The sequence below is a fragment of the Quercus lobata genome, chromosome 11 (assembly GCF_001633185.2).
Source record: "Quercus lobata isolate SW786 chromosome 11, ValleyOak3.0 Primary Assembly, whole genome shotgun sequence".
Classification (NCBI taxonomy): domain Eukaryota; kingdom Viridiplantae; phylum Streptophyta; class Magnoliopsida; order Fagales; family Fagaceae; genus Quercus; species Quercus lobata.
In genome coordinates, this window is record NC_044914.1 from 56,863,979 (window position 1) to 57,008,157 (window position 144,179).

General features: G+C 36.8%; 12 protein-coding genes and 1 pseudogene across 14 annotated transcripts; 10 read left to right on the plus strand and 3 right to left on the minus strand.

The window, feature by feature from the left end:
• The first annotated feature begins 16,844 nt into the window (after window positions 1–16,844).
• On the plus strand, window positions 16,845–18,167 carry LOC115969424 (AT-hook motif nuclear-localized protein 25-like). The gene has a single exon (XM_031089076.1). The coding sequence runs from the start codon at window positions 17,024–17,026 to the stop codon at window positions 17,861–17,863; it is 840 nt and encodes a 279-aa protein (XP_030944936.1). The 5' UTR covers window positions 16,845–17,023; the 3' UTR covers window positions 17,864–18,167.
• Window positions 18,168–28,390: 10,223 nt separating this feature from the next.
• Window positions 28,391–32,776, plus strand: LOC115968855 (cellulose synthase-like protein D4). Its single transcript, XM_031088370.1, has 6 exons — window positions 28,391–28,749; window positions 28,905–29,300; window positions 29,431–30,235; window positions 30,592–30,996; window positions 31,206–31,549; window positions 31,677–32,776. Exons 1-6 carry the CDS (start codon window positions 28,391–28,393, stop codon window positions 32,596–32,598), a joined length of 3,231 nt encoding a protein of 1,076 aa, XP_030944230.1. The 3' UTR covers window positions 32,599–32,776.
• A 718-nt stretch (window positions 32,777–33,494) lies between these two features.
• LOC115968821 (AT-rich interactive domain-containing protein 6-like) lies at window positions 33,495–40,548 on the minus strand. 2 transcript variants are annotated; one of them, XM_031088332.1, is made up of 13 exons: window positions 40,306–40,548; window positions 39,071–39,837; window positions 38,928–38,967; window positions 37,921–37,973; window positions 37,579–37,624; window positions 37,403–37,474; window positions 36,115–36,237; window positions 35,918–35,969; window positions 35,757–35,832; window positions 35,574–35,640; window positions 35,416–35,466; window positions 34,515–34,607; window positions 33,495–34,043 (listed from the first exon to the last, which is right to left on the minus strand). In XM_031088332.1, exons 2-13 carry the CDS (start codon window positions 39,781–39,783, stop codon window positions 33,939–33,941), a joined length of 1,491 nt encoding a protein of 496 aa, XP_030944192.1. In that variant the 5' UTR covers window positions 39,784–39,837; window positions 40,306–40,548; the 3' UTR covers window positions 33,495–33,938. The 2 variants fall into 2 exon arrangements, with proteins under 2 accessions (XP_030944192.1, XP_030944191.1); XM_031088331.1 differs by having other exon boundaries at window positions 39,071–39,901.
• Window positions 40,549–50,799: 10,251 nt separating this feature from the next.
• LOC115968921 (40S ribosomal protein S2-3-like) lies at window positions 50,800–52,694 on the plus strand. Its single transcript, XM_031088464.1, has 2 exons — window positions 50,800–51,617; window positions 52,224–52,694. The coding sequence occupies exons 1-2, from the start codon at window positions 50,958–50,960 to the stop codon at window positions 52,380–52,382; spliced, it is 819 nt and encodes a 272-aa protein (XP_030944324.1). The 5' UTR covers window positions 50,800–50,957; the 3' UTR covers window positions 52,383–52,694.
• Window positions 52,695–55,929: 3,235 nt separating this feature from the next.
• Window positions 55,930–61,179, plus strand: LOC115968408 (protein FAR1-RELATED SEQUENCE 5). Its single transcript, XM_031087805.1, has 2 exons — window positions 55,930–58,664; window positions 60,770–61,179. The coding sequence occupies exons 1-2, from the start codon at window positions 56,484–56,486 to the stop codon at window positions 60,941–60,943; spliced, it is 2,355 nt and encodes a 784-aa protein (XP_030943665.1). The 5' UTR covers window positions 55,930–56,483; the 3' UTR covers window positions 60,944–61,179.
• Window positions 61,180–61,811: 632 nt separating this feature from the next.
• On the minus strand, window positions 61,812–67,817 carry LOC115968601 (protein FAR1-RELATED SEQUENCE 9). Its single transcript, XM_031088030.1, has 3 exons — window positions 67,435–67,817; window positions 63,133–64,631; window positions 61,812–62,418 (listed from the first exon to the last, which is right to left on the minus strand). Exons 2-3 carry the CDS (start codon window positions 64,612–64,614, stop codon window positions 62,251–62,253), a joined length of 1,650 nt encoding a protein of 549 aa, XP_030943890.1. The 5' UTR covers window positions 64,615–64,631; window positions 67,435–67,817; the 3' UTR covers window positions 61,812–62,250.
• Window positions 67,818–71,080: 3,263 nt separating this feature from the next.
• Window positions 71,081–71,877, plus strand: LOC115967524. Its single transcript, XM_031086642.1, has one exon. It carries the CDS (start codon window positions 71,116–71,118, stop codon window positions 71,854–71,856), a length of 741 nt encoding a protein of 246 aa, XP_030942502.1. The 5' UTR covers window positions 71,081–71,115; the 3' UTR covers window positions 71,857–71,877.
• A 13,595-nt stretch (window positions 71,878–85,472) lies between these two features.
• LOC115967227 (transcription repressor MYB5-like) lies at window positions 85,473–87,252 on the plus strand. Its single transcript, XM_031086284.1, has 3 exons — window positions 85,473–85,602; window positions 85,707–85,836; window positions 86,655–87,252. Exons 1-3 carry the CDS (start codon window positions 85,473–85,475, stop codon window positions 87,250–87,252), a joined length of 858 nt encoding a protein of 285 aa, XP_030942144.1.
• A 26,651-nt stretch (window positions 87,253–113,903) lies between these two features.
• On the plus strand, window positions 113,904–117,101 carry LOC115967349 (probable L-type lectin-domain containing receptor kinase S.5). The gene is made up of 2 exons (XM_031086425.1): window positions 113,904–115,356; window positions 116,270–117,101. The coding sequence occupies exons 1-2, from the start codon at window positions 114,123–114,125 to the stop codon at window positions 117,028–117,030; spliced, it is 1,995 nt and encodes a 664-aa protein (XP_030942285.1). The 5' UTR covers window positions 113,904–114,122; the 3' UTR covers window positions 117,031–117,101.
• Window positions 117,102–125,960: 8,859 nt separating this feature from the next.
• On the plus strand, window positions 125,961–129,031 carry LOC115969375 (probable L-type lectin-domain containing receptor kinase S.5). Its single transcript, XM_031089006.1, has 2 exons — window positions 125,961–127,314; window positions 128,187–129,031. The coding sequence occupies exons 1-2, from the start codon at window positions 126,066–126,068 to the stop codon at window positions 128,948–128,950; spliced, it is 2,013 nt and encodes a 670-aa protein (XP_030944866.1). The 5' UTR covers window positions 125,961–126,065; the 3' UTR covers window positions 128,951–129,031.
• Window positions 129,032–132,849: 3,818 nt separating this feature from the next.
• LOC115969460 lies at window positions 132,850–136,159 on the plus strand (annotated as a pseudogene).
• Window positions 136,160–137,263: 1,104 nt separating this feature from the next.
• Window positions 137,264–139,311, minus strand: LOC115968506 (transcription termination factor MTERF6, chloroplastic/mitochondrial). Of its 2 annotated transcripts, none has more exons than XM_031087914.1 (2): window positions 139,193–139,311; window positions 137,264–138,412 (listed from the first exon to the last, which is right to left on the minus strand). In XM_031087914.1, the coding sequence occupies exon 2, from the start codon at window positions 138,404–138,406 to the stop codon at window positions 137,408–137,410; it is 999 nt and encodes a 332-aa protein (XP_030943774.1). In that variant the 5' UTR covers window positions 138,407–138,412; window positions 139,193–139,311; the 3' UTR covers window positions 137,264–137,407. The 2 variants fall into 2 exon arrangements, with proteins under 2 accessions (XP_030943774.1, XP_030943775.1); XM_031087915.1 differs by having other exon boundaries at window positions 139,188–139,311.
• A 119-nt stretch (window positions 139,312–139,430) lies between these two features.
• LOC115968505 (pentatricopeptide repeat-containing protein At4g38150) lies at window positions 139,431–140,725 on the plus strand. Its single transcript, XM_031087913.1, has one exon. It carries the CDS (start codon window positions 139,564–139,566, stop codon window positions 140,584–140,586), a length of 1,023 nt encoding a protein of 340 aa, XP_030943773.1. The 5' UTR covers window positions 139,431–139,563; the 3' UTR covers window positions 140,587–140,725.
• The last annotated feature ends 3,454 nt before the right edge of the window (window positions 140,726–144,179 follow it).

Genomic DNA, 144,179 nt, shown 5'->3' on the forward strand with positions numbered 1-144,179 from the left:
AAAACTTTAACGCAAATTTTAGTGTCTATTTGAGACCCGTTTATTTTGTTGAAATTGAAAATTTTTTTCTAAAAATACTGTAGATAAAGGTAAAAATTAACTAAAATAGTACAGTGAAACTCATAAATAATATCAAAATATACAATAGGCTCATGAATAGTAACAAAAAAAAGTTGAATAATAAAATAAATTGGTTTTTTAAGTTGGAGCCTAATGGTTTGATTAGGGGTGTCCACGGGTCGGGTCGGGCCAGGTCGGGTTTGTGCCCAACCCGGACTCGACCCGACATTATCGAGTGGGGAAGATTTCGACCCGCAACCGACCCACCGGAAGTTTCAGATCACCGGGTCGAGTCGCATCGATTTTCGAGTCTAAATCGGTCGGTTTCGGGTTTTCCGATTCGCTGGTTTTTGGCCGAAATCTGGCCGGATCTAACGAGGGTTGGGCGAGATTCCTTTGGATCTATGAAAATTTGGCTGAGATTTGGCTGAGTTGGAGTAGGGCTTACCGGAGTTTTGGCCGAGTTTGAGTAGATTTGGGTTGGATTCGTCGGAATTAAGCATGTTTGAGTTAGGAAAAGACTAGATCTTGGCCGGATTTGAGCTGATCTAAGTGAAGGAAGCCCAAACGTGGCCGGATCGGAGCTACTAAGCGCTAGATCGTCGCCGGATCTTGGTGATTTTCTGGGTTCTTTGAGTTTTTGTCGGGCGGGTCGGGTGGCTCGGTTCCTTGAGGACGAAACCCACCACTCGACCCGCCGGAGTCGGTTCTGACAGTTTCAGACCCGTCATCGACCCGTCGGAGGTGTCAACCCGGCCGTGACGGGTCGGTTCCGGTCGGATTGGTCGGTTCCGGCGGGTCTTCGGTTTGCATGGACACCCCTAGGTCTGATAGTTCACATGTGCAGGAAACCGGTTAAATGGGGCCTGAAAAAAGAGAGATTATATTGATTTGTAAAGTTTAGAGAAACATTCCAAATAGCAGCGATATAGTAATTTTACTGCTAATTTATGTAGACTTCGAAATTTGAAATTATACCCCTCAAATTTTTTTTTTTTTTTGAAATTATATAGGAATTTCGTTTTCGTATGGAGGGATCCTGAAAGCGTTGGTCTACCAGATTCAGGCATTACTTAAAAGAGTTGGTAAAATTACAAATCGAGAAAATGCAAGCGAGCGATGGCCAAATCAAAACAAAGAAGAACAAGTATCAATATTCAATAAACAATAAACAAATACATAAATTGTTTATCGTGTGGGGCAAAATGTCAGTCAAGGCTGCAGACTGAATCAAAAGAAAGTGGCATCCACCAATTGTGACCGTCCTTATAAATTTTACAACCACCTGTTTGACTATACTTCGTCTACTCAACTTTTTTATTTTATGACTTTCGGATAATGCCCCAGTTTCATAAACCTGATTTAATGACAGGGAAAAAAAATAAAAATAAAAAATCATAACTTTTGTTATATCTCGTCACGTGATGAGTTAAGTTATAACTTGTAAATAATTGAGTTAAAATGATTGTCCATCCCTCCAGCATTTACAACTCATCACAGAGTAAGTTATGTAAAAAATTGTGGGATTTTTGATGTTTTTAGCACTGCTCGTCCTGTACATACGTTAGTGACAGCGTAACGACTAAAACGTTTTACACTGTCAACAAAGCTCTCACATCTACTAAAGTCAAAAGTGATATGATATAGTACTAATAAAGTAGTTGTACAGTATGAACATACATGCAATAGGAAACATCTCTGCATCCACATTCTAACGAGTAATGGAATCGCAAAAGGCACAGAGAACACTGATCAGTTGCTATCTGTGTAAAGGTTCTTGTTAGTTAAAAATCCATTCTATATGATGAAATAGTCCAAACCCTCATTTTATGGCCTAGAATTTGCTTTCTGGTCAATCCCTACATGTGCGAAGCCAGTCAAATATTTACACCTATGCGTCCTTTTGACTTTGCTTTTCTTACACCTATGTTCCCATTGTCAATATAGATCCGGCAGAGTTTCCTGCCAAACTCGTAAGCTCTCATGTATCGCTTATATGAAGGTATGTGGATCCCACATGAACCTTACCTCCTTAAGAGGTCATGGACTTCGTCAATGTGTAAACATTTGTATTTCACAATGCATGACATGAATTTGCAGCTTACCGACTTGTGAGTCAATATATTATGCTTCTGCTTCTGATTGGACTTACAAAAATATCATTTACCTTGATTAGGGCTCTCTGGTCTAGCTTGTTCTCATTTACGCATCTGAACTGAACTCAATGAAATATAGGATTAGGGGTTAATATCTTGGTCTTAGACTATGTCATTTTTTAATTTTCCTTTTTGGCTTACCTCTCACTATTCTAATGCCTTGAGTACAAAATGTGTGTTTGGATACCGTTTATTTGCTAAAAACTAAAAACTTATTATTAAAAACACTGTAGCAAAATAAATTTTAATCGTATAAATAGTGTCGTGGGACTCAAAAATGCATTGATATGCGCGTTTTTGTGTTTTTGACTGAGTCGTAAACAGTGCCGTAGGATCCAACCAAAATCGCAAACACTGAAAACACTGGTATCCAAACTCACGCAAACTATCAAATTCTAAGAATGTCAGTAAAAATTATATATGTAGAATTCTTAAGCAAGTGTGAAGCTTTTAAACATCAGTTTTGTTTTCAGTGTGCTTGGAAAATAATTGCATAAAGTAGGTTGATTTATCTGTAATCCGTAATACCTAATAATGGCTAAAGGCATAATGTATGTTTATTTATCTGTAAGCTCTTGTACCTAATCTGCTATATGTATAGTACATAAATGGCCGAGATATAGACCAAGTAAAATTCTTACCGACAGTTTGTGAGATATTTTGATTCTTTTATTAGTTAGAAGTTAGTATATATATTAATAGGGAAATGCTAACGAGCGCCCTAAGGGCACTCGTTAATAATTCAGTTAAAAAAAGTTTTTATGGAAAAAGAAAAAAAAATTAATTAATGTTTTGACAGCTTTTTTCATTTTTCATAAAAGTGATGTCAAAACTTTCCTAAAATGGATTGCCTACAGTGTACTACAAGGGTGTATTTATTTATTGGACTTTGTTAACAGGCCAACACCTTTTAATGAACCAACTATGGTTCATTTATGATCTATCACAAATCCTACTGCATAGAAAATTGGCAAAATTTTACTTTTCAGCTGTGATTTATCATAAAATGATTTGACTTTTTCCATTTAAATTGACACACATTTAATACATATTCAATTTTTTCCATATTCCTAAAAAAACATGAATAATTTATTTTAAATTTTATCACATTAACAGGTGCTGTACAGCACCCTTATTTATTTATTTATTTATTTATTTTTGATAGGTACAAGGGTATATTTATTGTTAGGGTTAAACATGTGTATGACGGCCAATCCGAGTTAATACACATTTTTGTTGTAATTGAGTGTCCAAGAATGCATTAAAGAACTCCATTGAGTGCACACAAAAAAAAACCTGCTAAAAAAGAGTGGCAAATCTACTGCCACGATACCATTATCAACTCCATATGTTCAATCAATAGTTAATGAACCTCGACTCCAGGAGAAATTATAAGGTCCATATGGTGAATAAGTGATGTAGTCCATCATTCCATTAAAAGACTTATATTTGTTTAAAATTATTGAGTTAGAAATTTTTTTTTAAAACAGAAACTGATTATTAACTCAGCAATTTTAAACAAGTGAGAGTCTTTTGATGAAATAGTAGACAAATGACATGGTCCACCAGAAGACTGTATAATTTCTCCGACTCTTGGGAATTCTATTGTGTCTCATGATGATTTCGTTGACTTGGGAATCATACACTAGGCTACCCAAAGGTATAATAGCCTATTTTTGTGGTCATCATTAAAGAGAAGAACACCATTCACTTAGAAAAGTAGTTGAGATATTATGCCCCTAGGGATGAAGTGTTCCTTATTGCAAAGACACTTGTACCGACACCTTCAACAACCAGAATTATTTATTGCGTGAAGTTAGTTATGGATTGGAGATTTGTGCACACTGAATAGATTCACTTAGAAGAGTGGTCCAACTAAATTAGAGCTGCGCTTGGATAACTCAATTGGGCTATATTTCTTGTACTTGTATCTTCAATATATTTTTCAAGTTGGTGGTGCCCTTCAAACCACCCATTGGGTTTTTTTACTGTCAGGATTTTCTCCATCGCAACCATATGATCTGTGTTTAAATTTACTTTCTACTACATTTAGAATTGGCAATATGGTTGTACCTGTCACTAAATTTATTGGACATTTGCATAATTAATGTAATTAATCAACTTGTGTAATTGGTTAATTTAACCAAATCCATTTAATCCAACACTAATAATTTCTGCACTTCATATATTTTAGTTTTAAATAGTTATACTAAGGATTTTAGCTGGCCATTTGTCTATTTGCCCTTTCTCATTCTTATCTGGTTTAGTCTATTCAGCTTCAACCTTACCTGGAATTAATATTAAAAAAAAGAAGAAAAAATTCTAGAGATTTATTCTTTTCTTGGCAAGAAGAAAGGAATTTGTTAAAACATTTCATTTCAATAGATTTACAAGAAGGATCGATATTATGAGGTTATATCTATATATGGCATTGGAAACACATAACTAATTACACATAGGTAGGTACATTGTATTCTTGGGCAGTTCTAGTGCACACCATATATATGGTAACGCAGGGAAAAATAGGCAAGAGTACAATGCAAAATCTAGCCTAACTTCAAGGCAAATGGTAAAAAATTAAAAAATAAAAATAAAAAAGAGTTCAGCTTCAGTCAATGATACTAGTCATGCCTTTTTTTTTTTTTGAGAATGATACTAGTCATGCCTTGTTGTCTTGTTTTGGGGGATTTAATAAGAGCCACATACATGTGCTTTGCACGCCTTACCATAATTGTGTGTATTAGACAAGGTTTGCATTTATTATCATTGACCCTGCAGTGCAGGATTAGGATAATAAAATGATCAGCTAGCTCACGTACGTTGAAAAAGAAGAAGAAGAAATTACTCTTTAATTGTCTTCTCAAATAAAGGTCATCGAGGGCGAGGCACCCATCTCTTTTTCTTATTCACATATAAATGAAAAGCAAGTTAATTAAGGGATCATTAAATTAATATTGAACACGATTGAGTTCAAGAACAGCCAACCAACAGGTATAACATGGCCTTGCCTGTTCCTGTTCATATGGTTGGTAGATTTTGGTAAATTATGGCGTTTTATATTGTTAAATGTACCATATTATATTGGGAATTTCAATCTATCAAGTTAATCCATAATTTATATATAAATATATATATATATATATATATATTATATTGAGTTCACATTTTCTTGGACAGTATAAAATTTGCAGTCACTAGTTTTCATATAATAAAATTTGCCGTGCTGTCACTAGCTAGCTAGTTTCTGGATATAGACAGAATATTGTTGAATCACATTAATTTTGTGTCAATTTTTCTCTCTTATTTATTTTATTTACTAACATTGCTTGGATCAGAAGTCTGCATAAGTCTTGCAAATTATACAGTCTTCTAGTAAACCACATCATTTGTGTACCATTCAAACCACATCATTTGTCTACCATTCTACTAAAAGACTTTCACTTGTTTAAAATTACTGAATTAGTAATTAGTTTTTGTTTTAAAAATTTTTTTAACTCAATAATTTTAAACAAATAAAAATCTTTTAATAAAATAATAAACTACATTATTTATCTACAATGTTAACCTTATAATTTCTCCATTTTGCCGACTCTTATTAATTTGCTAATCAATAAGCCGATTGATTGAGAAGCTTGTCATCATCAGCTCTATCTGTGGCCCAATTTATATTAAAGTTTCCAACAGTGAAAAGATTCTTTTAAGTTTCAGCTCTATCTGTGGCCCAATATATATTAAAGTTTCCAACAGTAAAAAGATTCTTTTAAGGCTGTATTTGGTTGCTGTAAAACGTTTTTCGAAAAATACATATTTTTCGAAAATGCTAATTTCCGAAAAAGGAAAATGTTTTTGTAAGGACGCGTTTCGTGGCGGACCGTAACAGTGTCGGGTTCGCGCGTGAAAAGGCCCCTAACAATATCATTTGTAGAGCGTGGGTTTGGAAGGCTAGGCCTTGGTTGATAGGCGGTGGGTTTTTCGCGGTGTTCGTACCAGTTTAAGTTTTCCTACACCCCTGGAGTCTTTCTCCTGGAGGTGGGCTGGGAGGCTCAGGTTTCTGGCCATTTTTCCCAACCCCCTCTATAGATTACTTACTCTTCCTTTTATACTAGCTCGCGTCCACTGTCCTTCGTCCACGTATAGGGTCAATCTTTCCAAAATTGATACTTGTCTCATCAGCCCATATTCAAAGTCGTTGGGGGTGGTTGTAAAAGCTAAAGACTGCGGCTCTGTCAGTTTCAGAGCATTAAATGGCAGTAGCAGTAGCTTTCCCTTGATATTTTAGATTTTTCTTCCAAGTTTCAGTTTTATACTATTTTTACCCTTCTTTACGAGGGGGAACTTTGGGTCTGCCGAGGACTGAACTACCCTCGGCGGTACCCAAAGTCTATTTTGTTGAACTTGGGCCATAATCCTCATCGGCTTGGCCCATAAATCATTTACGCCCTACAGTTTCTATGTGTTTGGTTGCACTTCAAAAAATTTTCTGGAAAATATTTTCTGGTGTTTGGAAAAGAAGAAGGAAAACACAAATTCAGAAAAACACAAGCCACAACCCAGAAAAAAATCATCCACGACGACAAATTCAGTCCGACGACCGCGCCGTGGATCGCGATCTCGCCTTCTTCGCGAGATCACGATCCACGACGCGATCGCGATTCGAGATCGCGATCTCCGCGATCGTGATCCAAGATCGCGATCGACGCGGCGAGATCGCAATCTCGCGAAGCACTGCGCCGATCGCGATCGACGTGGCGAGATCACAATCTCGCGAAGCACGGCACGATCGCGATCGACTCGGCGAGATCGCGATCGACGCTTAGCAATCGGCGGCCTGGACTGGAGCTCGACTGGGTTCGCCGGCAATCATCAGACTGGACTGGAGCTCGCCTTCCTCACGCGCGCTCGCTCTCTCCCTTTTTCCGGAATTCATTTGAAGTGAATATAGGAACGGAAATTCATTTCCGTGGTCAAAGCCTTTTTTTTTCAGTCAACGGATTTCAATTTCCGGAAAATAGAATTTTTCGGACCAACCAAACACACCTATCTTCCGAAAAATCATTTCCGGAATCACTTTGAAGTCGATTCGAACGCAGCCTAAGTTGAAGTTATCATCATATATAGGAAGAAGAAAAAGAAAGAATGAATCGATTGCACCATTCCCATCCTTAATTAATATAACTTTCTATAATTAATGTGAGAATATTCCATCCAACACACAACCAAATTATTTAATATCAAAATATATAGTCTGTGGCAACTCCTAGCCAGCTCAATCCAGATCCAAAAGAAAACACAATGCATTAGTCTTTTATAAATATTGATTAGATGGCAGTCACACATTTGTACAGCCAAGCAACTCTGGAAGAGCCTACTAATCTCCATCCACCACCTGTAGAGTGTATATATTTTTCAAATTCATTGTAGTCTGTCTAAGATGGGAGAATAAACCTCTGTTTTTCCAATCCAAATAAATAAATAAAGATAATAAAGGGGATCAAAATTGACTAAAAGATCAGCTCAATACGAGGGCTAGATTAAACCTATTTGTTAAATTGTTTTCCATAAAGTATGAAAGAGATATATATATATATATATATATGCCTCCACTTTACTACTAAATGAATTATTAATTTACCAAAAAAAAGGAATTAAAAAAAAATTTACTAATCGAAGTTTTTATATGAATAGAAAATCCAAAGTGGTGCTGTACTTTTTTGGTGGCTCAAGAAAGGTGGTGGTGCAAATTATAGGAATGTCTTTTTTTCTTTTTCTTTTTTCCTTTTTTTGGGTTGAATTATAGAATTGTTAATTCTCTTCTAAGAAAGCTATCCATATTGCACCGCATGTGACTCCCATCCCATCTTTAGAACTGGACCAACAAGAAGAGGGATTTCATCGGTGGACACATAAATCACCACTTCTTTTTCTTTTTTTTTTTTGGGTAAAAACGGGAGGTCTTATTTTGTTTATATAGAGTTCATACAACAACATTAGAATCTGACCTTCAGGCACACAGTCTATTACTCTCGAGGCTGGCCAAATCCCTTACAAAATAGTGATATATAAAACTGGGACAGGTACTTTAAATAGACAAAAGATGTTGTTGGTGGGTTCCCTGTTTCGCTAGTGCATCTGCGCATTCGTTTGCTTCACGATATATATGACGTGCCTACACCTCCCATTCCTGCTCCATAAGACTCCTGCAATCACATATTAAAGACATCACATCAGGAGGGTAAGTAGAATATCTTTAGTTAACCATGATAACACTGTAATAGAGTCAATCTCAATCTGGATAAACTTAAAGCCCAATTCCCATGTTAGTTAAAGTCCGTACCTGACTATTGCCAGTTTGGCCATATTATTGGTTGCTATCCCCAAATTTAACGAAAATCCTAATAGCCACAATCTAGAGCTATCATGCAATAGTCCCCCTGCGCCAACCAACCTTGGGTTGCCGATGGCACTGCCATCCATATTTAGTTTTATATAGGGGTTAGGTGGTACAACCCATCAAATAAGTTGTGGGATTCTAACTTGGATCGGTCTATCGAAGCTGGCTAGGAAAAAAATTATGTGGCTGCTTGCACCATTATGTACACTAGGCTATGCTAGGATCGAGATTGGTTTTTGAAAATCCGTTCATTTCTAGCTAGCCATAAGTTCCAACAAAGAAAAGGAAAATATATGTTCCAAGGGAGTTGTTGGTGCATAATAGCCCCCACGGCAGTCACGTTACTCCGCAGCCAGGCTTGTAAGGTCATGTGAAAGAAGGAAAGAGGCAAGAGCCTCAAGGGTTGACCCTAAACCTCCTTAGCCCATGGGCAACCGTGTAGGATGTGAATGGTTGTTTCCTGGGTGTTGCATATGGGACAATGGTCATTTAGGTGTTGATGAGAGAAGGTTAAATATTGCCTTATGGGAAGCCGGTTGCGCATAGCTTTCCAAAGGAATATTTGGATCTTTTTGGGGCATTGTAATCTTCAAATCCAGTTCCAAAACTGCTTGTTCGTAGGCACTTGTTGTTGGTGATATAGAAATTTTGACGCTAAGCTAACTGAGCAAGTACTGTTATTATGTGGCCATATAAAGGTATTTGAAAGCCTGGCAATATGTGCCACAGGGATACCTTTGATAAGCTTCTCTAGTTGTGGTGGGAGAGGAACGTGGAGAGAATCAAAAGTCCAAGTATGATTAGTTCTCGATGAACTAACGCGATTATTTTTGTGATGTAGCATGAGCGGTCCTTCGATGTGACTAAGAGGGTGTCTCCAAGGATCCAGTGATCATCCCATATCCTAATAGTTTGCCCATCTCCTACTATCCATTTCATACCCTCTTGTAATCATTGAATTTCGTCAAAAAGTTCTTTCCAAATATGGGACCCTCTCGAGTTTCTTGTACTTGTAAACAGGGTTGTATGTGGGAAATATTTGGCATTTAAGACTTGTGCCCAGAGCAAATTAGGATTATGATATAGACGCCAGGCTTGGTTCATAAGGATTGCCCTATTCTTATGGCGGATTGATTGTATTTCCAACCCTCCTGCAACTAATATCTCTTAATATTTTTTTATAAAAATAAAAATCATTTAGGGTTTAAATTTCTAAATCATTGTAATTATTGAATTTGTTCAAATTTCCCTTTCCACTTAAGCCAAGTTATTAAATTGGAATATGAAATAGTGTGGACGTCACCGGTTGAAGTGGAGGTAAAAAAAAAAAAAAGAAATTTCTTTTGAAGTATATTATGAACAATTTGTGATGGTGAAAAAAAAAATATATATATATATATATATATATATATATATATATATATATATTGTGGGGGTGGGGGGAGGAGCCTGAAGATAAGGAGCCCTTGACAAGATCAACCCGAGGAGTAATTAGGTCCAACTGTTTATCAAACCAGGCTTAGCCCAATCAAGACAATCTAGGTACTTGATGGATTAGAAAAACTGAGTGTTGTAGCCCGCCCAAGGAGGCCAAGGAGCAGTTGCCCATCGGGAGACAAGAAGTAGGCTGCAAGAGCTATGATATTGAAAGCCGAGGAGGACCATGGTGACACACGGATAAAAGAGAGAGGAAACTTCCAGATTAAGCATCCATCACCTCCGCATTAAATACCCTTCAACAACTCAGTCTGTCGCATTAATGGCAAAATGACTCCTAAACAATGCCCTCACAGCCTGTAACCTACTCTACCACCACCAGTAAGGCAATGATGGGACAAGTATCCAAAGAAAGATTAGCAGCCCTCTAAGTGGAAGGTTGGAACGCAATTCAAATGGCTATAAAAGGAATGAAGATCCCACTTAAGAAGGGGATCAAAAAAGTTAAGAGAGAGATAGAGAGAGAGAGAGAGAGAGAGAGACAAGAGTCATACAAAAGTTGTATTTTTCTTTAAGTGCAAGTGTTCCTCAACCAACCTGAGGAGAGAATTAAATAACAATCTTCTTCTTTTTGTTGTTCAATTTCTGCTAAGTGTTATCTCTGTACCACCTCCCACTTCTTTAATCATTAAGCCGCGATTTTTGGGAATCAAAGAGTTGGCCTGCATTCCAATCTCTATAAATTAATTGTATTGGATTCCTCTCTTAGCCCATTCTTAGTGGGTTGGGCCCAGGATTTAACCCACTACATATATATATATATATATATATATCATAAACTATATAATAAAAGTTGGGCTTATAGAAGTTGTGGTTGCACATAGAAGTTGTGGTTGCGCTAAGTAGCTTCACTAAATTGCAGATTTTTTTTTTTTTTTTAAGATTTTAAGAAAAAATAGAAATAATTTTTCTTCTCCTATAATTTCTAAGTTGATAAAAATCTTACTTTGATTACAATCCAAATTCTATTTTAATTTGATTACAATTCAAATTCTTCATCTAATCCTTTATTAAAAAATCTTAATAAAAAAAAAAAAAAAAAGCAACGTACTACATGTGCAAAAATTTATAGATATAATTTTGTTATTATCAACTTTTCTTCTATGATTTTTTCACTTTTTTGGATAAAGTTATGTTGAGTTTAACTTCTTCTTCTTTGGATAAAGTTATGTTGAGTTTAACTTCTTCTTCTTTGGATAACTTTAAACTTCTAAATTGATTATAACTTAAAAAAAAAAAAAAAAAAAAAAAAAAAAAAAAAAAAATTCTATCCTATTGCCTTATTGTCATTCACGTTTACTTTCTTTCTTTTTCTTTTTCTCTTTTTAGATTTTTTTTTTTTAAAAAAAAAATTAATACATTACGTTCAATGAAGATATAACCTTTTTTTGGGATAAACATACCTCCTAAGTTAGTTTTTCTTTTCTTATAATTTCTATAACGATTAGAAATCTACCTTCCTCACAATTGGAATCTCTCTCTCTCTCTCTCTCTCTCTCTCTTTATATATATATTCTGTTTTTCAGTGTATTTTTATATATTTGTAGGCACAACTTCTTCTTCTTCTTTTCTCTTCCCCATTATCAATAATTCTCATTCTATTACAATTTCTATGTTGTTTAGAAATCTAACTCTCCTTTGTTTGTTTGTTTGTTTTTTTTTTTTTTTTTTTTTTTTTTTTTTTTTTATTACTTAGGCAATTTGATGTTTGTGAAATCCATAGTAGAAGTCTTTATCAAACCTACCATCCAAACTATTAAAAGTATGTATTTCTCTTCTTTGTTTTTGTTTTTTTATAAAGGTTTTGCTTATGAGTCATAAATGCAATTTTAAATCCATGAAATCTATTATAAAAACCTCTATAAATATTATTTAAGAATTATCAAATTTTGTATTCTCTCCTACAATAAGAGTTCTATTTGTATTTTTGTTATGTTTATGTGTGTGTTAATAGATTAAATTAGTTTTTCTTGTGTAGTAAAATTTTTATGTTACTATTTCTCATTTTTATTTTTGTTGTTAATGATATTATATGTGTGTAAAAGAAATTGTCTAATATTATGAGCATGTAACTTTTTTTTTATTATATTAAATTTCACTATAATTAATTTTTATTTTGGTTTTTACAAATATCAATATTCATACCTATATTTATCACCCACAACACATTTGAATAGTATTCGTGAAAAAATATATTTTATTATAAATATCAAAAACATATTCCTTCACAAGATTGCTACACATTTGAATAGTATTTGTGAAAAAATATATTTTATTATAAATATCAAAAACATATTCCTTCACAAGATTGCTATTAGCAAGTAATATTAAACCTATATGATCATGCAACTATTTTCTTTAACTAATAATTTTTTCTAACAATTTTCTATATCCTTTTTATCCCTTAAGACTCCTTAAATATTGAATTTTCATGACTCTCCACTCATTTTTAAGGAGATCCCGTTTAGATAAAAGAGGCCATTAGTGTATCAAAACGTAACTCTTTAAAGGTTTGAAAAACAAAATACCATGTAGTCTATACTCTTCAAGTGCATAACACATTTTAGATGTACTATAAATATTCTGGCAAATGAAAAACCTATGGTTAAGTTTCCTTAGATTTTTAATTATTAAATTCAGGACTTTTTTCATATAAATATGTTGTGTGATTGTTTGAATCCAAAGAACAATATTCTATATACAATTTATATGATCTAGACTCAAGTGATTATTAATTTATTATTTTTCAATAAAATTATTCTAAAAGTTTATAGCCAAAACCATGCAACGCACGGGAGTAATGCTAATATGTGTATATATATATTCACACACAATGAGAAACTTTGCTAATTAGGTTACAGGACTGGCTAGCAAAATAGTAAAAAAAAAAAGTGAATAATTAAAAAACTAAAGGTCTTAAGAGCATGGTATTCAATCGTGGTAGGGAAAAATTCTTGTTAGCAACCAATAACTTAAAAATAAAAAAATCGTACTCTTGCTTCCATGGATCGTTAAGAGATGCTGTAAAAAATGCTGCAGGATGAATATAATTGGACAAAGATGAGGCTTCATCTTTCACAAAGTTGTTAGTGGAAACAAAGTTTAATACAACGTACCTAGAGCATGCTTCAATCAATCGTTTTGAATTTTGCACTTAGGATCCGCCCTTGCTGTGGATTGCTTATGGTTATGGTGAAAATGTATGGTTATATAAATGTAGTGTTGTAAATGAACTAAGCTAACCATTCGGGTTTGACTTGATAAAAAAATTACTTATGTATATTTGTTTATAAACAAGCTAAGTTTCAGTTTTAATTTTAGACTTGTTTTATGAATTAGTCAAGCTCAGGCTGAAAAAATTGTTTATAAACAAAATCATAAACAATAGCACTCATACAAATAAGCTTGATATGAGCTTTACAAATAAACTCATATCTTACTTAATGATATGTTTTTTTAGCATATGATAGCATGTAATTTGAAGAATTGCTAATCACAAGCAGGATTAGAAGCATGACATAATTACTATGTTTTTTTTTTTTTTTTTACCTAATTTTGGGAAATTTAAGCATTTGATAATGTATTTGTGTTAGATCTCAAGCTCAAGAGCTTAATATTGAGCTCGACCTTGACTTAAATAATGAATTATGTTGAGCCAAGCCAAGCTTAAGCTCTTAGACTTTTTGATGAGTTTAAGTTTGCATACTGCTTATAGGCTTGGTTTGAGTTTGAGCCGAGCTTAACGTTTTATTTTTATAACATCTTCCATCATAATGAGGCATGTCCAGGTACAAAAGTTTAAGAAAATTACTACTCTCTATAATTACACTATTTGATATACATTGGTTTACACAATGTTCTCTACCATAAAAAAGAGTTTACATAATGTCCACAATTTATAAAGTCAAATATCCAATATTTTAAGGATTTAAAAAAAAAAAAAAAAAAAGGGGGAGATTTATGGTTATATTACATCCTCGGGCAGGGCACTAGACAAACCGAATTTATGGTTACTGCTTGTGTGGGGTTTTAACCCCACTAAGAATACCCACCAACGGACTCCTGCGAGCAGCGGAACTCAAATCTAGGTGTGTTGCACGAAGTGCCCGAGCCTTACCCACTTAACCAAACCCCATTGGCAGGATGTTCACACTTTACACCGAGTATATATGATAATGTGCAATAATTATTACTACTATAATATGTATAGATGTGATGTGATGCGATGTGTGTATGCGAGTTGTTTAATTATCTAATCAAATACACACATCCCATCACATCTGTAATATCTTAATTAAGAAAAGCTTTCTTCATTCTCACATGAGCCCTAACATTTTTAGAAATCAAAGAATGTCCAAGAATAAATGTAAAGCAATGAAGGAAACTTTTCCTAATTAATTTGGAGTTAAAGAGACAAAAAAGAGGCTAATTAATTGTTTGAAATACTTAACCTAACATACCATTCACACTTAAATATAAGAACATAAAGTTAGGTTTCATTATATAACAGCAGACAGTAGGCCTCAAGAAAGTCCAGTTTGTAAATGGTGCAATGCAAGCCGTGTTAGGCAGCATATATAGGAATACATAGAAGGGTGAGCCATGGAGTTCCTGAGTGTTGCCTTATACCCTTAACGAAGCAAAATTGAGGAGCATCCAAACTTTTCTGAGAAGAAGTTTCTACTGTATATATAACTTTATGGAAAATGTTAACAAGTACAGATAGGTATTTGTTAAGATGGTACTAAAGTGGGTTTAATTTAATAAAATAAATAAATAAATAAAAGAAAATGACATAAAATTAGTCATTTTAGTTTTTTTTTTTTTTTTTTTTTTTTTTTTTTTTTTTTTTTTTTCTCTCTCTACAAAGTTCACCTCACGTTGAAAAAATGACATAAAACTAAAATCAAAAAATCAAAAGTTGCTGTTAACTGAACCTCCCGTTAACACAACCCATAAGAGCATTTGCAGCAGTGGAGCTAAAAAGCTATAATGCTATTTTAGCTCCACTAATATAGCAAAAAAGCCTTGCAGCAGTGGAGCTAAACTCATAAAATTTAGCTTATTTGCTACAGTGCACATCTATAGATAGATGTGCACTGTAGCACTCATCTAAAAAAAAAAAGTAATTTTTTAATCCAACTTTCGATTAAAATAATAAAAACCCAGTTCTCTCAGTTCTCTCACCGTGGACTCTCCAGCTCTCTCCAGCTCTCATCTCTCTCAAGCTCTCATCTCCCAGCTCTCATCTCTCTCCAGCTCTCCGTCTCAGCCGTTCCAGCCCACGCCGTCGCCGTCCCAGTCGTCCCAGCCCACACCGTCGCCGTCGCCGTCGCTCCTCACCACCATTCTTCCTTTGTTCACGTCCTCGCCTCTGGCGAATGACACCGAAGGGCACCGCAAGAACACGAACCGGCTAAATAGCATCGGACTGGTGAAGAGAATCCACTCCCCGACATCGGAATCGCCTCGATGTCTCAGCCGATCCTTGGAGTGGCGGTGGAGAGTGAAACCGCCGGCGAAACCGAGCGCCGGAGCGATGAATTCGCGTCGTTTGCTTGAGCCTTGATTTGGGTTTTTTTTTTTTTTTTTTTTTTTTTTTTTCTCTGCTGTGGACTGGTGGTGGTGGTGGTGGTGGATGTTTGTGCTGTGAGGTGGTGGTGGTGGTGGATGTTTGTGCTATGGGGTGGTGGTGATATGTTATTTTATTAAAGTAAAAATATTATTATTTTATTGTAGTAGAAATATTATTTTATTGTGATGAATATATTATTTTATTGTGTTAAAAGCTAAAATAGATCCACTGCTATAGCATGTGTGTAGATAAAATAGATAAAGTAACTTTTAGTAGAGTTAAATTGCTAAAAATTTAACTCCACTACTGTGGATGCTCTAACCATATTACATACTGCTATATGTTAGGGCAGCATAATTCATGCATAGCCTTTTACCTCCACGAGTTAGCATTCTGTCATTGATTCGGTTCTCCCTAGACTCCTGCCTTCCTAGACACGAAAGCATATGCATGCATGTTCCTTTATTTTATTTCTTTCTTTTTCTTAATTTAATGTAAAGAAAATGAGTTTGTCTAACTAAAAAAGAAAAAGAACAGCTTCTCTCTCAGCTTTCCACAAATTCATTTCCTCAAACTCCTCGCTTTGAATTCATTCGATCTGAAGTTAAGGTTCAGGCATTCAAAAACGTAGGGTGCTACAAAGAAGTAAAGAACATCATTTTAAACTTCATTCTAATACATATAATATAATCATACAAGCTTTTCATGAATATTATAATATTACATCTCTCCTTTGTTAACCAAATGGGTTTCGCCATCTTGGTTTTATAGCTAGGTTTCTACCTGTCCTAGTTGATTCGTTCCTGAATAGATCTAAAGCTGGTTAGGGGCAAGCAACTTCATGAATGCAGAATGTACCTGCTAGTACTAGGAATTTCTAAGAATTAAACAGCTAGCATTTCTTGGTGCATATCAATTAGCTTCCGAGATCTGAATCTTAACCTTTTATTTTCCCTTCTTTGTTTCACTTGGGTCCGACTCAAACAGTTCAGAAACCTATATAGGAAATCTCTTCTAAGTAAGTGGACAACTCCTCTAATTCTAGTTATAAGCTTTAAGGTCAAAATCTTCAATCTTTGAAAAGGTAGAGAGATAGGTTGACATTAATTGGTTTCTAGTCTAGAGTTCTCACACAGCTAAATCACTTAATTCTCTAGCTAGGTTGATTTTTCTCTTTATTTTCATGAACATTGCGAATCTGAACAGGTAGAGTAGAAGAAATGCTAGCTCCATAACAATTTAGAAACAGTTTCCATATATAGTCATATCTTCTTCCTATAGCTAATATAGATAAGTAGGTAGCGAGTGTGAGAGAGAGATCAGAGAGAGAAATAGATTGAGCAGATGAGTGGCTTAGAACCAGCAGGTTCTCGCTATGTCCACCAGCTCCTGGGACCAGAGCTCCAACTACAAAGACCATCACAGCCCCAACTCACAGATTCCAAACACTCTCCAGAGAAAGAGCAAATACCTAGTACGGACCCTGATGCCCCCACTACAAGTTCAGGAGCAACCTCTAGTCGCAGGCCTCGTGGCCGTCCTGCTGGTTCCAAAAACAAGCCCAAGCCACCGATAATCATCACCCAGGACAGCCCAAATGCACTGAAATCCCAAGTACTTGAAGTCTCTGCAGGTTCAGACATAGTTGAATCAGTCTCAAATTACGCCTTGCGCCGTGGCCGTGGAGTTTGTGTCCTTAGTGGCAGTGGTTCTGTCACCAATGTAACTTTGCGACAGCCAGCATCACCAGCTAGGAGTGTTGTAACATTACATGGGAGGTTTGACATATTGTCTCTGACTGGGACAGCTCTGCCACCACCAGCTCCTCCGGGAGCTGGTGGTTTGACTATTTTTTTGGCAGGTGGGCAAGGACAAGTCATGGGAGGGAGCGTGGTGTCACCTTTGACAGCTTCAAGTTCTGTGCTTTTGATGGTTGCATCATTTGCAAATGCAGTGTATGATAGGTTACCATTGGAGGAGGAAGACTCAAGAGTGCAGGTACAGCCTACAGCTTCACAAACTTCGGGAGTGACCGGTGGCCAATTGGGTGATGGAGGAAGCGGTGGCAGCAGTGGTGGTGTTCCTTTTTATAATTTGGGGGTGAGCATGGGAAATTATACAGCCTTCCCTGGTGATGCTTTTGGTAATTGGGGTGGTGGCAATGCAGCTAGGCCACCATTTTAGTATTGTTTTTCTTATAAGATGAGGGGGTTGCTATTATCAACCACCTCTCTCAGACTTTGCAGAAATGGGAGCTCTGTGTCAGATGAGTTGGAAGTGGAAGGGGGTGTTTTTAGATGTTTGTTGTTAGAATGTTGGTATATGTATCTTGGTTTTGACTGTTGAGATGAGCATATATATGGGGAAGATGAAGATTTCAATGGTCTGCAGACATATAAATATTAATCAGGAAGAGAGTAGAATGAAATCCTGTGATATTTTATCAGGACAAACATGTTTCTGAGGGAAAAACTCGTGATATATATAGAATGTATTTTTTTTTTTTTTATTATGGCGATATATAGAACATGACCCTCAGTTGAGAGGATGTGATGTGAGCCTCATTAATTTGGAGCACAGGACATAGAAAATCCTCCATATCTGTAAGTCCAATTTATGTACAAAATATCATGACATTGTTTTATTTTCTTCTTTTTCAATTGTTAACAGATTTTCCCTTCTTTTTTTTGCATTTGTGGTAAATTTTTCAAATGCTCATTTTCTGGAGTTTTATTCGAAATGGCTAATTTCACACACTCAGCATTCTTCCAGAAAGGTTAAAGGAGACTGAAGAAAACCCAAAGTATGCAAAAATAAAGCTAGTACTGAAAAAGAGCAAACTGATTAAATTATTTATTATCTAGTAGGCTAGTTATATCAACCTGTAAACCATTTCAGTACTAGCTTTCTTCAATAGGAAGCCTAGTATCATTTGTTCTATTCTCTTCAGCTATTTGATCAGGGTAGAGCAAGCACTGAAAGAGTTTGGTTGATTTTTAACCAGCTGCCAGCACATCCATTTCACTTGTTGCCACGCAAAATAAGAAAATAAAACAAAAATAGAGGAAAAAAAAATTCTGAACCACCATCCTGGGAAGAAAAGAAAACCCAACTTCCCAAGATTGGGAAAACATGCATTGGAACTTTGAAGTGTTGAAACTTGAAAAATATGAAAGTGAGCTGGAAGGCTGTCTTCTTTAGAATTTCGTATTCTATGCTAATTAATTTACTCTAGTTGCAGAGCCACGCCATACATGGAAAATATAATTATTTTGTAATATTGTATAATGTATAATTTATTTTCTAAAATTTATTAAAGATAATTTATTCTCCTGAAAAATTTAATTATTTCTTCTTCTTTTTTCCATCTTTCTAGCTTTATAAATATGTCATTATTATTTTTTTGAAAGTTTTTTAAGTGTGTTTGATCGATATATATATTTTATTTTTTGGAAGTGATCTATATTCTTCAAAAGTGTGTTATGTTTTTTTTGGGTACAAATAAAATTTTTTAAGTTTCAAATTAATGGTTCAAATTTCTCATTCTCTTACTTAAAAAAAAAAAAAAAAAAAAAAAATCTCATTATCTTAAGGAGACTATCATGATAATCAAATCTCATCACAAATTTAGGATTGATATTGTGGGGCCCGAAATCTGAGGTCCCAACCCACTTTGTGTTAAGGGCCCAAAGCCCAGGCCGAGGAGCCCTACTGTCGAGGATGCGCGACGAAAACTCCTTGAAGGCCCAGGGATGTGGCCGAGGACAATCTCACGCTCAACACCTCACAAAACGCCTGAAGAAAAGGACAAACTCAGTACAAGAGCAGTACAGGCGAGAAAGTTGCCAACACCTTAATGTGGAGCCCAGCGCCTGACAAACCCATACTCATACCATGCTATCCAGTTTTTCCCAACCACTCTGACGTATGGATTGATAAGACGAGTAACCACCCCGAATAAGGAGAAACGGACACGTAGGTGAAGAACGGGAATGAAATACTAGTATAAAAGGGGGAACCCATATGGAGGAAAGGGGGGAGATGATATAAAGGAAAAAGGAGGAGAACGGTGAGAATAAACGCTCCTCGGACTAATTCCGAGGAGTCAAACCTTTCAAACCACCTCCGTGTAAGGCTTAGCTATACAAGCCAAACCCGCTTTCGTATGGGCTTCCATGAAAGTCATGACTAAACCGCCGTCCAACGACCAAGGTCTAGCCTTTCAAACTCACTCTCTACAAATCATATTGTTCGGGCCCATTTCATACGAACCCAACGTCCTCTATTGGGTCGTTAAAAATCGTATCCCTACAATTGGCGTCGTCTGTGGGAAGGCTTGCGCGTTGGCGCAGGTGGCAGTGGAGTCAACTCTCTAGCAAGCAGAGGTTTGCGGGGTTTCCTCCATCTCCGGCTACATGCAGTTGTTGCTCCGATATAAACTTCTGCTAGGGGCTACGCCTTGCAGTGCCAATGGCGCAGACAGCTCTAGGGGCTTCTGGCCTCAAGCCGGCTCTCCCCGCCCTGGTTTAGGGGCTTACGTTCAAAAAATAAATAAATATAAAAAAAAATTATTACAAGTTTTGGACAGAACCAAGGTCTTGTATGGTCCTCGGACTCAAGCCTATGGGGAAACCAAGTACAGAAGAAAAATTATAAGTTTTGGACAGAACCAAGGCCTTGTATGGTCCTCAGACTCAAGCCTATGGGGAAACCAAGTACACAAAAAAAAAATTACAAGTTTTGGACAGAACCAAGGCCTTGTATGGTCCTCGGACTCAAGCCTATGGGGAAACCAAGTACACAAAGAAAAAATTACAAGTTTTGGACAGAACCAAGGCCTTGTATGGTCCTCGGACTCAGGCCTATGGGGAAACCAAGTACACAGAAAAAAAATTACAAGTTTTGGACAGAACCAAGGCTTTGTATAGTCCTCGGACTCAAGCCTATGGGGAAACCAAGTACACAAAGAAAAAATTACAAGTTTTGGATAGAACCAAGGCTTTGTATGGTCCTCGAACTCAGGCCTATGGGGAAACCAAGTACACAGAAAAAAAAATTACAAGTTTTGGACAGAACCAAGGCCTTGTATGGTCCTCGGACTCAGGCCTATGGGGAAACCAAGTACACAGAAAAAAAAATTACAAGTTTTGGACAGAACCAAGGCCTTGTATGGTCCTCGGACTCAAGCTTATGGGGAAACCAAGTACACAAAGAAAAAATTACAAGTTTTGGACAGAACCAAGGCCTTGTATGGTCCTCGGACTCAAGCCTATGGGGAAACCAAGTACACAAAGAAAAAATTACAAGTTTTGGACAGAACCAAAGCTTGTATGGTCCTCGGACTCTATTATTACAAGTTTTGGACAGAACCAAGGCCTTGTATGGTCCTCGGACTCAAGCCTATGGGGAAACCAAGTACACAAAGAAAAAATTACAAGTTTTGGACAGAACCAAAGGCTTTGTATAGTCCTCGGACTCAAGCCTATGGGGAAACCAAGTACACAAAGAAAAAATTACAAGTTTTGGATAGAACCAAGGCTTTGTATGGTCCTCGAACTCAGGCCTATGGGGAAACCAAGTACACAGAAAAAAAAATTACAAGTTTTGGACAGAACCAAGGCCTTGTATGGTCCTCGGACTCAGGCCTATGGGGAAACCAAGTACACAGAAAAAAAAATTACAAGTTTTGGACAGAACCAAGGCCTTGTATGGTCCTCGGACTCAAGCTTATGGGGAAACCAAGTACACAAAGAAAAAATTACAAGTTTTGGACAGAACCAAGGCCTTTGTATGGTCCTCGAACTCAAGCCTATGGGGAAACCAAGTACACAAAGAAAAAATTACAAGTTTTGGACAGAACCAAGGCCTTGTATGGTCCTCGGACTCAAACCTATGGGGAAACCAAGTACACAAAGAAAAAATTACAAGTTTTGGACAGAACCAAAGTCTTGTATGGTCCTCGGACTCAGGCCTATGGGGAAACCAAGTACACAGAAAAAAAATTACAAGTTTTGGACAGAACCAAGACCTTGTATGGTCCTCGGACTCAAGCCTATGGGGAAACCAAGTACACAAAGAAAAAATTACAAGTTTTGGACAGAACCAAGGCCTTGTATGGTCCTCGGACTCAGGCCTATGGGGAAACCAAGTACACAGAAAAAAAAAAATTACAAGTTTTGGATAGAACCAAGGCCTTGTATGGTCCTCGGACTTAGGCCTATGGGGAAACCAAGTACACAGAAAAAAAATTACAAGTTTTGGACAGAACCAAGGCCTTGTATGGTCCTCGGACTCAAGCCTATGGGGAAACCAAGTACAGAAGAAAAATTATAAGTTTTGGACAGAACCAAGGCCTTGTATGGTCCTCAGACTCAAGCCTATGGGGAAACCGAGTACACAAAAAAAAAATTACAAGTTTTGGACAGAACCAAGGCCTTGTATGATCCTCGGACTCAAGCCTATGGGGAAACCAAGTACACAAAGAAAAAATTACAAGTTTTGGACAGAATCAAGGCCTTGTATGGTCCTCGAACTCAGGCCTATGGGGAAACCAAGTACACAGAAAAAAAATTACAAGTTTTGGACAGAACCAAGGCTTTGTATAGTCCTCGGACTCAAGCCTATGGGGAAACCAAGTACACAAAGAAAAAATTACAAGTTTTGGATAGAACCAAGGCTTTGTATGGTCCTCGAACTCAGGCCTATGGGGAAACCAAGTACACAGAAAAAAAAATTACAAGTTTTGGACAGAACCAAGGCCTTGTATGGTCCTCGGACTCAGGCCTATGGGGAAACCAAGTACACAGAAAAAAAAATTACAAGTTTTGGACAGAACCAAGGCCTTGTATGGTCCTCGGACTCAAGCTTATGGGGAAACCAAGTACACAAAGAAAAAATTACAAGTTTTGGACAGAACCAAGGCCTTGTATGGTCCTCGGACTCAAGCCTATGGGGAAACCAAGTACACAAAGAAAAAATTATAAGTTTTGGACAGTACCAAGGCCTTGTATGGTCCTCGGACTCAAACCTATGGGGAAACCAAGTACACAAAGAAAAAATTACAAGTTTTGGACAGAACCAAGGTCTTGTATGGTCCTCGGACTCAGGCCTATGGGGAAATCAAGTACACAGAAAAAAAATTACAAGTTTTGGACAGAACCAAGGCCTTGTATGGTCCTCGGACTCAAGCCTATGGGGAAACCAAGTACACAAAGAAAAAATTACAAGTTTTGGACAGAACCAAGGCCTTGTATGGTCCTCGGACTTAGGCCTATGGGGAAACCAAGTACACAGAAAAAAAATTACAAGTTTTGGACAGAACCAAGGCCTTGTATGGTCCTCGGACTCAAGCCTATGGGGAAACCAAGTACAGAAAAAAAATTACAAGTTTTGGACAGAACCAAGGCCTTGTATGGTCCTCGGACTCAAGCCTATGGGGAAACCAAGCACACAAAGAAAAAACTACAAGTTTTGGACAGAACCAAGGCCTTGTATGGTCCTCGGACTCAAGTTTATGGGGAAACCGAGCACACAAAGAAAAAACTACAAGTTTTGGACAGAACCAAGGCCTTGTATGGTCCTCGGACTCAGGCCTATGGGGAAACCAAGTACACAGAAAAAAATTACAAGTTTTGGACAGAACCAAGGCCTTGTATGGTCCTCAGACTCAAGCTTATGGGGAAACCAAGTACAGAAAAAAAAAATTACAAGTTTTGGACAGAACCAAGGCCTTGTATGGTCCTCGGACTCAAGCCTATGGGGAAACCAAGCACACAAAGAAAAAACTACAAGTTTTGGACAGAACCAAGGCCTTGCATGGTCCTCGGACTCAAGCCTATGGGGAAACCAAGTACACAAAGAAAAAACTATAAGTTTTGGACAGAACCAAGGCCTTGTATGGTCCTCGGACTCAAGCTTATGGGGAAACCAACTACTTAAAGGAAAAACTACGTTACATGGACCTTAGAATATATCCGAGGAGAATTCCCCATTGATAGTTGGGCTAATCCCTAAACTACATAGATTCCCAAGTCTATCCTCGGATCCTCAATACCAAGAGGATTGATGCAATATAAGGCAATGTGTTGCCAAAGACACAGGGCTGAAGTTCCTCACTACTCGGCTACCCTCTCGGACGAATTATTTAGAGTTTATCGTTCTCGGACGATCGCCTTACATGCATTACGAAGCACTCAGCCATTATCTCGGTTAGTTTTATGAGTTTTATTTCACTGGGAATTATCATTATTATGCTTGTTAATGTCGGTAAACTAGAGTTAGTAGGTTTCTGTTTCAAGGTCTCCTGCTTTAAGTATCATCAAAGGAAAGCACATATGTAGCACACCCATGCACAAAATAATTGTTACAGAAAGGAAAAATATTTAAAAAGAAATAAACTCATCTTTTATTAAGACAAAGAAATAGTACAGTGTACAATGAAAAGCTGGAATAAGCTTATACTGAAGCTAACTACGTAAATGAAAAGAAAAGATACAAGAGAATGAAGATAAAGCCGAAGAAGAAGTGCAGAGGAGAGGTTGGCCGCTGTTCCAAGATGTTGTTTAAGGAAACCATTCCTCAACACTTTTACATGCCCATAACTCAGGCAGCCAAAGAACCCAACGTGGGGCCTGCACCGTTGAAGAAAAGGCGCAGAGAGCCTGGCTCCAGGCTAGCGCAGCTGAATAAAAGGTGCAGGGAACCCAACTTGAGGCCCACACCATTGAAGAAAAGGTGTCGGGAACCGGAAGTTGAGGAGCCCCCAGGGAAATTCACCTGCGACAAGGCAGACGGCGATGATGGCGGAAATTCTTTCTTCTGACATACCAAAAATCTGGCATGACCAGAACCTGCTTCGAATTTTGACTGAAAGAGGGAAAAATATCATCTTCCCCTTGTCAAAACGGGGGACTGGCTTGAATCTGTGTCATCCTTGTCCGTACCACATCACCTTGAGTATCATGAGGGTTCGGTGCCTCTGAAGCGTGCGAAGACCTTTCTTCCCCATCCACGCCTCAAACATCTTGCTTTGAGGCAGAATGACACTAGAAATGGAGATCGTGGATATGGCAGAAGGAGTATGATTCTGAAGGGAACGGGAGAGTTCATATGTAAGGGGAGTGACCCCCTACCCTATTTATACACAGAGCAAACCAGTGACATTTAATTCATGCAAGTTTCCAAGGAATGCTACAGACAATGCAGACTTGGCTCAATTTCCAATCTCATCCGCAGCCATAGGATCTGAAGATCCTCGTGAAGGCATGCCTCGAGTACCGAAATGTCAAAGGACTCCACGTGAGCGAAAAATAAAGGAGTGCCTCTTATTTTGGCACGTCTCCCATGTAAATGGAAAAACACAAATACTAGTAGAGTACAGGATTTGAGCGAGCCATAATGTGGGCCTAACGTCACCAAAATCCTCCTCCCCAACTAAAAAGTTGGGCAGCAGGATTCTGAGGGGCTATTGTGGGGCCCGAAATCTGAGGTCCCAGCCCACTTTGTGTTAAGGGCCCAAAGCCCAGGTCGAGGAGCCCTACTGCCGAGGATGCGCGACGAAAGCTCCTTGAAGGCCCAGGGATGTGGCCGAGGACAATCTCATGCTCAACACCTCACAAAACGCCTAAAGAAAAGGACAAACTCAGTACAAGAGCAGTACAGGCGAGAAAGCTGCCAACACCTTAATGTGGAGCCCAGCGCCTGACAAACCCATACTCATACCATGCTATCCAACTTTTCCCAACCACTCTGACGTATGGATTGATAAGACAAGTAACCACCCCGAACAAGGAGAAACGGACACGTAGGTGAAGAACGAGAATGAAATACTAGTATAAAAGGGGGAACCCATAGGGAGGAAAGGGGGGAGATGATATAAAGGAAAAAGGAGGAGAACGGTGAGAATGAAACGCTCCTCGGACTAATTCCGAGGAGTCAAACCTTCCAAACCACCTCCGTGTAAGGCTTAGCTATACAAGCCAAACCCGCTTTCGTATGGGCTTCCATGAAAGTCATGACTAAACCGCCGTCCAACGACCAAGGTCCAGCCTTTCAAACCCACTCTCTACAAATCATATTGTTCGGTCCCATTTCATACGAACCCAACGTCCTCTATTGGGTCGTTAAAAATCGTGTCCCTACAGATATTATTCAAATAATTAAAAGGCACATTCAAATACATAGACATGAGATTGTATTCTGATATAAACTCAAATTCTCACTTTCAAAATATTTAAAAATTAACTCAAAAATGTATAGTTGCAAACACCAAATGATCTAAATCATGCTATGTAATAAAATAAAATAAAATCATATCATTAATTATATACTATATAAGGTCATAGTAGGATAACATCTATCAACTAAATAAAAGAAAATAAAAAGATAACAAATTAAAACACAACCAAATCTCACCAACCTAAAGTAGAATTCAACACAAAAAAGTCATCAACCTAAAGCAAAGATGCAATAAAGAATTAAAAATCTACGAAAAGAAATAAACAGAGAGAGAGAGAGAGAGAGAGAGAGAGAGTCTTTACCTTTTTTATGTGGGTAATATATGGATTGAATGAAAAAATATAGCAACTTTATAGTAAACAAATTGAAGAGAAGAAGAATAAAAGGAAGATTAAAGGAATTGTAACCTTACGATATAGAGTAGTGGGAAGATAAAAAAGTAAAAGTAAGGGAAAAATGTTTGAGGAAGTGTAAATGTCAGATGAGAGAAAGTGTCGAAAATAAGTGGATGACTTGGCTGCTGATGTGGCGCAACAGTAGTGCAACAACAATAAATATTACACTTCAGCTTTTAGATATATATACATGTTCATTTGATAATTTTTTTATGCTAGGCTATGTGGAGCTGGGTTATGTTTGATCTGATTTATGACCCGATCTGACTTGAAAGTATTACGGTTTTAAATAAGAGATTTTCTAAATCTTAGTTCATGGAGCGAAGGCATGGCCGGATTTTAGATCCGTTGTTTGAGATATATATTCACTTTTGCTTCATATTAGAGTTTGATGAATTGATGTATTGTAATTGTCGCCTCTATATTTTTTCCCCCTGAAATTGTGAAGAAAAAAAAACGTAGTTACTTCATGGACGTAAGCAAATTGCCAGACCATGTAAATCTTATGTCATGGGATTGTTTTTTTCCATCTTTCGTTGATCACAGATCTAAAAAGTTGGTTTAATTCCTAACCATTTATACTTAAATTTAGGTTTTTCTCTATTTCATCTATTTGGGAATCCGCCTGTCATAAAAAGGAAAAGGAAAAATTGGGAATCATACTACCTACCAATCAAGTCGATCAAGGGTTTATGCAGTTAGTAAAGGCAGATTAGTTTCTGTTGCACTCATCATTCAGTTTAATAATACTGATGCTGATTACATTATGTATGTTAAGCTATGTGCATGTATTTTATTTGCTTAAGAGGCTTCCACGTTAAAGGGGATTCAAAAAGCTACCAAGGGTTTTGTATGTGTTTCCCTTGTCCACCTAAAAAATGTTATGTGGGCCATTCAACCAATACAAATAAAATGTTTCTTTTTTTCATTTCATTACAAAAAACCACTAAACCATCTTGTTACAAAAAAAACATTACGTTACAAAATGTAATGTAATGTTTCATTTCATTACCAAAAAATAAAAAAATAAAAAAATTAACAATCACTTATTTATCTTTGAAGTTTTAAGATTTCAGACATTTTCCCTTTTCCAATTATTTAACCAAATATGACTACCATGTTGAGTTAGAAAAAGGTATAGGGCAGCCATTAGACCATCTTGGCACTCAGCTAGATGATTAGAGTGCCATATAAATCAGCAATAGTACTTAATACTAATTACACATACTTGAACCAAACTCTGTTGATATTGAAATGATTTTATAAGAATAATAGTCATATTCATATCGCATAGTTCAAAGAAATAATATTCAACTATATAATTCGATCAAATGAATGAGATCTATAGTATGGTAGGTCCTGATCTGTTGTCCTTCACTTTGACTTGGCATGATGGAGATGAGGATGATTATTGGAGGGAAAGGAATCCAAGTGATATGCAACTAAGGAACTGAATGTTTATTAGTAATGAATGCCAAATAAACTATAAGAACGTGAAAGAGAGTATTCAAACAACTTTGCTCCCTCCAGAAACACAATCCTTACAACATGTAATTAAGAAACCCCAAAAATAGTCATTTACAAAGGAAGTATCTCACCATACATGAATCAATCATTTTCCAACCTTCTTTGTAAGATACGGGATCTCTCTCTCTCTCCAATAAAAGTTCCTACGTGCCTCCCATTTGTATCTCTTAGTTGTTGTGAAAGAAACTTCATGAATAATTACAGCCATCCTCAAAAGTGTCATTCTATTGCAACAATTTTAGAAACATTGCCTCCATTACCATTCTTCAGACGTATGAATGCAGTACTACTTTCATTTCTTAAAAATCCAACTTGTCTCTGCCTTGTACTTAGTATGGTCCATCTAATCTTTTTTCATAAACTGATGATATAGCGTATGGTGCTTTCACCTTTTGAAGCTTTGAGCATCTCTTTCAGAATTTGGATTCCATCAGTAGTGATACGTCTTATTGCAAATGTTGTAGAACTAAAAAATCAGGCGGGTTAAGCAGCACACTTCTACAGGATTTGGGAGAGGTGATTGGTAGGCAGATTTAAATATTACTATTAGCTAATGGCATCACTATCCAGCCAACAGCCATCAAAGACGGCTATGCGTGCTGGTGGGGGTTCCAATACTTCTCGTGGAAACCGAAACTCAGGCGGGCAAACTGTTAAATTTGCAAGACGAACTTCGAGTGGGAGGTATGTCAGTTTGTCAAGAGAAGACATTGATATATCTGGAGAAATATTAGGAGACTACATGAACTACTCAGTGCACCTTCCTCCCACACCTGACAACCAGCCAATGGACTCAGAGGTCAGTCACCCTCAAATGGCAGGAGACAAAGGCACTGCATGTTCTATGCCTACTTGTGATGGCACGGTTATGAAGGATGAGAGAGGAGCTGATGCAATCCCCTGTGATTGTAGGTATGTGATACATCTGATCATTTTTCTGTTTTTTTGAATTCTTTGTTAATATTTTGTGACTAATCAATCAAACTATGTACTCATTTCAAATATATCAAAAGGAATTTAGGTGAAAACTGAAAATAACTATAAAAAAATTAAAATGTGCTGTCTAGGTTCACCATTTGCAGAGATTGCTACATGGATGCCCAAAGAGAAAATGGTCTATGTCCAGGTTGCAAGGAGCCTTACAAGGTGGGGGATTATGAGGATGATGCACCAGATTTTTCAAGTAGAGAATTGCAATTGTCAGCCCCAGACAGCTTAAAAAGGGATGCTAATAACATGTCTATGATGAAGAGGAATCAAATGGGAGAATTTGATAACAACCCGTGGTTGTTTGAGACAAAGGGTACTTACGGGGTTGGTAATGCTTTTTGGCCCCAAGATGACACATACGGGCATGAAAAGGATGAAAGATTCAAGGGAGATATGATGGAATCAATGGATAGGCCTTGGAAGCCCTTAAGTAGGAAATTGCCAATCTCAGCAGGCATCATTAGCCCTTACAGGTTATATATCTTACATACAGTTCCTTATGTGTTGTATCTTACATACTTAATTTTTTTTCTTTACATTATTTATCGTCATCACTCAATTGTACGATACTTAACTTAAAGATGAATAATTTATATGACCCAGGCTATTGATTTTGGTTCGTCTGGTGGTGCTATGTTTCTTCTTGCAATGGAGGATAAAACATCCAAACCAGGATGCAGTGTGGTTGTGGTTCATGTCAGTGGTGTGTGAGATATGGTTTGCCTTCTCTTGGATCCTCGACCAAGTTCCCAAGCTCTGCCCCATCAACCGTTCAACCGACCTTCAGGTCCTTCATGACAAGTTTGACACACCATCACCATCAAATCCCACTGGCTGCTCAGACCTTCCTGGTGTAGACCTATTTGTCTCCACTGCTGATCCTGAAAAAGAACCACCTCTAGTCACTGCCAACACTATCCTTTCAATTCTAGCTGTTGATTACCCTGTAGAGAAGCTTGCATGTTACATTTCTGATGATGGAGGTGCCCTTCTCACCTTTGAGGCTATGGCTGAGGCTGCAGGTTTTGCTGATTTATGGGTTCCATTCTGTAGAAAACATGATATCGAGCCAAGAAATCCTGAAAGCTACTTCAGCTTGAAAGTTGATCCAACCAGGAACAAGTGTAGACCTGATTTTGTAAAGGATAGGAGGAAGATCAAGAGGGAATATGATGAGTTCAAAGTAAGAATTAATGGGCTCCCAGACTCAATTAGGAGGAGATCAGATGCATTCAATGCTAGGGAGGAAATGAAGATGTTGAAGCTCATGAGAGAGAGCGGGCCTGACCTTTCAGAGCCATTGAAGGTCCAGAAAGCCACTTGGATGGCAGATGCTACCTATTGGCCTGGCACATGGGTTGTCCCTGCCAGTGAACACTCCAAAGGTGACCATGCAGGAATTCTTCAGGTATATACATGAGGAATACTACAATTTTTTTTTTATAATTCGATACTTGGGGTGGTGGAATTTGAACTCTAAACGTTTTTGTTGTAAACATGAAAATGTCAACCAATTGAGTTACAAGGCTCTTGCTAGGATATTACAAATTTTAATAAATAAACTTAATCACAAAAAAGTATATTCAAACATTTATCTGTTATATAGTTTAAATGGTACTAATCATATTTATTGTCATGTCAATTTGTAAGTCTTTTATAATGGTAAAATTGGTAATAGCTAGGTTAACATTCTTCCTAACTAAATCTTAATTGTGCACCAAGAAGCCTATGCAATGTGACCAAAGAATATTATATAATCCCTAGGTGATGCTGAAGCCCCCAAGAAATGAGCCATTAATGGGAGGGGTAGACGATAATATGATAGACTTTACAGATGTGGACATACGGCTCCCCATGTTTGTATATGTATCACGTGAGAAGCGGCCAGGCTATGATCATAACAAGAAAGCCGGTGCCATGAACGCCTTGGTAAGAACATCAGCCATTTTGTCCAATGGCCCATTTATTCTCAACCTTGACTGTGACCACTACATCTACAACTGCAAAGCTATTCGTGAAGGAATGTGCTTCATGATGGACCGAGGTGGTGAGGACATTTGCTACATTCAATTCCCACAAAGATTTGAAGGCATTGATCCTTCTGACCGGTATGCCAATCATAATACAGTCTTCTTTGATGGCAACATGCGAGCCCTCGATGGTGTCCAGGTATAAAAACATCATATCCATTTGAAATGGATCTATTTTGTTCATATTATCTAAAAGTATATCTAATATCATGTCATTTAAAATTTTAAATGATGCAAAATTCAGTACACTGTCAGGCCTAAGAAATAAAATCTTAAAACTCTAGGCATCAATTACATTCCCAGGCAACTTAAGATGGATGTTTTTATGACTTATGTACTACACTACAGGGCCCAGTTTATGTGGGAACAGGCTGCATGTTTAGACGGTTTGCACTGTATGGTTTTGACCCTCCACAAGTAGACAAGATTGGCAATAAGACCGAGTCAGAGACAGAGACTCAAGCTTTGAAGTCGACAGAGTTGGATCCTGAGCTGGAGTTGAATCTACTTCCCAAGCGTTTTGGAAATTCTACAAGACTTGCGGAATCCATTCCAATAGCTGAGTACCAAGGTCGCCCCCTTGCCGATCATTCAGGTATCAAGTATGGCCGACCTCCTGGTGCTCTTAGAGTCCCACGTGAGCCACTTGATGCTGCTATGGTTGCCGAGGCTGTCTCGGTCATATCTTGTTGGTATGTCAAATGTCAATGCATGTATATTGTAGTTGGAGTATAAAATGGAATGTTCATACTGGGACAGAGGATTTTTGTACATAGCTATAGTAACGCATATGGTTAACTTGATTGTTCAATCATGCAGGTATGAGGACAAGACGGAATGGGGTGACCGGGTGGGTTGGATTTACGGTTCAGTGACTGAAGACGTGGTGACAGGCTATCGAATGCACAACCGTGGGTGGCGGTCCATCTACTGCATCACCAAGCGTGATGCATTCCGTGGTTCAGCACCAATTAACCTCACTGATAGACTACACCAAGTGCTTCGCTGGGCCACTGGCTCTGTTGAGATTTTCTTCTCTAGAAACAATGCCTTGCTTGGCTCTAAGCGCCTCAAGTTTCTCCAGCGTATGGCTTACCTAAACGTTGGCATTTACCCTTTCACCTCTGTGTTCCTTATTGTCTATTGCTTCCTTCCTGCACTCTCACTTTTCTCTGGACAATTCATTGTCCAAACTCTAAATGTCACCTTCTTAGTCTACCTGCTCATTATAACAATATGCCTCGTCACGCTGGCAATTCTCGAGGTAAAATGGTCTGGTGTGGGATTGGAAGAGTGGTGGAGGAATGAACAGTTTTGGCTTATTTCTGGAACCAGTTCTCACTTGGCTGCTGTGGTTCAAGGCCTTCTCAAAGTCATTGCAGGCATAGAAATCTCTTTCACATTGACTTCAAAGTCAGGGGGAGAGGACATTGATGATATTTATGCAGATTTGTACCATGTCAAGTGGACCTCATTGATGATTCCTCCTATTGTTATTGCCATGTTGAATATAGTCGGTATTGCTGTTGCATTTTCAAGGACGATTTATAGCAGTACCCCCGAGTGGAGTAAGTTTGTTGGAGGAGCATTTTTTAGCTTCTGGGTGTTGGCTCATTTGTATCCTTTTGCCAAGGGTTTGATGGGAAGGAGAGGGAAGACACCAACTATTGTGTTTGTTTGGTCGGGTCTCATCGCAATAACGCTTTCCTTGCTATGGATTGCCATTAGCCCACCCAAGTGAGGCACAACACAAAACACTGGAGGAGGTTTTCAATTCCCATGAGTGCAAAAATGATGTGTTGGGTTGGGTTTCATGTGTCATGAAAAGAAGATTATGGAGATCAAAAATACATATATGAAGAAAGGCTTGAGATGAGAGGAGTTATCAGTTGATTTATTGATGTAGGGAAGTGAAGCATAGCTGCATAGATTTGTAAAACGAATACACATTAAAACAATCCTCCAAAGAAAATTTTCCTAGTCTAAGCAATCGTTATTTAATTTCTCTTGTAGTTGGTATCACTTTTAACCCTGTTTTTCAGTACCATAGGGAAATTGTATTAGACAACTAATGAACTCACTAGAATGATAAACCACAGATAAGAAAGCAAGGGAACACAGACTACTGCATAACAAGCATTAAAAATTAAGCCAAACAAAGAGTTGACCGCTATATTTTTAATGAATGCGAAACAAAGCATTAATCACCATTTTCTAAGTAATTAAAACCCAACTCCCCCTAAAACCATAGAGGAACTATTTTGTTTTCACTTCGATTAGAATTAAATAGGTGAAAATAAAGGGTGTGCACAAGTTTTTGTTCAGTTTCTACAATGGACACATTCAAAAGGCCTCAATGGACTGATTCTGCTATCAAAATAACCAATGACCAGAGAGAGAATATCAACTGGCTCTAGTGTCTCTTAGAAACCCAATAGAAACACAATCAACAGGTTTGAGCTGATTTTGAGAAGTCACACATAATTGTGGCCAAAAGGAAAACTGCTTTACATCAGTTTTCTCTTGCACCAGATCACTGGAATCAAGCATTTAGAACATGATGGACCCTCTTATGAGATCTCAAATCCCCAACCTAAGAGTTCTCCAAGGAATATAACAAGAGATACATTTCAAATGTAACACAGTATAAAATGACCTCAGCATGCTTTCCAGAAAACAATAGAATGATTACAATACCATGGCACGTCCTCAATCAAATTGAGTTAATTTGCAGTTGTTTGCAATTAAAGATGTAAAGAAAATTTAAAGCCAAATGGTAAAAATCATAGCTTCCTAAATGGGGTCAGTAATCCACAATTTGATATATATCCCAGCCCACCCCTACATATGGTCCCATCAGATTTAATCATAACAGCTAATAATTACAGGATAATATAGATTGTAATTGTACATACATCCAATCAGTAGGCTGCTTGAGCTTCAACTGTAAGCATAAAACAAATACATAAAACTTACAGAGAAATTCGGACTTTCCATCATCCACATAAATTTAATTCATCTTCTAGAAAAAAATCTGGAGCAATTTTTGCATTCAGGGAATGGGAACATCATCTCCACATTCTACGAATCTGACTGCTCAAATGGCACACGCACAAACAACTGGCCATGCAGCGTCACAACGGCAGATGTTTGATGTGGATCAATTCTAGAAGGCAAGCTGACAACCTAAAACCAAAACCACTTCTACTGTCAGGTATAGTTTTATAGAGTCTCAAGCCTACATAAAAAGGGATTGAAGACCAATGAATATATGAAGACGACACTAAATTGTCACAGATAAGAGTACAGGAAAATGATATTGCCAGGCCTGGTACTCTAATTAACTCCTGATTTTATTTTTCTTTTCAAATAATTAAATCTATCAAGACAATCAGGGTCCTCAAAATCAGCATATGTACATCATTAGCCTAAAAGAAATCAACACTATTCTGAATTGGACTTTAAAAAAAGGTGACATAATGTTGCGGGGTAGAATTAGATGATTTAGGTAGCTTCCAATGTCATCAATTTTGCAAATCCTTTTAAGGCCAAAAGTCTCTTCCAATTCAATTGCCAAGTGACCTGGACCTGCTGCAAAACAGCACTGGACGACACCTTCAAATAAAGTAATCTAGGTATTAGTGACACTTCACAAACCTTTTTAAAGGGTGTGACACCCCAAGGATTATCCAGTTGCGCAGGTTGACCAGATATAACCAAGCATCCAGCTGGATCAGACTGAACATGCACCTGTATTACATAGAATAAGGATGTAATCAATAGTAAAGCAAAAACAGAATATAAAAGGCATCAAAAGTGTGAGCTTCACAGTCGGTAATATGTCCTAGCACTGATTTTGTACTTTTCTGTTTTTTGGTTTTAGTTTGTTAATAACAAATTTGCCAATAAAATTAACTACCATAGAACGGTATAGTAGTAGGAAGTTTTCTGATGAGTAAAAATGTTTGAGTTGGGTTGATCTCAAACTGTGTTTTGCAGATTTAAATTGTTTCACAACTGTTGAAAATTGTAATTTGTAAGGAACTTTATTATTTACTAATTGGGTTGGATTGATCTCAGGCCCAAACTTCATTCCCAACTTTTAGTCCAATTCTCAAAAAAAAAAAAAAAAAAGCTTGGGTCCAGTGCCAGCCAAAGAAAATTTACTTAGTTGTTCATAGACTACCTAGCCCCAGGTATGGGCCACAGTTTCTTTCATTTGGTCTTAAGATTATACACTATCATCTTAGTCACTTATCACAAAAAGACATCTGCGTAGTTTCTCTACATTCTAGACCTTGGTGCATCAACCTATCTCTCATTATCTCCACTTGGTTCATAATTGGAAGTCAGAACCAAATAGAACTCTTAAATGGGAATAATTCTCCACCTGAACCAAGCACAAGATGTCTATTTTGTTTCCATTTAACCACCACGTTATTGACAGTCTACCTCTTAAAAAACAGGAAGAATTTCAAATGTACATGCAAGCATTGCGTCATAGTAATAGAAGATCAGAAAATGAGATAAATGAAGTTGTTTCCAAGCATATACTGACCTCCTCACGCAGAAGCCCAGGAACTAAGGCATACACCTCAAAGCAGTCATTCTGTGAACAGTCAAAATTTCAAACCTAGTAAGATATTCACTGCAAAAAAAACTAGAGGACTAGTAGGAGTATATTAGTCTTAGGAGTGACACAAGAGAGAAACTTACAAATCTTTGAACATTGATCTTCACCCAATCAGCTGGGGGTCCAACATCAACAACCATTGTTTCCAATCTGTTAAAAACAGAACAACTTGAGCAATTCCAAGAGCAAATGTACCATATTTTATATCAAATGAGTTACAAAAATCTAGACCTCACGGAAGGGAAAAAAAAAACAATAAACTTAACTGTGGCTTTGTCACTTTCAAGTGAGTAACTTGGATGTTACGCTCAACAGTAGATGGCTTTTTCCGCTTTAGTAAACCTGAGTCAGTAAACCAAGTTCAAAAGAGGAGGACCATAATGGCAGTTAAAATTACTGAACACAATACCCAGTAGAGTGGTCATACCAACACTTTTAACCTGTTTGTCACCCTTTGGCATGGAACTCAAATTCTTCTCCTTTTAAAAAAAAAAAAAAAAATCTTATTATATGAAAATAATACAGAATGATCACATGGAAGGAGAAAAAGGCAAAACCAATGAAAACCAAAAATTGGAAAAACATACGAGTTCAATTTATAGAGCTTAAAAGTTCTCCACATACCTTAATAATTGGATCACCAATCTCACCATTCCCAAAAAGTCGCCGAGAGTGCCAACCCTGCATTGCACGAGCTGCAGCATCCCTTAGTGCCCTACCTGATCCCAAAGCTTGACTATCACCAACCTGCACAGAAATTTGTTACAATCATTTATGCTCGCTCTTGCAACACCAAATGAGTTCATAATAATCATCAATTATTACTCACACCCCACATGAATCATTGTAATCACTTTGTGCAGGACCAGATTGTATTTCCACTAATGCCCAATAACTGCAAAACTGCATCAGGCAGTCCAGCTTTTAGCATTCCAGTAATATCATCATGTGTCTTATATATCACCAATACATAATTAGCCATTTATTTTTCAGTTTAAGATTCTCTCTAAATTAAAAGACACACCACAATGTACTTAGTATGCACTTATGTAAAGAAAAACAACACATTATGACTGGCTCTTTATAATTTATTCTTTGTGTGGATGCATACCATTCGTACATGGATTATACCAAAATTCAAAATTTTCAAAAGGATGGAGAAAAATAGAAGCAAACAAACAAAAACGCAAAACTAAAGCAAAGAGAGAATGAGGCATCAATTCCCTGTGAAACTTGAGAAACGGAAGGTCCCAAAACAAACCCATTGTAGGTTACCACCAAAAAAAAAAAAGTAATCCTGAAACCTCCATTAGCTTGTAGTTTATAACGCTCCCCAATCTCCAAAACAACCAAACCTTGTTGTCTTGATGAAACAATAAAATCCAGTAATCATATCAGATCACCACACTAAAAGAATTATCTCAAATATACTCAGTCTAGTGATTCTTTGCCCAAAACTCAAATTTGTTCCACGATAAGCAGATGCTTTTAAAGAACAAATTTTGGGTTTTTCTGGAACAAACCTTCCCCCCTCCACTCCCTCTATCCCAAATGTAGCATTTATCTCCTTCCTAATGCCCTTTTAAGAAATCATTCAGTAACTTTGATCATCTACTAAGGGCACCAGCTCCAAAAAAACACATCATCCAGACCATTTTCTGATATATGTATTGTTCAATCACAGCAGTCAAAAACCAAACCATATATGACCTGACCATAGGCATACAACTTTGTCATAACTAAAGTTCCTCCACCAAACAAAGCAACCCCTCCCACTTTCTTCCCCCCAGTTTTCTACAACCTAAAAGTCAAAAGCGCCTGAAGCAAAGCATCCATATTGACAATGAAATGGACATCATATTTTTCTACAAACACCAAAGACATGTCCGCATGATTAGCTAACTTAAATTACCTGACTATTAACTCTATTAGGCTCTGTGAGTTCACCAGCACCCATCTTATGCTTTTCATATTCAAGAAGTGCCTGCAGAAATTGATAATCAGGAACTACAAAATACTTGCAAGTAAGCAACTAAAAAGTTCAGGAACTAATGTACAGGAGGAGAAACATAGCAAGTAGAGCATAACCTTCTCATAAAAAATTCGGAAAGTCCAAGAGACAGTAGTGCAGGTCCTGGTCAAGCCAAATCATTATAAAAGATTAGCCATTGTATTGCAATAGATAATGAAACTTGTATAATGTCCCTATTAAAACAGAAATGAGCCTTTTTTAGGGTGGTTGGGGAAGTGGTCTACACTAAACAAGAATTACAAACTCTCACTTGCAAATTCTCTTTTCTTTACTATCCTTTTCCCCCATTTTTACACCCTAAGGAGAATTGCAGAATTTATTTTTTTTAGCCTACCTGGCCCTACCATAGCTAGAATACAGGCAGAAACGGGGAAAAAAAAAAAGATTTAATTACTTACTTTGGGGGATGGAATGCTTGTCCCACTTGGCGCCACAATTTGCACGAAGTCACCTATGAATGTCCACAAACAGAAATCAAGCCTGTAATACTTTCATGGCAGCGATATATATATATATATATATATAGAGAGAGAGAGAGAGAGAGAGAAGTACATGAATTGTTTATTCAAATGAAAAATGCACGAGCATTTGTGTTGGGGATTGGGGGAGGGGGGAGAAGGTTTTTTATGTTAGCCAACTAGGTGAATTCATTCTTAAATTTCGAATAATGTCTAAATTTAATTTAAATCTATTAGAAAAGACGGGACATGACTCTAATACCATATTAGAAAAGATAAAAAACATAACTCCAGTACCATGTTAGAAAATATGAGATATGGCTCTCATACCATATTAGAAAAGATAACTTATATTAAGTGTATGAGAAAATAAACAAGGCAAGGAAAGAAATAAAGAGAGGGAACATAGGCAATTAACGTGGTTCAGCATTAAAGGTATACATTCATAGCAAAAAATACTTAACGGTTACATCTTTAATTTTAAGCTGTATCTATATTACAATGAACCCATCATCTAGGATGTAGCTTACTATAAATATCCATCAATGGGTTCATTTTAATATCCATAGAGCTTAATAGAGAAGGTGTAGCCATCAAGGGCTCTTCACTGTGAATGTAGACCTATAATGCCGAACAACCACATTAATTCTCTATGTTCTCTCTCTTTCTTTCTTTATCTGCCTTCTTTATTTTCTTCTTCATGTTTTCTCATACACTTTTATCAAGTTATCAAAACTAAGTCTTGCTTTTTCTAACATAGCATCAGAACTATGTTTTATCTTTTCTAATTATATCAAGTCAATGAATTTTAATTTATTGGGATTTTGGGAAAAAAATTCTAACAATAATCTATAATGCTGAGGCATGACAGAAGATGGACCCCCAAAAAGAAGAGCAAAAACAAAAAGACAAAATTGGATTATAAGGAAAAATAAACCCAGGCAAACCTGTTCATAGCCACCAAGTTTGATTACAGCTCTCCATAACCTAAATCAAATAAAGAACCAAGATTTTGACCATAAAATTAGATAAGGTTCTCTAACGAAATTTATATGCAAATTTTAAAAGAAAAAACTTGCCAAACACTTACTTGAGCAAATTCAATTCCTTTTGGTAGAACTTTGGGGGCTTAAACTCCAGGCTCCTCTCCCTGTGGAAATTTTCTACATCCATCATGAATGCCATTTGCTCCTCCTCTGTTCCGGACTCATCACCCTCAACCCCATCTGGTGCCAAAAGAAATGACTGCTCTGGGATTTTCATACAAACTTCATTACCTACATCCAACTTGGGTTTCAACACTTGCTCCTTAATCTCTCTATCCGGAGACAGCTCCATTTTGCTCATTCCAATATTCAATTCATGCCCTTTATCATCATGCTTGGCCTCTATCTCCATATAACCCTCAGGGGGCACATTGGTTCCTTGCTGATTGGAAGGATTGAAATCACTAGCAGCATCTGTTTCGGTGTCCTTCACTTCCCTATCAACTTTGACCTCTATCTCCATAGACCTCTCATGGGGTGAATCGGGTTTTGGCTGATTTAAAGGATTTGCATTGCTAACATCAGTTTGGGTGTTAGAAAGCACTGGTTCATTGACAGCAACATTGGCATCATCAGAGGTCTTAAGGGAGGCAGTAGCAACATCAACTGGAACTTGGTTTTCAATAGGGATTTCAAGACCCTTATCATCATCAATGTTTTTCTCCACTTGGTCAACTGGTGCATGGGGACGGGTCAGATTGTTGCCCTTATCAAGTGGGTCCACCATATTTTCAAGCTCTTGTTTGTTATCATCCATAATTCTAGTCCTTCAAAAGGGCTGTGGTCGTTTCTGGGTATCTTATTGTTTATGCTAGATGGGGAAGATAGAAGACAAAGCACAAAAAGTCCATTACGATAGAAAATTCAGAAAGCCTCTGCAAGACCACCCAAACAGCACACATCAACAAAGCTTCAAAATTGAAAGTCTTTATCTAAAAATGTAAAAGAGAAGCTAACAAAAATCACAAAAAGCCCAGTTCTTTTTAGTTTATCATGGTATTAAGAAAGATATGACAAGGGTGTTTGAGTGTGACTAGAGCTAAGAGATAAGAAAGACAGAGACTTTAGAAAACAAAAGCACAAGAACATTGCGAAGAAAAGCCTAGCTCTCAGAAAAGACAGAATAAAACGAAAAAACAAACAGAAACAGAAACAGAAACACACTAGCATATATATAGAAAAGGAAACGTTTGAGTAGTAGAAGAAGAAAACAGTGTAGTTGATGTTATGAAGAGGCCTGCCCTAATGCAAATCAGCTAATGCAGTAAAGGAGAGTTACCTGGAATTCAAAAGCTTGGAGGTTGATGGGTGACACTGATTCTTCACCTGACTTACTCTGTACTCTAAAAGGATGTGGAGTCTGTGTCTGTCTGGGCTGTGTGTGGCCTTGTGGCAGTGTGTGTAGTGTAATAAAAAGGAGAAGAGAAGGTAGCCAAATAAGGGAGCAATCAGCAAAGCCAAAGTCACGCGTGTATCATATTCACCACTACTATACTGTCTTGCATATGCAAAAATGCAAAACGCAATTGCAATTGCAATGTCGCTACCAAGTTCCAACTAGTACTACTACTATTTTTTCCCCCTTTTCACCCTTTTTTTTTTTTTTCTTCTCTCCATATCAAACACAAACTTCCTCGTGACTGCACCCCCACCCACCTCTTTTTTTACTGCATATTTAGGCCTCACTTGATATGCGAGTTCAAACACATATTTTCACTTTTTAAATAACATTACCTGTATTTTCATATACTTTTTCACCCACACATATTTTCAAAAAGAGAGATGTTATGTCTACAATATTTTTACAACAAATCACCTGTGATTAGTTGTTATAGGTTCAAATTTGAAACTAACACTAAGATTACTTTTTTGCCCCAACAGTAATAACCAGTAACAACCTGCCACTTAGGATTTGTTGTAAAAATATTGTAAAAATATTGTAGACATATCATTTCTCTTCAAAAAAACTGAAAAATGTTGTTTAAACACACGTACCAAATAGGCCTTTAATCCCAAAAAAAATTCTCATAGATTCCTTAACTTCTTGCTAAATATGACATAAAAGATTTTTTTTTTTTTTTGGTTATTTTTATATTAAATATGTGACAGAAAAATAATAAGAGTTACTTTATTTTTTTATTTAAAAAAAAAAACTAGATCTATTAAAATTTTTATTAATAAAAATTTTAAAAATACAAAAAGTAAAGAAACAAATACTTTTTTTACCAAATGGACACTAGACATTGGTTCTCTTTTATATTTCACTTTTTTATTAAAATAGAAAATATTTCAGTTATAACAATTTTTTTTTTACAATTCAATAGTTACAACAATGAGGATAAAGAATAAAATCCTAATTCTCCTAATAGATGAGATTAGATTATGTACAAATATTTGGATAATGTGCTTTCCATTAGCTTATTTTTGTGAACTTATTTACTTAGCTTATGTTCATAAAGGAAATAAATGGAATAGAATATATAAAATATAAAATAATAAAAATGAATTAAATATTGATATTTTTCTTGTTTAGAGGTTTGAAAATAAATAAATGGAAAAAGTAACATTATTTGGGAATTGAATGAAAATAAAAGAAAATTAATCATTTTTATAATAATGTTATTATTATGTCTCTTCTTTAATAAAAATAGATGCCCCTTTAGGGACACCTATGTGATGGACTCAATGAACTTAAATGATGTATCGTAAATCTAGAGGTTCTAGGTCTCATCAATTGCACTATTAATCCATTGGATTTTTGAAATGTCTCATAAGCAAAAAGAGGAATAATCCAGCCAAAGGTTGATATATCAATTTCTTATATAAAAATAAATAAAATAGGAGTATGGAAATTTAAGGGGAGAAAAAAGGAGAATTACGGGGATTTTCGTAAAAATTCATTAAAATACACTCAATTCTCTCTTATTCTTCATTCCTCCCAACTTTGGAGGAATTAAAAAATAAAAAAAGTACTTGTCTTACAAGGAATAATTCCCTCTTATCCCTCATAACTCCCAAATTTGGAGGAATGTAAAAAAAAAAAAAAAAAAAAAAAAAGCCTTGTCTTACAAGGAATGAAACAAAGTGATTTTAAACAAATAAACTAGCTCATTTATTAAAAAAAATAAAAGAACAAACTTATTTTCTTAAAAGCACTTTTTTTTCACATAAACTTAGATGGATGCATTCTCAAATCATTTTATACTCTATTCAAATCATTTACCTTGATAAATATCAAATCCATAAGGCTCGTTTATATAAAGAAATTAAAATAAAATGATTTGGATGTCAATCAAAAATTTAAAATGACTTGAAGATAATATAAAATAATATTTTTTTTATTAACAAAACTTATGGATGAATTTAAGTTTCATTAATATGTGGATTGGTAATATATAAAAAAAAAATATTTGAGCAAAATTTTCAAAAGTCACATCATCATATAAAGTTAAATCTGCCTAGAGTTCTTCTCAAATTTTTTTTTTTTTTTTTTTTAAATTGTCTAGAGTCATATAACTCAATAGTATTGTTGGCTTTCTTTTATAAGCAGTACCAGGTTCAAATCTTTCCTCTCCAGTCTTTGAAATCATAAAAAAAATGAAGTTATTATATCGAATAATTTATTATTCAAATTCTTTTATTTTAAATCCTCAAAAAAGGGCAACCATGTCGTAGTTGGCCTTAAATTCTTTACATTTTGTATTTCAACTCACTTTGTATTAATCTAGATGATTTAGACATACCGAATTCATGTCATATAAAAAAATCTAAAGAAGACAACAAAAACCTCATTTCGTAAGTTTCATAGTCTCTTACATGGCTTTTTTTTTCTTTTTGATAATCAAGTCTCTTACATGGCTTTTTATGGTCTTCTTAACTCTAGTCTTATTAGTCATTTATAGTAATCTTTTTCATTATTTTGATTCGCTTCATCTAGAATGAATGATAAAATGTTGAATCAGTGTAATTGAGATTTTTAGACAAATTAGTAGCTACTTGTTAACATTTTACCAACAATGAGTATATGTCACAACTCAAAAATTGATTAAACTAGAGAAGAGAGCTAGAATTTTTTTATTTTATTTTATTTTATTTTATTATAGAACTAGATGGTTTTAAAGTTAAATAACCATGGTGTAAATTACTAATAAGTTTCACTAACCGTGAGAAATTCAGGTAATTTTTTGCTATTTCTTTTTACTTCTACGCGAACAAACAACAATAATGAAAATGACATTGGGGAAAGATGCATAGAGAGGGAAGAGATATTGCTTATATACCTAATGCTAAACCACAAATTGAATTTTATCATTTTTCCCCCATGCATCAATTGTGAAGTTGGTGGCTTGACTTATCCTGATCCAAATTGTTTTGGAGTGGCGTATAAGACTTGATGTCCTATTTCAAGTGCAACTATAATTCCTAATTGTTTTAGGACTCTTAAATTGATACCTAACCAGCTTAGATATCCAAGTTCAATTTGGAATTGATGTGTTGGACCTTGCGTGCTTAAAGTATTCTACTTAAAGTTGCTTGGATTAGTATTTACAAGTGTATGTAAGGAACTTGCATGAAATACAATTCTATTGCCACAAGGACTCATCTTTGCCGACTTGATATTTTATATAGGGATGGCAATGGGGCGGGGTGGGTCCGAAGGATGGGGTCTTCACCCCCACCCCGCAAGATTTTGTCTTGCCCCATCCCCGCCCCTTGAGGCCCCACGAACCTCCGCGCGCACCCCGTAAAACTCTATTTTTTGTTAATTTGCCTTACAACTAATACAATTTTTTTAATGAAACCTATTTCATTGATAAAAATATACTTGAAATTACAACTAAATTTATCCCATCAAATCAAATAAATTTTTAGAAAAAAATGAATAATATATCCAAGTGTTTAACAAGATAATCATAAAAATAAATAAATAAATCTCATAGTATAACACATAGTATCCCTGCCCCGCCCCGTGATGCGGGACTAAAATCTTGCCCCATCCCCTCCCCACCACCTTTGTAGGGCGAGGAAAACCCGTGTGGGGAGGGGCGGGTTAAGCGGGGTGGGGAAAAATTATCATCCCTAATTCTATATAAGGAGAGGTGTTGCAGCAATTGTATAGATGGTAAGATAGAGAGAAATAGAAAGTGGAATAGAGAGTTTTGGCTGTTGCATATTATTATGAGAGTTCTCTAGTTTAGCATAGAATGCAGGGTCTTCTCTATTCCTTGTATTAGTGAGAGAGCTATTGGGTGTATTGGGGATTGGGTGTGTGTGATAATATTGATACACCAACTTGTATATCTCCATATTTGATTAATGGAATTTCTTTGTTGTTACCTGTGGATGTAGGCCAAAAGCCGAACCATACAAATCTTTAGTGTTCTTTTATTTGTGTGTGTTTATTTATTTTCTGAGTTTGGGTTTGCTTCATTCCTATTGTTTATTTCTTGGAGATCTTTTTATAGTCATAATATTTTTACAATTAATATTGAGGTGGGAGTGCTATCTAGAGGTGCTTTCCTACAACAAACTGGTATTAGAGCCCAGGTTCGTTACCTAGGCATTTGGATTTGTTCTCTTTAGAGATTTTGGTGATTGATTTGTGAACTTAATTATTGAGGAGAAAGATGTCAGGTAATTACTCTACAAAATCTTCGGAAAATTCCTCTGGAAAAACTTCATCAGAGTCTTCTGCAAAACCTTCCGCAGTTAGGACAGCGGTTTCTAATGCCAAATTTGAGGTAGAGAAGTTTGATGGAACAAACAACTTCGGCATGTGGCAATGTGAAGTTATGGATGTCTTGATCCAACAGGAGTTGGATATTGCTTTGGAAGACAAACCTGAAGAGATGTCAGACAAAGATTGGGACAGCATAAATAGACAAGCTTGCAGCACCATCCGTTTGTGTTTGGCCAAGGATCAAAAGTATTTTTTTTATGAGGGAAATAAAGGCTAGAGAGCTTTGGAAGATGTTAGAAGACAAGTACATGACGAAGAGTGTGGAGAATCGTCTATATTTGAAGAAAAAGCTATTCCGTTTCTAGTATTGTGCAAGTATTTCTATGTTTGAGCACCTGAATAATTATAATAAAATACTTGCTGATTTGCAAAATTTAGAGGTTGAGATTAAAGACAAAGATAAAGCTCCCTTATCGTTAAATTCACTACCTGATACTTATGATCATTTAATCACAACACTGTTGTATGGGAAGAATGAAATTAAGTTTAATGATGTGTCTAATACTTTGACTAACAATGAATATCGTAAGAAAGATAAGTAGGCCTACGTGGACACAGGTAGTGAAGCACTTATGGTTAGAGGCAGGTCTAAACATAAGAAGTCTGGTAGAAAAGATAGATCGCACTCTAAGTCAAAAGGATCTACAAAGAGGAAAATTGGGAAATATGAGTGTGTCTTCTGTTGCAATAAGGGGCATTAGAAGAAAGATTGCCCACTTTTGAAGAATAAGGACAAGAAAGATTCTAATGCTAATGTAGCACATAGTACTGATGAAGATTCTGATTTTGCATTGACTAGTTCATCATTTGTTTGCCATTCAAATGAAGGGATCATGGATTTTACTTGTACCTTTCATATGTGTCCGAAGAAGGAATGGTTTTACAATCTGGATGAATCGGTATGTGATTCAGTCTTCATGGGTAATGATGAAGCCTGTGAGATCTTTGGAATGGGTAAAATCAAGCTGAAGTTGCATGATGGAACAGTTTGCAATTTGACAGAAGTTCAATATATACCGGACTTGAAAAAGAATCTAATGTCTGTTGATTTCTTAGAATTCAAAGGATTTAAGATTATCATGGAGAAAGGAATTTTGAAAGTTTCATATGGTGCATTGTAGCATTAAGGGCCACTCGTAAAAGGAATATGTATATCCTTAATGGGAGTACTATTGTAGGTGGAGCAACCACAGCTTCTGATATTACTAGCGAGGTTGCTTCAGATGCTACTAGACTTTGGCACATGCGATTAGAGCATGCCGGTGAGAATGTTTTGCAAATTCTCGTAAAGCAAGGTTTGCTAAAGGGTGCCAAGACCTGCAAGTTGGAATTTTGTGAGCATTGTGTTTTGGGGAAGCAAACTAGAGTCAAGTTTGACACCGCAGTTCATCAAACAAATGGTACACTTGACTATCTACACACAGATGTGTGGGGACCTGATAAGGTTGCTTCTCTTGGAGGTAAGCATTATTATGTTACCTTTGTTGATGATTACTCCTGCCGGGTTTGGGTTTACACTATGAGGCACAAGGATGAGGTTCTTGATGTATTTTTGAAGTGGAAGAAATTGATTGAAACTCAAACAAGTCGTAAAATAAAACGATTCAGATCTGATAATGGTGGTGAGTACAAGTCTGATCCATTTTTGAAAGTTTGTCAAGATGAAGGTATTGTTCGTCACTTCACTGTTAAAGGTACCCCACAACAAAAAAGAGTGGCTGAAAGAATGAACCGTACTTTGCTGGAGAAGGTACGGTATGTTGTCTCAAGCAAAATTAGGTAGAGAATTTTGGGCTGAGGCAATGACGTATGCAAGTCATATCATCAACCGTTTGCCTGCAGCCTACAGTTATGGTCTAGATCTCCTACTACTAATTATGATTCCTTGTGCATATTTGGTTGTACTGCATATTATCATGTGAAAGATTCAAAATTGGATCTTAAAGCTAAGAAAGCTATTTTCTTAGGTTTTAGTTCAGGTGTGAAAGGATATAGGCTTTGGTGTACTGAGACAAAGAAGATAATTCATAGCCAAGATGTTACATTTAATGAATCTAAATTTGTCAAGCTTATTAAGCAGGTGGAGGAAAGCACAGTTGAGAGTGATTCGCAGTAGGTGGAGTTTGAGACTCATATTGTTTCTTCAAAGTCTGTTAACACAGACAATGATATTGCGGTTGATGAAGGAAATAATCTAGATGAGAGTGAAGCTCTAGTTTTGACACCTTCATAGTTGACAAAGTCCATTGTAGTGAGAAGATCTAAATGGGAAATTTGAAAACCAGCTAGATATGTTGATGTTGTAGCTTATGCACTTCCCATTGTTGAAGAAGACATTCCATCCACCTATAAAGAAGCTGTGTGCACATCTGAGAGTGGTGAATGGAAGAAGGCTATGGAAGAAGAAATGCAATCTTTTCATAAGAATCAGACTTGAGATTTGGTACAGCTTCCTAAAGGCAAAAAAGAGATTAGGTGCAAGTAGGTTTACACAAAGAAAGAGGGACCAACAGGCAAAGATAATGTGTGGTTCAAAGCTAGATTGGTTGCAAAAAGACATGCTTAAAAAGAAGGGATTGACTACAACGAGGTATTCTCTCCTGTTGTTAAACATTCATCTATCCGTATTTTGCTAGCTTTAGTGGCATAATTTGATCTCGAGTTATCACAACTTGATGTGAAGACAGCTTTCTTGCATGGAGATTTAGAGGTGTCTCAACCTCATGGTTTGACCGCTTCATGATTGGGCAAATGTACACTAGGAGCTAGTTTGATCATTGTGTATATCTTCGTAGGCTTTCTGATGGATCCTATATCTACTTGCTTCTATATGTTGATAACATGTTGGTGACATGTAAAAATAAGGCTGAAATTGAACGATTGAAGACTTAATTGAGTTCAGAATTTGAAATGAAGGATCTCGATGAAGCAAAGAAGATACTTGGAATGGAGATTGCACGAGATAGAGTGAAGGGCACTGTTCATTTGACATAGAAACAATATTTGACTAAAGTACAACAACATTTTGGTATGAATTCCAATACCAAGCCTATGAGTACTCCTTTGACCCCTCATTTTAAGCTTAGTGTTTTGTTGTCACTGTGCACCGATGAGGAGTGTAAGTACATGGCTCATGTCCCATATGCAAGTTTGGTTGGTAATCTCATGTGTGCAATGGTGTGTACTCGACCAGACATTTCTCAAGCTGTTAGTATGGTTAGTTGTTATATGCATGATCCGGGAAAAGGTCATTGGCAAGCAACTAAATGGATTTTGAGATACATTTTGGGAACTGTTGATTTGGGTTTGAAGTTCGAGAGAGATGATAATGTTGGAAGCCACTTAGTTTGTTATGTTGAGTCATATTTTGTTGGTGATCTAGATAAGCGCCGTTCTACTACGGGTTACATGTTTACACTTGCTAAAGCACTGGTGAGTTGGAGGTCGACATTGCAATCCACTGTTGCATTTTCAACCACTGACGCTGAATACATGGCTGTGATCGAAGCCATTAAGGAGGCTGTTTGGCTACATGGTTTGGTTGAAAACTTTGGGAATTTATCAAGAGCATGTCTCTATATTTTGTGATAGTCAAAGTGCTATTTATTTAGCAAAGAACCAAGTCCATCACTCTCAAACTAAACATATTGATGTTCACTTCCACTTCGTTCATGAAATTATTGATGAAGGAGATACTCTTCTTAAGAAGATTAGAACTGTAGATAATTTAGCTGACATGATGACTAAGCCAGTTCCTTTGCACAAGTTCAAGCATTGCTTAGACTTGATTGACATTTGCAGTTTATGATAGCCCTTAGGGGCTTTGGTGGTGACGACGAAAAGTTTCGTTTGTGTGGTTTGATTGGATTCAAGTCAAGGTGGAGATTTGTGAAGTTGGTGGCTTGACTTATCCTAATCCAAATTGTTTTGGAGTGGTGTATAAGACTTGATGTCCTATTTCAAGTGCAACTATAATTCCTAATTGTTTTAGGACTCTTAAATTGATACCTAACCAGCTTAGATATCCAAGTTCAATTTGGAATTGATGTGTTGGACCTCACGTGCTCAAAGTATTCTACTTAAAGTTGCTTGGATTAGTATTTGCATGTGTATGTAAGGAACTTGCATGGAATACGATTCTATTGCTATAAGGACTTATCTTTGCCGACTTGATATTCTATATAAGGAGAGGTGTTGCGGCAATTGTATAAATGGTAAGATAGAGAGAAATAGAAAGTGCAATAGAGAGTTTTGGCATTGCATATTATTGTGAGAGTTCTCTAGTTTAGCATAGGATGCAAGGTCTTCTTTATTCCCTTATATTAGTGAGAGAGCTATTGGGTGTATTGGGGATTGGGTGTGTGTGAGAATATTGATACACCAACTTGTATATCTCCATATTTGATTAATGGAATTTCTTCATTGTTGCTTGTGGATGTAGGCCAAAATCCAAATCATGTAAATCTTTGGTGTTCTTTTGTTTGTATGTGTTTATTTATTTTATGAGTTTGGGTTTGCTTCATTCCTATTGTTTATTTCTTGGAGATCTTTCTATAGTCATAATATTTTCACAATCAATATTGAGGTGGGAGTGCTATCCGGAGGCGCTTTCCTACAACATCAATAACATTATGTCTTTTAGGAGGGTGACAAAGCATTAAGCAACAGCTTGTCCAAGTTTCATCTTCGGCCTAATTTTCCAATCCTATGATATTTAAAGCAACTATTCTTCTCACCACAACCTTGCTTTTTGTTTATTTGGGGGGAAAAGATAGAAAAAAGTATTGGGGCCAACCATCTACCTCTTTGTGTGCATTCTCAAGAAGAAAAGGAAATAGAGAAGGAGAAACTAGGAGAGTAACCCCAAAGTAGTCTAGGCATGATATTTTTTCAAGATTCTAGGTTAAATATATCAAACAAATTTAAAACTAAAAAAATACCATATTATGGTTGGAATTAATTTAAAATTTCTTCAAGTTATTAAAGATGTGACAAGTGGCACAATAGAAACATTCTATTTGTAAAAGTACTAGAAAAATTGAGGGTTAGATGTGAAAATTCTCATGGCAATTACTAATAACGAAACAAAGGCAAATGGCATTAAATGTTTTATACCTAGTCTCTAACATTTTAACAAGTATCATCCAAGCCCAAGGAAAGAAAGACATGTAGAAGAAGCAATTGCTAATAACCATCGAGCCTTAAGTATAAATATATGGCTCGTTATCAAAAAAGAACAAGAAGAAAAAAGAACACCATGCTCGACTTGACAAACTTGTTTCACTCAAGAGATCTTATAATTTATTTCCTTAGGAAATTTTCTCATAGTGCATGGGGTTTGCTTTGAAGGTATTCATGCCAATAAATGCTTCCTTATAATCTTGTTATTCAGTTTAACCAAGTTTATTTTGGCTTGAATCACATTCATAGTTGTTAGTCACATTTAATTCACAATTGTCTTCAAATTAGTTTGGTGGGTAGTATGATTTGCTTGACTTTGATTTCCACAACATTGATATGATCAGTACTATTTAGGTTAAGTATCTGTTTGGATACACGTTTGGCACGTCTATGTTTGCGTTTCACCCTTTTTTTTTTTAAGCGTGTGTTTCTGTGGCTTTATGTCACACCAATGGGTCCCGTGCACTGTTCACGGGACCCATAAACCTCTTTTTTTCAGTAACTTTTTCATTAATAACATAGCTTACTGTTTAGATTAATTAAGCTTTGATCTATTTTGCTTCCAATCAAATTGAGTGTAATCATGAATAACATAGCTTATTGGGACTTAGAAATATTGTGTCAATATCCCTAGTTATCCAAATTCTTTTTTATTTTTTAAAAGGCTTCAATTAAAGAGATTATCTATTTCTAGAGACAGATATTTTATGTTGAATAGGTTTGATTTAAATAGTACATAGTTAAACAATGCTCTTAATTGTTTGGACTGGGCTTGGCCTTAGCTTTTGTAGGGTTTACAATTTAGAATTGGGCCTACAACACCACAAAAGGCTCTTAATCCCATCGTAAGCTGAAGTGAGCCTCGTAACCAAACACCACCCTAACTCAATCCCTCAAAAACCCTAGCTCACCCTCTAAATCGCTTCATTCTCCCTTCGCCTCTCTTCACTCTCTCTCACACAGAAGAAAAGAGAAATCCCACAAAATCTCTCATTTCCAGTAACCTAATCATGGCTGAGCGCGGTGGAGCAGGAGGAGAGCGTGGTGGCTTCGGCAGAGGCTTCGGTGGAGGACGCTCCAGAGGCGACCGCGGGCGCGGTGGACGCCGCCGTGGGAGACGCGAGGAGGAGGAGAAGTGGGTGCCAGTCACAAAGCTTGGACGCCTCGTCCATTCCGATAAGATAAGATCCCTGGAGCAGATCTACCTCCACTCGCTCCCAATCAAGGAGCACCAGATCGTCGACAAGCTCTGCCCTGGTCTCAAGGACGAGGTCATGAAGATCATGCCCGTTCAGAAACAGACCCGTGCCGGTCAGAGAACTCGCTTCAAGGCCTTCGTCGTCGTCGGCGACAACAACGGCCACGTCGGGCTCGGTGTCAAGTGCAGCAAGGAGGTCGCTACTGCTATTCGTGGCGCTATCATTTTGGCTAAGCTCTCTGTCATTCCTGTCAGGAGAGGATACTGGGGTAACAAGATCGGTAAGCCTCATACGGTGCCCTGTAAGGTCACCGGAAAGTGTGGTTCCGTTACTGTTCGTATGGTTCCTGCTCCTCGTGGTGCCGGAATTGTGGCCGCTAGGGTTCCAAAGAAGGTGCTTCAGTTTGCTGGTATTGATGATGTCTTCACTTCCTCCAGGGGTTCCACTAAGACTCTCGGAAACTTTGTCAAGGTTAGCTTTTCCTCTCTCTCTCTTTTTGTTTCTTTCATGATATGTTGTATGCTTATATTGGGATTTGAATTGATAAGATTTATTGTTGTAGTGATATGTTATTGTCTGCACCATTGATTCAATATTTGGGTTTATGAAAATTTGAGAAATGTTATTGTATTGTCTAGTCTGAATGATGAAATGGGTCCATTTGAATAGAGAGGATATATATAATATTGGCTTGGTGAAGGTTGATTACTCGTTCAAGAGGCTTGTTGGTTTTCAAAGATATTATATCAGTTGCAATAATGAGAATGTCTTAAAAGGAAGATTAAAATGTATGAGATATATATAAATTCTATCTTGAATAAGAGACATAAAATGCAATTGCAATGATCTAGTGTATTGAATATCAATCTATGGAGCATAATGTTTCCTCTCTCTTTGGCTCTACTCTTGAAGGGTAGTAACTTTCAATTTTGTGTGTTTGGAGGTAAGATGGCTGTTATGTATATGATGTTATGATTATTAAAAAAAAATGTTGAATGAGAGACGTGAAAGGTATTTTTAAAGATGTAATGTGCTAGTTATAAATCGATGGATCATAATGGTGTTCTCTCTTTGCAGGCAACATTTGAATGTCTGCTGAAAACTTATGGCTTCCTTACACCTGACTTTTGGAGAGAGACCCGCTTCACAAAGTCTCCATTCCAAGAGCATACCGATCTGTTGGCAAAACCAACTGGTAAGCTAGTCCTGGAGGAGCCTGAGAGGAATGATGCTTGAGCTAGTTTGGGTATAACAATGATGAGATGAATGTGCCGTTAGACAACTTTTTTTGAGTATATGTTTCCGGTTAAGATGTTTTCTATTTCTTTCTAGCGTATCTTTTTGGTATTTGACTGTTGAATCGGATGGTTTTATGCTTATTTTGATTGTTTTTTTTTAAATGAATAACATTTTATTCAATTAAGCAGTAATCACTGCAAACAACCAATCAATCATACACAGGTACGAAGAACACTCTAACGTGCAAGAACAGGATATGAAATCCATTACACAGAGCACGATTTGGCTGGTGTTCTTTATATTGAGTTTCATGCTATCCGCCTTTATCTGCCTATTCTTGGCTTTGTGCTTGCCTTTATATATACTTCTATATTGCAATATTTATGCCTATGTGAAATCTGATAGACCTTGGATGATTTTGATTCCGTGTGAAATGTTTCACAACATATTGAAAATGATGCTTAAAATTTGTCCGAGCCTTTAGAGGGATTTGCCTATGATTTGTAGTTGATTCATTTACCAACTGGTTTTCTCTATAGGCATGTCTTGGGTTCTACAATGTGTTTTCTTTGCCTTTTATTTGGCTGACAATAGTTAGCTAAGAAGTAATCAAGGTAAGCTGGAAATCAAGCTTAGCCAAACACAAGTTAATAAGATTAAGACCTACTCTTTGGTTATTTCTAAATCGAATATTTAAGTTGTAGCAAGTCTCCAGTAATAGCTGGCCCTAATAAACTCTCTTTACATAATGCATTATTCTAACTCGTTTGTGTATTAATTGAAACCGGTGGAGCAGTGTATCTCCCTCGTCTATAGACAACACCCAACAAGGGGGGGCAGAAGTAGGCTCGAATATTATCACTATGCGCCTACAAGAGTTAACAACGCTATTAGCCAATTCCTAAGAGTAAAATTAAGGGTAATGCAAAAAGATGATAACATCCATTGATGGGATGGGAGTAATATTTTATGTTGTAGTCGTAACTATAAAATCGCTATTTGGATTGTAAGATCTTGCGATTTTACAATCTAACTTCACTAAAACGTTTGGAATCGAACTAAGATCGTAAAAATGGTAGGATCATATGAGCTTTTACCGATCTTACAAAAACATCAGTTTTTGTTTTGTTTTGTTTTGAAGTGATAAATTTTTGGTTTTGAAGAAGCTTAAAGGGTTTTTATTTGTTTATGTTGTGATGGTATGAATTTTTATTTTTTTATTTTATAAAATTATGTTAATCTAACCAAATGTTTTTTGTAGTTTTTAGTTCACTTGTAATCAAAATGAAGGAATACTCCATCATTTTTAAATGAAGAATTTATATTGGTTTTGCTACATTTTAAGCTATAATGTTGTTAAAATTGTTTAATCAATATACTAATTTGTGTTATAATATTACTAAAATGTTTTTCTTATATATAATTTTATTAGTATGCTTGTATTTGTATATCGATTATATATAATTTTATTAATATGCTTGTATTTGTATATTGATTGATTAATTTTTTTGAGCATGTTTTGTAATTTTTGCTGAGTGGTATAATTTGAAGAATTGAGTGTAAAGTTGTATCTTGATCTCTTTGCAGTTCTAGTATACAAATATACAATGTCTACATAGATCATAGATGAAGAAATGAATGATGATAATTAGGACAATGGTCATAAGAACCTTAAAATGAGAATAATTAAATGTTTACTTCACCTTAATATTAATCTTGCTTTTGGATTTCATATTTTAGTTAGCTAGTTTCCATTTGATAACTTATTTTGGATTTCAAACTTGGAATTTGGAATATATTTTCATATGTGTTGATAAATATTTTGGTATTTGGTTGTTAATTAAACATTTATTGAACTTTTTAGATATATTGGGTCAAAACTTAAATATATTTATTTCATTAGTAAGACGTAGTGATGTATAACATGCAAATTACATCATATAATGCATTTTTTTTTTTTTGTGTGTGTGGATAAATTCACAATTTACGTGATTATTTAACGTACAAAGTCATTATCAATATGTTTTTTGCTTTAAATATGAAAATATGTAGGATCTTACGATCCACAATCCGATCCTTCGATCCACGATCCCACTTACCTCTCACGATTCTACGTAGAATCCCGATTTTGACAATCTTGGTCCTAACTCTTAAGCCAACTTCATTAGAGTAGGAGCATTTTTTTACACATTGATCTTGGTCCAAACTCATTGGACCGTCATCAAGCTGATTGCACCATTGGATTGAGGTGGCGATGATGGCACATGGTCCAGTGGTTTGCACAACCCCCATTTCAATCATTAATTAGTGTGGAGGTGTTTGGTACTGTTGTTTAAACAACAGTTTTCAGTGTTTAAATAACATTATGCATATTTTCACACTATTTTTCACCCACACATATTTTCACAAAATAGTAATAACGTTACTAAAAATCTCTTACTAAACGGATCTTGTGTTTGTTTGCAGAAATTCTTGCACAACCTCCAATTTTTATTCCCTCTCATGACCTCGCATCTTTCATCTTTCTTCCTCAAGTTGTGATTGTTGATACCATTACACTTACAAGCATCCTCATTTCATGGTTGACCATTGACATTACGAATGTGATGGCTCGTTTAGTTAGAGATTTCTAGTATTGTTGTTTAAATATTGTGAAAATACGTGTGAGTTAAAAAGTATTATGGAAATACGTATTTCAGTGTTTAAATACTAAAAACTGTTGTTCAAACAACTGTACCAAACACCCCTTGAGTGTCTAAAGTTAATTGGTAGTGTCTTTTTATCATATCATATAAATGGTTTGAAATTGGATTCCATTTGAAGACAGAGAGATTTAAGGAACGAAATAGAATTAATTAATTATCATTGTGCATTTAATAAGCCCTCATTCGATCAAAAGATGAAAAAAAGAAAATTGATCTTGTAAATGAAGTTGCAAAGTACAAGTAAAATTTGTAAATGAAGTTGTAAAGTATGAGTAAAATTTGAAATATATATGACTTTTCTAGTATAGTAAAATAAAATGGAGTGCAAAAAAGATTGTTGTAAAAATATTAATATTATATTTTGTAGTACGAAGTACGGAATTTTTTGAAATGATTCATTTATTCTTATAATCTAAAATAAAGGTGAGAAAGAAAACCAAAGCAATTAGTCAAATTTTCAATTAACAAAGAAACTTGTAATTGGTAATTTGGATTGCTTAGGATAAGATTAACATAATAGGTGAATGTGAGATTGAATGAAAATAGAAAATTCTCATAAACCCTATCACGCTTGATTAAATTTGAAAAGGACCCAAAAAAAAATAAAGAAAAGAAATCAAAAAGATTAAAAAAAAAAAAAAAGAGTTTGGGCTTTGCCTATAAACACGGATCCGTGTAGACTGGACCGTAGATCATCCCAAGTAGTAATTGGACGGTAGATGAGGGGTTTGTGAATAGAAAAGGGTAAAGTAGGAGATCAGGGTTAAAGAGCCCGGGCCATGATAGTATACGAAGAACTCACCAACCATTCTCTCTCTCTCTCTCTCTCTCTCATTTCTTCACCATCTTGTTTTATTTATTTATTTTTATTATAGCAAAAAAAGAAAGAACAAACCCTCCAAATTCTAAACCAGATCAAAACCCATTTGATTCTAGCTCTAGGGTTTCTCTTCTTCTTTCTCAATACTCAGCAGAAACCCTAGAACAAACAAAGAAAAATAAAGTAACTTTAACTTTTTTTTCCACACTCTGTACCTCACATTTCTGTCTCTGTTAATCCCACAACTTGTGCTGAAAACAAATAAAGAACACTTTTTTTTTTGGTGGGTTTTTCTTCATATTTGCTATCATATTGGTTTTTGCTTTGTGGGCTGAGATTCTTTTGGCTGAAGATGGAGCAGGAGATATTATTATATATGAAAAACAGAGTTGGGTTACGCTTATGAGGGTCAGTGCTTTGTTTTTCAATTTGTTTCCTTTTTTTTTGGGTATTGGAAATTAGAATACTTTCTATTTGTGATTATTAGTGTTTACTAGTAAAGCATATGAGTGAGAAATTCACACGGTTAGGTTGCCCATTGAAATTGTAAATCATAATAATTCAAATTCCCACATGGATAATGAGATGATTGAATTTGATATTGGGTTGGGGAGTGGTGGTGGTGATGATGATGGTGTGGATATGGATGATGAAGAAATGGTTGATAGCCCAACTCACATCACTACCAGTGGTGGAGGTGGTGCTGGCACAAGCTCTGAACTTTACCTTCCTGAGGGGGACCTATTGGACCTTGAACCTTATGAAGGAATGGAATTTGAGTCTGAAGAGGCTGCCAAGGCTTTCTATAATTCTTATGCTCGTCGTGTTGGCTTCAGTACCCGTGTCAGCTCCTCCCGTCGTTCCAGGCGTGATGGGGCTATCATTCAGAGGCAATTTGTCTGTGCCAAGGAGGGGTTTCGCAACTTGAATGAGAAGCGCACCAAGGACAGAGAGATTAAGCGCCCGAGAACCATTACTCGAGTGGGCTGCAAAGCATCCTTGTCTGTCAAGATGCAGGACTCAGGGAAATGGGTTGTGTCTGGGTTTGTTAGGGAACATAATCATGAGCTGGTTCCACCCGATCAGGTGCACTGCCTTCGCTCTCACAGGCAAATCTCTGGCCCTGCCAAGACCTTGATCGATACCTTGCAGGCTGCTGGGATGGGTCCTCGGAGGATTATGTCTGCTCTCATTAAAGAGTATGGTGGAATAAGCAAAGTGGGATTTACAGAGGTTGATTGTAGGAATTACATGAGGAATAACCGACAGAGGAGCTTAGAAGGGGACATTCAACTTGTTCTGGATTATTTGAGACAAATGCATGCCGAGAACCCGAATTTCTTCTATGCAGTGCAGGGCGATGAGGATCAGTCTATGAGCAATGTTTTCTGGGCTGATCCAAAGGCGAGGCTGAACTATACTTACTTTGGTGATACTGTTACATTTGACACTACCTACAGGTCCAATAGGTACCGTCTTCCCTTTGCACCTTTCACTGGGATAAACCATCATGGACATCCTGTTTTGTTTGGTTGTGCTTTCCTAATAAATGAATCTGAAGCATCATTTGTGTGGTTGTTTAATACGTGGCTTGTGGCAATGTCTGGTCGACCTCCAGTGTCAATCACAACTGATCATGATGCGGTGATACGTTCAGCCATCACACAGGTTTTCCCAGAGACCCGCCACCGCTTCTGCAAATGGCACATTTTCAAAAAATGCCAGGAGAAGTTGTCCCATGTGTTTCTCAAGCACCCAAATTTTGAAGCAGACTTTCATAAATGTGTTAACTTGACCGAGTTGATTGAGGAATTTGAGTCTTGCTGGTTGTCACTTCTTGATAGATATGATCTCAGGGATCATGAGTGGCTTCAAACAATCTACTCCGCTCGCAGACAATGGGTACCTGTATATTTACGGGATACCTTCTTTGCAGAAATGTCCATAACCCAGCGAAGTGATAGTATGAATTCATACTTTGATGGCTATGTGAATGCCTCAACCAATCTGAGTCAGTTCTTTAAGCTATATGAGAAAGCTTTAGAGAGTCGCAATGAGAAAGAGGTGAAAGCAGATTATGATACTATGAACGCTGCCCCGATTTTGAAGACCCCTTCTCCAATGGAGAAACAAGCATCTGAACTTTACACGAGAAAACTATTTGTGCGGTTTCAAGAGGAGCTAGTTGGAACGCTAACTTTCATGGCATCCAAGGCTGAGGATGATGGGGAGGTAATCACATATCAAGTGTCCAAGTTTGGGGAGGATCATAAAGCTTATTATGTTAAATTCAATGTTTTGGAGATGAGAGCAACTTGTAGTTGCCAGATGTTTGAGTTTTCAGGTCTTCTTTGCAGACACATATTGGCAGTATTTAGAGTGACTAATGTGCTTACTCTTCCATCTCACTATATATTAAAACGATGGACGAGAAATGCCAAGAGCAGTGTTATATTAGAAGAACGTACAAGTGATGTATATACCAATTATCTAGAATCTCATACCGTACGATATAATACCCTACGCCATGAGGTTTTTAAATTTGTCGATGAAGGGGCAAAGGCTTTGGAAACTTATGATGTGGCAATGGGTGCTTTGCAAGTGGCTGCAAAAAAACTTTCTCATGCAACAAAGAACGAGGGAAAAACAGGCATGGCCAATGGGCGTGTTAAGGGTAACTTGGCGACTGATGGAAGTCGTGCAAATTGCACCACTGATGATCTTGAAAGGTGCTCGGGACAGCATCTATCTGAGGTAAGAGTAATTTTCATTTCTAGTTATCCTTTGCTTTATGTGTCTCCATACAGTTGCATGTAATTGGTTTATATTTTTTTTTTTCTACTTTCATTTGTTCTCTTAAATTACTATCAAGTAAATTTTCTTTTACGAGTTTACCTTCCCTCCTCTTTTGGTTACTTTTAATTGTCTGGTGAACTGCTCTTGGTTTTGTTATGTTTATTTAAGCCCTAACATCATGAAATAATTGTATTGTGTTGGATCCTGCAAAACATGGCTATGAATCTGGTACGAAAGTTCCATGACAATGCCTATATGTGCATGTTTTTATTTTTTATTTTTGATAACATGCCTCTATATACATGTTGTAGGTGGAAGATATCTGAATATATATGTTCACTTAAGAACACCCAACCCCTAGTCATTATTAGCATTAGGAAATTAATTTTGAGAAGTATATATGCATTGCATCAAGTTAGACATACATGTTGGGTTAAAGAGTGTGTGGGGTACAGCTCCTTCATGTCTTATGTGCTGCATTTAAAAAGAGAGGAATTGTTGTCCTTTTGAGGGCAATGAGATATCTTTGCCACATCTTGAGTTCCTCTTTCTCTATTTTTTTTAAAAATAAAAAATAAAAAAAAAAGTCCTCATTCTGAAGACTCTACGAGTGGAGCTCCAAATCCTATACTTTCTCCACCTTTTCTTTCATGGAATTTTTTGATGACTTATTTCTCAGCAGCTCAACTAGCACTTGCGGATGTTTACAATAGAGGCATTTAAGGTTCAAATCTCCCCCCCCATTGTAACCAGGGAATTATCAATAAAATAAAAGAGTGTGAGGAACTAGTAGTCCTCAGAATTTTAACTTGCGCATGGGTGAATCTTGGGATTTCCCATTATTTTTCTTAAATTCTTGGGATGAACCATCAATGTTAATCTGGTAACTTGTTCTCCACTGGGGCTTGATTTTCTTGGAAATCCTTGCTAAGGTGTAACAGATTGTGTCCAGGGGACATATAGAGAACTGGATTTTCATTTCTCTTCCTTTGATGGAGTATGGAGAAATAGATTTAGGGGTTCTTGATTCAATTCATTTCTTGTTCCGTACCCATTTAATCTCATTTTTTACTTAGAATGTTAGAGTTTGAATTATTTTTTTGGATGAATAATATTACCAACTAAGAGTTTGAAATGTTTTTGTAACCTAAAAGAGCTTATGCCATTTGAGCCTCTGATCCTCTATCATCCATGTATTATTTGGTCTCAGGAGACTATCTAGTGGTTTTTTTTTTTTGGGGGGGTGGGGGGTTAAGGGTTAAGTTACAAATATAGCTGTCATCTTGGCAGAATCCTATGGATTGGTTTTCAAAGTAATTCTTCATAATCTTATCAAGCATTCTCCTAGTTGATTTCCATTTGGATTTTAGCCTTAAAGAATTGCATAATCTTGTTTCTTCTTTTGGTCAATGTGTATCTGTTAAAATTAATCAGCCCCAACACTGGTGTGGTGTGGATGTTAATTATGTGTTAATGTTATGTCAAATGCTCCATAGTCATGTTTGGCACTGATTCTTGTGCCTGTTTCTTTAGTAGGCAAACAATTTGCTGGGGATTTTACCTGAGTTTTTTTTATTACTTTATTTCTACTGAATTGTGTATTTGAGTTTTGAGATTTTTGAAAAATGTGATGCTGTTACCCAGAGTGGATGATTACAGCTTTGCTGTGGATTAGCTTAAGAATGATGTACCACTTCTGTAATTTCTTTGGCTTCTTAAACTTGACTGTACTATTGTAATGTATTATTTAATGGTGATTTGGACCTATACTCTCTTTGAAAGCCCATAGAATTGCATGCTTAGTTATTGGGTAGGGGAAGGGTGATTTTTTTTTTTCTTTGGTATTTCAGAGTTTTATTTTATTTTTACAGTAGTTTAGTTTTATACTTGGCACCTGGAATGGAGAATATACATAATTGACTCCATTTTAAATTATGGGTTGCTTGTACTGTCCTCGTAGTTTTAAGTGATGCATTCCAATTTGACACTGCTACATGTAGGTTTCTGTATATATTGGCAGATCTGATGTGCCTGGTTTGTGACATTCTATTGTATGTGTGCAGGATGATATGGACAGGAGAATTCGAGAACTTACCAATGAACTGGAGAGTGCAAATCGAAAATGTGAGGTTTATCGGGCAAACCTGCTATCAGTTTTAAAAGATATTGAGGATCATAAGCAGCAGTTGTCGATTAAAGTGCAAAACATAAAGATTAGTATGAAAGACGGCCTCTAAAATGCAATACAGTTAGATACATGTAGTTTCTTTTAAGTCTATGTAGTTACAATGTTCTTTGGTTTGGACTGGGCTGTTCGCCTGTTCCTTCACTTTCAGTAAGTAGATGGTGTAGAGATTGGGTAGTCTTCTCTTGGATAGATGATGGATGTTAGGTTGCCCTGCACAGTGTATTTAATTTGGTGCCTCTAGATGTGGATTGTAATAAATTCAAAGTGGTAGTTACTTCATTCAAACCCAAACCCAAACCCAATGTTTTTGCCTAAGATCTAATCAGGGGCAGTTCGACCATTAGGCCATTAGGCAATGGCCTAAAGACCCAAAATAGAAGATAGCCTCTTAAAATTATATCTATTTTTCCTATACTATTGCAAAAAATAATACTGTAATTAAAAAAAAAAAAAAAAACTTCTTTTATTGGCCGATAGAATACCTTGTCTATCTTATGATGTAAAAAAATTTAATAAATAAAAATTATTTAAAAAATATTACTATATTATTTTTGAATGTTCTTCACCATTTTATTAATATGTTTTATTACGTTGCCCTGCATCTACTCGCATTGATTCATAACTCCAGGTGTTTGGAGGGCTGTTATGAATTATGAGTAGGTTTACTATAAGAATAGAAATGCCATCCAGCAAAAAAAAAAAAAAAAAAAAAAAAAACTTGCTAGTAGTTGACAATTTACACGAATTTATGCTTCCAACTAGAATTGCTCTTATACTAATTGGCAGCTAGCTCGCGATGAGCAGGTACAAGTTTGAACAACAAATCTGGCACCATTTCATGGTTGACCAAAAAAGGATGCTGGAAAATGTTTTATTGTCATAATTTTCACAACATAAAGATAGCATGTAATCCATGATGAAACAAGACAACATATTAATCATTTTCTTTTTACTTTTTTTAAGGCTAATCACAGTATGTTCATTCGCCCACCTAAAGTGCATCATCAGGAGTGCATCATTAAAACGTTAATAATTGGGCCTTTTAGTTTACCCCTCCTCCTCTGCACTTCAAAGTGCATTAGGAGTCAACATTTGGGTATTCTTATGTCATTTCTTTTCCTCATCACAAAGATCGCTCCTACTCTCTTTAGTCTAACACATGGTTCATCCAGCCAGATACTTCAACATTTGGATCTAACATCTTTATCATACATTCTAAATCTCTTAGGGAAAATAAATGTTTCACATCAAACAACGGCTGCCTGCCGCTACAATCACCCTCCCCCTCACTTGCAAGATGCTCACCAGTATGTGAAAGATGTACACGAAACATGAAATATGTAATGCATGTACTGTTCATTCTTTCAAGCTAAGCCTCGCATTTTGAACCTTCACTGATAGCTTCAACTTCTGTTCTTCCATATCTTTCAGAACAGCTAGCAGGTTTGACCGATACACTTCACATCGTTGATTTGTATTCTCCAACTCGGCAGTCAATTCACTAATTTTCTTTTTCTTCTCATCCTGAGCAATTATTTAATGATTCATATCAAAGTCAAGATAGAAATGCAAGCACCATCATAACAAGCATATAAAGGTGAGACTCTTTTAAGTTATGCCACAGAATTATATCTGGTTTTCTGAAGCGCATTACAGAGAATCTTTAATGCTGTGTGCTTTTCTGTTTAATTGCATACTACACATCCTTGTTTAATTAAATGGCTAATCAGATGAGAAAACATATGATTTCATTATTTATTTATTTATTTTTTCTAGTAAGGGTCTATTTGGTTAGGTGTTTTGGGAGCTTAAAAGAGCGTTTTAAAATCCCAAAACCCAAAACTCTATTTTGTAACCACGACTCCTCATAACTTTTTTACAATCACTCATTTCAAACTCAAAACACCATTTTCCGATAGCTTATACAAACGCACCCTAAATAACAAATGTGCTGAGTGGCTCTTAAACTCTTGACCTCACCCTCCACCATGTTCTTATTGTGGGAGAAAGTACAATTTGAGCTAAGCTGATTGACAAAACAATTAAACATGGATGTTTTACAAGACAAGGAAGGAAATTATATAAATATATATATACACATTATATCTTCTTTCAATTTTAGGAAACGCTCTTATTTCAAATAACTAATCAATCAATTTAAAAAAATTGCTCCAAAAAAAAAAAAAAACTTTCAAGATTCCCTGAAATAGATTAGCTTTCAGTCTGGGAGAGACTTACCACAGATTGATATGTTGCCGTTTGATTTTCTTGAGTTGCATGCAATTCTTGCCCACCTCCATTTACTAGAGTAGCACCTTGTGTAGGTCCTGGACCTCTATTCTTCACAGCAGAAACCTTCTTAGCAGCCTCTTTTAAAGCATCCATTGCCACATTATAAATATGGATAGATTTTGCTCCTTCTTCTACATATTTGATTGCTTCCTGACGCAGATTGTTATACCGCACAGTTAAAGATTCCCGAGAACTGTTTGGCAACTCCGCAGCATGTTCATCCAACACTGCACCACTCTTGGCATTCCTTGTCCATCGTTTCAATATATACTGAGCTGGAAGAGTGAGAACATTTTTTGCTCTAAAAACTGCTAATACATGCCTACAAATAATTCCAGAATACTCGAACATTTGGCAGCTGCAACTAGCTTTCATCTCAAAAGAATTGAAAGTCACAGTGTGTGCCTTGTGGTCTTCCCCAAATTTGGCCACTCGATACGTGGTGACTGTCCCTGAGTCATCAATTTTGGTTGCAGGATTAGCAAGGGTCTCAACCAGTTCCTCTTGAAATTTCATGAATATTGTCCTTGTATAAAGATTTGCAGCTTGTTTTTCCATGGGAGATGGTGTCTTCAGAACAGGGGTAGCGTTAGTAGTGTCGTAATCTGCCTTTAATTCCTTATCATGCCAACTTGCTATAGCTTTCTCGTACTGCTTAATCATCATCTGTATGGTAGTCGATGCATTCACATATCCATCAAAGAACAAATTTAAACCCACGCTTCCTTCACTTCTAGATATCTCTCCAAAGAAAGTGTTTCGCATGTATACTGGGACCCACTGTTGCCGAGCATTGTACATTGACTGAAGCCATTCATCACCCATGAGATAGTATCTCTCCAGAAGTGAAGCCCAGCATGACTCAAATTCATCAATTGCCTCAGTCTCATTTATGCACTTTTTGAATTCTGTATCGAAAGTAGGATGTGACTGGTATAAATGAGCCAGTTTCTCTTGCATTTCTCTGAATATGGTCCACTTACAGAAACGATGGCGGGTTTCAGGAAGAACTTGTGTGACAGCAACTTGTACAAACTGGTCTGGATCGCTGGTTATAGAGACCGGTGGTCGTCCAGACATTGCATGAAGCCAAGTTTGGAATAGCCATATGAGGGAGGACTCTGACTCATTGAGAATTAATGCACAACCAAATAACACAGGCTGCCCATGATGATTAAACCCTGTGAATGAGGCAAAGGGTACCCTATACCGGTTTGTCCTGTATGTTGTGTCAAATAGAACAGCATCCCCAAAGTAAGAATAGTTCATTCTGGATGTTGCATCTACCCAGAATATATTTCCACTAGCGTGATCATTATCACCCTGAACTGCATAATAGAAAGCAGGATTCTCTGCATGCATTCGTTTCAGGTAGTCCAGTACATGCTGACCCCCACCCCCAAGGGTCCTCTGCCTGTTGCCACTCATGTATCTCTAGATATCAACTGTGGCATAGGAAAATTTAAAGAGAGAAAAAAAGAGACAGAAGAAAAGGGATATTGTCAAATTGATAAGCCTTTCTCTAAAGCCAAATTTTTTTTTTTATGGATACAAACTAGAGCTGAAGCATTCCTATATTATAAATTATGATTGACAACAAACTTTATTGACAAGTAAAAAGCAGATATGTATTTTTTGATAAGTAAGGAAACAAGATAATTTAACACCCTATTACAATATGTAGAAGCTCATGAATAATGGCTGTGACTCAGCTCAAGCTAGGCAACGATTCCCATTAGAATCATTTTGGTTCATTAAAACTATTTCCATAAACCAAGCAAACTGCATGACAGTGCAAATATTATGAAGCCAGGCACAGCAATCTGCTATCATTCCCTAGACCAAATGTGCAATGAAATCATAGCATTGATTAGATGGAAAAGATGCAGCAGCCCTTCAATTATTAAACATACCTCGACACAGCACCATGGCGATGACAATTACAATATTACAGCTTCTTTTTATGACCAACTGATTTATGCCTATATTCTTTAGGAATAAAATTTTGAGAAGAAACTGGTAGCAATATCAAGCTAGAAGAATCCCATTAGTGAGTTGGGGTTTTTATTTTCTAGCAGACAAGAACAGATGTTATTGGTTTGTTTGAAATGAATCTTCAAAGAAAAAGTGAAAAAATTTACAATGATATTTGAAAGGGTTGGTTATAGTTAGGGGTGGAGGCTAATCCTAAATCCTAATCCATCTAACTTTGCAAATGCTTTTCCTTTTCCCATCTCTTTATTAAAAAAGAATATTCATAGTCATAGATGGACCAAAAAAAAAAATGGAAAATTTAGCTCTATTGCTTTGCTTGCAGTTGTTATAGATAATGCAGAGTACAGTTGTTACAAGTCAAGTATGAGGAATTTGGTTTTGGATTTAGTTTTAAATTATTTTGAAAGGTCCAATTCCAATTCCAACAAACAAAAACGCAACAGGTGATTATTGTTGAACAGGACACAGATATACTGAAACTTAAATAGAAAAAGAAGGCAACTTTAAAATCATAATCACAATCACAATCACAAAGTTGGGTTGTTGATGGGTTTTGACATAACATAAGAAAAGGTTGAATTGTAGTGGAATGAAAAAGCATTCCCAAATGAAATCTCGTAGTGTAGATGATAAAATTTGGAGACAATAATAATAATAATGTGAATGATGGATTAGGGACTAAAGTAAAAAAAAACTTACCTTGTAGGTTGGAGGTTGGGGAGAGGTATTCTTTAATCGGTGTTAAGGTTTTGTTTGGATGGACATTTGGATTTGGATTTGAAATCCATTGATTTTAAAATTCCTTGTTTGGTTCTTTTTAAACAATGAAGGAATGAAATTTATCATTTGAAATTCCACTGTTTGGCTACCTAAGTTTGGATTTGGATTTGGATTTAAGATCAATAAAATATATTTTTTAATTATTATTTTTCTTAATCCTTCTACATGAAATCACACCAAAAAGTATATTTTACATGAAAGTTCTTAGGAGAAAGAGAAGTAAAAATTTCCAATTATATGTGAAAGTCTTTAGAAGAAAGAGATGTATTAGTATCCAATTATATAGGATATATAGAAAATTATACATCTAACCAGCATTACTAATCACCTAGCCCCGTTAGAAACATATCAGAAGTATAGCATGCTTGTGCTAGTAGAGACCAAGTTTTTAGCAAAGAACTGGTAACCAAAAATCAAATATTCACTATGACAAGTTTCTTAATTCTGAAAATTAAAAGTAGAGATACAATTCCTTTAATCAAACATGTAAGATATAAGCAAACTATACAAACAACAAAACACCAGCAGCAAAAAGCTGCAACACGTAAACAGAGCAATCAACAAACTAAATAAAAACTGGAACCATACTTAAAAATAATCAAACTTATTTTTACGATAACAGTAACAAGACTTTTATTATCCACTTCTTAAATCGGTCATGGTTGCATATATAGAAGAAGATTAAAGAGAATCATGAGGTGGTCAAATTATAATTTGAGATCATAAAATTTTATTGAAAGCATAGCAATTAAAACAATTGATTTAAAATGCCTTGAATCCAAATCCCATTCGTCTGTACTAGGTTAGCTTAATCTGATGGTTTTTATTTAAGCAAGTTCCATGGACATACATGATTGGCAACACACGTAATAGAAAATCACTATAAAGATAAGTACCAATCCAATTAAAATCAGTTTCTTTAGATTTAAAGCAGGTAGGGCGTGGGGGTCAGGTGACCATCACACACATAGTATAATACTTAGGTTCAAACTTAAAGCCCACTACTTGGATTACCATTGAAGACAACCAACAAACTCTATTAACCTATACTAACTTGTCACTGTGGCACCAGAACTCAAAATCTGTGTACAATTGCTCAAAATCTCAGTAAAAAAAATCCATGCATCAAAATACACAGCTCACAGAGGCATTTCATCGAACAGTTAATTGCTTGCATTTCAGTTAGACAAACCTTTGAAAAACATAAAATCTCCAACCATTCCTTAACAAAACTAAACCAACCCAGGCACCAAACCTCGATATTGACACTCCCAGCCTTACCAATAGATATAGACCCCCATGGCCAAATCCAAACAAAACAAAGTACCCATGAAAAATTCAACTCTCTTCAGAATCACATTCAATAAACCCAAACACAAACAAATTATAGAATAGAAAATACAAAACCCATAGACAAAAAATTGCAATGTTGTTTTGTGAAGGCAGAAGGAAGAGAGGATGAGAGAGACAAACCTGAAACCCAGAGCGGTTGATGGTGGTTATCGGCTTCAACAACAGCACCTGAGTCCAATTTCAATTTCAAACATGAGCGTCTTCCTCCTCCGTGGATTTCCCAAATTCCATGTTTTCAGAAACCTCGAGCGAGCGAGCGAGTGAGTACGATTCAAGAAAAGACTCTTAACTTATTAACTCTTCTCTTTCTCTGTTTCTACAAATAAAAGTTGACACTCTATCTAATCACTAATCACTCCAAATTCTGAACACTGTTTTCCTCAACTCAGTCTCAAGTACCAAGAATCTACTCCTCCACATTACCCAATTTTTTATGTTGGTCAATTTTACTTATATACCCATTGCCAATCTTAACTTAACTAATAAATGGATACATGCTGAATTTGATTTCTATTCAAAACTTCATCAAATATTAGTTGAGCTATATGATTTTATGACAAATTTTTGATTTCTTCTTTTGAAGAAAACCTTTTTTTTAAATATAATTAATTTTTTTTTCAGTATTTGGTGGCATTAGATAATGTTGTTCAAAGGAAAATTAAAAGTCAGTTAATGAAAAACCTTAATAAAAAATTAGTTTAATTTCAAGAGGATATTTTTCACCTTTATTTTTCAAAAAACAATCTCATTCTCATAGTTGCCCTTTCATGTTTTGAATTATATAAGAAATATTATTAATTTTTTGTGCATACCAAATATTAGAAATAATTTTTCAACTTATTTTCTAGGTCACTACCAAATATAGGAAAATGCAACAGTTTTCTTTTTGGAAGATAACTCATTTTCTAGAAATCATTTTATTGTTTTGTCAAAGCATATGGACCATATATTTTAGACCCTATAGTGGAAGGGAATGTAACAAATTAAATCATATGGTTTAACAAAAGTAACGAAATTAACCTTGACATTTTAAAAAATATATAACAAATTAAATCCTAAGATTAAAAAAATATTGTGTTTGAAGTTTCAAAAAATAACCGATTAAACTCTATAGTTGTTATTGTACTCATGATATATTCTATTTTTGTTAGGTAATAAAAAGATATTATAAGAACAAAGAAAGAGGAGGAAGCATTTCCATCTCTTTCAGAAAGGTGCAAGACAAAGTGTCAACTTCTCCTTTAGAGTGGGCAAGAGAGTTTGCAGGTCTCAACCATGCACGCGGTTATTTAGTTAGTAAATTCAAAGCACCCCCCTTTGTAAAAAAAAAGAAGAAGAAAACTCCTGTTCTTTAGCCTCACAAGCAATTAGGAGAGCAATGGGATTTTATTATTATTTATAATTCAATAGTTAAAATAAGAAGGAAAAGTTTAAATTCTAGAAAATATTTGCGATTTATTTGTTTTTGTATTTTATCAAGTTGCCCATTGTTCTATATCTCAAAAAAAGAAAGAAAGTTGTGCATTGTCCATGCTTGATGCAACCGATCATCAGAATTATTGCTCTCATGTGCTAGCTCTTGTTTTTTTCTCCGTGATGAATTTGTATTCGAATTTCTAAAGTATGATGGTTTCCGTTATTTCAACAAAACTAGTCGCGTACAATTACATATATGCCATATGGAATCAGATTCTGTATAATACATTGAACTGTGACTTTAACAAAGTAGTGATTTCTTTTCCATTCTCTCATGAACGCCTTAGGGTAGTCAATATTATATAATCTTGAGGTGCATGCATACGGTCGCGAATACCGATATAAGGTATAAGGCTTCCAATTAAGTTCCAACTAAAATTGTAGCGTTATTGACACAGAAGAGTGGCATGGCATATTAATTATGCTTGAATCAAGAACAATTCGCATACCTCATTCAAGCCACAATCAAAAAGCTGAATGTGTAGAATATGAAAAACGTGTCACTAACTTTTATGATCAGGTCCATTTTGCACTCTCTGACGGAGAGATACGAAACCTTCCAGATAATTCAGCCTGCAACTTTTTCAAGCGTTGAATTCCTTGTTTTAACAAAAAATATGCCTGAAAAATTCCTATTGTTGTACCCTGAAAAAACAGAAAGCCAAAATCAATACAAGTAATGGCCACTTTAATTAAGTGAAACACAAAAATTTATCAATCAAAAAGTTAAAAAGATAGAGAAACAGATAAAGAAACACTATTCTAAGTTTCGTATTTCTTTTTATTAATCCACACCCAACAAGTACTAGTAGTTTAGATTCAATTTTAAAGACCTATAGTTTAGCAAGTAAATTAGAATATATACGTGTAGATTGGTCGAGGGGCATGCATTGCAAATTTGAGTCATTAAGGCTGTGTTTGGTTCGTGTAAAAGTATTTCCGGAAAATATTCTATTTTCCGGAAATGCTATTTTCCGGAAAGGAAAATGTTTTCATGTGTTTGGTTGCATTTCAAAAAATGTTTCGGAAAATATTTTCTGATGTTTGGTTGTGTTCTTGAAAATAGCATAGAAAACACATTTTCACATTTTCTCACATTTTCTTGGTTACCAAACGATTATATAATATCATTTATTCATCAAAACATAAACAAAACCCAGAAAAAAATCATCAAATCCGGACAAACGAAGGCGAGATCGCGATCGGCGCGATCGTGATCGGAGCGGTCGGTGCATCGCGATCGGCGGCGCGATGCGTCGATCGCGATTGCGATCGCGCCGACGGCATCATGCGTCGATCGCGATCGCGATCGCGTCGACGGCGTGATGCGTCGATCGCGATCGCGATCAACGCGTTCGCGCGATCGCGATCTCTCCGATCGACGCATTGCGATCGGCGGCGCGATGCGTCGATCGTGATCGCGATCGACGCGTTCGCGCGATCGCGATCTCTCCGATCGACGCATCGCGCTGCCGATCGCGATCGACGCATTGCGATTGGCAGCGCGATGCGTCGATAACGATCGACGCATCGCGATCGCGCGAAGATCGAAGCGGAGATCGCGATCGGAGCTCTGGGTGGCTGGATCGATCGGAGCTCTCGCACTTGATCTCGCTCGTTGGCTTCGATCTCGTTCGTTGGCTTGATCTATTCCGCACTTGATTTCGCTCGTGGGCTGTTGTGTTCTTCGATTGTTTTTTTCTGTTCTTTCTCTCTCGCTCTCGTGTTGTGTTTTCTGTTTTTTCTCTCCCTCTCTCTGCGTTTTGCAAGCCACGGAAATCAATTGAAGTGAAAATGAAGGCAGATTTTCATTTCCGTGGTCAAGGCTTCAAATTTCGGTCAACAGGAAATTCATTTCCGGAAAATAATATTTTCCGTCACAGCCAAACGCTCCATTTTCCGGAAATTGATTTCCGGAATTCATTTGAAGTCGAAACAAACGCACCCTAAAACAGTAACTTTGGTATTAGAGATGGTAATCGGATCAGCTAGAAGGCATGCAATAACAACATCCCCCAAGCAAGGATTTATTAGATTCCTGCAAATGCTTTCTCGATTTATCACTCAACCCACCTTTTGCCTTAAATTGTAGTAACAACCGTATAAACAAGTTATTCTCTAACTCTACATGTAAAACTTACGCAAAGTATCTTCCAAGAGGACTGTTGAAAAAATCCTTATTGAGCTATTCAAAGGCAAACCAAATTATACTTCTAATCTTCATCCATACCATCCATATAAACAAATCCCATCTCCCCAAATTTTCATACGGGCTATATATAAGCTAGCTTATTAGAAGTTGAGTAAAAATAAGAAAAACCCCTCATGATGAAAATCGACAAAGAGATTTCTCACCCAATCCATCCACTGCACAAGCTAAAGCTTGAATACACAGAGATCCCATTCAATTGTGATGGGTGCAAAGAAGCTGGTATTGGCCTCAAATACAAATGCCAGCAATGCGAGTTTGACTTGCATAAGGCCTGTGCTGTGGCACCCCCAATTAGTATTATTCATCATCCTTTTTACGAGAAATGTGAGTTCCAATTTCACTATAATCCCCCTGGTGCAGCTAGGAGAATATGTGATGCATGTAGGAAAGATGTTCTGGGGTTTGTGTACCACTGCAAAAGATGTGGTTTTGATCTTCATCCTTGCTGTGCAAACCTCCCACAGGTCCTAAACGATGGGGAATACAACCTTTACTTGTGCCTCAAGCTCTCTAGTTCATGCCATCGTTGTGGGGGCAAAGGACATGGTTGGTCTTATAGGTCCCACTGCAAAACCTATCACCTACATGTGTCATGTGTTAAGGAGTTGCTTGTGGAGAACTGGCAGGCTATGTATCTTAATGTAGACAAGAACAAGGTCAGGGAAATGCAAACTAGGATCCCAAGCCTTAAAGGGACACTTAAAAACTATCATGGTCATGGAGCAGGGAGAGGAGGAAAGGTGAGCAAGTGCTGTCAGATTGCTGGTGGAGCTATTCGTGTTATTGTCTCTGCCATCTTGGGGGATCCTACAGCTATAATAGCTGCAGTGGTTGGGGGTTTCATATCCAAGTAGGTAGAACTGTGCAAAACACCAACGGAGAAATTAATGCATATGATATATATGTAATTATTAAAGTCTCTTCTGTTCTGCATGCATAATATTCATGTGTGTATTACAAAGTTTATAACATAAGTTTTACAAATCAATGCGTCACAAATCACAAAAAAAAAATTCATTTATTATCTTATTGAAGTATAGTCAATCACATTCATTGGAACAGAATGAAATTAATAATATTGTGATTTACAACTATATTTTTATGTTGGCTTTAATTCAGTGTCAAATTTAATTGTAATTTTTGTTCAATCATTTCCTTGTATTTATTGTGGGATTTTATGTAAGGGTTGTGTGTGAGAGTTTGGTGAAGATCTATGAAGAAGGAGAATTCGTGACTGGCTCACAAGTGACAACCCGCGAAAGGCCACTTGAAAAGCACATTCTAGAATCTGAACAGTTTCATGCTAGACTGGATTTCACGAGTCACTTTGCAACTTAGGCCAAGTCGCGAGTGACCCACAAAACTCACTGCCTGGAGCTTTTTTAAAGTGGGTTTTTCTCATTCCTTTACTAACACTATATAAGCCCTTATTACCCATGAAATTGAAAGGAGTTTTTCCAAGGAACTTTTAAGAAAGAAAATCCTAGCTATACACTTGAGAGTTAGAGATTGTAAACCCACAATTATCTACACCTTTTCTCTAAAGTTTTTCTCTACTCCTACCTTTCCATTTACACATCCTTAATAGGTTCTTAGCCCAAACACTTACCTCACCCATTCTAAGTGTTGAGAGAAGTTTTGGTGCATATGAGAAGCATTGGAAGAAGCCATAGATTGGTGGATGCAATTTGGAGCTAATTGTGGGATCCGGATAACTAGTGAAAACATGGCTTCGTGAAACCCGTTGGTAGCTGGAACTTGGAGGGTTCAAGTACATTGGGTAGATTAGACTTAGAGGGTCTTTTTGATATTCGTATACTCTAACTTTATTCACTAGTGGATCGATTTTGGCTTGGAGGGCCGCGGAAAGGGTTTTCACCGAGTACTTCAGTTTTCTCTTTGATAACATGTTTTGATGTTATTTTTTATTTGCATCTCTCTTCTCTTACTCTTTAAGTTTTATATTTATCATTGCTCGCTTGTGGTTATGGCTTAGAGAGTAGTTCTAGTTATTGCGTATTATTTACTTTTGTTCCACACTTAGATAAGTTAGAGTGAAAACAATTAAGACGTGTTTTTAAAATTGTTTTATCAAAAATATTTACTTATATATTTCTAGGATGTCTCCTAAATATTATTTGGTTCAATGAGCTATTAGGATATATGAGTAATTAGAGGAAAAATAAAGTATATTAATAATTTATAAACTTTTTATTTTTATGAAATATATTAAATACATTTTTAAATATTGAGTTATGTGTGGTATATAAGAGTAATTTTTGTAAATAAAAATAATATATTAGTCAAATATATGGGGGCTATTAATTTAAATTATACATAAGTTTTTAGATTTTTACCAAAAATAGAAGAAGGAAGAGCAATTTTTGGAAAGTCAAGAGGGCCACGACCCCCCTTCCCCCGCTCTTGATTCTTAAGCTTAGGGGTATTGCTAGACCATGTATAAATTGAGTGTCAAAAACTTAAGAAAAATTTTTGTGGGACTCACAAGTCTCGTAGACTTAAAACAGGAGCTTGTGATTCCCATCACCCATACCCGTTTTCTGTACGGGTTAACAGTTGGAATCACTACTTCTTAAAACCCGATTTTAAAAAAATAGAATAAGAACCATCGAATAAAATCGAAGAGGAGGAGGAGAAACGACGTAGTTTTGAACTGCTGTTGCGTTTGGAAACTTCAAAGTTGGATCTTGATCGATCTTAGGAAGCCAATACAAATAAAGGCGTATTTCTGAGAGTTGAGAGGAGGCCCAATCTTGTTCTTCCCCATTACTGTAATGTATCAAACCTTGGCCCGTCTAAGTGAAGAGGTTCGGATGGACCAAACCCGGGCTGGGAGAACTCGGAATCGGACTCGATTGGTGACTCATCTGAGTCACGCACGGACTCGGTGGCGGCAGAGTGGCAATGGAGGAGTTGAACAGATGTGTATGGCAGAGAGTTAGCGATTGACCACTCCAATACCAGCTTCCTGATCCTCACCAAACACCACCCTGTCGAAGTTAGCTTTGACTGAAAATCCAAGCGGAGGCTGCCACCACACCTGGCTGGGTCTATTTCCTCTCACCATTCCCTATTTTCCTTGTTGAAATTTAGCCAACAGAGCCGAGGCAGAGTGGGCGACTCTAGAGCATGGCTGAGGATTATTGTTCGCTTTCAACTTGTTTCTCCGCATCCAGATCAGCCACGCCGTCATCGCAAACAATTCCAGACTAAAACTTTTTGCCTTAGTAAAACTCACAAGGTCGCTCATGACTTGAAGGCTCTGACCCTTTCTCCTCACCTCCCCAAAAGCTGGTGCCCATGCCTCACGGACCTTCTCGTAGTCCCATAGAGCGTGAAACTCATCTTCAGCCATGCATCCACATTGGTCACACGTCGAGTTGTCCACCACCCTTCTTTTTTGGAGATTAGACTTCGTTGGGAGAGCTCTTGAGCAAGCACGCCATAGAAATATCTTCACCTTATTTGGCACTTTCAGTTGCCAAATATCCTTCCAGAAATGTTTAATCACCTCCGAATTTGAGCTGGAAGGCAGGGAGTTCATCTGAGACTCATGCAACAACTGATAGCCGGTTTTGACAGAGTAGGAACCCGACCTGCATCTCGGCCAAGAGAGATAGTCCTCTTGATCCGTGACACACAGGGGAATACTCTTGATTCTTTGGGCTTCAAAAGGCAGGAAGATGTCATCCACTAGTTGCTCATTCCTGCCCCCTCCACTCGGCTCCAACAAATTAACTACTGACCAATTTGAAACCTCTTCAATTCTTGGAGAAACTACACAAGCTGAGGCCCCCCCAAGTAGCCACCTGTCATTGTATATGTTTATCTTAGTGCCATTCCCTACTCGCCAAAGTAAACCCGACTGAACCAACTTTGAGGCCTTTACTATGCTTTGCCATGCATACGACCCTGACGCTACCTTAGCATCAAAAACTGACCTACTTGGGAAATACTTCGCACTAAAGACCCAGTAAAAGAGAGATGATTGGTCCACTAGTAGTCTCCACTCTTGTTTAGCAAGCATAGCCCCATTAAATTTCTCCAAGTCTTTAAAACCCATACCCTCTAACGCCTTAGGCTTACACATAGTTTCCCAATTCTTCCAATGAATCTTACTTTGGTCACCCCGTTGGCCCCACCAAAATTTCCTTATCATCATTTCTATGTCATTTAGTAGTCCGGATGGGAGCTTGAAGCAACCCATCGCAAAGGTGGGTATAGCTTGAATTACCGCCTTTAGGAGCACCTCCCTTCTCGTTTGTGATAAAAGCTTTTCTTCCAACCTTGAAGCTTGTTCCAAACTCTCTCCTTAATGAAATAGAGGCTCGCCTTTTTATTCCTTCCCACCACCACTGGTAGACCAAGGTACTTCTCATATTCCCGCATTTCACTTACCCCCAACTCATTAATTATCTCAATCTTCCTCTCTTCCGAAGTAGCCTTACTAAAGAACACGGTAGTTTTTTCTCTATTTAGATTTTGGCCGGAGGCTTGCTCATGCAACACCAAAATACTTTGGATAACATCCAAATCACTCTTAGTAGCTCAACAAAAAAGGAGGGTGTCATCCGCAAAGAACAAATGGGAAATTTTTGGGCCATTTTTGCAAAGAGAGAAACCCCTAATAGCTTCGGACCTGGCTGCCTGTTGCAGTTGGCAATTTAGGGCTTCAGAACAAATTAAGAATAGATATGGAAAGAGAGGGTCCCCTTGCCTAATACCCCTCGATGGCCGGATATCACCCTTTGGAACTCCATTTACAAGAATTGAATAAGAAGCCGAATTTATACAACTCAATATCAAGGCCACCCACCTCGCATCAAAACCCATCTTCATCATAGTGACCTCTAAGAAACTCCACTCCACCCTATCGTAAGCCTTGCTCATATCAAGCTTCAAGGCCATAAAACCCCCTTTTTTTGATTTTTGGTTCTTCATATGACGCAAAGTCTTGAATGCTACAAGGATGTTATCGAAAATTGCTTTGTTTGATTGGAAAGCACTTTGAGATTCTGAAATAATCAAGGGTAGCACCCCTTTAAGCCTGTTTGCGATCACCTTTGATACAAGCTTATAGATTATATTACATAAAGAAATAGGGCGGTATTTAGAGACTTTTGTGGGACTTTTTACCTTTGGGATAAGAGTGATGAAAGTCTGATTTATGGATGGAGGGATGACACCCGAAGCAAGACAACTCAACACCGCTTTAGTCACATCTGCACCCACTGACGGCCAATAGTGCTGAAAAAAAAGGGGAAGGAGTCCATTCGGACCCGGGGCCTTCAAAGGTTTCATTTGATTCAGAGCCGTGACCACCTCTTCCTTAGTATACTCCTCATTTGGCACTTCATTCATCTCCTCCGTTACAGAGCAAGGCACATCTGCCACAACTTCCTCCATCCTACACAGATTTGATGAGTTAAAGAGGAGTTGGTAGTAATTGACCAAAATCTGTGAAGTCCCATCCTCATCTGTGCACACCTCCCCACTCGGATCTTCAAGAGCATCAATTCGATTCCTTTTAAACCGATGAGATGCTCTACTATGGAAAAACTTTGTATTGTTATCACCCTTTTGCAACCATAGAGCTTGAGATCATTGTTTCCACATTTGTTCTTCCTTAACCAGAAGCTTCAAAATATCTAACTTCAACCTTTGAACCCGAGAGAAACTTCCACCCCTTATAGCCTCTTCCTCAACCACTCTCAAGAAATCTTTTTTCTCCCTAAGTCTTCGGGTCACATTACCAAAGGCTACTTTGCTCCACCACTTCAAATTCTTGCAACACCTCTCCACTTTTCCTTCCACTCTACTCATCGGACTACCACGATAAACATGGGACCATGCATCCTCAATGACTTCTCTACACCCCTCATCCCTCATCCACATTTGCTTAAACCGCCAAGGTTTGTTCACTTGCTTAGGTATACCTAATGAGTGAATCATAATCGGCTTGTGATCCGATGTACCACACTCCAAATGAACTACTTTTGTAGCCGAAAACATAGAGAGCCAATCCGCCGTTCCAACCGCTCTATCAAGTCTCTCCCTCATTGTATGTCCCTCCTCTTGCCCATTGCACCAAGTGAATTTGTTACCACTCTTGAAAACCACATTCATCCATCACGTCCTTAAACTCCTGAATTTGCCTACTTGGTCTATGTCTCCCCCCCAATTTCTCATGGCCTCGGATAATTTCGTTAAAGTCCCCTGCACATATCCAAGGTAATGTAAATTTTCCTTTTAGTCTTCTCAAAGTGGCCCATGAAATATAGTGATTACTTGTTTCGGATTCCCCATAGAAGCCGGTGAATCTCCACTCCCCTTCCTTTCCTTTATTAATGATCGCATCAATATGATTTGGCGAGTAAGTATCAACCGAGAAATCCACTTATTTCTTCCAAAAAATCACCACCCCTCCGTCCCTCCCTTCTCTTGAAAACTCAATCATACCATCAAACTTCAACTTGTCATGTAAATAAATTAGCCTAGCTTTTTTCAACCATGTTTTGGCTACAAACACGATTGAGGGAGAATGAGCCCGAATTAAGTCACCAAGCTCCTGCTCTGTCTGAGGGCTCCCAAGTCCTCGACAGTTCTAGCATAAAATATTCATTGCTATTGGTGGGGCTGCTCCGCAGCCTCCACCATTAAAATAGTTTGATCCTAACCAAAGCAAGAAACCAATCTCTTCTTATTAGGTAACTCACTGTAATCCCCCTCAGATGCTAATCTTTTTGTGTTTTTTATGACTACCCTAGGAGTAGCATTCTCTGCTAGCCGTGCATGGGCTTTTTTCCTCACCCTTTTTGCCTTTTCCACCCTAACACTACTTTTCCTAGAGCTCATAATATAAGAAATATCACATAAAGCAGATTGGGTAATAGGAACACTTACCAAGACCCCCTCCTTCTCACATGTTTGAGTAGTCACCATCTCAAACCCTAATTTTGTTTTTGCTTTTGTGCTTTCCACTGCCGTGTATAAGACTTCAGCCCCCCTAGCTGGACTTTCAACCTTATTCCCATCATAATTTCCTTCTTTGGAAGCCCCTAAAGTTACGCCACCCTCCTTGTCAAAATGTGTCAGGTCCTTATCAACCTCAGCTAGCCTTTCCTCAAAACTTTCCCTTGAATCATGGCTTTCCAATACCGCCCCATCATGGATCATGGCTTCCCCTTCTGACCCTACTAAAACCTTGTTAAAAGCACCCTGAAAATGTGCTGCAACCTTAGTTTGTTCCTACACCACCGTGGGAAGAAGATCATCCACCTGAAGCACCGGCGGCACCACCACATTCTCGGCCTCAACCACCTTTTTCTTTCGAGCTTTCTTTGCAGCGTAGAAACCTGGAACTTTGAGGATTGAGCTTCTGCCCTTCACAAATGGTGTAGCCGTAATCCATGCACCATAGGCTTGGTTCTCCTTAGTAAGCTTACCTTCACTATCAATCCATAAATCACAGTCACTGTCTACATGATTCAAACAACCACACCAGTAGCAAATGTTGGGAAGTCTTTCATACTTGAAAGACACCCAACTTTGCTCACCTTTGGACAGAGATATTAGTCTTCCCCTGCACAGAGTCTTGCTAATGTCAATAACTACCTTCATGCGTAGAAAACTCCCCCCATCCATCTCACCCTCATCACTACTTTGACAAACAGCCCCTACCACTTCACAGAGTTTCATCGCCACTGTTTTGTTCATAAACTTAAATGGAACATCGTGTATTTGGACCCAAATCGGAATCCTCTTAAACTCTAGGTCCCGGAGGGAAACTCCCCTGTCATACCACTGTAGCACCACCAGGTGCTTATCAAAACTCCAAGGGGAATTGCTCATTATCCTCTCCACCTCCTCCTTTTTTTCAAAAGTAAACAGTAAGACATGGTCACTGATCTTCCTAACCTCAAAACCCTTCACCGACCTCCACAGAGGGCTGATAGTTTTTGTCACAGCCTCCACATTGAGTGCTCGTTTTGTCAAAAATTTTGATGCCATAGTAAATTTCTTGGTTAGGAGCTCATCATCCAACCCCAGCTCGTCACCTTCCTTGGCATTCAGAAACAAGCTTTGCCAATGTTTTGTAAGGTTCTCCATATTCTAACACCCCCTCCCACCTCTTGTGTCTCCCACAGCCCCAGGAAAAATGGGAAAAGAAAAAAAAAATGAAAATAGAAGAATAGAAAAAGGAAAGCTAGCCTTCGAACCACCTCCAAGCAAAAATTTCTTGAGATACAAAGAATCTTACCACCAGGAACGTCAGGTTCTACAGCCCAAAAAGAAGCTTTTCTGGTGCTCCAGAGAAGCTTCTTTAGAGACAGAGAAAAAAAAGAGCAAAGAGTCGGTGAACACATAGTTAAGCTCCCTTTTTCTTCCATAATTTTTTTTCCTTCTTTTATATAGGTGGTTGTCAAGTCATGGTAGGAATCAATGTTATGAATTTCGTTCCGTTTTAGCTAGTATTTCTCTTATGGCATGCAAACCAGAATGATAATACCATATGTTTCACATTAGATTAAATTTTGGCCAATTTTGGGATTTTCGACCATTCTGGTTAATTCTGAGTAATTTCAACTGAAATTCAAATTTTTCCTTGTATGAAATGTAGAGTTCTTTGAGTGAGAGTGAAATTTTGGAAAAGAGAGAGGAGGTGAAAGAGAAAAAATGAAAATTTTTTTGTTGACAAAATGAAACTATGAACTTGATTTGGCATTCTTTTGTTGTTGACAATTCCGCCATTGCTAAAATCTTAATGTTTATTTTTGGTTGGAGTAGATCTGATTTGTTTTGGGAGAAGACAGAAGAGGTAGTAGAGGCTAGAGGAGAACAAAGAGATTGGGAAACGGAGAGGGAGAGTTATAGTGAAGGAAACTAGGGGCTGGTTTTTTCTTTTTTTATTTTCTTTTAAAATCAAATAAACCTCTTAAGTCTATCTCATGGGTGGGTTCCGGTTAACTCAACTGGTAGACTTTTTGATAGTTGAATAAGAAATTTAGGATTCAATTTCCCCCTACACAAAAAACTGATTGATGTCTTAGTCTGATGATAAAAAACTATCATTAAAAGTGGACACTATAAGTTGAAACTCTTAAAAAAAAAAAAAAAAAATCAAACTCTAAAAAAAATCATCAACAGCCCTTGCTCGATACCACACTAACATCTTTTCAGTTTCCTTTTTTCTCTCCCCAAAAAAAAAAAAAAAGGTCTGTCTCATGGTTGGATTGAAGTATGGTTTTGAAATCCGAACCTTTCATCAAACCGTCAAAATAAGAGGTTTAAGGTTTTCGAGGTCGGACTTTGAGATCGAACTGTAATGACGTCATAGTTAATTTAATAATTATTTAAAATATAAATAAATATATTAAATTAGTACAAATAGAAAATTTGACTAAAATAAATCAAATAAATATTAAAACCATCTTTCAAATTTATTTTTCATATCACAATTTTCATTATAGTGTTTCAAAAATCAATGTAATATTATCAATTGCAAAGGCAGCCTTACTTGTTCTTTAGGGGATTCAAATGAACCCCCTGACTTGATAAATAAATAAATATATATATTTATAATTTATTATTATTTTAATTTACCTTTAAAAATAATTTTGCACACCCTAACTTAGATATTGTACACTCTGACATAGATCATTCTAGCCCAAAACCCAACAACAATACAAATTAGCCTATCCCAAAACCAACCAATAATATAGATCACAAATCTCTCTCTAATGAATCTTTTTTTTTCTATCTGACTATTCACCATTTCAAACTCTAAGAGTAAAGAGTGAGTGTTTGTAAGTTCTCTTTTTATTATAAATTTATATATTATTTGTGTGAGTGTGTGTCTGATACTGATTGTGTATATTATTTATTTATTTTTTTCTATAATGTTAATTGTGTGAATTTGTGTGTGTGTGATATTAATTTATATAATTTAATAATTAGTAAATATAGAGGGTTTGTTACATGCGTGTATTGTTATCATATTATAATAACATTTTGTTATAAAGTTAGTGATTTAAAAAAGAAAGAAAGTAAAGTTAGCGATTGTTCTAGTATTTGATTGGTTAACTAGATACATAGTGTATTATTTATATCTGTATGAATGGATGTAGCTCTTTGAGTTAATAATTAATTTAATGCTTGTAGGTTGGGTTTTGTCATTTAGTTTAAAATATTTTTATAAAAACAATGATAAATAGATAATCACAATTGCATAAAAATAAAAAATGTTATATAAACTTAACAAAATAAAATGGTTACACTTACTTACATTGACAATAGATAATGGCAACTCATAATGAATTATCAAGTAAGGATTTTAAAATATGAAAACTTGTAGAAGGGAATTGTAAAATTTCACGTATTTGCGTGTTTTTTTTCCGGTCGATAACTAGATATATTTAAATTCTCTTTTCATTAAATTTTGTTTAACTTAAGATAAGATTTATATTATAAACTAAATAAATGCCTATAACATTATAGATTTTTATGTAAATGTATATAATATTGTACACTTTTTATACAATATTTTACATATTTTTTTTAAACCTACTACTAGATTGACAATACTACAGAAGCAATAAATCAATTTAGGAAATGTTAAAGAATGAAAAATGATAGAACAATTAATTTTGTTTACAACTTTTAATATTTTTCATAAAGATAATGTCAAAATTTTTTTAATATGATTTATTAACAATTATCTGAAGGCACATATTAATTATACAAATCGGTGTGTTTGTAGTATGTTGCCTAAGAAAGAACTGAATCACATGTTAATAGTAGACTATACCAATAAATGAATTAATCAAATATAAAAATCTTTAAAATATTAGAAACCAAATGAAAGGTGAAGATGTAGCCACATGTCCAACTTTTTCACATAGGGAAAGGGTAGTGCCTATCAATGCCATAGTGGTAAACAACTCATTGAAAATGAAAAAAAGAATCTTGGCTTTTGCATACTAATGACAGGTGACAAAAGAAGAAGGAAAACCCAAAAGAGGAGGAAGAATGAAAACACCGACAGGAAGAAGTAGAAAAGGTTTGTGATTTTCATTTTATTTTATGTGGATTTACTAATTTAGTGTGTTTTGGGATTGCAATTTCAAATTTGGGATTGAGAAGGAGAAATAAAAAGAAAAAAAAATGGCACAAAGTGGCAAAACAACTCAGTTTTAACGAAGATGAACTGATTAAGTCGTCTATTTTTATTTTTAAAACTTTGGCTTGAACCATGAGATCCGGTCATAGTTTTCAAACCCGGGTAGTTCGATTGGAACTTTTGTGTAGAGTGGGCTGGTGTGGAGTTCAAAGAATCATCCTAATGGGCGGTTCTTAGTTAATCGGGTTGGACAATATATATGTTTTGGTTCGGATTTCAAAACCATGAATTAAAGTGGGTCTTTAGTTTTTCTTTATTATTTATTTATTTTCCGTTTAAAGCTTTAAATAGCACATTAGCACTGCTAAAGTATCTGTACTTCTGTGCATAAGTTTTTAAAAGTATTGTTTTAAACATTATATATTAATATATAAATATTTGTAATATTGTAATATTTTTTATATATTACTAAAAAGGAGTATAAAACTTACCTAAAAAATTATAAGAAAATTACAATTATATATATAGTTTATATGCAACAGTAATTTCAAAATGGTTTGGAACGTACACTCATACTGATTTTTTTTGATGGGATCATACCGAAATATTCTGTTCTATAATCAAACTGAATACCGATATATTCTGTTCTATAATCAAACCGAATGATTCCGAAACAATATTCCTAACTTTCCTAGGAATTAACATGATCACATGGGTTTTAATTTTTAAATCAAATTGCACTGGCATCTGTAATAAATATCACATGATTCAGATGTTCTCTTGATAAAGATAGTAGCTTGTATTCCGTAAAATTAAAAAAAAAAAAAAAATAGTATCACATGGGTTTTAAATCAAATTGCACTAGCATCCGTAATAAATATCACATGATTCAGAAGTTCTCTTGACAAAGATGGTAGTACTTGTATTCCATTAAAAAAAAAAAAAAAAAAAAAAGTAGTAGTTCTTGTAGCCTTGCTTGCATGGTTGTCAAATAAAGAGGTTTACTGGCAAAATAATGTTTTTCAACAATTTTCCGTACGTTCAGATTCTAGTCAGTAAAAACTCAAGATTAAAATTTTTTTTAAAAAATATCTCAAATTGCACTTGCAGTGTGCAGGAAAGACAAAAGTAATTTGTCAGAAAAAGTTAAAAAAAATCTGAAATAGTATTTACAAAAGTGAAAAAATGACATAAATTAGAAAAGAAGGCAAAAATTGTGTAAAAGAAAGTGTGCTTAACGGGCACCGTGCGGTGCCCGTTAACGCAACCCAATAAATAAATATATATATATTTAAAAAGTTCAGGGCTTACTGGAACACAGCATTAAAAACAGAATTAAAAAGCCATAAACTTGATTAATGTACCGCACCACCAAATCTTTCACATATACAACAAAACATTTTGTCTCACCTAGGTGAATCTTTTTCTCTTTCCGTACTTTTTTGTGACTTTGCCTCACCTTTCTTTTTTACACAGGTCACTGCCGTGGGCCCCTCAATGTGCAGAGTGCAGTAGCTGTTCCTTATAGCTGACTGACTCCAAATGATTTTAACTCTAGTGATTTCAGATTAGTCTATACCTGATACCCATTGGCCAATGGCCATTGCTTTTAAGTCCTTTACTCTTTCCAGGTACTGTTTTGATTTTGTTGCCTTACTTTTCATTGTTTTTATTTATTTATTTATTTATTTAATGATCTGGTTAATATGTGCTCTAAAGACACACTTTAAATTATTTATTTTTAAAAATATTTTCTCGAAAATTAAAAAAGTTGTTAATATTTTTTTCAATTTTCAAGAAATTTTTTTCTAAAAATGGTTAATTATTATATGCCTTTAAGACATACATTAACAAAATCCTTAAATTATTTTGTCAATCTTGTTTCATGATTCTTTAATTTTAATTAAATACATTTTTATTTATAGCATATATTGAGCTATGAAGTATTGCACATTACTATTTTATATTTCATACAAAAATATATATATTGTGGAGCCCAATAGTTAACGGGCCAGGCCCATTTACTCGTGGGGAGTCCAAAAGTCCAAGCCGAGGAGGGCTATGGTCCAAACTCAATAATATAAAGCACAAGATAGCCTTGGGATACAGACGAGAATAGTTCAGTCTTCGGCAGACCCAAAGTCCCACTGGAAAGAGGGGCAAAAACGGTATAGGATTAAACTTGAAAGAAAATCTAAAATATCCAGGGAAAGCTGCCCTTACTGCCATTCAATACTCTGCACCTGACAGAGCCATATTTTTCGGCTTTTACAACCACCCCCAACGACTTTGGGTATGGGTTGATGGGACAAGTATCAGTCTTGGAAAGTTTGACCCTACACGTGGACGAAGGACAGTGAACACAGGTTAGCATAAAAGGAAAAGTAAGTAATCTAGAGAAAGGGCTAGGAAAAATGGCCAAAAACCAGAGCCTCCCAGCCCGCCTCCAGGAGAAAGACTCCTAGGGCAAAAATGACTTAACCATGTGTAGACACCATGAAAAACCCACTGCCTGGTGACTAAGGCCTAACCTTTCAAACCCACGCTCTACAAATGATATTGTTAGGGTCTTTTTACGTGCGAACCCAACACTGTTGTGGTTCGATACGAATCGTGTCCTTACATATATATATATATATATATATATATATATCATCTCAAAAATAAATTCCTAACTCTACCACTAATTGTTACATAAAATTATGCTAAATTATGTGTCTTTTGTTTTACTATTAAAAGGACAGTGCTTGAGTTATAGGGAAATTGGACAATAATTAATGATCAACACAGGGTACAATCATTATAGAGTACAACTCAATATTAAAAAGAGGAGTACTTGGATTAAATGTTCTTCAGAAATATTAGACAGTGATAAATGATCCAAAAATTCCAATAACACCTAATAAATCACAATTCTTGTAATAATTGTCCATTAGATAGATTGTAATTGGCAGAGAAAAAGTGGTGAGTTTATATAAAAGTAATATGCAACCAGTCACAATCTATCACATAAAATAATTATAAAAAATTTATTGATCAATATAGTCTATTCATAAAAAATAAAATAAAATAAAAAAGACCAATATAGTCTCAAATATAGGTGGTCCCTATAGGTGGTCTTTTTTTAAGAGAATATCAGGCAAAATTTGAATTTGTTGCTAAAGGTGGAAAACGTGCTTCAGCCATGAATGTAATAATATTAATAATAATTTCAGATGTGCCATGCTTTATGTCGCACATTTGTATAAGAAGGTTTGGAACTACTTGTAGAGTAGTGGAATCAAAAGCCTAAAAGAGAGAGAGAAAAAAAAGTGTTGTGAGAGAGAAGAAATGGAAAGGAGGCCATGCAGTGCGAAAGGTGTAATCAGAGGAGCATGGTCTGCATGGGAAGATAAGATCCTTAAAAACTACATTAAAATCCATGGAGAAGGGAAATGGACAGACCTGCCTCAAAGAGCTGGTTCCAACTTCTAACAATATATGTTGCACTATATATTCTCTCTTCTATCAAAGTGGTTCTCTTTTGTCGATTATTCATACTGACACTTACTTCTTATTTTGTAGGGCTGAGGAGATGTGGGAAGAGTTGCCGGCTTCGTTGGTTGAATTATTTAAGGCCAGATATTAAGAGAGGCAACTTTTCTGAGGACGAAGAAGATCTCATTATCAAACTACACAAGCTTCTTGGTAACAGGTATGGGAAATCTACTTCTTCTCCTCCGGAGTCGGTTCAATATAATTTGAGATTTGAGGTGATAAATTTAAATAATGGTTTTTATATTTAAATATAGATTAAGTAAATTATTCATAAATATATATATAAATTAAATAATTTTATTTAATATTAGAGATATAATTTTTTCCACAACTTTTTATGTGATGATAAGTTAAATAATATTGTATAAAGATTTTTTTTTTATTAACTTCTTCTGAGTAAACCAAAATATATTTAAGATTAAAAAGAAAACTAAATACATTGTTATTATGATTAATGTTATTATTATTATTATTATTATTCTTTGATTTAAATATGATAAACAACACCTTTTTTTTATTATAATAATTTTATGATGAAATATTAAAAACACCTTACACATTGCTATTAATTGCAAATTTGATAATATATGGTGATAAGTATAACAAGTATTAAATAAAAGATCAACATAAGTAACAGTGAATTTAATTTTGAGAAAAAATTTATAAAATCCACAATTGTGCAAATCATAAACAAGTGAAAGAAACTCATTTTGCATGCGAGGGTTTTATTTATTTATTTATTTTTTTTTTAAATTCGATAGTTACAAAGGAAGATGAAATATTAGAACTCTGAATATTTTCATTAAAAATATCATGAAGTGTCAATCAGTTGAACTAGAGGAAATTTGCATAGATTATATGGTCTTTTTTTCCTTTGGGTCTGGGGAAAATTCCCCTCCCTCCTCCTAAATGTCACACTATAAAGTGATAAATTAATGTGCTTACAAACTAGACGTTGTGTTATGAGTGTTGCAGTTGGTCACTCATTGCTCGGAGATTACCGGGACGAACTGACAATGAGATAAAAAATTACTGGAACACCATTTTAAGCAAGAGAGTGCAAGATGACAAGATTCATGGACAAAGTAGTAGAATATTAAAATCCATTGGAAGGATAAGAAAGTTGACATCAGACTCCAATCCAGGAATAAAACCGGTTTCTCACCCTGTGATTCGTCCAAAAGCAATGCGGTGCACAAAGGTTATCCTCCCATGGCAACCAAATAATAATCAAATGTTCAATGAAAATATAGTTCCTTATGGGAATAGTGAAAACCTATTTCCTTCAGTTCAACCGGAGAATAATATCTCTGACTTCCTGAAAGATTTGGATATAAATTACCTTTTGAGATCAGATGTGCAAAATTCAGATGGCCACCAAACCAATGAAATCAATGTACGTAACATTGTGTTGGATTTGCCAGTTTCTGGATGCGATGCCAAGCTTAAAGATTTAATGGATGAAGGGAAGCCTGAGAATTGGAGGCCTACAAATCCTTTTCAGCCAAATGAAGCTATGGATCTTAACACATTGGCTTCTTTTTTGGATTCAGAAGATGCATGGATTAGCTGAAAGTAAACAAGATGCATAACTAAGCCCATTATCTTCATGAATAGTTGGTGCCCGTTGCTGTTAGCATTTTCTTATATTGTGAGTTAGTATTGTCATCTATGTGTATCTAATTAAATCATGAACAGTTGGAGTGTATTTTGCTTGGCATCTGTTGAACCCAATAATGGATAATGCTCACCACATGTTAATATTAGACATTTTTCAGTTGCAAATGCATTGGTTTGACCCATTAAAGGCCAATACATTAATACTCTCATATACCAAATATATATATATATATATATATATATACACACTCACATATATGCACTACATATTGTGTTAGTGGTACCCAAATATGTGTTTGTGATTGCAAATGAAGAGGTGTAGTTCACCTTCCTCACACAAAAACAACCATTCTTGACATTGTAGGAATTTGTGGCTTCTTCCTCTCATTCTCATGGCGAGTTTCTCATCAGTTGTGTTTTGTCTACCTACTATTTTTTAAAATAAGTATATACTAGTGATATTTGAGAGTTTGGTAAATTGTTTTTAGTTTTCACCCCCTTTTGTTTCTTTGGATGTTTTAATTCCTTTGCTTTTTTGCTATGTGGATCTTGGTTGAAAATTTTCAACAATTCCTTCATGTGTTGTCACGTATGAGTAGTGGATTGTATGTATATATTGTATTGATTGAATAAACATATAGACACTGGTGGCTCCACATGGAGTTCAGGGTGGTCATAGGACCACCCTCACCTGGCAAAAAAATTAATTATTATATATAAAGTTTAAAAATTTTATGATTTTATTATCCTTAAGAAATATTTGTGACCACCCTAAAATTTTTTAGGTTTAACGTAATTAATTTTTGGACAAAATTTGGCAACAAACTTGATTGTAGACTAAGACTACAACTCCACTCAATATATATATATATATATAGATATATATATATATATATTTGGATGTGAATTGTGACAAATCACCATTGAATTACATTTTCTTCTTATATCCTTCATATTTGCAAAATTTCAAAAAGAATAAAAAATCAATAGTTATTTCATCAATCAAATCTTTAAATTTTGAGTTTTTGTAATCTAAAATTACATAAAAATCTAAGTTTATGAATCAAATAGTAAATAATATCTGATTAACATGAAATTTGACATGTATTTTAAGAACATAAAGAACAAGCAATTCAATGGTTAGATTTTTAAAATATGTAGCTATGTTAATTTCTTTAGTGAGAGTTGTAGTCTTAGGCTACAACTAAGTTTGTAGCCAGACTTTGACTTTAAATTTTGGCTCCCTTAACAATATATTAAGTCATTACAAAAAAAAAAAAAAAAAAAAAATCCCAATAAATTTTTTATCTAACTAAAATTTTGAAAGGGATGTAACTTATAACATTGATAATGAAATTATCATGCAAAGATTTCAAAATAAAAAAATTTGTAAGACTTTATGTACACTACAAAAAACTAGGCCTATAGTGGCTTTTTTTTTATAGTAGCGTTTATAAAAAAACGCCACTATAGGTACCCTATAATGGCGTTTTCTATAAACGTTGCTGTAGGCATATCTATATCTGCGTTCAGGGAGTCCTATAGGGGCGTTTGTCTTGGTCTTACGAACGCTACTATAAGTCTTAAAAAAAAAATTAAATTAAAAAAGGACCTATAGTGGCGGTTGTCAAACGCCACTATAGGCCCTTTTACGAGAATGACCTATAGTGGCATTTGACAACCGCCATTGTAGGCACTTTGCATTGCAATTTTTTTAATAAGGGCCAGAGGAAAAAAGACTTATAGTGGCATTTGTCAAACACCACTATAGGAAACGCCACTATAAGCCCTTGTAAGAGTAGGACCTATAGTGGTGTTTGACAAACGCCACTATAGGCACTTTTTATTTCATTTTTTTTAATAAGGGCTAGAGGAAAAAAGACCTATAGTGGTGTTTGACAAATGCCACTATAGGTTCTTAAAGATATTAAAAAATGAATAAATAAAAAATATACCCAATCCATAAAACAAAACTATGGCATATTCCAAACTATTCCTTAAAAAAAAAAAAAAAAAAAAAAAAAACTCAATCCGTAAAATAAAAACTATGACGGATTAGCTTGCCTCCTAAGAAACACACTTAACCTGACAGGCGTTGATTTAGTGGTCCATCTCTTTGAACAAAGCGTCCCTTCGTCTTCCATGCTGTTTTCCCTATATAAACCTGCCTTTTTGACCCTCATTTTTACTTTTCACAGAAATTTTACAACCAGAGCTCTATCGTTAGCACTGTCAAACAAGCATACCGTTCACATAGCGAATCCGTCATCTACACATTTTTACTGCTCCTTTCAACTGGTAAGTGTTCCTCCCCTTCCGTTAAATTTCTTTAAACTTTGTGCTCCCGTCTTCCATTAGATTCGTCAGTGTCTTAGGGTTTTTCGTCACATGTAGGTGACAAAGATGTCGAGTGCGTCAAGTAACTAGTTGTGTGTCTGCGAAAAAGCGGGCTACGATAAAGTATTTCTATTTGGTCAAAAAGACCCTGACACTTCAAGTGAAGAGAGGAATCCGTCAGCCACCTCTCCTTTAAGGGATGAGGATTTGGAGACAGTTGGGTCAAATGGTGACTCTAGTGATGGTCTAGATCTTGCTGAATCCCCAGTCCAATCCGTCATAGGTCCTGATGGACTTAGGGAGTTCATAATGCTACCCATATGGACGGTTAATGATTTTATTTCCACAATCAAAGAATCTCACTTCAAGACACTTAAGGCGAAGTACCAGATACTCGTCAACATACCCATGGGTCTACCATACAAGTCGGAGAAATGTTACTATGAGGGTGTTGAGGGTGTTGAGGCTGTCGGGGTCTATGAGCAAATGCTGAAGGCAGGGCTCAGATTCCCCTTGAGTTTCACTTCACCGTCGCCTCCTTCAATTCTTAGGCGTGTCCATCACCCAGATCTCCCTAAACGCCTGGAGGGTCTTCCTAGGCATGGAGGTTTTATATGGGGCCATGTTTGATGGAGCATGGAGATTAATGGTTGAAGAATTCTCTAATTGTTACCATCCCGCTGAGATTGCTCAATAAAAGGGCATGTACAACTTTGTGCCCAGGAGCCCATTGTTGAGGCTTACATACGAAACCCTCGACTCTAACAGAAACTAGAAGAGTTGGTATTTTTTCTTGGAGGGTGACAAATGGATGTGTCGTCCTGGTGATAATGAGTATATGCCTGTCGACACAACTTGGGGCATAATGCCCCCGTCTGCTATGCATCCATCTATATTCAAACTATTAATTGTTTGCTAGCTATTAATTTAACCATCTTCTTTCTCTTGGTGTTATAGTTCAAGACCGTCCATAAGTCTCACTAGAGCAGTGGAGTTTTTTGGAGAAGATTCTCAATAAAACTAAGCTAGAGGAGAGGACGTAGGCTAAATTAGTCACACTTGACACCCTCTTTCAGTACTGTGATGAACCAGAGCCCACAACAGCAGCCTGTCGTTACGATCTTCAAATTCGCCAGTGTAAGCCGTCACCTAACATATATATATATATATATATATATATTTTAAACTCTTGACCTCCGTCCCCTTTGTGCAGAAATGGACTCTGCCAGGTGAAGGGCCCATATTAAGCAGCAAGCTACTTTAAAGAAACAGCAGGATGGTCAGACATTTAAGGGGATAGACTCAGCCAACCCATCTACCAAGAGGAAACTGCTAGGGAAGACTGGCCATCTTCCCAAGAAACCCAAGACTATTCCTGAACCTGTTGTGGGTTTGCAAGCCGAGGCCAAGAAGACGGCTACTCAGCTCGGCCCAAGAAAGGGCAAAGGACTTATGATGGGTTCTATCCCCGTTGTTGAAAAACCACCCATCCTCCTTCGTGAGGACTCTGACTATGCGTTGGAACAACTTTTGTCCATTATCACGACTGATGATTATGAGGATTTAAGCAACCATGCAACTAAGGCCATAGGGGAGACGGGGCTTTTTTGCATTGCTCAGGTGACAACGTCCGTCCACTTTCTCTTTTTCTTTTTTCTTCAACTTTCCTGGCTACTAACCCTTCCATCTTTAGGCCCTGTTGATGATGAAGGGGTTGGGGCGTTGCCTGAACCATGAGATAGCGTTGGACCATATAAAGGCGAAGGCTAGGCTGACGAAAGATGAGCCGAATGAGCTAAAGGCTTGGAAGATGGTCTAGGCGAAAAAGCTTGCCTTATCAGAGGAAGCTAGGGGTGAATTGGAGAAGCAGACAGAGCTGTTGAAACAAGTCTTGGAGGACAAGGAAAAGGAAATTAGTGATGCCAAAAAACAGCTCTGTCAGTCGACGGAGGAAGCGATACGTGAGTACCGTGACTCCGACCCCCTTCTTTCGAAGCTCGGAGGCTCCTTCGCTGAAGGCTTTGACAATGCCCTCCATCAAGTCAAGGCTTCTTATCCTGACTTCGATGTTTCTTATGTTACCATTGATGCCTAGGCCCAAATCTCAGTTCAGCCGGTCCATTCTGAGAGTACGGATGAACTATTTGCTGATGACGCCTTTGTAGACGACACTCATGGTGACGGGGGGACCACTGTTGTAAACCAAGCCAAAACCGTCGAGGACAGCACCCATCAACTTGAAGATCAAGTTTTGGCAGAAAGAGATGATGATGCTCCCATTCAGCAGTAGCTTTTTATTTATTTATTTTTTTTTGAATGTAAAGATTTTGAAGAACAGCTAATGTTTACTTTAACCGTTGCCTTTTGTATCTAAATTGCTCCCTTTAAATTTCATTACTTGTCTTGTTTTATTCGTCTACTTTTATGCCTTTCTTATGAATCCGTTTAGTTTATGGTTATGTATGAATACAACTTGTCTTTAAGATGAACCCATCCTCTTTTAGACTTTGTTTGTGATCCAACGTGTTGTTGAGTCCATCCACTTTGTGGACTTTTAATGATCATCCTCTCGGATGATCCCGTCCTCTTAGGACTTTTATTTGATCCAATGTTTTGTTGAATCCGTCCACTTTGTGGACTTTCAATGATCATCCTCCCAGATGACCCCATCCTCTTGGGACTTTTATTTGATCCAATGATTTGTTGAATCCATCCACTTTGTGGACTTTTAATGATCATCCTCGATGAACCTGTCCTTTTGGGACTTTTATTTGATCCAATTTTTTGTTGAATCCATCCACTTAGGGACATGGTTTTCATCCCACCTAATGTTGAATCCGTCCACTTCATGGACAGTTAATTATCATCCTCTCAGATAAACCCATCCTCTTTTGGACTTGTACTTTTTAATTTAATATAATGTTGAATCCGTCCACTTTGTGGACCTAACTCCGTCCACTTTGTGGAATGAACTTGTCCACTTATGGTCTTAATCATGAATCTGTTCACTTGTGGATTCTAAACCCGTCCACTTCTGGACTACACAACGAATCCATCCACTTGTGGAAAATAATATTAACTCATCCTTATGGGATGAACTCATTCACTTACATGGACTTAATATTGAATCCGTCCACTTGATTGTGGATCTGTGTACATGTAGACTTTATAAGCATGTAGAGTAAATGTGTAGAAACAGATAAATATGTTAGTCATATCTGAATAAACTCTTATTATGATAAATGCATGTAGAAAAATTGTTCCTTAAAGAAAAAGACCTACCCTTTGGGCTTAAAAAGTATTGTGGTAAAAATAAACTAGAAAGACATAAACTTGAAATGAGGAGTGTCGTTGTTCGTCTACTGCTAATATAGTCTATTGATAGTACTTCTTTAGGTGCTCTATGTTTCACAGGTGATGCAACTTCTGCCCGTCTAATGTTTCCAGGTGGTAGGTTCCTTTCCTATGCCATGATGCAACTCTGTATGGTCCTTCCCAGTTTGGTCATAGCTTTCCCTGGGAGGTTTCTTTCATAGAGCCCATCACCTTCCTTAAGATGAGACCTCCAACTTGGAATTCCCTATGTCTGACCTTGGAGTTGTAGTGCTTGGCCATGAGATTCTGATACCGTACTAATTTCTGTTCAACTTTTGCTCTTACTTCATCCACCAAATAAAGTTGTAGGCACATAGCTTCATCGTTCTTGTCTTCATTATGGTTGTCTACCCCGTAGCTTGTAAGTCCCACTTCAGCCGGGATGACTACTTTGCTTCGGTATGCTAGTCGAAATGGGGTTTCTCTAGTAGGTGTCCTTGTCGTTGTCCTGTACGCCTACAAAACACTTGGTAGTTCGTCCGACCATATACCCTTTGCTCTCTCGAGCCGAGTCTTGATGATTTTGAGCAAGAATCGGTTTGTGACCTCAACTTGTCCATTGGCCTGCGGGTCGGCAGGCGAGGAGTAGTGGTTTTTGATCCCTAGTTGTGAGCAAAAGTCTCTGAATGCGTCGTTGTCGAAATGCTTTCCATTTTCTAAGACCAATACCCTTGGTATATCGTATCTGCAAATGATGTTTTTCCATACAAAGTTTCGCACATTTTTCTCCGTGATTGTGGCCAGGGTTTCTGCTTCTACCCATTTGGTGAAGTAGTTTATACCGACTACTAGGAACTTTAACTGCTTGACCGCCGTTCAGAACGGGCCCATGATATCTAACTCCCACTGAGCAAACGGCCATGGGGCCGTCATTGGAGTGAGCTCCTCGGTTGGTTGCCTTATAAGGTTGTCGAATCTCTGATACTTGTTGCACACTCTGACATAGGCATGGGCATCCCTTTGCATGGTTGGCCAATAATATTCGGCCCGAATTAGTTTATGTACCAATGACTGTGATCCAGAGTGGTTTCTACAGACTCCTTCGTGGACTTCTCTCATGACATAATCTGCCTCTTCGAGGATGAGACACCTTAGGTATGGTCGGGAGAAGCCCCTTTTATAGAGAATGTCTTTAATCAAAATGAAGCGTGACGCTTAAACCTTCAACTTCCTTGCAGCCTTCTTGTCGCCTGGTAGCATGCCGTCCTTTAGGAATAGGAATGGCAACGGGCCGGGTTTTTGTATACCCGGACCCGACCCACGGGCTAAGACCCGCGACCTGGACCCGACCCGATTATTAATCAGGTTTTTTTTTTTTTTTTTTTTTGGGCCCAGACCCACCCCGCTGGACCCCGCGGGCCTCGTTTAGCAGCTTGGGCCCATATCTGGCCCAGCCAAAATTTTTTTTTTTTAAGCCAATTAAGATTTTTTGCTAGATTCAAGCCCATTAAGATATTTTTGTATTAAGATTTTTGGCATTTTTTGTATTAAGATTTTTGGTATTTGGGCCACGTTATATGGCAGCTATTATATCCAAATCATATGCAGCCAAATCAATCCAAATCATAGGTTAATCATAAATCAATAAATCACCTGTTAATTATACATCTATAAATCAATAAATCATAACTAAAATCACCAGCTAAATATAAAAATAAAATAAATCCAACAAGTCCAAGAACTAAGTATCACAAGTCCAACAAGTTCAAGAGATTAAAAAGTTACAAAACAAATCCCACAAGTCTAAGAAATTAAAAAGGCTAAGAAATTACAAATGTCTTATCCTCCACAAACCAACAAATTAAAAAGGCTAAAAAGGCTTAGAATAATTACAAACCAACAAATTAATCCAACAAGTCTAAGAAATTAAAAAAGACTACTAAATTAATACAAAATGTCTAATCATCCACAATTGAGACACAACTCCCATCCTCTTCGTTAGGCTCCCCATCATCAAGAATTGATTGAAGTGTACAATCTCCAGACATAGTTGAAGAACCTACAACAACAATGAATTAAAAAATGGAATAAACTTCATCAAATTGTAACTAGCAAATATAAAAATACAATTTTGATTTTATAAATAGAAATTAGACAATTGCTAACCGTTGATTTCACTTCATAACTAATTCTGAGCACACATCATTGCCCCTATAGTCTTAGGATGTAGCCTACTACGGTGTGGACTTAAAAGTCTCCCACTAGTGCTAAAGGCAGATTCTGAAGCAACAATTGTGATAGGAATGACCAAAATATCTCTTGCAATCCTTTGTAAAGTAAGATACTTGAGACCATTACTTTTCCACCATCCCAAAATATCAAAATCTTCACTCCTCTTTAACACTCCCTCATCAATGAAATGATCAAATTTCATTCTACCACTCCTATGTTTCTTTGAACTACTTGAATTATTGTTCACAAACAAATCAAAAGATGACATTGCCCCACTCAACCTAAACTTCATTTGTGCCACAGGGCTTGAAGTACTTGCAAGAATATGAGAACTTCCTTTATTATCTACAAGGGACTCATCTATATCTCCATACTCATCAAGCAAATCATAACAAAGATTCTTAATTTTTTCATTCTCCAAATCATAATTATCACCATAAATGTTAGGATGATAAAACTCTAATAATTTCATTTTATATCTTGGATCTAAGATAGCAGCAATAACCATAATAACACTAACATTAGCCCAATAAGAATTAAATTTAGCAAGCATGCTTTCTGCCATCGTACTTATCATTTCAATTGAAGACAAACTCCATTCATTCAATGCAATTTTCAACTCACACACCAAAGTAAAATACATATTAGTTGTGGGGTATTTACGACCAGAGAAAAACTCAGTCGCATTATAAAACAACTCCAACCTCCCACAAATATCTTTGGCTAACTCTCAATCATAATCATATGGCAAACAAGTATAAGATGTTTCACGTTTAGACAAACGTGAGAAAACATCTTTATAAATTAATGTAGTAGAAAGCATTAGGTAAGTTGAATTCCAACGAGTTTTACAATCTAAGACTAACTCTTTGGTGTATTGAACACGCAATTGACGTGTATTTTCTTCAAATTTCTGCCTCCAGTCCAATAAATCACACTATCTTAAATCCTTCAATACCATTACCCATAAGAGACAAACCATCTTGAACAATCAAATTCAAAATATGTGCAGCACACCTCATATGCAACATAGACCCACCCAACATAAGAGAACTAGTATCAAGCTTATTCAAGAGAAGTCTTATCATGGCATCATTAGTACTACAATTATCAACAGTTATTGTGAACAACTTTCTATCAATGTTCCACTCTAAAAAACAATCAACAAGGACTTCAACAAGGACATCTTTCGTGTGTGGAGAAGGAATATAAACAAACCTAGAAAAATAATATGAATAATTATAACATAACTCAATAAACATTCTAAATGTAAAGTCTTTAACATTCAATTTATAGATAAAAAAAATTACCTTAAAACCCGACTTTGCAACGTCCAAGTATGATCAATAAAATGAGCGGTAATGACCATAAACCCTCTCTTTTTGTTACTTAAAGTCCATATATCAGTTGTAATTGCCATCCTACATCCATTCTTGTCCGTCATCTTCAAAGTTTTCTCCCTCTCATTATCATAGATTTTAAGAATGTCACTCTTCAAAGTATTTCTTGTGACAAATTTAAACATAGGTTGAAGATCAGCCACAAATTCTTTAAACCTAATGTGGTTAACCATTGAAAGGAGATATTCATGTAGGATGACCATACGAGCAAGCTTATTCCTCACTCTAACTTGATCAAATTGGTAAGTATTTAAACTCATAGTTCCATCCACCTTATTTTGTTGTTTAATTAAGATTTGTTGTCGCATATTCCTTATATCTTTAAACTTCATCCGCAGACATCTTGCTAAATGATTACGCAAATGAGTTGTACCTTGACTAGACTCACCCAAGTAAAGTTTGTTACAATGATAGCATTGGGCTTTAACTTTTCCATCAACTTTCTTCCTTGTAAAATGAGACCAAACATCTGAGGTAGTTTTTTTTTTTTTTACTTGTATCCAAGTCCTCATTTGTAGGCTCTTGCTCTCCCTCTGTCCCTTCTTGTTCCTCTACCTCTAAGTCTTCTCCCACTAAGTCCACCATTGGGGATTTCGGATTCCTAATTGGTTCAGAAGTTGGGGAGTTAGAATCAAAACAAATTATCACAAATTTATTATTACACATACTCATTGATTAATAGGCACAAATTCATAATTACACAGATTCACAAATTCTATCAACGTAATCATTATTAAACATGATTAACTACAAATTCAAACACTTACTCGTTGTTTAATAGTGATCCTGAGGGTGAACTGCCAGGCGACAATGGCGAGGGTGATCATGAAAATGGCGAAGGAGATCGCATAGTTGGCAAGGGACAATGTCTAGTTCTCAAGGGAGAGCAACTTGGCGAGGAAGAACCAGATTTGTTTGTGTCAGTGTTTGTGTCTTCCATCTCCATTTTAGGATCTGTATTCCAAACAAACATAAAAAACAAACAATTTCTTCCATTAAACAAACTATACAGAAATGAGGGAAAAAACAGGGGAACAGAATGCTTTGAACTTGAATCAGGTGAAAGATATGTGTACAAAAATTCACTATCATATTTCACACTTAGTTTCACTGATTTCAACATCCCCAATGTATTACTTATCATCAAATCCAATCCTAATTACCAAAACAAACCCAATAACACCACAAACACCTTAACCCATAAACCAAACCCTCATCCACCCAAAACCCAAATAAACATTATTATCATCACAACAAATTCAATGAACCACCGCACAATCAAAACCTCCAAACAAATTTTAATGAAACACTGAAAAAAAATCCAAAATTTTAAAACAAAAACCGGACATTTTGCCTCTTTATCAAATCTAAAAAACATAAATAATGAATCCTTGAACAATTTTAGTAAAAGGTGGCACAACACAAACAAATGGCAATTACCCAATTCAAACAAAAATATCAACAAATACACTTAGAACACACACACAAAAAAGTGCATCATACCCCATCATCAATCATCCAAATTTTCACACACATCTCATCATATCACATAATAAAAACTACCCAATTTTGGGTAGAGGAAAACCGAAATAGAAAAACGGTAGCAGTTGAAGAAATGGGAATATGAAAATTTTAAGAGTTAAAAAATCCATGCTGATAACACCCCATATGGTTTTGCAAAATTTAGGACAAGTCCATTGTAACCGGCATTACCACATTTTGAACTGCATATTGCAAGAACCTAGTAGACAGTGGTGTCACACCCAACTTATATCTAAAGCCTATGTATTCAAATCTACACTATTGATTTCCATTCTCTAGAGACATAGTAAGGAAAGTACTATCAATAGAAAATTCTATTAGCCTCTACTTCACATTCGACGACAACAACCTAATCTAATAAATCAAACGATAGATGATACCGTACAATTTCTGGCCACCAAATACAAAAAATGCAATCAAGTTAACACACACCTAACCCAATTTGTACTAATACAGAAAATTTCTTTTCTTTTAAATCTGCTAACACTTACTCAACAAACCACAAACAATGAATGAATTAATAGCAGTACAAAAAATTTACTTTTTTTTTAAAAATCTTCTAACACTTACTCAGCAAACAACAATGAATGAATGAATTAACAACAGTGCAAAAATTTTACTTTCTTTCAAATCTTCAAACACTTACTCAGCAAACCACAATGAATGAATTAACAACAGTACAAAATTTTTACTTTCTTTTCAGTCTTCTAACACTTACTTAGCAAACCACAATGAATGAATTAACAACAGTGGAAATGGAATACCTGGACTTGTTGCTGTTGCTGCTGAGGTTCTTGAACCTCTTCTTGGGTTTAGGTCTCAGTGGTGTCAGTTTCACCGAAGGAAGAAAAGGGAACGAACTTGACAACAGTTAAAGGCGAACCGGAGAGAACTTAAAGGTGAAGGTTTGGGGGTTTTTGGGCTTATTGATAACTCGCTAAAACCCAATCGGAGACGACAATTGAAGAAACGGTAGCAGGCGAGGCTATGAGAGTGAGAAGGCGAGGGAGGCGTGACTGCGCTGAAATGAGGGAGTGAGGGAGTGTCGGAGTGAGCTGAAGTGAGGGACTGAGCTGAGGGAGAGGGAGTGTTGGAGTGAGGGAGTGAGGGAGTGTCGGACTGAGTTGAGGGAGAGGGAGTGTCGGATTGAGGGACGGAGGCGAGGGAGGCTCAAGAGTGAAGAAATGAGGGATTAGGGTTAGATTATAGGTATATATATATATATATATATATATATATATATATATAGGGTATTGGGCCGGGTTTTATCCGGTTTGGGTACCTACAGGTTGGGCAAAAATTGCCATCCCTATTTAGGTAGGATGCTATTGGTGCCGTTCAACTGTTTTCGGAGCCTATCTCCTACACAATTGTATTGTTTATTAATGATGACATTTGATGAAGGATAATACTTGATCGGGGATGACCATGTGCTCTGTTGAAGCAGCCTTAGCTAGTCGGTCGGCGTGCTCATTCTCATCCCTTGGAGTTTGAACAAACTTTACTCGAAGGTTGTTAACCTAATCCTTCACGTGCTCAAGGTACTTCTTCATTCGTTCATTCTTGCATTCATAGTCTCTGTTATCCTGACTGGTTACTACTTGGGAGTCGTAGTATGCGACCAGATTTTCAGCTCCCGCGGCCCTGGCAAGATCCAACCTTGCTATTAAGGTTTCGTACTCTGCTTCGTTATTGGTGGTAGGGAAATCCAGATGAACGATGAAGGATAATACTTGATCGGGGATGACCATGTGCTCTGTTGAAGCAGCCTTAGCTAGTCGGTCGGCGTGCTCATTCTCATCCCTTGGAGTTTGAACAAACTTTACTCGAAGGTTGTTAACCTAATCCTTCACGTGCTCAAGGTACTTCTTCATTCGTTCATTCTTGCATTCATAGTCTCTGTTATCCTGACTGGTTACTACTTGGGAGTCGTAGTATGCGACCAGATTTTCAGCTCCCGCGGCCCTGGCAAGATCCAACCTTGCTATTAAGGTTTCGTACTCTGCTTCGTTATTGGTGGTAGGGAAATCCAGATGAACCATGCATTCAATCTTATCTCATTCCGGGTTATGGAGTATCACACCAGTTCCACCTGTTTGCTTATTGGAGGATTCGTCTTTATGGATGCTTCATTGTGGGACCTCTTCTGCCCCCTCACCTTCTATGTTAGTGAATTCCGCAATGAAGTTGGCAACCACCTATCCCTTAATGGCAGTGTGCGGGTAGTACTTTATGTCAAACTCACTCAGCTCTATTACCTATAATGCCATTTGTCTGGCAGTTTCGGGATTATTCATTACTCACTATAGGGGTTTGTCAGTCAGGACGATCATCGTGTGAGTTTGGAAGTATGGCTTGAGCTTACGAGCTGCTGTAAGTAAAGCGAAGGCGAGCTTCTCCATTGGTGGGTACCTTTCCTATGCGCTTTGGAGTGCTCAACTCGTGTAGTATACGGGCTTCTATACCTTGTCTTCTTTCCTAACTAAGGTTACGCTGACGGCCGCCGAGGATACTGCTAAGTAAAGGAATAACTCTTCCCCAGGCTGGGAAGGACTTAGCAACGGAGGGGATGAGAGGTAGGTCTTTAGATCCTCGAATGCCTGCTGACACTCGGCCATCCATTCAAAAGATTTATTTAGTGTGCAGAAGAAAGGTAGACACTTATCCGTCGCCCTAGATACGAACATATTCAACGCTGCTACCTTACTGTTGAGGCTTTGTACTTCTTTCACGTTCCTTAGGGGTGCCATCTCTATTATGGCCTGGATTTTGTCTGGGTTGGCTTCGATACTCCTCTGAGACACCATGAACTCTAGGAACTTTCCTGCCGTCACTCCGAAGGCACACTTGCTTGGGTTGAGCTTCATGTTGTAGGAACGAAGGGTGTCGAATGTTTCCCTTAGATCATCCAAGTGATCTTCCTCTCTTTGGCTTTTCACCAGCATGTCGTCAACATATACTTGGACATTTCTCCCAATCTGTTGTGCAAACATCTTTTTCATAAGCCTCTAATAAGCCGCACTCGTGTTTTTGAGGCCAAATGACATTACTTTATAGCAGAAAAAGCCTTGGCTAGTAATGAATGAAGTTTTCTCCTGATTTGCCTCGTCCATTATGATCTGGTTGTAGCCCGAAAAAGCATCCATGAAGCTTAATAACTGGTGTTGTGCCGTAGAGTCAACTTGCGGGAGGGGGTAACTGTCTTTGGGGCATGCCTTGTTCAGATCAGTGAAGTCTACGCACATCCTTCATTTTCCGCTGGTTTTCTTAACCATCACCATGTTTGCCAGCCAGTCGGGGTAGTAAACTTCCTTAATGAAATTCGCCTTTTGTAGCTTGTGAACTTCTTCTGCTATAGCTTGATCTCGTTCTGGAGCGAATACTCACTTTTTCTGATGAATGGGTGTAAAGGAGGGTGACACGTTCAGTCTGTGCACCATGACCGAAGGGTTTATTCCCAGTATGTCTTCATAGCTCCAAGCGAACACATCTCGAATATGTTTGAGAAAAGTTGCTAGTGTTTGGCGGACCATTGGGCTGGCGAGGGTACTAATCCTCGTTGTTCGATCATTCCTGGAGTCATTGAGAAGTATCTCTTCAAGCCTTTCAACAGGCTTCATCACCGTCCGATGTTCTTTTATGTTCATGGCTTGGAGGTGGTTGTCTATCTCCATCATAGATATGTAGCATTCGCGCGTAGCTACCTGATTTCCGTGTAGCCCCCCTATTCCATAATTTGTAGGGAACTTGATCATTAAGTGGTAGGTTGAGGTTATAGCCTTCCATGAATTGAGGGTAGATTGTTTCAGGATGGCATTGTAGGCGGATGCTCAGATGACTACAAGGAATGTTACGTCCTTAGTGATCTACTGGGGGTAGTCACCTACCGTTACGGATAATGTGATTGCACTAAAAAGGAACACCCTTGATCCTCCAAAACCAACGAGCGGAGCATTCGTCGGAACTAGTTGCTCTTTATCAATCCTTATCTGTTGGAATGCTGGGTAGTAAAGGATGTCAGTCGAGCTGCCATTGTCGACTAGAACCCGGTGCATGTTGTAATCCCTTATTCATATGTTAACGACAAGTGCATTGTCATATGGGTGGTGAAGACGTTGGACATCTTCTTCCAAAAATCCAATGATGGGGTTGTCTATCCCTGCCATCTTGGTTATGGAACCCGTCAGCTGGACGTTCTGAACCATCCTAAGGTAGGTCTTAAGGGCCTTTTTAAATGACCCGGTAATCGTCGTGCTCCCTACAATCATTCTTATATCTCCTATGGGCAGCCTAGGGTGCTCATTCTCCCGTCGGGGAGCCTGCTCCTAAGGTGGGTTCATCCTCTCCTTCCTGACGAACCTTTGTAGCTTTCCTTGTCTAATAAGGACTTCAATTTGTTACTTTAGGTTGTAATAGTCAGTTGTGTCATAGCCATGATCACGGTGGAAGTAGCAATGCTTGTCTCTAGACCTCTTATTTGGATCTCCCTTCAGCTTGTTGGGGAAGGTCAGGGCTCCTTCGTCCTTAATCTGCATCAGGACTTGGTCGATTGGGACAGTCAGCGGAGTGAAACTCGCGAACCTTCCCGTGGGGGACTTGGAACTCTTGTCTTCCCGCCGTTCTTCGGTCCTAACCATCTTCCACCCCCTGTCCTGCTATACATCCTTCTGTCTTTCCCTTTTCCTCGGCTTTTCTTCTCGGGTCAACAACGCATCTTCTATGTTCATGTACTTGGTGGCCCTATACAACACATCTGACATAGTTTTTGGGTCGTCCTTGTATAGGGAAAACAAGAATTTACCCTTCCGTAGTCCGTTCGTGAAGGCAGCTACGAGTATCTTGTCGTCTGCTTCATTGATCGAGAGAGCCTCTTTGTTAAAGCAGGTGATGTAGGACCTCAACATCTTGTCCTCCCTCTGCTTAATGTTCATCAAGCATGTAGTAGACTTCTTATACCTGTGCCCCCTGATGAAGTGTGGAACTTAACTCCTTGAAGGTATCAATGGAATTGGGCAACAGCCTGCTGAACCAGATCCTGGCAGATCCCTTCAACGTGGTGGGGAAGGCTCTACACATGATCTCGTCTGGCACCCCTTAAAGGTGCATTAGGGTCTTGAAAGACTCCTAGTGATCTAAAGGGTCCTCGGATTCGTCATAATTTTCCACCTGTAGCATGCGAAACTTTGGTAGAAATGGGAATGTAGTGACGGACACTGTAAATGATGAATCAGCTCTAAGAACCAAGTCATCGAGGTCACTAGACACCTGTCCTCTAAGTGCATTCATCATAAAGTCCATCCGTTCCTTCATCATCTACATCTCGGTGACTATATAAGTTGGAACCGTATCTGTGACAGAAGGGCAACTTGTGTCCTGTCGCTTTGGCCTGCTCAGGCGTTGCTACCTTCCGGCCCTTCTTGGTTCTTTCTCTCAGCGCTGGTGCCTTCTTGGTCTTCTTCTTGGGTATCCATCGTTGCATTCTTCTAGCATAGCTGTTCCTCTAGGTCATGATTTTGCTTGGTGAGACGTTCCACTGCTGCTGTGAGGGTTTGGACTTGCCTCTCCAGGGTAGTGGGTCGCGGTTTGTCGCCTTAATTGTGGGTGGTGGTTGCCATCGAATGAGTAAGTATCATGCAACTTTTTGTCCGGGAAGCGATGAATGTGGCTTATTTCTTGATCACCGTTCCCACATATGACACCAACTGAGGATGTCGAAAATCGTTAGTAAGCTGCACAATGCTCATGTGCTCGAAACAATACCTGTGAAACAACAACAAAGAGAAACCTTAGGAAAGTACCGGTGTGGTATTGGCCAAAGACCTTCCGAAAGTCAAGTTAGAAAATCTTTTTACAACTCTAGATGCTAGAGTTGGGGTGAATTATGCGTACCTTATTTTTTGTGAGCCATTGGGTTTTTATAGTGATGTAGAACCGACCTTTCTTTCTTGTGTGAGAAGTCTTTTCCTTATGGAGAAGATCATCATTAATGGACGTATATTACAGGATTCTTCCCATATTAGGATTTTATTCATATTGGGATTCTATCGACTAGGGTTAATCGTAGTACGCAAGCTATTTCCATTTAGGATTACTAGGAGGACACTCAATTTATATGGATGTCACGTGGCCTTGAGACCAGTCTACCTTACGTTCGCTTAGATCCGTCTGCTATTAGCCAACTGGTCAAGCACCATCAAGTCTTTTTCAACGGACTCGTTAGGTTTATTCGAATGAACCCGTCATGCCTAATTTTACCCTCTTCATTACCTATTGTGACTTGTATTGCTTGATCATGTGGAGAATCAATTATTAAGCTTTAGTTTTCATGACATTCATGGTAAGACAAGTGGGTAGTTAACAATCTAATTCTAAGCCTTAGTTGTTGTTGTTTATATATATATATATATATATATATATATATATATATTTATGTTGTCTTGCCTGCATATGTACTAATTATCTATGAACGGTAATAAGTTATATAAATACAAAAAAAAAAAAAAAAAAAAAAGGTGGGCTTAAATGGCTAGATTAGAACAGCATAGAGTATTCTATACTCCTATATAAAACGAACATTGTCCTAATTAATCACTCACATATATAGTATTAATTAATACGTGTAAGTTTAATACTATTTGAGTGATTAATTAGGGAATTGCAGGTTCCTGCATAGGTGTGTTCAAAAGATGATTCAACATCATACTTTTGTTATACAACATCTTCTAAACTGATGTGTCACAAATAATAAAACTGTCAAAATGATAATTAATTCATTTAATCACAGTAAATTGACACAATAGCATTCATTAACATTACTACGTTAGTTTACTAAACTTTCCAAGTAACTAGTCGCAAACTCGTGTAATATGTGGAATAATTTGACGAATTTTTTTTCTTAAATCAAAAATGAAAATTGTAAATGAAACTTATAAGTGTTCATCATCTATACATCTTGAATGGTCTAAAAAGGAAGAAACAAGTAAATTCATCACTGATATTAAGAAAAATTACAAGACTTTAATATCAGATAAGAAAAATGTAATTTTATCAAGAATCTACCAACATTATGGAGAGAATGTGACATAATTATCAATGAAGCAACTTATATTTCCATGGTTTTAAAAACCAGAACGGTCAAAGAACTGAAAACAAGTTTGGTTTCTAGTTTTTCTGGTTTTTATCGGACCGGTTCCCGGTTGAACTAGTCGGTCTAGTTTTTAAAACAATGCATCTTTTGCACAAATCTCTCATCCTAAAGTATCACTGAATTGAATTGAATGGATCAAAGTGGACCAAATGAATTGAAGTAGACTGAATGGACCAAAGTGGACTGAATGGACCAAATAGACCGAAATAGATTAAAGTGGACTGAATAGGCTGAAGGAATGAATTAACTAAATAGACCGAAATGGACCAAAGTGGACTGAATAGATCAAAGTAGATCAAATAGATTGAAGTGGAACGAATGGATTGAATAGACCGAAGTGGGTTGAATGGAGTGAATAAACCAATTGGACTGAAATGCTACGCTAATATGGCTCAAGGGGAGTGTAGTAAAAATAAATGCTAAGTTTCAACTTTTAGAAATTATATAGATTTGAAATGGTTGAGGCATGTTGTTGGGAAAATTTTTATATAACTGTGAATAAATTTCAGCAAGCACAACGGAAGCATAATCACATAAGAACACAAAAATTTACGTGGAAACCCTTTCTCCTTGAAGGGAAAAACTATGGGACAAACTCTAAATAATTTCACTATATTAAATAGAGATTACAACACTTAGAGATACAACTCGCGGGAGGGGGTAACTGTCTTTGGGGCATGCCTTGTTCAGATTGGTGAAGTCTACGCAGATCCTCCATTTTTCGTTGGCTTTCTTGACCACCACCACATTTGCCAGCTAGTCGAGGTAGTAAACTTCCCTAATGAAATTTGCCTCTTGTAGCTTGTGAACTTCTTTTGCTATAGCTTGGTCTCGTTCTGGAGTGAATACTCACTTCTTTTGACGAATGGGTGTAAAGGAGGGTGACATATTCAGTCTTTGCACCATAACCGAAGGGTCTATTCCCGATATGTCTTCATGGCTCTAAGTGAATACATCTCGGTTATCTTTGAGAAAAGTTGCTAGTGCTTGGCGGACCATTGTGTTGGCGAGGGTACTAATCCTCGTTGTTTGATCCTTCCTGGAGTCATCGAAAGGTATCTCTTCAAGCCTTTCAATAGACTCTGTCACCGTCCGATGTTCTTCTATGTTCATGGCTTGGAGGTGGTCATCCATCTCCATCATAGCTATGTAGCATTCGCATGTAGCTACTTGATTTTCGGGCAGCTCCCTTACTCCATAATCTGCAGGGAACTTGATCATTAAGTGTTTGGTTGAGATTATAGCCTTCCATGAATTGAGGGTAGGTCATCTCAGGATGGCATTGGAGGTAGACGCCCAGTCAACCACAAAGAATGTTACGTCCTTAGTGATTTGCTGGGGGTAGTCACCCACTGTTATAGATAATGTGACTGCACCAAGAGGGAACACCCTTATTCCTCCAAAACTAACGAGCAGAGCGTTCGTAGGAACTAGTTGCTCTTTATCAATCCTCATCTGTTGGAATGCTGGGTAGTAAAGAATGTCAACTAATCTACCATTGTCGACTAGAACCCGGTGCGTGTTGTAATCCCCTTTTCATATGCTGACGACAAGTGCATTGTCATGTGGGTGGTGAAAACGTCGAGCATCTTCTTCCAAAAATCTGATGATGGGGTTGTCTATCCGTGCCATCTTGGTTACGGAACTCATTAGTTGGACGTTCTGAACCATCCTGAGGTAGGTCTTAAGGGCCTTTTTAAATGACTTGATAACCGTCGTGCCCCTTACAATCATTCTTTTATCTCCTATGGGCAGCCTGGGGCGCTCATTCTCCTGTCAGGGAGCTTGCTTTTGAGGTGGGTCCGTCCTTTCCTTGCTGACGAACCTCTGCAGCTTTCCTTGTCTGATAAGGGCTTCAATTTGTTGCTTTAGGTCGTAATAATCAGTTGTGTCATGGCTGTGATCACGGTGGAAGCAGCAATACTTGTCTCTAGACCTCTTATTTGGATCTCCCTTCAGCTTGTCGGGGAAGGTCAGGGCTCCTTCGTCCTTAATCTGCATCAGGACTTGGTTGATTAGGGCAGTCAGTAGAGTGAAACTTGCGAACTTTCCTGTGGGGGGCTTGGAATGCCTATCTTCCCGTCGTTCTTCGGTCCTAGCCATCTTTTGCTCTCTGTCTTGCTGTACATTCTCCTGTCTTTCCTTCTTCCTCGGCTTTTCTTCTCGGGTCAGCAACGCATCTTCTGTGTTCATGTACTTGGTGGCCTTGTACAACACATTTAACATAATTTTTAGGTCATTCTTGTATAGGGAAAACAGGAACTTACCCTTCTATAGTCCATTCGTGAAGGCAGCTATGAGTATCTTGTTGTCTGCTTCATCGATCGAGAGAGCCTCTTTGTTAAAGAGGGTGATGTAGGACCTCAACGTCTCGTCCTCCCTCTGTTTAATGTTCATCAGGCATATAGTGGACTTCTTATACCTGTGCCCCCCAATGAAGTGTTAGCCTGCTGAACTAGATCCTAGCAAATCCCTTCAACGTGGTAGGGAAGGCTCTGCACATGATCTCATCTCGCACCCCTTGAAGGTGCATTAGGGTCTTGAAAGACTTCAAGTGATCTAAGGGGTCCTTGGATCCATCATAATTTTCCACCTGTGGCATGTGAAACTTTGGTGGAAGGGGGAATGTAGTGACGGATGTTGTAAATGGTGAATCAGTTCTATGAACCAAGTCATCGAGGTCACTAGACACCTGTCTTCTAAATGCATTCATCATAAAGTCCTTCTGTTCCTTCATCATTTGCATCTCGACGACTATATGAGGTGGAACTGTATCTGTGACGGAGGGGCAACTTGTGTCCTGTCGCTCTGGCCTGTTCGGGCGTTGCTACCTTTTGGCCCTTATTGGTTCCTTCTCTTAGCGCTGGTGCCTTCTTGGTCTTCCTCTTGGGTATCCATTGCTGCGTTCTTTTGGCACAGCTGTTCCTCTAGGTCATGATTTTGTTTGGTGAGACGTTCCACTGCTGGTGTAAGGGTTTGGACTTGCCTTTCCAGGGTAGTGGGTTGCGGTTCATCACCTTGATTGTGGGTGGTGGTTGCCATCGAATGAGTAAGTACTATGCAACTTTTTGTCCGGAAAGTGATGAATTTGGCTTATTTCCTGATCACCGTTCCCATAGACGGCGTCAACTAATGATGTTGAAAATCGTCAGTAAGCTGCACAATGCTCACGTGCTAAAAACAAAACCTGCGAAACAACAACAAAGAGAAACCTTAGGAGACTACCGGTGTGGTACTAGCCAAAGACCCTCCAAAGGTCAAGTCAAAAAATCTTTCTATAACTCTAGAGTGTCAGAGTTAGGGTGAATTATGCATATCTTATTTTTTGTGAGCCTTTGGGTTTTTATAGTGATGTAGAACCGACCTTCCTTTCTTGCGTGGGAAGTCTTTTTCTTATGGAGAAGATCATCATTAATGGGCGTATCTTATGGGATCCTTCCCATATTAGGATTTTATTCATATTGGGATTCTATCGACTAGGGTTAATCGTAGTACGCTAGCTATTTCTATTTAGGATTACTAGGAGGACACTCAATTTATATGGATGCCACGTGGCCTTGAGACCCGTCTACCTTACGTTCGCTTATTTCGGATCCGTTCTCTATTAGCCAACTGGTTAAGCACCGTCAAGTCTATTTCAATAGACCCAGACCCATCAGGTTTATTCGAATGAACCTGTCATGCCTAATTTTACCCTCTTCATTACCTATTGTGACTTGTATTGCTTGATCACGTGGAGAATCAATTATTAAGCTTTAGTTTTCATGACATTCATGGTAAGACAAGTGGGTAGTTAACAATCTAATTCTAAGCCTTAGTTGTTGTTGTTGTTTTTATTTATTTAAATATATATTTTTGATGTTGTCTTGCCTACATATGTACTAATTATCTATGAACAGTAGTAAGTTATATAAATACAAAAAAAAAAAAAAAAAAAGTGGGCTTAAATGGCTAGATTAGAACAGCATAGAGTATTCTATACTCCTATATAAAACGAACATTGTCCTAATTAATCACTCACATATATAGTATTAATTAATACATGTAACTTTAATACTATTTGAGTGATTAATTAGGGAATTGCAGGTTCCTGCATAGGTGTGTTCAAAAGATGACTCAACATCATAATTTTGTTATACAACGTCTTCTAAACTGATGTGCCACAAATCATAAAACTGTCAAAACGATAATTAATTCATTTAATCACAGTAAATTGACAAAATAGCATTCATTAACATTACTACGTTAGTTTATTAGACTTTCCAAGTAACTAGTCGCAAACTCGTGTAATATGTGGATTAATTTGACGATTTTTTTTTTTCTTAAATCAAAAATGAAAATTGTAAATGAAACTTATAAGTGTTCATCATCTATACATCTTGAATGGTCTAAAGAGGAAGAAACAAGTAAATTCGTCACTGAAATTAAGAAAAAATACTAGACTTTAATAACATATAAGACAAATGTAATTTTATCAAGAATCTACCAACATTATGGAGAGAATGTGACATAATTATCAATGAAGTAACTTATATTTCCATGGTTTTAAAAACCAGAACGATCAAAGAACTGAAAACAAGTCTAGTTTCTAGTTTTTTCGGTTTTTATCGGATCGGTTCCCGGTTGAACCAGTCGGTCTAGTTTTTAAAACAATGCATCTTTTGCACAAATCTCTCATCCTAAAGTATCACCGAATTGAATTGAATGGACCAAAATGGATCAAATGAATTGAAGTGGACTGAATGGACCAAAGTGGATTGAATGGACCAAATAGACCGAAATAGATTGAAGTGGATTGAATAGACTGAAGTGGAATGAATGGACTAAATAGACCAAAATGGACCAAAGTGGATTGAATAGACCGAAGTAGATCAAATAGATTGAAGTGGAACGAATGGATTGAATAGACCGAAGGGGTTGAATGGAGTGAATAAACCAATTGGACTGAAATGCTACGCTAATATGGCTCAAGAGGAACGTAGTAACAATAAAGGCTAAGTTTCAACTTTTAAGAATTATATAGATTTGAAATGGTTGAGGCATGTTGTTGGGAAAAATTCTATATAACTATGAATAAATTTCAGTAAGCATAGCGGAAGCACAATCACACAATAACACAAAAATTTACGTGGAAACCTTTCTCCTTGAAGGGAAAAACCATGGGACAAACTTTAAATAATTTCACTATATTAAATAGAGATTACAACACTTAGAGATACAACTTGAGCAAAAAACTCTCTTTTTCTTTTCACTCACAGCTCTCTTTCTCACTGTGTATTTCTCACAATTTTCTCTTACTCTCTCTATTTTTCTCCTCTTTTTGCTTGCTCTCACTCACACAGTTCTTCAAAACTGCACTTAGTCCTCACTTTCTCTGAGACTCCACTTCTTTTTTCCCATCTTCACTAGCCGAATGGCCTCTCCTTTTATTTCTTCATCTTTTTCTTTCTTTTCTTCCTTACACACTCTTAACATCAAATCACAATAAAAGCAACTCACTTTCCTTGACTTTGCGTTAGCGAATTTTTTTTCCTTCAGCTCTCCCTTAGGCCGAATAGCCTTAATGCATCAGCCCCTTTCTTTTCTCTTCCTCTCCTCAACGTGTCCAACAGGCCTAAGCCAACCAGCCCCAATAACTTATGCTGACCTTTGTGCATAATGAAAAAAAGTTTAGAAAAATGAAAGACATGCTCATTTATTACAAGTGGGCTGGACTCATGGTGCAGTGCACCCAACAAATGTGCCATAAGTGCAAGTGAATCCGAATAATCTCAACACTTACTTGCCTGTACCTACACATCCTTGAAAGGTTTTATGTGATTAAGTTTGTTCCTACTCTTTATTTGGAGAAGTAGAATGGGAAAAGAATTTCATTTCAGCAAAGCTGCTCCCTATAGTTGAAGTATAATTGTCGGTCTATTTTAAAATTTTTGCTGAAACACATATCAGCTTCATGGCATCGATCAATTCAAATCATAGGCAAACAATAAACAGCATTCCTATTAAAAAAAGAAAAAAAGAATTCCATATGATGGTTAAGACATAGTAAGTGGAAGACATCATGAAGGAATCATAAAATTTATTATAAATTCATTCTTAAAGGAAATGAAAGGTGGCATCTATTCTAAAAAAGAAGAAGCAGTTAGGTAAGTTTGTCACTCAAGGCACTACAATACAAAAGAAAGAGAAATGGTCTAGTCAATTGAAGGGACTCGGATATATTGATTAAAAAAAAAAAAAAATGAAGGACTCGAATGTTTGATTGATTCGGAAGAGTCCGTGGCAATGATGTAGTGTAAAAGGTCAGAGTTGTTGAATTAATGGTGCAGTTTGACTTTTGTAAATTAAATGTAGGGTCGGTCAAAGGATGTCCTAAGCTAAGCTCATCCATAAAGAGCAGGAAATACTCATCTAGAGTTGCATTACACAAATGTTCAAATCTAATTTAATTTATTATATTCAATCAACTAATACATCTCTATCATATATTTCATTCCAGAGAACTCTGGTAAGTATTTTTTTAAAAAAAAAAAAACTTTATTTAAGAAAAACCAAGTTTAAAGCTAAACTTTGTCTTCCTTGATTAGTGCCAAGTGTGTTTAAGGAGTCATTTGACTGTCTCACGGTCTAGCCTATGACCAACCATGTCTTTTTTATTTGTTTGACAAGAGGATTCAAAAATTTCATAAATGAAAGAAATGATGTTCATTTATTAATCAAGTATAAAATGCTCTCTCTTCTTGGAACTCCGGTTAGTCTTCAATCCAAATTGCTTCTAATGACTGACATTTTTGGCATGCCTGGCTAGCTGACCATGTTGATTACCAAGTGATGGCACGGGAAGGCAAAATGGGTTGAAATTCACAAAAGTTTTAAGAAAATAAAAATAAGAAATGGGTGTTTTGTGTAATCTTCATTCTCTCAAAAGTCAATAGTAATCCTATTGAAATTAAAAGTGATTTTTTTTTAATTAAGGTAATTAAGGGTCTGCTTGGGATCCGCTTATTTTGTTGAAATTGAAATTTTTTTGCTGAAAGTACTATACATAAAAGTAAAATTAAGCTGAAATAGTACAGTGAGACACATGAATAGTATCAAAAATAAGTTGAATAGTAAAATAAGTTGGCAAACTTAATCATGCCAAACAGACATTAAGGGTGTGTTTAAATATTGCTTATTTTGCTGAAAATTAAAAATTGAAAACTGAAAACACTGTAACAAAATAATTTTTAAATGTGTGAATAGTATTGTGAGACCCATTTTTAATAAAAGTTTTGTTGAAAAAAGAGGCTTGTGGGTCCTGTAAATAGTGCACGTGATCCGCTAGAACATGCTTCTCAACTACCACAGCCATAGAACATGCTTCTTCCAAAAAAAAAAAAAAAAAAAAAGACATAGACGTTATAATCTGAATCCAAACGAGCACTAAGTCTACTTCAGCAATGCCTTGATAAAGGCCTTAAATGTATAATTTATAGAAGCGGAAAAGAAGAAGACAAGCATAAAAAACGCACATGGCCATAGGTAAAGCACAAACCAGTTGCTAAATGGATGGTATATGATATGATTTATTATTATTATTATTATTTTTTTTTGGTAGAAGACTATGACTATGACTATGACTATGACTATGACTATGACTATGGTGGAGCCTTTCACATGTTATCAAGAATGACAATAATTAAACCTAACCATTTATTAATATGAAGAAAACAAATAAAAAAGACTGGGAATATTTATATGAGCTGTAAAAAAGTGATCAGATTCAATAGATAGATAATCAGAGCAAAAAAGCTACGTTTAATTCCAAAGTATACTTCAAATTAATTGTTAAAGCTAGAGTCTAGAGACCAACTCAGTTTGAGGTATAAATCATGAACGCCACTTTAAATTTTCTATTTTTTCAGTTTTGACTTTATTTTAGTGTGTATGTACCTACCCTGTAGCCAAATACTGGCTGCACTCAAAATTCGTACACCAGTAGTACTAGTAACAATTGTCGTTGTTATTTGTTGGACCTTGGCTTGGACGCATATGGTAGGCACAGTTGCCAAAGCAGATAAGCTTGCTTCATATTGCGTATATCTTCTTTCTTTTCTAAAGTTTGTTTGGTTGCGATTTATTTTGTTGGTAATTAAAAATTAAAAATATTATAATAAAATAATTTTTAAATATATAAATAATACCTAAAATTTATTTTTAATAAAAATTTTGTTAAAAAAGAAAATTTGTGGGCTTATAAACAATACAAAAAACCCACTAAAAAAGAAAAAAAAAAAAAAAACACAATGCACGTTCTTAAAAAAAATAAATAAATAAAAGAAATCGCTTGAGACCTTCCAAGTTGCGTTTTCGACTTTGTATACAAATATACATGCTACTCAGAAATTTCTTTTAATCTTTTATAATACCAAAATAATGATTATCAAATTCCAGCCAATGGCTGCTGTTTTGACTTTTGACTTCAAAACTCCCACGTTTTGAACAATCAGCTAGCCCTCTTTCGGGAATAATCAAAGAAGAAAGAAATTGTCAAATTGATTAACAAGGGGATCGAGGGGGCCATAAGCTCTCTTATTTATAAGACAAGGTTACAAAGTTGTGTTCATTTGAAACCAATCTTCAGTTTCTCTATTTTTTTTTAGCAACCTTTTGGCTTCTGCTTCTCCTCTCAAGTCTCAATCCAAAAGAACTACCTACTACAGTACTACATAGCTATTTTCACATCGATCATATGCGAAAGTGCTTCCAGAGGCCCCTTTTTCTTTTAGCAACAAACTGAGATCAGAGCTTATTCTATTGTTGCAGCAAGCTGGTATTAGAGCTTCCGCTGTCACAACAGTTACAAAAATGGGTACTAACATGTCAAATGGTGTAAGCTCCATCACTATTGTTATTATCCTTTGCTGTAGCCTTTTGCATCTGGTTGATATCCAGGCTGCACCACAATTTAATTTCAGTGATTTTAATCCGACGAGGGATAATAATTTGTTGGAGTTTTTGGGGAATGGTTCGGCTATTGATCAGGGAGCCCTGCAGATAACCTCAGACACAACGAACGATGAGTTCAGCCTCCGCAACAGTTACGGTCGCATTATGTATAAACATCCTTTCAACATGTGGTTGTCTGATGAAATTCAGGCCTCATTCAATTCCAATTTTGTCATCAACATATTTAGAAAGCCGGCGTGGAATGCTGGTGAGGGACTTGCTTTTCTCATTGCTCCCGATCTCTCAATCCCTGATGCTAGTTATGGGCAATGGCTTGGCCTCACCAATGCTACCAACGATGGTAACCATACCAACCAGATTGTGGCCATAGAGTTTGACACCGAAAAGCAAGACCACGATCCTAATGGCAATCATATTGGCCTCGACATCAACTCTGTTAATTCAACTGCGACTGTCCTTCTTGATATCGAATTATCCCCAGAAGTAGGCACCAAATACAGCGTCTGGGTGCAATACAATGGCACGTCGAAGGTGATGGAGGTTTACATGGTGAAAGAAGGCCAACCCAAGCCTGAAAAGCCTCTTCTTAGCAAGACCATAAGCCTGAAAGAATATGTGAATCAAAAATCCTACTTTGGTTTTGCTGCTTCTACAGGTAATCCACAGATTGAGTTGAATTGTGTATTGAAATGGAGCTTAGAGATTGATGACCTACAAAAGAAAAGTGATTTGCTTTGGTTGAAGATAGGCGCTGGGGTTGGAGTTCCATTGGTGACATTGTTGATCCTATGTGGGGTTTTATATTTGAACAAGAGAAAAAGAAGAGGAAGAGGGGGTGATGAGGAGTCTAACGTGCTAGGCACACAGTTGAGATGGTTGCCTGGGATGCCAAGGGAATTCAAGTACAAAGATTTAAAGAAGGCCACCAACAACTTCCATGAGAGTATGATGCTGGGTCAAGGTGGTTTTGGTGTTGTTTACAAAGGAATTCTGCAGGACAAGGATCATAAATCTAGTACTGAAATAGCTGTCAAGAAATTCTCCAGAGACAGCATTCAAAGCAAAGATGATTTCTTGGCAGAGCTCACCATTATTCACCGTCTCCGCCATAAACATCTTGTCCGCTTAGTTGGTAATCCCCCTCTTCATTCTTCTTTATTTATTTATTTTTGACATTCTAATATATTAGACAACTTGCAATTCAAATTTCTTGAAATTATTCAAAGATCATCACAAGATTTATCTGCAAAGTACCCAAGAATTTGATTTAAAAGAAACATTCAACATTTGAAATTGCATTATTCATTTTGTCAAATTAAGGAACTTTCCCAGAAGTCTTAGAGGGTGTGCTTTGACTTTGACATTACAACCTCTTGCGGATCAACCCCTTGAGCTTTTAGGGTTTTCTTGTATTTAGAAAGAATGCAGAATTCTCTCACTCTCTCCCTCACTTGGTAGAAGAATGTGCTTCTATTCTTTAAATTATTTGTTTCTTGCCTTACTTGTTTGCAGAATTCATTTCTTCCCATTTGAAGAACCTGTCCTAGCTATAAGATGAGATTGTAAAACCAAAATGCATGCTCTTACGTCCTCCTTAACAAAAGGATGCTAGCAAATTCAAATTAAAACTATAATCATAGCAGCTTCGTTTATGATAGTAACCCAACTAATTGAATTTGAGGCATAAAATTGATTACAGAGAAGAATGTATCACTAGTATTGTATGTTTACATATTCTGACAGGGCAAAACATTTATGTACCAAATTATCAGTTGTAGCAGGAAGTAGAAGTCAAACCATATGACATATACTACTCAAATCAATTGCATCAATAGTCAATATAAGACAACTGTTAAGATACTTATGTGATTGAAGACAAATAACATTATATCAGCATCTGGTTCACTAGGCTGCCATATAGCTACCATTATTTTTTTTTCAAAATATATAAGTAGCTCAATTGATTTGGCCTGCTTTTGTTTTGGCTTGATTAAATGCCATATTTAACCCTGATCTCCTCTCTAATATATATGGTCTTGGTTCAGGGTGGTGCTACGAGAAAGGGAAGCTACTACTATTGTACGACTTTATGCCAAATGGTAGTCTTGATAAGCATTTGTATGAGGCTTCCAACCAGAACACTTTGAATTGGAGCCGTCGGTATAGGATACTAGCTGGAGTAGCATCAGCATTGCATTATCTGCACAATGAGTATGATCAGAAGGTAGTGCACCGCGACCTCAAAGCCAGCAACATCTTGCTGGACTCTGACTATAATGCTCGCCTGGGCGACTTTGGCCTTGCCCGAGCCTTGGATAATGAAAGGAACTCCTATGCTGAACTAGGATTAGCTGGAGTTCCGGGCACCATGGGTTATGTTGCTCCTGAGTGCTTCCACACAGGGAGGGCCACCCCTGAATCTGATGTGTACGGTTTTGGAGCAGTGGTGCTTGAGGTTGTCTGCAGCAGAAGTCCTGGGATTAGTATCAATCACCATCAGCGTCCCTATTCATTGGTTGATTGGGTTTGGATGTTACATCGCGAAGGTAGCATTGAAGAAGCTATAGATGAGAAGCTTGGCAATGATTATGTGGTTGATGAAGCAAAGAGGCTTTTACTTCTAGGGCTTGCATGTTCACATCCCATTGCCAGTGAGAGGCCTCAAACGCAAGATATCTGCCAAATCATAGCTGGAACTATGCCGGTCCCTAATGTACCTCCATTCAAGCCTGCTTTCACATGGCCTTCGATGGTTACTGCCTTCAGCAGTACTGACAGTTCTTTTTCTAATACATTTTCTTCCTGAGGTTCGTCAGTAGCATGGATTATGACATTATAGCAGAAGGCTTCCTCTCACCCCTGGAGTCAGTAGGCACTCTCCTTTTGCATTAAAATGGGGGCTTTTGTTTTAAAGAAGATACTCATTTTTCTGCATTCCTAAGCTTGTGAAATAGGCACTAATAAGTCCTCAATTCTCTACAGATTCAGACTTAGCCTTATTATCTGCATGTTCTTGTTAGATTCAAGCTTCCAATATGGGCTAATTGGGTCTTCATTCCCCCCCACCCCCTTTTTTTTGGGTGATAAGTAAATATGATTCATTTTTTTCTGTAACCTTCTTTCCTTACGTAAATTTTTTGGGGTCAGAATTTCCCCTATGATGAAGTCCATGAAATCCATTCTTTTTCTTTCAGTTTTATACATACTTTTAATTGTTGGACTTCTAATATGAAGTTGAAATGAAAAGAAATTTATTTTGGCACATAGAATACATAATATCGATATGTTCCAGCATTTGCATTTTGGTTTATTGAACACTAAGTACTAACATTAGAGACTATGCCAAACACGATTGATCATGAAGAAATTTGTCCACCATTCCAGATTTTCTCCTTGATGCATACTATATATATCCTCTACGATATCATGGGTTACCAGTTGTAAGCTAACAAGAAGATTATTCCATAGAAGTGTAGCAAGAGATTCTTACATATTCATATATACAACCTCAGAACCAGTGTTGTAACAGTAGAATCAATTTACTTATGGATCCAGTGAAACTAATATCTCACCAGGTTACTTTCAGAATTTTTAGGACTAATTGCATTCCACATTCAAGAACACAAGAATCTAATATAAGTTAAATTCTAGAAAAATGAAGAAAAAGAAGAAGTGACCACAGTACCTCAGGCATGTACTTGAAAGTGAAACAAACCAAACTTCATCAAGAACTTGTTTTGATAAGACTCCAGCATTCCAGTGCAAGCCACAAGCTACATACTTCATCAGTTTCAAAACTCCAATATCTTCTTCAAACCATGCCGAAAGATGTCAGGATAAAGCTTGAGAGCATGCAACTATAAATTATTAGTAAGGCTTTAATTTGCCCAAACACTGGCTGAGTCTTGGACGCATACAGTTGCCCAAGAAGATAAGTAGCCATTCCCATACGCGTTAGTTTTTCTTTGTCTCATTCATTTTGTCATTACTTGGTCACATAAAGAAATTGCTTGAGGTCTTCCAAGTTGCGTCGTCGTCTTGCTTGTTTTAATTTGGTTGAAAAGGTCTCTACCTGTTTTGTATGAGGTAATTTTGCAGGCGAGCATAATTTTGGGAGAGAATAAAATTCTGTTTTGTATACATGACATGTACGCTGCTCAGAAGTTTCATTTTTTCTTATTAATTTATTTATACATATATAATACCAAAGTAACATTTCTCCAATTTTGGGCACTACAACCGAATCCCTTCTACCAATTGGAATAAAAACAGTTTCACTGGGAACAAAATTTCTCTCTAAACTAGTTTGAAGAGAAATTCTTCAAACTTCTTATATATTTCTTTTTTAAGTGTGAATTTTGAAAATCTAATCGTTGAATTTTATGTTCCTTATGTTATTAACATGCATATCAAATTTCGTTCAAATTGGATATTATTTACTGTTTGATCAATTAACTTATTTTTTACTTATAACTTTAGATTACAAAATCTTGAAATTATAACATTTTTTTGATGACATAGTAATTGATCTTTGATTTTCTTAAAATTTTGTAAGCATTAAGGATGTAATAAGAACCTGCAATCTAACGGTTAGATTTTCAAAATTCACACTCAATATAAATATATATGATGAGTTTGTAGGGTTTCTCTTCAAACTAATTTGGAGAGAAACTTTGTTCTTTCACCGGTGATCCAACCTGTTTTTAAAACTTAAAAAAAAAAAAAAAAAAAAATGGTTTAGAGTTGTTTCCCTTTTTTTTTTTTTTTTTTTGAGAAAAGGTTTAGAGTTGTTCCCTAATGCAAACTCAAGTGACAATTATAATGTCAGTGCCACATGTTAAATTGTTTTAATGTTAGTTGTTATTGATTTTAATTTGAAACTACCACTAAAATTATTTTTTTACCCCACCAATAACAACTCGTAACAACCTGCCACATATGATTTTTTATGAAAATGTTGTGAACAATAGCATTTCTCTTTTGGATAACGCAATTCATATATATATATATATATATATATATATATATTCTTAACACTATTCAATTACAATGACTTCAAGAAAGAAATTACAATGCAAGTGAACTAAAAGATGAATGATTGAAATCTTTTTATTATTACTTGAATAATGCAAGAAGCAAATATTTTAAGATATTAAATGATAAAGTGTGAAAAGCATTTAGGCATGTATATATACATAGGTATGAAAAGCATTTATAAGTGTGAAAACTGTGAAGACGAAGTATATCAAAAAAATTAACATAAATTATGGATGCCTAGGTTTACTTTTTAATGGTCTATATCCAAAATAAACGAATTTTCAAAATAAAAAGTAAAATAATCAAATTTATAGATATCATCTGTTAAAAATTATGGATGTTCCAGATTGACTGCTTGGAACAAGACAGATTTTGGGCACGTGGGGAAGCAGATTTCTCAGTTGCAGAAACACTTAGAGTGGCTTGAATTGCAACCAACATCAAGGGAGATTATTCATGAATTAAGAGAAACAAGGGTGTAGCTAAATTGCTAGTTGGACAAGGAAGATGCAATGTGAAAACAGCGTTCTAGACTTAATTGGTTTAAGGAGGGAGATCGTAACACCAGATTCTTTCATGCTAAGGCTATAGAAAGGTACCAAAAAAACATGATTGAAGGCATTTATGATGAGGCAGGTGTATGGCAAGATGACGAGAGTGTAGTTGAGATGATTTTTAAAGACTACTATTCGGAGTTATTTGCTTCAAGTAATCCAAATGAGTTCACCGATTTATTGGAGGTAGTTCAACCAAAGGTCATCGAGAGCATGAACTCAAGCTTGCTAAGGGATTTTCAATCAAGTGAGGTGTATCAGGCTCTAAAACAAATGTACCCTTTAAAGGCACCTGGCCTTGATGGGATGACCCTTTATTTTTTTAGCAATTCTGGCCTACAGTAAGTGAGGTGGTTGTCAAAATAGTGTTAGATTTTTCAAATTTTGGAGTGTCTCCACCAAATTTTAATGATACCCACATTGTGTTAACTCCAAAAACTAAAAATCCCAAAAGGGTGACAAAGTGTAGGCCAATTAGCTTGTGTAATATGGTCTATAAATTCGCATCCAAAACTCTTGCAAATAGGTTGAAGAGAGTACTTCCATCCATTATCAGTGATACATAGAGTGCCTTTGTGAATGACAGATTAATTACTGACAATGTACTGGTTGCTTTTGAAACCATGCACCATATAAGTCAGAGGAAGGTGGGAAGTGTAGGGGAGATGGCCTTGAAGCTTGATATGAGCAAGGCATATGACATAGTTGAGTGGGTTTGTTTGGAGAAAATTATGGAGAGATTGGGCTTTGCCCCTAGATAGAGAGGGCTCATGATGTAGTGCATTACTTCTATCACATATTCTATCAGGATTAATGGCAAACTGAGTGGAAGAATTACTCCTTCGAGGGGCCTCCGCCAAGGTGATCCTTTATCTCCCTATCTCTTCTTACTTTGTGCTAAAGGACTTTCTGCATTAATAAAAAAGCTGTTTTTGATGGTTCCATGGAGGGGGTGTCTGTTTGTAAGGGGGGTCCTAGGTTATCTCATTTATTTTTTGCAAATGACAATATTATTTTCTGTAAAGAAACAACCACGAAATGTGAGACTCTACAAAAGATCTTACAGGTGTATGAGCAAGCTTTGGGGCAGCAGCTTAATAGAACAAAAACCTCCCTATTTTTCAGCAGCAACACCACTAAGGAAGTCCAGGATGAGATCAAGTCTAAATTCAGGGCATAAGTGATCAAACAACATGAGAAGTACCTGGGGTTGCCATCATTGGTGGGAAGAAATAAAAAGAATACCTTCAAGGAGATTAAAGAAAAGTTGTCCAAGAAACTAGCTGGTTGGAAGGAGAAATTACTGTCAAAGGCAGGTAAGGAAATCTTAATAAAAGTAGTGGCACAGGCAATTCCAATGTATACCATGAGTTGTTTTAAAATCCCTAACTCTCTGTGTGTTGAAATGATAAGCTTAATAAGGAATTTTTGGTGGAGTCAATGTAAGGATGAAAGGAAGATTGTGATGCCCCAATTTGATTGATTGTGATGCCCCAATTTGATTGATTGTGTGATGTGTATGGGTGTGTGATAAGTCCCACATCAGGTATTTATTAGGTAGATTTGGGATTTATTAACAACTGCAAAGAGCCTCAATTGTGACTAGTCCTTTTGAGGTATAGCGCAGATGTGACTAACACTTTTCCTTGGGTCGTTACATATGGTATCAGAGCCGATCCGGTAACCCCGTGTGGGCTCAGAGACATTACCCCACAAAGTGGGCCCTAACGAAGACGTTAGAGATTTAAGTGGGGGAGATTGTGATACTCCAATTTGATTGATTGTGTGATGTGTGTTAATGTGTGATGAGTCCCACATCGGGTATTTACTGGGTAGATTTAGGATTTATTAACAACTACAAGGAGCCTCAATTGTGACTAGTCATTTTGAGGTATAACGCAAATGTGACTAACGCTTTTCCTTGGATTGTTACAAAGATGGTTTGTATAAGTTGGGATAAGCTATGTGCTCCAAAAGCTAAAGGTGGTATGGAGTATATTTCCCTAAATGTGACTTTGTAGAAGCAGGTTTGGGCAACAACCCCTCTTATGCATGGAAGAGTATCATGGTTGCACATGATGTGGTTCGGAAGGGTCTTCAATGGCAAGTGGGGAACGGATTTAGAAGGACAAATGGCTGCCTAATCTTTCTTCATACAAAGTCACCTCTCCTCTCTCTACCCTCCATAAGGATGCACGGGTAGCGGAGTTGATCGATTCCAACAGTGGGATGTGGAAACATGATGTATTGAATCAGGTCTTCTTACCCCATGAGGTTGAGATCATAGGTGAAATTTATTTTAGCTCCAATCCACAGGAAGATAAGCAAATATGGGCTCCAACAATGTCGGGCTTATTCAGTGTTAGGAGTGCCTATTGGATTGTAATGGAGGAGGTGCCCAAAGGTGGAACAGCCAGTGCTTTGAATGATAGTAATCAAAGGAAATTTTGGAAATATCTGTGAAGTATGAATATCCCTCACAAAGTTCAACATTTCATGTGGATGGCATGCAAAGACATACTGCCTACGAAAGAAAATCTAAAACGGAGGAAGGTTTTGGTGGATAGCTGCTATGAGGCACAGGGGCGGAGCCAAGAATTTTTGTTTGGGGGGCCGAGTTGCAACACTAATATATTTATCAAGATAACCCCATACACACACATAAATACACATGCTTTTTTTTTATTATATACACAAACTTTTTTATTTGATAAGTTATATATATACACACACCCAACAAAAAAAGAGCTTAATATTTTCAATCAAAATTATGTTTGATGGCTATCTTTCATAAAATTAATAAAATACATTTTCACAATTTTCATAGTGAAATTCTTAAAAAGTTTCATTTTCTATAAAAATTATCAAATTTTATACTAATGTAAGTAAAATTATTCAATTGAACTAATGTAATTTTAAAAAACAAGAATGATCCAAAACTTGGAGGAACAAATTGGGCTCCAAACATATTTAAAACTATTTTGCTTTGACCCATTATGTGGCAACTAAAAAAACATTTCATGTGTAGTTTTAGTGACAATAATTTTTTAATAAGCCAATGACTTGTTAATCGCCACATAACAGGTTGAAAAAGATAAATTCAAACATGTTTGGTGCCAAACTTTTTCAAATATTTAACAAATATAAAAGCATATTTTACAATAAAAAATAGAATTGCGAAAAATAAAGTTGTCTCTATAACTATTAGACCAGTTATTTTTTTTTAAAGCATCATTGGACTAATTCAAATACTTAGGGGGGGCCAACTCTTATTTTTGTAAACTAAATTTTGAAAACATTAAAATAATTATATATATATATTTAAAAAAATTTCAAAATTTTGGGGGGGCCATGGCCCCCCCGCCCTTCAACATGGCTCCGCCCATGATGAGGCATGTCAGATGGAAGCAGAGTCTTCAGGTCACTTGTTTTGGCACTGTTCTAGTGTGAAGGAGGTATTGACGGTGTCCAAGCTATTTTTTGGGCAGATGAATCTACATTTTTCTTCTCTTATGGATCTTATAAGGTATGTGACTATGGTGGTGAAATGGGAGAATGATTATGTAGAGAAGATAATTATGATAGCATGGGCGATGTGGACTAATAGGAACAAAGTCAGAAATGAAGAAGATAAGAAGAGCAATGGAGCTTTGGTTAATTCTGCTCTAGAATACTTGAGGGAGTATGAGCTCTATTGCGAGAAGCCAGTAGTTGCACCGACGAAGGAGCAACCAAAATGTCGCCCACCATGGCAAGGAAGATATAAGATTAACGTGAATGGCACAGTGTTTGCTGCACAAAAGGCAGTTGGGGTGGGTGTACTGATCAGAGATGCTGAAGGAAGGGTGGTTGGGGCATGCAGTAAGAAGATTATGGCACCATTAGGAGCTGTGGAGACAGAGGCAAAGGCTTTTGAGTTTGGTCTTTAGTTTGTAAGGGACATGCTTATTCACGACTTGGTGCTCGAAGGTGACTCGTTGGTGATAGTGAATGCCCTTAAGGAAGCTTCACCACCTCCAGCCTTGGTTGCTGCTGTGCTATACAATGTGAAGTCAATTTCCCATAAGTTCCATAGTGTGGAGTTCTCTCATATTTGTAGGCAGGGCAATAGGCCAGCCCATTTATTAGCTAAGCATGCTTGTAGTATTGTTGATCTCTCTGTTTGGATTGAAGAGAATCCTTATTTCCTAGAACAAACTTTTCTCCATGATGTTAATGTTGCTTTTCATAGTCAATAAAAGTATTTATAGTCTTTCCATCAAAAAAAAAAAAAAAAAAATCGTATGAGAAGCATTCGTAAGTGTGAAACCAAAGTATAATATTAAAATTGACATAAATTATGGATACTTAAACCTATTTTTTAAAAGCCCATAGTAAAAATAAACTAGTTTTCAAAATAAGAGATGAAATTCTCTAAATAGTGTGTTGTTTAACAATGACATGATCTTTATAACAAGTGACATGTATAAATAAGTAAAATAATCAAATTTTGATGTATATTCTCAAATTGAAACAGAGTACTAACCATCGTGTATCTAAAATTAAACACAATTATTAGATTATGTTTTCAAGATATTAGATTATGAAATAAGGTTTCAAGATTGTAATTTTTTTATCTATTTTAATTCTTTGTCTAATTAGCTATCCAATAGATCATTTATAATTTTGTTCTCTATTTTGGGGTGTTTATATTGTGTGGAAAAGAAACTTGTGTATTTATTTTAATTAGATTTTCAAATAGTAGACTAGACTCTTTTGTGTTTGTGTTGTTTTGTTTTGTCTAGCAATGCTAAGATTTGTATGTTTTTATTATTAATGAACAAGTATCAATTTGTTGATATGAGCATTTTCTTGACATGGGTGAATCCAAATTAATGTAATCCAAATTAATGTATTTCACACTAACTAATTTTCTATTTGCTACATGAGTTACCAAGGGCCAAATACAAGATTTCAAAAAAAAAAAAAAAAAGCACGTGTAAAGATGACACATTTGACCAAAACCTTCACGTCGGGGTGTGTTTGAATATCGTTTATTTACTGAAAATTTAAAACTTATTGCTGAAAACACTGCAGCAAAATAATTTTTAAAGGTGTGAATAATACTGTAGAACCCAAATTTACCTAAAAATATGTGTTTTGTTGAGTTTGGTGGTACATTAAGGGTCTGTTTGAATACAACTTATTTTACTGAAAACTAAAAATGTTATAGCAAAATAATTTTTAAATGTATATATAGTACTGTGAAACTCATTTTTAATATATATATATATTTTTTAATAAAATGATCGTGCGTAAACAGTGGATAATATGTAAAAAGGGCCAAAATGGCCCATTAGCATTAATTTTTGAAATATTTAGCAACAGAGCACTGTTTCGGAAATAATTAGGGAAGTACTACTTTTTCCGAAAACGCCGCTATAGGGCCCGAAAACGTCACTATAGGGCTTAAAAAACGCCACTATAGGGCCCTTTGAACCTGTTATGGGGACTTACAAAAATTTTTTGCAGGAAAACGCCGCTATAGAGCCCAAAAAAGTCACTATAGGGCTTAAAAACGCCACTATAGGGCCCCTTGAACCTGTTATGGGACTTATAAAAAAATTTTGCAGGAAAACATCGCTATAGGGCCCGAAAAAGTGGTATTTTCCTAATTATTTCCGAAACAGTACTATGTTGCTAAATATTTCAAAAATTAATACTAATGGACCATTTTGGCCCGTAAAAAGTACTTAACAGTACATAAACAGGGTCCTGTGAAAATTGTATAAACAGTGGATAATATGTAAACAGTATTTAACAGTACATAAACAGTGCTAATTGTCCCCTCTGAAACGCCAAAAAAAAAAAAAAAAAAAAAAACCAAACGCTGGATCCAAACGCTACATAACAGTACTCAGAGACCCACTGAAAAAAGATGCTGCGCTGAAAAAAATTACTGCGCTGACCGGGCAAAACGCCCAATCCAAACGCACGCTTATTCTGACTTCTAAACAACAACTGTTCAACAATCAGCCAGCCCGCCACTTTCTGTATGAAAGATGAAAGACAATTCAAATTGATTAACACGGTGTATGGGCTTGGATCTTAGTATTTATTTTTTGTATAAAAAGAAAAATATAGATCTTAGTATTAATTCAATGAATATGAGAGAAGGTTGGAAAGTGTTCATATAAAACTACACAACTTTTTCTGGCTTCTGCTTCTCCTCTTTAGTCTTTAGTCCAAAAGATCACTAGCTACAACAAAAATGGTTACTATCATATCAAATGGTAGAAGTTCAATCACCGTTTTCATTATCCTTTGTTGCATCCTTTTGCATCTGGCTGATATCCAAGCTGCAACACCACCCAGCTTCTCGTTTGATAATTTTAGTCAGGCAGAGGATAAGGATAGTTTTGAGTTTCTAGGCGGTGGTGCCACTATTGATAATGCATCCCTTCAGATAACCCAAGACACAACCGAGAATGTCCCCAACCTCCTCAACCGGTTTGGTCGCATTATGTATAAACATCCTTTCAACATGTGGTTGTCTGATGAAATTCAGGCCTCATTCAATTCCAATTTTGTCATCAACATATTTAGAAAGCCGGCGTGGAATGCTGGTGAGGGACTTGCTTTTCTCATTGCTCCCGATCTCTCAATCCCTGATGCTAGTTATGGGCAATGGCTTGGCCTCACCAATGCTATCAATGATGGTAAGCAAACCAACAAGATCGTGGCCATAGAGTTTGATACCGAAAAGCAAGACTATGATCCTAATGACAACCATATTGGCCTCAACATCAACTCTGTTAATTCAACTGCCACTGTCTCTCTTGATGATTATAATATCGAATTATCTCCGGAAGTACCCACCAACTATAGAGTCTGGGTGCACTATAATGGCACGTCGAAGGTGATGGAGGTTTACATGGTGCAAGACGGCCAACCCAAGCCGGAAAAGCCTCTTCTTAGCAAGACCATAAGCCTGAAAGAATATGTGAATCAAAAATCCTACTTTGGTTTTGCTGCTTCTACAGGTAATCCACAGATTGAGTTGAATTGTGTATTGAAATGGAGCTTAGAGATTGATGATCTACAAAAGAAAAGTGATTTGCTTTGGTTGAAGATAGGTGCTGGGGTTGGAGTTCCATTGGTGACATTGTTGATCTTATGTGGGGTTTTATATTTGAACAAGAGAAAAAGAAGAGGAAAAGGGGGTGATGAGGAGTCTAAGGTGCTTGGCACACAGTTGAGATGGTTGCCTGGGATGCCAAGGGAATTCAAGTACAAAGATTTAAAGAAGGCCACCAACAACTTCCATGAGAGTATGAGGCTGGGTCAAGGTGGTTTTGGTGTTGTTTACAAAGGAATTCTGCAGGACAAGGATCATAAATCTGGTACTGAAATAGCTGTCAAGAAATTTTCCAGAGACAGCGTTCAAAGCAAAGATGATTTCTTGGCAGAGCTCACCATTATTCACCGTCTCCGCCATAAACATCTCGTCCGCTTAGTTGGTAATCCCCCTCTTCATTCTTCTTTATTTATTTATTTGTTTTTTTTATGCCATTCTAATATTCTAGACAACTTGCAATTCCAATTTCATGAAATTATTCAAAGATCATCACAAGTTTATCTGCAAAGCACCAAAAATTTGGATTTAAAAGAAACATTCAACATTCAAAACTGCATTACTCATTTGTCAAATTAAGGAACTTTAGCAGAAGAATTAGAAGGTGTGCTTTGACTTTACAACCTCCTGCGAATGTACTTTTAGGGTTTTCTTGTTAGAAAGAATGCAGATCTCTCTCTCTCTCTCTCGGTAGAAGAAAGTGCTACTATTCTTTAAATTATTTGTTTCTTGCCCTACTTGTTTGCATAATTCATTTCTTCTCATTTGCAGAACCTGTCCTAGCTATAAGATGAGATTGTAAAACCAAAATGAATGCTCTTACATCCTTAACAAATGGATGCTAGCAAATTCAAATTAAAACCATAATCATGGCAACCGAACTTTTTTCTGATAGTAACCCAACTAATTGTATTCAAGGCATAATAATGATTACAGAGAAGAATGTTTCACTAGTGCTGTATCTTTATGTACCAAATTATCAGTTGTAGCGAGCAGTTGAAGTCAAACCATATGACACATACTACTCAAATCAATTGCATCAATAGTCAATATATGACAACTGTTAAGATACTTATGTGATTGAAGACATATAACATTATATCAGCATCTGGTTCACTAAGCTGCCATATTGCTACAATTATTTCTTTTTTAAAATATATGAGTTGCTCAATTGATGTGCCCTGCTTTTGTATTGGCTTGATTAAATGCCTCATTTATCCTCTGATCTCCTCTCTAATATATTCGGTCTTGGTTCAGGGTGGTGCTACGAGAAAGGGAAGCTACTACTATTGTACGACTTTATGCCAAATGGAAGTCTTGATAAGCACCTGTATGAGGCTTCCAATGAGAACACTTTGAATTGGAGGCGTCGGTATAGGATACTAGCTGGTGTAGCATCAGCATTGCATTATCTGCACAATGAGTATGATCAGAAGGTAGTGCACCGCGATCTCAAAGCCAGCAACATCTTGCTGGACTCCGATTATAATGCTCGCCTGGGTGACTTTGGCCTTGCCCGAGCCTTGGACAATGAAAGGAACTCCTATGCTGAATTAGGATTAGCTGGAGTTCCAGGCACCATGGGTTATGTTGCTCCTGAGTGCTTTCACACAGGGAGGGCCACCCCAGAATCTGATGTGTATGGTTTTGGAGCAGTGGTGCTTGAGGTCGTATGCAGCAGAAGTCCCGGGATTAGTATCAATCACCATCAACGTCTCTATTCACTGGTTGATTGGGTTTGGATGTTACATCGTGAAGGCAGCATTGAAGAAGCTGTAGATGAGAGGCTTGGCACTGACTATGTGGTTGATGAAGCAAAGAGGCTTTTACTTCTGGGGCTCGCATGTTCACATCCCGTTGCCAGTGAGAGGCCACAAACGCAGGATATTTGCCAGATTATATCTGGAATTATGCTGGCCCCTAATGTGCCCCCATTCAAACCCGCTTTCACATGGCCTTCGATGGTTACTGCGTGCAGTAGCACTGACAGTACACTTACTAATACAACATTTTCTTCCTAAGGTTGGTTTGTAACATGGATTTTGACATTATAGCTGAAGGCTTCCTCTCATCCCTGGAATGTTTAAGCTCCTGGAGTCATAGGCAATCAACTTTTGCATTAAAATTGAAGTGTTTTTTTTTTTTTTTTCAAAAAAGAAGAAGATACTCATTTTTCTGCATTCTTAAGCTTGTGAAATATGCACTAATGTGTCCTCAATTGCTAGAGATTCAGAGTTAGCCTTATTACCAGCATGTCCTTGTTAGATTCAAGCTTCCAATATGGGCCAAGTGGGTCTTCATTTCCACCTTTTTTTTTTTTGGTGTGGTAAGTAAATATGATTCATTTTCCATATAATCTTCTTCTTCTTCTTTCCTTTTGTAATTATTTTGGGGTCAGAATTTCCCCCGTGTTCAAGTCCATGAAATCCATTATATTTCTTTCAGTTTTAAACATAATTTTAATTGTTGGACTTTTATTATGAAGTTGGAATGCAAAAGAAATTTATTTGGCACATAGAATACGTCATATTCATATGTACCAGAATTCGCATTTTGGTTTATTGAACACAAGTACTAACATTAGAGACTATGCTAGACACGATTGTTCGTGAAGAAATTTGTCCACCATTCCAGATTTTCTCCTTGATGCATACTATATATCCTCTATGATATTTTGGGCTACCAGTTGTAAGCTAACAAGAAGATTATTCCATAGAAGTGTAGCAAGAGATTCTTGCAAATTCATACAACCTCAGAACCAGTGTTGTAACAATAGAATCAGCTTACCTATGGCCCCAGTGAAACTATATCTCACCAGGCGACTTTCAGAATTTTTAGGACTTATTGCATTGAGCTGTATTTAATATTTAGTAATTGTTTAATCAGATGCTGAAGTAAAAAAAAACTATTCATTAATGCAGCCAGAGCCATAGACAAGTTAATTGCATTCCACATTCAAGAACATAAAAATCTAACATAAGCTAAATTCTAGAAAAATGAAGAAAAAGAAGTGACTACAGTACCTCAGGCGTATACTTGACAAAAAGCAAACTTCATCAAGAACTTGTTTTGATTACACTCCAGCATTCCACTGCAAGCTACAAGCTACAAGCTAATATTCTTCAGTTTCGAAAGAGTCCAATATCTTCTTCAAACCGTGCAGAAAGAAGTCAGGATAAAGCTAGAGAGCAACTATAAATGATCATTAATAAGGCTTTGCTTCATGAATGCCATTTATTAATTTTCTTCCCCTGTACCCATACACTGGCTGAGTATGGTCCATCCGCATTAGTTTTTCTTTGCCTCATTCATCATTTGGTCATTGCCTTACTTGGTCACATAAAGTAATTGCTTGAGAGTTGAGGCCTTCCAAGTTGCGTCGTGGTCTTAATTGTTTTTTTGTTGAAAAGGTCTCTAGCTGTTTTGTATACATATAAAGAAATTCTTTTACAGTAATATTTTTTTTATTATAATAATATAATACCAAAATAATATTTCTCCAATTTTGGACATTACCGCTGAATCCGTTCTTTACCGCTGAATCCATTCTTTTAATCGGAGTAAAAATGGATCAACCTGTGACACAATTTATTTTTTAAAACTATTTTTTTCTTTAAATTTTATTTTTTATAACAAAATTCAAAATTGTTAATGTAAGGACACGATTCGTAACGAACCGTAACAGTGTTGGGTTCGCACGTAAAAAGGCCCAAACAATATCATTTGTAGAGCGTGGGTTTGAAAGGCTAGGCCTTAGTCACCTGGTGGTGGGTTTTTCGTGGTGGTCATGCATGGTTAAGTTTTCTTCACCCCTGGAACCTTTCTCCTGGAGGTGGGCTGGGAGGCTCTGGTTTTTGGCCCTTTTTTCCCAGCCGCCCCATCCCTAGGTCACTCATTTTTCCTTTTATACTGGCCTGTGTTCGCTGTCCTTCGTCCACGTGTAGGGTCAAACTTTCCAAGACTGATACTTGTCCCATCAACCCATACTCAAAGTCGTTGGGGGTGATTGTAAAAGCCAAAGAACGCGGCTCTGTCAGGTGCAGAGTATTGAATGTCAGTAAGGGCAGCTTTCCCCGGATATTCTAGATTTTCTTTCAAACTTAGTCCTATACCGTTTTTGCCCCTCTCTTCGGTGGGACTTTGGGTTTGCCGAGGACTGAGCAGTCCTCGGCAGTACCTCAAGGCTATCCTATACTTTACATTATTGGGCTTGGACCACATCCCTCTTCGGCTTGGACCTCTGGACTCCCTACGAGTAAACGGGCCTGGTCCATAAACTATTGGGCCCCACAGTTAACTTGTTTGTTTCGGATTTTACTGGGCAACCTGTGACATAACCTGTTTTTTAAAATTGTTTTATTAAAATAAATCTCAAGTTTTTAACTTGTTTGTTTCGGTTTTTATACTGCAAAATTCAAACTCAATTGACAATTATATTGTCAGTGCCATTTATTTTTTATTTTATTAATTAAAAAAATATTAATATACTTTTTTAATGCTTTTGGATAACCGCCATATATATATATATATATATATATATAAACACACACTCACACAATGACTTCAAGAAAGCAATTAAAGCCTTTATTTAATTCCATGTTTTTCTCACTTGAATAACGTAAGAAGCAAAGATTTTTAGGTATTGAATGACGAAATACATCCAAGATAATTGGGTTGTAATAGAGTCAAAAACAGAAATTTGAAATTGTAAACTTGTATGAAAAGCATTCACAAGTGTAATCCCGAAATATATCAATGAAATTGATATAAACTACAAATGCTAAGGCTTATTTTTTAATTGTCCATAGCCAAAATAAATGAGTTTTCAGAATAAAATTTATATGAGAAGCATTCACAAGTTTGAAAAGAGTGAAGTCAAAATATATGAAATTGACATTATGGATATTTAGCCCTATTTTTCAATGGCGCAAAGCCAAAATAAATGAGTTTTGCAAAATAGAAGATGATGTTCCTTGGAGTGTATATTGTTTAAAAATGATATGATATTGATCATATCAGAGAACATGCATAAATAAGTTAATAATCAAATTTTGCATTATATCCCCAAATTGAAATAGTGTCAAATACTGTGTATCTAAAATTAAACACAAATATTAGATTATTTTGAAGATATTAGATTATGAAATAAACTTTCAAGATTGTAATTTTTTATCCATTATAATTCTTTGTCTAATTAGTTATCCAATAGGACATTTGTGATTTTGTTTTCCTTTTTGAAACGTCAATATTGTATGGAAATGAAATTTGTGTATTTGTTTTAATTAGATTTCAAAGGATAGATTAAACTCCTTTATGATTGTGTTGTTTTGTTTTGTTTAGCAATGTTAAGATTTGTATAATTTTATTATTAATGAACAAATATCAATTTGTTGATATGATCAAAATTTTTTATTTTTAATGAGAAACAATATAAGCAATATATTTCTAAACATGGGTGAATTCAAATTAATGTATTTCACGTTAAATAATTTATTATTTGCTTCATGACTTAACAAGTGGCAACTACAGGTTCTCTCAAAAAAATAAAAGCACGTGTAAAAATATTGATTGACCTAGCCTGGCTCATTTAAGATGATACGTTTACCCGAACTTTACCCGACCCGACCCGTTTGCCACGTCAAAATTGGAGTATCTATTTAATCTGACTTCAGAACTCCAACTTTTCAACAATCAGCCAGCCCGCCACTTTCACTTTCTGTAATAAAGATGAAAGACAATGTCAAATTGATTAACACGGTGTATGGGCTGGGCAATGAACATGGATCTTCGTATTTAATTTTTGGTATAAAAGTCAGAAAAAATAGATCTTACTATTAATTCTATGAATATGAGAGAAGGTTGGAAGGTGTTCATATAATCCCTTTCTGCAATTTTTTTAACAACACCTTTTTCTGCTTCTCCTCTTTAGTCTTTAGTCCAAAAGATCACTAGCTACCAGTAGCTACAACAAAAATGGTTACTATCATATCAATATCAAATGGTAAAAGTTCAATCACCGTTTTCATTATCTTTTGTTGCATCCTTTTGCATCTGCCTGATATCCAAGCTGCAACACCACCCAACTTCTCGTTTGATGGTTTTAATCTGACACAGGATGGGGATAGTCTTGAGTTTATAGGCAGTGGTACGAGTATTGATAATGGAGCCCTTCAGATAACCCCAGACACAACCAACAACGACCCCAGCCTCCACAACCAGTTTGGTCGCATTATGTATAAACATCCTTTCAACATGTGGTTGTCTGATGAAATTCAGGCCTCGTTCAATTCCGATTTTGTCATTAACATATTTAGAAACACGGCGCCAGCATGGAATGCTGGTGAGGGACTTGCTTTTCTCATTGCTCCCGATCTCTCAATCCCTGATGCTAGTTATGGGCAATGGCTTGGCCTCACCAATGCTATCAATGATGGTAAACAAACCAACCGGATTGTGGCCATAGAGTTTGATACCGAAAAGCAAGACTATGATCCTAATGACAACCATATTGGCCTCAACATTAACTCCGTTAATTCAACTGCCACTTTCTCTCTTGATGATTATAATATCAAATTATCTCCGGAAGTACCCGCCAACTATAGAGTCTGGGTGCACTATAATGGCACGTCGAAGGTGATGGAGGTTTACATGGTGAAAGACGGCCAACCCAAGCCGGAAAAGCCTCTTCTTAGCAAGACCATAAACCTGAAAGAATATGTGAATCAAAAATCCTACTTTGGTTTTGCTGCTTCTACAGGTAATCCACAGATTGAGTTGAATTGTGTATTGAAATGGAGCTTAGAGATTGATGATCTACAAAAGAAAAGTGATTTGCTTTGGTTGAAGATAGGTGCTGGGGTTGGAGTTCCATTGGTGACATTGTTAATCCTATGTGGGGTTTTGTATTTATACAAGAGAAAAAGAAGAGGAGGAGGGGGTGATGAGGAGTCTAAGGCGCTTGGCACACAGTTGAGATGGTTGCCTGGGATGCCAAGGGAATTCAAGTACAAGGATTTAAAGAAGGCCACCAACAACTTCCATGAGAGTATGATGCTGGGTCAAGGTGGTTTTGGTGTTGTTTACAAAGGAATTCTGCAGGACAAGGATCATAAAACCAGTACTGAAATAGCTGTCAAGAAATTCTCCAGAGACATCATTCAAAGCAAAGATGACTTCTTGGCAGAGCTCACCATTATTCACCGTCTCCGTCATAAACATCTCGTCCGCTTAGTTGGTAATCCCCTCTTTATTTATTTATCATTCTAATATTCTAGATGACTTGCAATTCCAATTTCATGAAATTATTCAAAGATCATCACAAGCTTTTTCTGCAAAGCACCAAACAATCTGATTTAAAGGAAACATTCAAAGTTGTTCGAAACTGCATTATTCATTTGTCAAATTAAGGCACTTTTGCAGAAGACTTGGAAGGTGTGCTTTGGCATTATAACCTCTTGTGGATCAACCCCTTGAACTTTTAGCTTCTTAATATTTAGAAAATATAAAAAATGCAGAACTCTCTCTCTCTCTCTCTCTCTCCGTAGAAGAAAGTGCTACTATTCTTTAAATTATTTGTTTCTCTCGGTAGAAAGAAGTGCTAATATTCTTTAAATTATTTGTTTTTTTATCTAATTTGTTTGCATAATTTTTTTTTTTTTTTTTTTCCATTTACAGAACCTCTCCTAGCTATTAGATGAGAATGTAAAACCAAAATGCATGGTCTTAAGTCCTTAACAAGAGGATGCTATCAAATTCAAATTATAGTCCTGGAAGCCGAACTTTTTTATGATAGTAACCCAACTAATTTTTCAAGGCATAAAATTGATTAATGAGAAGAATGTTTAACTAGTGTTGTATGTTTACATATTCTGACAAGGGCAAAAACATTATGTACCAAATTATTAGTTGTACCAGGATGTAGAAGCGTCAAATCATATGACATACTACTCAAATCAATTGCATCAATAGTCCATATAGGACAACTGTTATGATACTAAAGTGATTGAAGACGAATAACATTATATCAGCATTTGGTTCACTAAGCTGCCATATTGTTATCATTATTTCTTTTTCAAGTATATTAAGTATCTCAGATTCTCAATTGATGTGCTCTACTTTGTATTAGATTAAATGCCAATTTTAATCCCTATCTCCTCTCTAATATATACGGTCTGTGTTCAGGTTGGTGCTACGAGAAAGGGAAGCTACTACTATTGTACGACTTTATGTTAAATGGTAGTCTTGATAAGCACCTGTACGAGGCTTCCAACCAGAACACTTTGAATTGGAGGCGTCGGTATAGGATACTAGCCGATGTAGCATCTGCATTGCATTATCTTCACAATGAGTATGATCAAAAGGTAGTGCATCGTGACCTCAAAGCCAGCAACATCCTACTGGACTCTGACTATAATGCTCGCCTGGGTGACTTTGGCCTTGCCCGAGCCTTGGATAATGAAAGGAATTCCTATGCTGAACTAGGATTAGCTGGAGTTCCAGGCACCATGGGCTATGTTGCTCTTGAGTGCTTCCACACGGGGAGGGCTACCCCTGAATCTGATGTGTATGGTTTTGGAGCAGTGGTCCTTGAGGTTATATGCAGCAGAAGTCCTGGGATTAGTATCAATCACATCAGCGTCTCTATTCATTGGTTGATTGGGTTTGGATGTTACATCGTGAAGGCAACATCGAAGAAGCTGTAGATGAGAGGCTTGGCAATGATTATGTGGCTGATGAAGCAAATAAACTTTTACTTTTGGGGCTTGCATGTTCACATCCCATTGCCAGTGATAGGCCTCAAACGCAAGATATTTTCCAGATTAAATCTGGAACTATGCCGGTCCCTAATGTGCCTCCATTCAAACCCGCTTTCACATGGCCTTCGATGGTTACTGCCTTCAGTGGCAGAGACATTACACTTGCTAGTACAACATTTTCTTCCTAAGGTAGGTATGTAACATGGACTGACATTATTGCAGAGAGCTTCATCCATCCTTGCATTGGAGACATTAGAGTGGAGCTCAGGGAAGAAAACGCTTAGCCCATTTTTCATGTAATATGGACTATGACATAATTGCAAAAAACTTAGCCCATTTTGCATTATCATGCGATCTTGTTACCTGCATGTTATTGTTAGATTCAAGCTTCCAATATGGGCTTGGGTCTTCATTTCCTTTATTTTTTGGTGACAAGTAAATATGATTCATTTCCCATGTAATCTACTTCTTTTCTTTTTTTGGTTTTTGTTTTGGGGGTCATAATTTCCCTGCAATCAAGTGCAAGAGATTTATTCTTGTTCTTTCATTCTTTCAGTTTTATACATAAGTTTAATTGTTAGCCCTTACTATGAAGTAGGAATACAAAAGATATTTATTTGGCAGATAGATTACATCATATTCATATGTACAGCATTTGCATTTTGATAAATCGAATGGAAGTAATAATAATAGAGATAATGCAGGACACGATTGACCATGAAGAAGTCTCTTGATATGCATCCTCAATGAATCTATGATATCATGGTCTGATCTCCATGTGATCAGGAACTAGTTCATTAGCTAATTCATAGTAATGCTTTCTCTCGTATTATCTTCCTGAAGAGCTCCGTGAGCTTCATGTGATGAAGGTGTGGTACTGTTTGTAAAACCCCTGAACACCATAAAAACCTTCCTTTCTCTTATTCCTTACAACCACAAATCAAGCCATTTATTTCACCTATCAAAATCCTAAAACTTGACATACTTTCTTCTACCAAATAGCCATCAAATAACTCATCAAATTACCTTTAATTTTCTATCACAAGTCACAACCTCAACCCTTTTTTCAACAAATCTAAACCTAAAATCCACAAATTCTCTAATCCCTGAACCCACCATAACCATGTAGACACATCCCCTAGTTTGTCCTCTGTCATCCAGACATGTAACTGCAGACATACATATGCCCTTGATTTCTTGAATCTAGATTGTTCATCTTGTACTCTGTCTTTTTTTTTTTGATAAGTACATCTTGTACTCTGTCTAGGAGCATATATTGCACAATTAGTTTGTTCTCTTCAAAACCAAGCATTACACAAAGTTGAAAGATTTTATTGATATTCATACTCAAGGCTTGAACCACCATGGGATACCTGTTATAAGCTAACAACAAGTCTATTCCATAAAGTGTAGCAAGAGATTCTTACATATTCATACAACCTTAGAACCAGTGTTGTAACAGTAAAATCAGTTTACTTATGGATCCTGTGAAACTATAAATCACCAGGTGACTTTCAGAATTGTTAGGAGTTATGCATTGAGCTGTATTTAAAATCCAGTAATTGTTTAATCAGGTGCTGAAGTCAAAAACTATTCATTGATGCACCCAGGACCAGAGACAAGTTAGTTGCATTCCACATTCATGAAAATAAATCTAATATACAAAATTAAAATAAGCTAAATTCTAGAAAGTTGAAGAAAAAGAAATATGACCACAGTACCTCAGGCATATCCTTCAAACAAACCAAACTTCATTAAGAACTTCTTTTGATTACACTCCAGCATTTCACTCAAGCTACAAGCTATATTCTTCTGTTTCAAAAGTTTGTGCCTCGACTCCAATCTCTTCTTCAAACCATGCCGAAAGAAGTCAGGATAATCAATGACTTCATCAATTTGTCTCCCCATTACCTCCACCAGAAACTTGATCCGAGGTTCTAAAGAATTCCGGACGCTCTTGATCAAAATAGGGGGGAAACCAGTTACCAAGGCTGCTATCTGTCCATCTCCAAACCCACACCTCTTAAGAAAATCCAAATTGGGTTTCAGGACCTTGTTCACATCTCTACAGAGAACTTCAGGGAAGTTCATTGCCACTGTTTGAAGATCATGCTCTGTCAGACCTACTGATCTCAGAAACTCTGAAGTAGGGCGTAGCCTTTTTTCAACACTATAACCCATTATAAATGGGTTTTTGGCCATAACTTTGCCAACCATCCCATCTCTGGCAAGGCCAAGACTAGCAAGAAAGTCTGCTATCTCTGTTAGCTTGGATTCAATGCTATAGCTGATGAGCCTGGGGTTGAGCAATATCATCTTTCCAAGTTGCTTTTCAGGGACGCCCAGTGCCTGAAAGAAGGCCAGAAGCGGACAGAGCTTCTCTTCCACACTGTGGGAGAGTATGTGAGGGAATTTGACTATGGCAGAAGCAACTTCATGGGGTTTTGTACCCAGCGTGGAGAGGCACTCAACCATGGGAACAAGCTTCTCATGGAGACCTAGTGTAAGTATCTTGGGGCACTTTGAAACAATGGAAGGGAGCTTTCTCTCTTGAATGCCGATGCTTTTGAGGTAAGCCCAGTTTTCGGAAGCTCTCTCTCTTTGAGCACCCTCAAGGCGCTTGCACTTCTTAAACATTTCATCGATGCTTTTATCATCAAAACCTCTATCCCTAAAGAACCACATAATGCTGCTACCATGTTGACTGCTGCAGATTTCCATAACCCCCTAACAAGATGTGACATATATGTAGATCAATAGATGCTAAACAAACAACCTCTACAAGTCAAAATAACTAATCAACGTGGTGTACACTACATTACAAGTTTTAGTTGTAAAGAGAAAAACATGCCAAAGGAGATTGACATATTATTATTATTTTTTTGAGAGGAGCCAGAAGGCCTAAAAGAGATGATTAGAAGCAATTCTTTTACCAAATGCCAAAATGGGTAGTTAAAGTCACACTCACACTCCTTTAAAATCCCAAAATAAAAACAATAAAAAGAAAGAAAGAAAGGCCTGGAGTTGATCGGAAGCAGAAGCATTGTCAAAGTAAACATTTCTATGTATAATTGAATAGAACCAAACAAATGGCGAATTGTAAGAAGGGTTGAGAGCAAGTGAATGGATATGAAGAGTGTGAAAGGAGAACAAAAGAATGCAATTTTGTTTTTCAGTAGTAGAAAAGAATCTCTAACTAGTCTATGGCTGACCCCAAAATTTTATGACCAAGGATTGGTTGATGTTGTTGTAGTAGTAATAGTAGAAGCGAGATCATGGCAGTCAGTTTCTAGCATGTTATCAATGGAGACGAGAAACATAGAATGTTAAGCTTTTGATTCCTTAAGAAAACAAATAACTGAAACTAGCATATAGCATTGGAAGAGGAAGAGGAAGAGGATACATATTCCTAGGCTACGAGATACAGACACAGACAAAGTAGTAGTAGTAGTAGTAGTAGTAGAGTAGAGCATATATGATTATGAAGAAGAGAGGCGCTTACCTTACCTTAATAATAAATGAGAGCTTTTTGTATCATAACTCCATAACCGGCGGAGGCAGTGAGAATGAATTGCTTTGCTGCCTTTCCTCCCAATTCCCACCTCCCCTACTTGCCTTGCCTTATCTGTTGTTCTCTATCTGTACTATCTTTCAATTTTTTTTTTTTTTACCGTAATTGCCCTCCTTCTTCGAAGAAAATGACTGGTGTATCCTCCTTCCTTTTATTCCACTACTACTACTACTTTGGCCTCTCTCTCTCAGTCTCAGTGGAAACACTCTAAAACCCCAAACCAAAATGATAAAAAAACTAAGCTTTAAACCCTAACCTCGTCAATACCTCATCCATTTCATAAACAACAACAAAAAAAAAAAAAAAAATGGCATCAGTGCAGCAAGGTCGGATTTTGAAGCTGATTTCAGAGTCCCAAACGGAGGCACTTTGGCTGAAACTACGCCGTTTTAGTTCTAGCTCTCTAGAAGATGAAGCAGCTATCAGAGGACAACAACGACGACGACGACGACCCTTGAGATCGGAGGAGGAAGATGATGACTATTCTAGCCGCCAACAACAAGAGCGTCCTCCAGAGCCCATTCCAAACAGGCCTTTGAGACCCCAACGCAACCCCAAATTCCAATCCCAATCCCCATTTCAAAACAACAAAACAAGAACATGGGGTAATGATGTTAATCCAAATCCATCTGAAAACAACAGCAACTTCGATTTTCTCGAAAAATTCAAACTTGGTCCTGAAACCCCTTCGTCTTCTTCTCCCAAACCCCAACAACAACATGACCAAGTAGGAGAAGCGAACAACGCGGAAACGCCTCCTCCACAAGACGCTGAGGAGATCTTCAAGAAGCTAAAAGAAACGGGTCTGATCCCAAATGCTGTGGCTATGCTCGATGGTCTTTGCAAAGACGGCCTTGTTCAAGACGCCATGAAGCTCTTTGGTTTGATGCGCGAAAAGGGTACTATTCCTGAAGTCGTTATATACACTGCTGTTGTTGATGGCTTCTGTAAGGCACACAAATTCGATGATGCCCAAAGAGTTTTCAGGAAAATGCAAAACAATGGTATTTCTCCCAATGCCTTCTCTTACTCTGTCTTGATTCAAGGTCTTTATCAGTGTGACCAGTTGGACATTGCTATTGACTTTTGTGTTGAAATGTTGGAAGCTGGCCATTCACCAAATGTGCAAACTTTTGTTGGGTTGGTAACTAGATTGTGTTTGAAAATGGGAGTTGAAGAAGCCAGGAAAGCCATTACAACTTTAACGAACAAGGGTTTTTTTGTTAATAAGAAAGCTATTAAGGAGTATATGGACAAAAAATCTGCACATCCTCTTGTTTGGGAAGCAATCTTCGGCAACCAAACTCCTGAGATACCATTTCAGCATTGACTTTTGTTGTTCATCTTGTAAGTTTTTCTTTTTAATATATGCTTCCTTGGCTTTGTTTTAGACAACCCAAATGTGAGAGACTACTTGTGAAGAACATTCAGTGTCATCAATGCAAGTTCTCTGTGTTACTTGTGGCTTATTTTTCTTATACTTTTATGTGGTTGATGGAATGGAATTATGTTGATAACGAGTGTTTTAATTTGTGCTTTTCATTTCTTTATGGTTTAATGGCATGGTTTCTTTGTACTAGAGCTGGTTTTCTTCCAGCAACCAAATTAGTTGCAGTAGACAGTAGCATCCTATAACAATCCTCTGAATTTCTTCATGCTTAACCATCCTTCTTTGAAAACATCTGAACAATGTAGATGCCGAAGCCCATGGTCACCTAATACATGTGCTTCTCCACTTAAGTCTAGCCTGCTCCAGTAATATGCATTCCATACTCCTCAATGTCTCCATCCTTATGAATGATCTAGTTCAGATAACCAAAAGAGATGACTCTTTAATACATATTATACCATCAATTTTCACTTTCCTCTGATCCCTAGTTCTAGTTTTATATAAATCGCAGTTCATATACTTAGTTAAGTTTCCTATGATCATCCTCAGGCTAGTTGATACTTTCTAAGTTCAAGCCATTCAAAATATGGAACAAAAGTGAATTATTTTATTTATTAATTAATGTTGCAATGAAGTCAGCATTCATTTCAAGTGAATATTGTAATGGATGGGTGGCAAGAGCAGTGGTGGTTTGAGTGTGATTGTTTGGTGGTGGAAGTATTGGTATATGTGAATGATATGAGAGGAAAGAAGCGGTAGTGATCCGAGCAGTATTAGTACTAGTAGTGATGCAGGGCAGAAGGGTGAGATGTAGGTTCTTCAGAAGTTTAGCACTAAATTAGGATCATTGATGAGATCTTGAAGGGTTCTTGAATAGTGGTTAATGTTAAGTGTTTGGGTAGGGTTAAGTACCAAAAGATTGAATTTTTTTTTTCTCAATAATCAAGAATTTTTTATTGAAACAAGCTGGAAGGAACCAGCAAAAAAAATACAACCAAGTTGGAAACAAGCAATACAAATCACAGAACTAGAAACCAAAACTGTGATAAACCAGCAACATAGACCAGCAAATATGAAGCAAGTAGCTAGGAAACCAGCATCAAGCCACACAGGCTAGTACAAAGCAGGCAACAAACACCTTACACTACTACTATGCAATTGGTCTACAAGATTTGAGGCAAGTCACAGAGACTCCCCATCCATTGCAAATCTGCAGATTTCTAGAATTAGGGAAGGGCCCTTGAATTGAATTCTGGCTTTCACATTTCTTTCTAATGACAGCAACGAGCTGCTCCTCTGAGCTGACTTTATTCCCAAGCAGGATCGCATTTCTTTGCCTCTATACATGAAAAATCACAGCACTAAGCCCCAGCCTACAAGACATAGCAAGCAAGCTCTTGCCTTTCCAATACCCATTTTGCTAGTCTATCCCTGGTAATTAATCTGTCCTACATAGCTAACCAACAAATGTAAGCCTGAAGAGGGATTCTTTGAAGGAATCAAACCAATTTCTGCCAAATAACCATTGGTGCTTTGATGGACAAGCCAGGGATAGACTAGCCAAACAGGGGCTTTGTAGTGATACCCCCATTTGATGGCTACTTGGTGTCAAAATAGTGAATAGAAAAAGAGACAAGGTAAGATAAATTCTAGGCAAACCAATCACGCTTAGGAAAAAGAATGCAAACACACCCTTTAAGATTAAAATGAAGGGCTGAAATTTTATTGAATTCAATGTTTATATTTCTATCATTTATTGAATACTTAGGCTATTGCAATAATATTCATAGAAGGACTAAACCTCCTAAATTACCATTTCCTAGAAAGACTAGGACTCATAATAATTATTAATAATGGTTTTTCTTGGAACTCTTTGTTGGCTGCGTCAAGTAGTACTAATGTCAACTTGAAGGTGGAGTAGGATGCTGAAGGAGGGGGGAAGTTATGTAGTACCAGAAGTACTGAAGCACGATACAAGTCATGTTATTTTGCCAGTATATCTGTCCAAGTGAGCTTGTTGCTGAAACCATTCCTTTTTAAGCATTCTTTGTAGCCTGTGGGTTATCATTTCTCTTCACACGCACATAAAAAGACTACAAGCTGGGTTTTGTTTGTTTGTTTGTATTTTTTATTTTTTATTTTTATTTTTTTTTTGTTCCCCCAAATTTATAAGTTACCCATGCACCCCATGGGTTTTGAAACTACAACCTCACCCTCCACCCATTATTGCAAGAGGAGGAAATGCCATTTGAGCCAAAGCTCATTGGCCCCAAGACTATAAGCAGTTATTTTGGTAATACAATGAAACTGATGATCGGAGTTCTGCGAAGTATTTTAATTGTTGAATTAATAAAATTACCTTAACAGCAGGTGAATAGATAGTCAACAAACTCAACACATTCTCTAGAAATCTTAGAAATTGTTTTTCGTTATAATGTGAAATAGGTGACTGTTGAACTAGTTAAATGTTAAGTTACCCTAGGAAGAGATCTGGAGGAATGGATATATAAGAACGCTGATGAAGACATAACCTCTTCGTAGAAAGCCTAGGACTTCATCACCATGGGGGTTATGCTGCCTTGAATTTATGCAACCTTATTTTTATCCTGAATCCTGAATGCATGATATCGGCATTTTGTTGTAAGATATGCATCATTACAGAATAACTGGTTCTATATCATGGCTACTTAAAATTTGCCCCTTGTTTTTAATGCGTGGAATTTTCCTTTTGAAGTATTGTAAAATAAGGTCCTTTTTGGAGCTAGTTAGGTTTAAGCTTGCACTGAACCCAACTGCCTTCTTGTATTGCTGTATTAATTGAATTTTTGAGTTGTAGATACATGTCAAATATGCAAGCTCTGCGAAATCCCTGCAAATAGTTTGAGTTGCAGGGGCTGTTATGAAGATGCTACTATGTAGTTCGGTTTCCTCAGAAACTGTCCTGTAATATGTTTGGTTAGAATTGTGATTTAAGACACTAACATAGAAGGTTGACATGATGAGCGGCTTGGAGGGAGTGCCTTAACAGAGTTAGTTTCTGGTTTGTTTTTGATAGTTGAGGATAAGGATGATAATTCTATTTATAATTTGTTGGGTGCTACAGATGGTAAGGTGACCAGGTGGGAGGATATTAATATTAGTATTGTACAAGCTGATTGGGATATTGAATCTATTGATTCTTTCTATAATCTATTTTACTAAAGTTTTCTACTAGATGAAGGGGTTGAGAGATAGTTAACCATAATGGTAAGTTTTTGATCCTGCTATAAGGCATTCAGAATATCTCGAGTAGCATTTAGCATTAGACCATTGGGGAAGGATAAAAAAATAATTAAATAAAACCTCGAAATTTGATGCAGGACAAAAAATAAAATTAATGCAATACTGAATTAATACTTATCAAAAAAAAAATGCAAGATTGAATTAATAAGAAAAATAAAAACAACCTAGGAATCAACACTTGTGCTCTCTACGAACCTAGGACCATTCTTTTTTTTTTTAGCTCAGATAGAAATCCTAATTTAATGAACCTA

Bases quoted from the DNA above. Each gene is read 5' to 3' on its own strand.
- LOC115968855 (XM_031088370.1), top strand. From the start codon at position 28,391: ATGGCATCACTATCCAGCCAACAGCCATCAAAGACGGCTATGCGTGCT. The intron at 29,301-29,430 runs GTTATATATCTT...TATATGACCCAG, and splicing joins GGCATCATTAGCCCTTACAG to GCTATTGATTTTGGTTCGTC. The intron at 30,997-31,205 runs GTATAAAAACAT...ACTACACTACAG, and splicing joins GAGCCCTCGATGGTGTCCAG to GGCCCAGTTTATGTGGGAAC.
- LOC115968505 (XM_031087913.1), top strand. From the start codon at position 139,564: ATGGCATCAGTGCAGCAAGGTCGGATTTTGAAGCTGATTTCAGAGTCC.
- LOC115968821 (XM_031088332.1), bottom strand. From the start codon at position 39,783: ATGGATGATAACAAACAAGAGCTTGAAAATATGGTGGACCCACTTGAT. The intron at 37,625-37,920 runs GTAAGTAATTAA...TGGCTTGACCAG, and splicing joins CAAGCATTCCATCCCCCAAA to GACCTGCACTACTGTCTCTT. The intron at 35,641-35,756 runs GTTAAGTTTATT...TGTTTTTAACAG, and splicing joins TTGAAAGTGACAAAGCCACA to ATTGGAAACAATGGTTGTTG.
- LOC115968601 (XM_031088030.1), bottom strand. From the start codon at position 64,614: ATGAGTGGCAACAGGCAGAGGACCCTTGGGGGTGGGGGTCAGCATGTA. The intron at 62,419-63,132 runs GTAAGTCTCTCC...ATAATTGCTCAG, and splicing joins CGGCAACATATCAATCTGTG to GATGAGAAGAAAAAGAAAAT.
- LOC115967227 (XM_031086284.1), top strand. From the start codon at position 85,473: ATGGAAAGGAGGCCATGCAGTGCGAAAGGTGTAATCAGAGGAGCATGG. The intron at 85,603-85,706 runs GTTCCAACTTCT...CTTATTTTGTAG, and splicing joins AGACCTGCCTCAAAGAGCTG to GGCTGAGGAGATGTGGGAAG. The intron at 85,837-86,654 runs GTATGGGAAATC...TGAGTGTTGCAG, and splicing joins CACAAGCTTCTTGGTAACAG to TTGGTCACTCATTGCTCGGA.
- LOC115968408 (XM_031087805.1), top strand. From the start codon at position 56,484: ATGGATAATGAGATGATTGAATTTGATATTGGGTTGGGGAGTGGTGGT. The intron at 58,665-60,769 runs GTAAGAGTAATT...GTATGTGTGCAG, and splicing joins CGGGACAGCATCTATCTGAG to GATGATATGGACAGGAGAAT.
- LOC115968921 (XM_031088464.1), top strand. From the start codon at position 50,958: ATGGCTGAGCGCGGTGGAGCAGGAGGAGAGCGTGGTGGCTTCGGCAGA. The intron at 51,618-52,223 runs GTTAGCTTTTCC...CTCTCTTTGCAG, and splicing joins CTCTCGGAAACTTTGTCAAG to GCAACATTTGAATGTCTGCT.
- LOC115968506 (XM_031087914.1), bottom strand. From the start codon at position 138,406: ATGGAAATCTGCAGCAGTCAACATGGTAGCAGCATTATGTGGTTCTTT.
- LOC115967349 (XM_031086425.1), top strand. From the start codon at position 114,123: ATGGGTACTAACATGTCAAATGGTGTAAGCTCCATCACTATTGTTATT. The intron at 115,357-116,269 runs GTAATCCCCCTC...GTCTTGGTTCAG, and splicing joins ACATCTTGTCCGCTTAGTTG to GGTGGTGCTACGAGAAAGGG.
- LOC115967524 (XM_031086642.1), top strand. From the start codon at position 71,116: ATGATGAAAATCGACAAAGAGATTTCTCACCCAATCCATCCACTGCAC.
- LOC115969424 (XM_031089076.1), top strand. From the start codon at position 17,024: ATGAGTGGCTTAGAACCAGCAGGTTCTCGCTATGTCCACCAGCTCCTG.
- LOC115969375 (XM_031089006.1), top strand. From the start codon at position 126,066: ATGGTTACTATCATATCAAATGGTAGAAGTTCAATCACCGTTTTCATT. The intron at 127,315-128,186 runs GTAATCCCCCTC...GTCTTGGTTCAG, and splicing joins ACATCTCGTCCGCTTAGTTG to GGTGGTGCTACGAGAAAGGG.